At 28.3% G+C, this 142,941-nt stretch overlaps 7 protein-coding genes and 1 long non-coding RNA gene across 8 annotated transcripts; 3 read left to right on the top strand and 5 right to left on the bottom strand.

Annotated features, from left to right (window-relative positions):
* Positions 1–29,696: 29,696 nt before the first annotated feature.
* Positions 29,697–30,503, bottom strand: LOC136081310 (SCAN domain-containing protein 3-like). The gene has a single exon (XM_065798617.1). It carries the CDS (start codon positions 30,501–30,503, stop codon positions 29,697–29,699), a length of 807 nt encoding a protein of 268 aa, XP_065654689.1.
* A 336-nt stretch (positions 30,504–30,839) lies between these two features.
* On the bottom strand, positions 30,840–36,892 carry LOC136081309 (zinc finger BED domain-containing protein 5-like). The gene is made up of 2 exons (XM_065798616.1): positions 36,836–36,892; positions 30,840–31,196 (listed from the first exon to the last, which is right to left on the bottom strand). The coding sequence occupies exons 1-2, from the start codon at positions 36,890–36,892 to the stop codon at positions 30,840–30,842; spliced, it is 414 nt and encodes a 137-aa protein (XP_065654688.1).
* Positions 36,893–37,647: 755 nt separating this feature from the next.
* Positions 37,648–39,465, bottom strand: LOC100215743 (1-phosphatidylinositol phosphodiesterase). The gene is made up of 2 exons (XM_065799752.1): positions 39,322–39,465; positions 37,648–39,112 (listed from the first exon to the last, which is right to left on the bottom strand). The coding sequence occupies exons 1-2, from the start codon at positions 39,350–39,352 to the stop codon at positions 37,752–37,754; spliced, it is 1,392 nt and encodes a 463-aa protein (XP_065655824.1). The 5' UTR covers positions 39,353–39,465; the 3' UTR covers positions 37,648–37,751.
* Positions 39,466–46,082: 6,617 nt separating this feature from the next.
* Positions 46,083–68,481, top strand: LOC100210533 (IST1 homolog). The gene is made up of 11 exons (XM_065799751.1): positions 46,083–46,184; positions 46,431–46,557; positions 57,632–57,708; positions 57,781–57,884; positions 58,197–58,284; positions 59,404–59,487; positions 59,663–59,776; positions 64,535–64,705; positions 67,622–67,693; positions 67,777–67,822; positions 68,297–68,481. Exons 2-11 carry the CDS (start codon positions 46,470–46,472, stop codon positions 68,458–68,460), a joined length of 1,008 nt encoding a protein of 335 aa, XP_065655823.1. The 5' UTR covers positions 46,083–46,184; positions 46,431–46,469; the 3' UTR covers positions 68,461–68,481.
* Positions 68,482–73,114: 4,633 nt separating this feature from the next.
* Positions 73,115–80,183, bottom strand: LOC136080996 (uncharacterized). The gene is made up of 2 exons (XR_010638795.1): positions 80,074–80,183; positions 73,115–73,564 (listed from the first exon to the last, which is right to left on the bottom strand). It is a non-coding gene; the product is annotated as an uncharacterized LOC136080996 (long non-coding RNA).
* A 13,533-nt stretch (positions 80,184–93,716) lies between these two features.
* LOC101236759 (zinc finger protein Gfi-1b) lies at positions 93,717–95,225 on the top strand. The gene is made up of 2 exons (XM_065799750.1): positions 93,717–93,926; positions 94,506–95,225. Exons 1-2 carry the CDS (start codon positions 93,869–93,871, stop codon positions 95,021–95,023), a joined length of 576 nt encoding a protein of 191 aa, XP_065655822.1. The 5' UTR covers positions 93,717–93,868; the 3' UTR covers positions 95,024–95,225.
* Positions 95,226–101,884: 6,659 nt separating this feature from the next.
* Positions 101,885–103,981, top strand: LOC136081753 (uncharacterized). The gene is made up of 3 exons (XM_065799749.1): positions 101,885–103,398; positions 103,470–103,538; positions 103,800–103,981. The coding sequence occupies exon 1, from the start codon at positions 102,072–102,074 to the stop codon at positions 102,606–102,608; it is 537 nt and encodes a 178-aa protein (XP_065655821.1). The 5' UTR covers positions 101,885–102,071; the 3' UTR covers positions 102,609–103,398; positions 103,470–103,538; positions 103,800–103,981.
* Positions 103,982–110,877: 6,896 nt separating this feature from the next.
* On the bottom strand, positions 110,878–131,417 carry LOC100212519 (schlafen-like protein 1). Its single transcript, XM_065799748.1, has 9 exons — positions 131,284–131,417; positions 130,563–130,676; positions 119,566–119,630; positions 118,762–118,864; positions 117,557–117,629; positions 117,230–117,338; positions 114,842–114,974; positions 114,290–114,373; positions 110,878–111,152 (listed from the first exon to the last, which is right to left on the bottom strand). Exons 2-9 carry the CDS (start codon positions 130,653–130,655, stop codon positions 111,099–111,101), a joined length of 714 nt encoding a protein of 237 aa, XP_065655820.1. The 5' UTR covers positions 130,656–130,676; positions 131,284–131,417; the 3' UTR covers positions 110,878–111,098.
* Between the last annotated feature and the right edge of the window lie 11,524 nt (positions 131,418–142,941).

Genomic DNA, 142,941 nt, shown 5'->3' with positions numbered 1-142,941 from the left:
CCAAATCCAAGAATGGTTTCCTGGTAATGAAAAGTATATGTTCATGCATGACTCAGCACCGTACCATAAAACTAGAAGTGTTACAGCATGCCTAATTGAAAAAAAGTGCGTGTTTTTCCATGGAGAAAGGAATTCACCTGATATGAAATGATATGGGAGTTCACAAAACGTAAAATTGCCAAAGAATCATCACAACCAAGCAGCAATTGATTGAAAGCCTTATAAGAGTGTGGCATGGCAACCCCAGTCTCCAACGCAATGCAAAAGTCTGCATAGAAAACATGCCCCAACACCTGAAAGCCGTTATTGTAGCTAAAGGTAGGATTGCAAAATATTAAGATTTTTACCTTATTTGTTATGTTAAGACTTTTTATAAAAAAATAATAGCCATGAGTAAGTAATTATGTTGTTTTATATACTAAATAAAGCTCTCTAACAATAACAGCAATAAAAAAATAACCTCAAGATACGCATTTATTTATTAAAGTAGTTTATACTTTAAAATTACTTAAAAAGTAAAGTGTCTCTAATTATTTGGCAACCCACTGTAATATGTCGTACAATTTAATTAGTAAAATAAAAATAAAAAAAAGCACGAAATGAACTATTTTTTGAAAAAAGTTCCCCCCGCCATTGAAAAATCGATTTTTAACTACGCAAACTGGTTTTTATTGTCGTCATCATTGAAATTTATTCATATTTAATTAAATATTTTAATGAGTATATATTTAAAAAAAAAAAAAAAATCTTTCAGACAGTTTTTAAGATGCACATATATTGACTGAAAAATATATACTCATTAAAATATTTAACTGAGTTTAAATAGATTTCAATTATGACGACAATAAAAACCGGTTTGCGTAGTTAAAAATCGATTTTTCAAGGGCGGGTGAACTTTTTTCAAAAGATATGTAAATAATAGTTCATTTCATGCTTAGGTAAAAGTTCATCAAACTACAGTACTGGAGCATGGGGTTGAAAAAAAGTCATAACCCTAATATATATATATATACATATATATATATATATATATATATATATATATATATATATATATATATATATATATATATATATATATATATATATATATATATATATATATATATATATATATATATATATATATATATAAAAGAACTTTTTTCTTTTGATTTTGCAAAGAATCCTTTCACTTTTCTTAATTCTAAATTGTGCTTTGCTCCTTTTGCATGAATTGTCAACGCAGAGCGCCAACTTGAGAGTTCTATTGACCTGTAGCAAACCATACATCTTGCTTTAGTATAATCTTTAAGATCTTTCTTTAGCTAATCTTTAAAGTTATCATCGCTCAACCAGTCGTCTTTAAATCGTCAATGGTGGTTCACTTTTTTAACTAATTCCATATTTATACTAACTAAAATAACAATACAAATCTAAATTAAAACTATAATAATTTAAAAGAAATAGATATTTTTAGTAAGACTTAAAATAACCTTAAAAAATCAATAACTAAACACAAGTTAAGCTACTAAACAGCAATTAAAAAAAAAAGACATTAATTTTCCAGTTTTTCGATTATCTTTTTAAAAACAACTTATTTTTTTCAGTTTTTCCAGCAAAGTGGGCACCCTGTTATTTACAATAGTTAATTTAATACAATACAATAATTTAAGATCCTTTTCTTAGAATTGAATTTTTTAAAGTTCATATTGTTTAGTGTTTCTTTAATATATTATAAAAACGTAACACTAATTAATATGAACTTTAAAAAATTCAATACGTAAGAAAAGTTTTACCATATAAATCTTATATAATATAGGAAGCTAATTTTCAGAAATCTTTAATAAGTATCTATATCTATTTATAACAGCATCATTAATTTAAATTAAAGAGAATTTTTTGCGAATGCACTTCCTTAAAACATATAACACTTTAGTTTCAGTAAAAAAAAAAAAAAAAATATTATAATCTCTAACTTGAAATTATATAGGTGAAATTTTTGTTATTATTATATATCTAACTTGAAATTATTCACCTATATAATTTCAAGTTAGAGATTATAAAATACATTTGTTTTACTGAAACTAAAGTGCTAGGGGAGAGTCGCCGATTATGGACCACTTTTGTTGCAGAGTGTATAATTCACTCACTTTTGCTTAAATAGTTAACTTTTATATTGTAAACCACTTCTTACCTTCAGCTGAACATATTATATGAAGCTTGTAGTGGTTGATTTATTAATAATTATAAAATGTGTCAAAAACGTAAGTGGTCCATATTGGGGGTACTTTAAGCTTGTGCTCCAAATATGGACCATTGAGGTTCCTATTATGGACTAGTTATAAACGGTTTGACTTGGTCATTTAAACAAATTATATACACACTAAAGATAGAATTATTAGAACATAAATACTCAAGAGTATGGTAAGCTTCTAATTTTTAACAGGTTTTTAGATGTCCTTTTTGTAAAAAAAAAAAAAGTTATTAAGTTTAAGCCAGCCACCATTTATTTGATTCTAACTCTACCAGTCTCATGCACATGACTTTTTAACTTTTGTGTTTGTTTTTGGACTTTCCTGTAGGAACAGCTTTTTATATGGACTTGAAGTAAGAATTTCTGACTGTTCTTTGCGACACTTCCTTTTGCCTGCACCCTTTGGGGGAAGAACAGGGACCAGTCTCTGATTAGAGACAAAGCCCGGATGTAAAAAATTAGTGCCTTATAGTGCCCAGAGTTATTTTCAAACACGGTGTACTTCACTGTGATGGGGTTACCACTATGTTCTTCACCGTACATCAGCACATTCCTGTTTGCATTGTGAATCACAATTTTTGTTTTCAGAAGACAGGAGATCTGATTTATCTCCCATTCTCCCACAAACGAGTCTGGTTTGGCAATGTGAGCAATACGCTCTTCTAACAAGTTAAAGTGAAGATGCTGGGGTTGGTCAGCATTTAAGGCATCCCTGTGCATGTCAACAGACAATATTTCCAAATTAGATATCAAATGGCTAACAAGCTGATTACGAAGTGAGTCAGCCATAGCAGTTTCCTTCAGATGAAGCAGTGGACTGACCAGCTTGCCGTTTAATCGCTGAGCTGACTGAAGATCTGGTGTTGTGCACACAACAACTGACCTAAAAAAAATTTACCATCAGAGTAAATTGGGATGAGCAAAAAATTTTCCAGCACCTGTGGCAGAACTGTTTTGGAATGGGGCGTTTCAACAGCCAGTGACACTGGGTGGGTCACATAAGTTGTTGGTTTGGAACCATCTCATCCATTATGCCTGAAAGTGGTGGCACACCTTCCTGGTCTTGTGCTGGTCTAGTTACACATACCAATGCTGGTATCGAAGCTTCCTGGGCTTGTGCTGGTAATGTCCCTGATGTAAGTGGTGAAGACAGCATGGTCTCGCGGTCTCCTGCTTGAGAAGCGAATGATGGCGCATAATCCTGAGGTTTAAAAACATCTCGTGAGCATGGCCAAATTCCACACGATGCAAAACCATTAATTGCTGTTGACATGGTCGCAGCCTTTGCATATGCCAGATGAAAAAGATTGGCCACCTGATATGAACTCACTGAACGTCCTGGATTTAGTCTCAGCCATTTTTCCACCTTCTGGTCGTAGTAGACTTGAAGGGGCTTAAAAAAAGCTTTATCCAGTGGCTGCAGTTTGTGTATTGTGTGAGGTGGAAGTGATAACATTATGACATTGTTGTCAATGGCAAGCTGAATGGCCTCAAGATTTTTAGTATGGGATTTGTGGCCATCTAAAATAAGTAAAACCTTATCATCTTTTGTTGGCTTCACATGACTGATGAACATTCTCATCCACTGTACGAAAAGTTCAGAACTTATCCATCCTGAATCAGAACATGTTACAATGCTGCCTTCTGGTGCACCATCTCCCAGTTCATCAGGAACCCGTTTTCTTTTGAATATAATCATTGGTGGAACATAATGTGTTCCAGCAGCATTTACGCAACAGACAACTGTTGTGTTAGCACCCCTTTCTGCACTGGCTATGCTACCTATCTGTTTTTTGCCTTTTAGGCCAAGCACGCGCTGGCATTTCTTTTGCACGGTTGAAATACCAGATTCATCAATATTTTAAATGTTATTGGTCTTGAGGCAATGATCTTTTATTAATTTTTCTAGTAAATTAAAAAACCTGTCAACATCCCCCAGGTTGAAGCCGCTGGCTCGCGACATGGAAGTAGCTTCTGGTTGGCGGAGGCAGAGCGCAGGGAACCTGGTTAAAAATTTGTAATACCACTTTTTCCCAGCTTGACCTTTATCTTTATTGAATGGGTGATTTAAACCCTTGTGTTCTGCAACTTCAAATGCCAGAGTCATTAAATCTTTCCTCGACATTCCGAAAAACATGGCCTCCAATTTTAAAATTAGGTCGTGTATTTCTAGCTCAACATCCGCAGGAAGGATAGTACTTCTGCCTAGCTTTTTAAAGCCGTTAGCAAACTTGTTAGCATTATCAAAATGCCTCTTTAGAGTTGCTTTGGGGATGCCGTATGTGGCTGCACATTTGTTCAAGCCAAAATCACCATTTCTGTACGCCTCAATAGCACGTTGAAGATCATCATTAGTCCAGAAGCCCCTGATTAAAAAAAAAAGATTGAAATAAATTGTAGGACAGGCCAAAATTTTAAAAATAAATTTGTCTAAATTTACCCACTACAATCTACCACTATAATATAATACTTAATAAATATTTATCATTATTTATTATTATTAATCTACCACTATAAATATAATACTTAATAAATATTTATCATTATTTATTATTATTAATAGGCTATTATTATTAATAATTTAATTTTAATCATTAGGTCTATAGCCTATAACTATAATAATACTATAATAATAATAATGATTCTTAATTATTTTTAGACCCTTAGCCTTATAATTATATCTTAACTTATATTATTATATAATTATCTAATTTAAATTTAATAGGTCAATTATAGTAATAGTAAATACTTAGTAGATCTATAATTACTATAATTAAATAATTATAATCTATTATAGATTCTATAGTCTGGCTATAGTCTAGTCAAATTTCAAGTACTAATAATAATCAAAGATTAAAATAAAACATAAGGTTAAGATAATTTAATTTATTAATAGCCTATGATAAAATAATAACATCCAAGAGAATAAGAACTTATGTTCCCCAATATGAACTACAGTTTCCCATCTTGAACCACTGGTCCATTTTAGGGACAGCAGTTGGTCCAATATTGGGAGAACCACATGGGCATCTAATTTTACTAAATAAAACCAAAACGATGTCATTTGGAGCAACACGCTTGTATTTAGTAAGAAATGAAATGAAAAAGCTTTCCATTTAGCATAGAAGCATTGTCCTGGTTCATTTATTTGTAAAATGACACATAAAAAAAAGCGAGTGTACTTTTAGAAAAAAATAACCAAATAAAATACTAACTTACCTTTTTGAAGTAATCTTGCTGACCGCCATCATTGAAATGCGATTTAACTGAACGGAAGTCACTCTTTAATACTACGTTTCCAAAATTTAAAAATAAAATCGCATTTATTTGTTTCATCGGTGGTCCATAAAAGGGGACGGTCCATAATGGGCGACTCTCCCCTATATGTTTTAAAGAAGTGCATTCGCAAAAAATTCTCTCCTCATAAAAAAGAAATATGGCACTCTGTAAATTAGAGACTATGCTAAAGTATAGTAAAATATACGGTTAAGTCCGTAATTTAAAGTTACGGAACTTCTCCTTCTCATAAGCACGAACAAAATCATATAAAATGATGTGATTATTTCAAAAGTCTTTAAAGTATATGTAAAAGACCGTAATTTATTGAAAACGTACGGAGTTTTTTTACAGTTTGTTATGCAGTACACTATAAACTTGTTACATCAAAGTGTGGTGAACATCCATTTACTTTTGATAGGTTTAATGATTGGAAGAATTGCCCAAGAGATCTTGACAAGAATGAGAAATCAATTTTCCATAAAGAACGCTTTGAAAAATCTCTTTATTAATCAAAAACTGGTCAGTTCTCTTCTTCTTCATGGAAAAATGCAACAGCAAGAGAAAAACAGAAACTGTTTAATTACAGAAATACACTCTCTAAGATATCTACTAGTACAGGGCTTAACTATCCGAGGACATTATGAATTAGAAGGTAATTTACAAAAGCTACTTGAAATTTTATCAAATAACTGCAAAGAGAGTGTACTCGGTAAATGGATTCTCGATAAAAAGTTTTTCACATGACATAATCAATGAGCTCATCAAAGAAATGTATCGTGAATATCTCAATGGTCATCTTGACTGAATTCGAAGAGCTCTTATATATGCTATTTTAGTTGATGAAACCAGAGACGTTTCTGGACAGTTATCTTTAACAATTAGATGGGTATCAGATCAATATGAAGTACATAAGGATTTTAGAAGTATGTATGAATGTGAAAAGACTGATGCTGAGACCATAACTAAAGTTATAAAAGACATTTTAATTAAATTTAATTTTTAATTGAGTAGTTTTAGGGGACAAACATATGATGGTGCTTTTGCCTTTCAAGGTAAAATATCTGGTGTTGTTACTAAAATACTGCAAGAAAACCCAAAAGCCCTATTTGTCCACTGCTTAAACCACAATCTTAATCTAATACTTCAGGGAGCAGGTAGTAACTGCCTTATGGTTAGAAATCACTAAATTTAGTACACGACACACATAACTTAACTAGTCCATCTCCAAAACGATTAGACACATTTGAAAACATTCGATCTGCTTTTCTTGCAGAAAACATTGGCTCAAGACAGCGACTAAAGCCCATATGTCCTACACGTTAGACAGGGCGTAATAAGTCAATAGAAGCTGTCCTTAAAAACTACACAGCAATCTCTGATACACTAGAAGAGATAGTATTTGAAGGAGGATCAAATGATGCTGTCAAAAAAGCTCCAGGTATACTTGCTCAAATGAAACTTTTTGAAACGGATTAAAAGTAGTGCAACTAGTGTTTTCTTCTGTAGAAAATATTGCCACAGTTCTTCAAGCAAAAGATATTGATGCCCAATATGCTTCAACAGCATAAAAATGTTAAGTACACATTTGGGAACACTTCGTTGTGAAGAAAAGTTTAAATCAATCATCTCATATGTTTTGCCTGATGCATCTAAGCCTAATTTTGTAGAAAATCCAGAGCTACCTCGTAATGCAATGAGACAAAGACCGCGTGCAAAATACGATAATGGTGTAGCAACACACATATGGACTTCTCCGGAAGAATATTTGCGGAGTAAATTTTTTACCGTCATACACCTCTTACTTTCAGAAATATCAAGATGGTTTGATCAGAAAACTTTGACAATCTTAAAAGATATTGAGAAGGTACTCATTGGGGGATTCAATGAGTGCGTCATTAATCAAGATAATATGAAACAATTGTATGATGATGATATAAATTTTTATCTTTTAGATGCTCAATTGAAAATGCTACAGTTTATTAAAAGTTCACAACCCCAAGCTTAGATAAAACAAAACTAAATTTGTCATTAATAATCTATAAATAAACCATACAATCAAGCGAACCGCCTGTAAAAAAAAACTAATCCAAATACGCCATTTTAAAAATAAGATTTGATCACGTGATAAATTTTTAAGATAAGCACATAGATAAGATTTAAACAAAAGCTCTTCCAGACCAGGGTTAGGAATCGTCCATAAATTACGCAACGCTAAATTTATTTTAAAATAAGAAGTATTAGATGTTAAGCTCTTTTTTGCAGCAATTTTCATTAAACTTAATGAAAATTGCTGCATTAATGAGCTATTTTGATTTTTTATTTAACTTAAAGCTCTTGATGGGGAAAAAAAAGAAGGAAAAAAACCCCCGGAATGTTATTTCCATTGTTGGGGCCCCCATAGGGTCCGGGGCCCCAAGCAATATGCTTGGGTGACTCACCCTCTGCACGGCCGTGCCATCAGTTCATATATGCATATAACCAGTCTTTAACAGGCCTTTTATATCTTCTTCATTGTATGACTTTTTACTTGTTGTCATCTTTGATAATATATGCCCAAAAATAACTACAGAAATAAAAAACAAAGGATATAAGAATCCATGGATGACAATAACTTTAATTAAAGCATCAAAAAGAAAACAAAAACTTTACGTAAAATTTTTAAAATCAAAAAATAAAGATGATGAAAAAATCTACAAAAATTATAAAAAGTTTTTTCAACATGATATAAAAGAAGCAAAAATAAGATATTTTTCTAATCAGCTTGATAAGCATAAATTCGATATAAAAAGGACTTGGGCTGTTATAAACCAACTAACAGGAAGAGAAAAAAAGAAGCATACTTGCTTACCACAAAAATTAATTTCCGATAAAAAAATTATAATAAGTGAAACAAATATATGTCAAGAATTTAACAAATATTTGTTAATGCCCCTCTCTTGCTTCTAACATTGCGCAACCAAATAAAACATTTAATAATTTTTTGGGAGAAAAACCCAACACTAGTATAAATAATAAAAAAATAACTAAACTTGAATTTAATAAAGCAGTTATTGAACTTAAACGCAACAAGTCATGTGGATATGATGGTATTTCCAGTAATGTAGCTATTTATGTTATGGACAGCATTTGTAAACCATTATTTTATTTAATATCATCTTCATTTGAAAATAGTATATTCCCTGACAAACTTAAATTAGCCAAAATTAATCCCATGTTCAAAATAGGTGATTGCAATAATATTTCTAACTACCGACCTATTTCTCTACTCCCAGTTTTTTCAAAAGTATATGAGAGAGTAATTTATAATAGAGTTAATAAGTACTTTACATTAAACAATTTATTATACAAAAATCAGTTTGGATTTCAAAGCAATTGCTCTACTGAACATGCTATTATTAAACTTGCTGACAAAATATATAAGTCGTTTAATTGTGATGAACTGGTATTAGGAGTTTTTATTGATCTTTCCAAGGCCTTTGATACAGTTGATCACAGTATTTTACTTTCCAAGCTAAAATATTACGGTATAATAGGCTCAACATTTAAGTGGATTCAGATCTACTTGTCTAACAGAAAGCATTTGTACTACTAGAAAAGTCAGGAGCCCTTGATATTACGTGTGGAGTTCCTCAGGGTTCAATCCTAGGTCCATTATTATTTTTAATATATATTAACGATAAGCATAAAGCTTCCCAAAAAATATCTACTATTATGTATGCTGACGATACAAATTTATTTTTTAATCATCCTGATGCAAAGACTTTGTTTGAAACTATGAATATTGAACTCGAAAATTTCAACCTCTGGTTCATAGCAAATAAATTATCCCTAAATTGTAAAAAAACTAGCTTTACTCTATTTCATAAAAAAAAACAATCAATTAATCTCCCGTTAAAGCTGCCTAAACTGTTTATTAATAAAAATCAAATTAAACGTGACAAATGCACAAAATTTTTGGGAGTACTTTTTGATGAAAATTTGTCATGGAGAAACCATATTGGTCTTCTTGAAACAAAGGTGTCCTCTGTTATAGGTGTTTTGTATAAGTCAAGACCTTTTCTCGATAGTAAATCACGTAATATGCTTTACTTTAGTCTTGTACATAGTCAGCTTTTGTACGCAAATATTGTATGGGCCAGCACCCATAAAACCAAATTGCTAAAATTGCAAAGTCTTCAAAACCATGCATGCAAAGCAATTAATTATTTAAATAGGTTAGTAAACCCGGCCCCAGTGATGAAAAGCATGATAGTTCTAGATATTGAGAAACTTAACACATTACAGATATTATTTTTTATGTATAAATATAAAAACAATCTTCTACCAAGCGTTTTTTCAGATAACTTTCTTATATCATTTTCTGAAAGATATAATCTGCGTTCAAATACCAGGAACGACTATCAACCAGGTTAAATTAATTACAACAGTCAAGTTTTCTAATTACAAACCGAGGTCCATCAATATGGAATCGTTTCCAAAATAAAAATGATAAAGACCTATAAAGCATTTCATCGTTTAAACAACAAACTAAAATGCATCTCCTTAATTCCTGACATATATATTATAGTTTACAGTATTTGTTTTCAGATTTTTTTGTATTTTTTCTTTTTATTTATTTTTTATTTTTTTCTTCTTATGTGTTTTAATTTTAATAAATTTTTTATTTTTCTTTAAAAATTAAAGTATTTTTTTATTTTTATTTCAATAGTGACTAAAGGGGCTCTATGAAAAGGTTGTGATGATAAACGCATTATCCTTACCTTCTTTGAGTCCCTGACTGATTATAACAGTATATATATATATTACAAATTAAAAAGATTAAAAACGTTTTTATAAAGGTTTTTTATGTTTACGATGTTAGTTATTTTATATGAAAAATTGTAATATTGTTTAATCAGCGAAATAAAAGTTAAATTAAAAAAAAAAAATATCTTGAAAGTGAATAATTAATGAATATAATTGAGTCATTTTTGTAAAGTAATTTTTTATAGAAAGAATCCGGAAATAAGGCATGAGGAAATCTAATAATTTATTCCACATAGGTACAGAGATGTATTTATATTTTTGGCGCCCTGGGGCACTAATTCTTTGAGCACCCTCTTTTACAAATAACTGTCAACTTTGATATGGGGTGATTATTAAAAAACAAAAAGTTTTTTTGATACGAACATGTATATAAAGTTAAACTCACTTAAAAAAAAATTATACTCTACTCATAGTATAATTTTCTACGTTTTTTTTTGCAAATGTATTTATAATGTCATTAAAGTTGATACCTATGGTAAGTGCAAAATCAATAAACAGAATTGCATACCTATTAAATCGATCATCAGTCATTCCCAACCTTAAATAAAATTAAACTTTCTTTAATGCTGAAAATGATCTCTCGACAAAACGATTGTACGTTGGGAAGTATAAATATATCCTTAATGCTATATCTACTTATACTAAAGATATATCTACTTATTGTAGATTTTGCTTTAAGGATTGTCAGGTTTATCAGTTCTGATCATTTTACAAATATCTATTATAGTTTTATGTCTTATCTTTTCAGTTAAATTCATTAAATAACTTCTGAATTGTATACAATCGTAAGCAAATGAAGACGAAAGATTATTTTATATATGTATTTTGAAGTATTTCTGCTTTTTTGTAAACTTCTAATGGTGATAGTTTTATTATTTGAAACAAAAAGTTAAATTTTTTATTGGTTTCATTATAGCACAATTTTCTTAATTCTGGTTCAAAATGTAGCTCATCAATAATAGCATAATATGTGTTAATCCTAAAGGAGTCTCAAATTTCAAAGTTTATTTCTCCTTCTCTTTTCTTCTTCTTCTTCTTCTTCTTCTTCTTCTTCTTCTTCTTCTTCTTCTTCTTCTTCTTCTTCTTCTTCTTCTTCTTCTTCTTCTTCTTCTTCTTCTTCTTCTTCTTCTTCTTCTTCTTCTTCTTCTTCTTCTTCTTCTTCTTCTTCTTCTTCTTCTTCTTCTTCTTCTTTTTCTTCTTCTTCTTCTTCTTCTTCTTCTTCTTCTTCTTCTTCTTCTTCTTCTTCTTCTTCTTCTTCTTCTTCTTTTTGTTCTTCTTCTTCTTCTTCTTCTTCTTCTTCTTCTTCTTCTTCTTTTTCTTCTTCTCTCTTCTAGTATATATTGAATTGACGATTTGTCTAAACTAACAACTGTTTTAAATCAATCTTAACTGACTGCAATTGTCTACTAGTTTTGTTGAATCTTTCAACTATATATTATTCCCATAATGTGGCCATTAAAGCTGTTTCAAGACTAATTTTAAATATAATCTATTAGCTTCTGATCTTTGATTGACCTTTGTGATTTATCATCTTGATAAAACACAGTGCATTAATTATTTCATTCCAATTTTTGTTTAAACTAATTCTTGCATCAGATCTTATTGACCACATGGTATAGCAGCCATGGCGCAGTGGTAGCGCACTTGCCTCAGAAACAAAGGATTCGTGCTTCAAACCCCACCAATGGGCAAGTTTTGCGACATCAGTTAGGAAGGAGGCGTGAACGTCCAACTAAATGCTCATCCACGGTGCTCTGTGATAAGACCCTTAAATCAAATTTTTTTTAAAAATCCATTTTTTAAGTGATACGTTTTCTATTTTAATTTAATTGTTCTGAATTATTTCTTAAAGATATGTATATCTACTAGTCATGTTAGACACATTGTCATAACTTTGACCACGACAATTGATTATATCTAATCCATACAAATCTAAAAATAAAAATGCAGCATCTGCTAATTCTTCAGATTTATAATCAGAGTTGGATAAAAATCCTATTCTACCGGACAGTCATACTTTTAAAAATACCGAAAAAGGAATGCAGTAAATCTACACGCTTAAAAATAGTGTTGAGCCGTAGGCTACATTATGTCGCGTAGAATACAACATTGACTGTCGACGCCGGCTACAACAACACTATGTGGCTCTAAAAGCCACATTCAGTGTTGCATCCGTAGGGCCACATAAAATGCAGACTTGAAAGTCACACTTTGTGACCTTTAATGCAACACTTTTGTAGAAATTTTTGCGACATAATTGTTGCATTTAATCAATAGCTATTTATTTACGCTCTTTTCGCACGACAATTAAGTCAGATCAGGTTATCTTGCAACTGGTAGCATGTAACCCAGTACAATCTGCTTCATGTCCTGCGGCTTTGTAGGATACACCTTTTTAGGCAAAGGCTAGGAGATACCAACTCCAACTTAAAACACCCCCTGCCTTGCGGCTCTTGGTTGAGTAAAGGCTAGAGATGGTATCTCGATAAAAATACTCATCTTGGGCAGATGTTAAATGCATCAGACTACTGTCTTGTAGAAGGCCTCCTAGGCAAAGACTTGAGGGGTAAACAGATTCTATCTGTTGACCAGCCTCGCACCCCTTCTTCATCTATTAGGCTAGCGCAGATGTATTTTTAATACATTGTTTCCAGTTTAGGATGTTGAATGCTGGATCTTCTTGACTCAATGCATGGTTTTTGCTTGTGTCTCTGTTTTTATGACTAGGCAACTCGTTCTATTATCTCCTAATGAGGGTACAGCTCTAAAACTCAGTTTCATGGTTTTGAGGCCGACAAATGTGCTTCATACATAACTTCATGGATTCAGGCTGGCATGGAATCTTTTGTTCCATCTCGACGATTCCAGGTCAAGCCTCACTCTCCTCCATGGTTTTCCTCACACTGTGCTGCTGTGATTGCCAATCGGAACTGTTACTTCCATATTTATCAGCAAAACAATTCTCCAGAAAACAGACGTCTGTTTATTACTGCTAGAAACAACTCTAAAAAGGTTATGTCTAACGCCAAAACCCGAGGTGACTTTGTCACCTCACCTAAAGACAAAGCTGAATTTTTTGCTAAAAACTTTTCATCAATATCATCTCTTAATTCCACTAGTTGCGTTCTACCTGATATTGCCATCAAACAGGTTGATCCATTGCTTGACATTCATATCACTCCAGCTTCTGTATCTAAAGTGATTTCCTGCCTAGACTCTTCAACAGCTTGTGGCCCGGACACCATACCTGTTATTGTCTTGCAGAAGTGTTCTCCGTAGCTGTCGTCTATACTCTCAAAACCATTCAACAAGTACTTATTAGAGTCTTGTTTTCTAGCCTGCTGGAAAGCGGCATCTGTTATCCCTATCTTCAAAAATTCTGGAGAGCAATCTGATTTGTCTAACTACCGTCCCATAAGTCTTCTTCCTATCATAAGCAAGGTTTTTGAATCTTTAATTAACAAGCACTTAATTTCTCATCTTGAATCTAATTACTTACTTTCTGACCATCAATATGGATTTCGATCTTCTCGTTCTACAGCTGATTTGCTAACAGTAATAACTGATAGGTTTTATCGTGCATTAGATAAAGGTGGAGAGGTTAAGGCCATCACTCTTGACATTTCAAAAGCTTTTGATAAAGTTTGGCATGCTGGTCTTCTCCATAAGCTTTCTTCTTATGGTGTATCCGGAAACATCTTTAAGATCATTGAATCCTTCCTTTCCAATCGTAGCATAAAAGTTGTCCTCGATGGACAACACTCTTCTTCTTATTCTGTAACTTCAGGGGTTTCTTAAGGTTCAATCCTTGGCCCTATACTCTTTTTAATTTACATTAACGATCTTCCAGATATTCTCACATCTAAGGTGGCATTGTTTGCTGATGATACTACCATTTATTCTTGTCGTGATAAGAAACCAACACTCTCTGATTGCTTGGAGGGGGCATTTGAGCTTGAAAAGGATCTCACTTCTGCTATAGCATGGGGCTCACAGTGGCTGGTGAACTTTAATTCAGATAAAACTCAATTTTTTTCAGCCAATTGTTATTGCAATAATTTATATCTTCCTATATTTATGAACGGTGATGTACTCGATGAGTCATCCACTCTTCATCTTCTAGGATTAACTCTTACTTCCAATCTTTCTTGGAAACCATATATCAAATCAGTTGCAAGGTTGCATCTTTTTATCGAGTTTGTCACTTTCTTACTTCGGATTTTATTCTCTATCTCTATAAATCTCAAATCCGACCTTGTATGGAATACTGTTGCCATATCTGGGGCGGTTCTTCTGATGATGCCCTTTCTCTTTTAGACAAGCTGCAAAAACGCATTGTGAACATAGTTGGACCTGCTCTTGCAGCCAATCTCCAACCATTATCACATCGTCGTAATGTTGCTTCTCTTTCTCTTTTCTACAAATGTTATAATGGGCACTGCTCTAAAGAGCTAGCGTCTATTGTGCCATCTACTAAAATTTATTCTCGTGTTACTCGTCATTCAATTAAGTGTCATCCTTTTTCTGTGACTATTCCTAAGTGCTCCAAAAACGCTTATTCGTCTAGTTTTTTTCCTCGAACATCAGCTTTTTGGAATTCGCTTCCTTCATCTTGCTTTCCTGACTCATTTAATTTGCAATCTTTTAAGTCGTCCATCAATCGTTATCTTGCTCTACAATCTACATCTTTTCTCTTTCAGTAACTTCCAACTTTAATTAGTGGTTGCTTGCAGCCTTGTTGGAAGCGAAGATGTTTAAAAAAAAAAAAAAAACTGTAGTAAAAAAATGTCAACATTAGTGTTGCGCTAAATGTAACATATTGACTGTATATTGATTATATAGTCTGTTTTTCTAGGCGTTATAAATATTTTGATTTTTTTCAAGTATATCTATCCGTGATTTATTCCATCCATTTAGGTCTTCACGTAGTATGAATATAACGGAGCGCAATTAAATAATTCAAATAAACCAATTTATTCATATTGAACAAAGAGTCATACTAAATTACAAATGTATATCATATTGGCTTACAAGAAAAACGGAATAATATCACAATAAAATAATAAAAACTAAAATATAAATTTTTTTTTAATTCTGAGTTAATGCATATAATACTATTTCTTTTAAATATACAAACTCAGTTCAAACTCAATACAGTGATTATTAATCACTGTATTGAGTTTGAGTTTGATTATTAATTGAGTTTGATTATTAAGAAGAAGTCGTAAAACCTTTATATGCAAAAGTGAAGTTTAAACTTGGAAAAATAGATGTCGTTGTCAGAAAAAAACCAAGAAGCCGTATGTCAACATTTTGTATTTGTTTGTTTATTTATTATCAATAAAGATTCAGGAGTGTGTGTTCCATAAATATATCATAACAATAAAATTTAGGAAATATTTAATAAAATTAGTCGAACTTTCTGGCAGAAAGTCTTTGCAAATTAAAATTTAAAAACTTGATTTTCTTGGAAACACAAAAATTGGACATACGGCCTCTTGGTTCTTGGCTGACGATATAGCAAAAATAAACGAGAAAGTGTTAAAAATACTTTTTCGTTTCACAAGCATATTGTTTAATTCAATGTTAAACTTTTGGCAATACTTTTTTTAAAAAAGAATTGACGATAATTCCTTTGCTGCTTATTCCAACCAAGCTTCCCAAAAATCCATATACACAAATAAGTTCATGTGAAAAATTGACATTAAATACATAAGAGGCTAGCAGCAACTCAAAACCAAAACTGATACTCGGTATGGCTTCCAACCGTATAGCTGTATTATCGACTTAAATAAATAGAGTGCCGCAACACTTGAATAAAATCGGTTGAAAAACTTTCTCCTTCTTCAATAACTCAAGAGAGCTTTCAAGACTGAGGTGTACCTAAATGTTTAAGTAGAATTTTAAAAATGCAGAAAACACAAGGCTCAAAAAAGTAATACTTTTTGTTATAACCCAAATTTAACTTTAAAAAAAATGTATAGAAAAAAACCTACTTCCATTTCTCTATAAAATAAAGTCAAAATTGCATCAGGATCCATTCTCAGATGCTTCTTGCCCTTTTGTGGAGGTGCTATCAAAAGAAAATGGAGCACCTTAAAGGCAAGCAAAGTTGTATCTTCTAAATAAAAAAAATAAACTTGTATATACTTATAGATTATAGACAGATTATAAAAAAAGCTTCTTTTGGATTAGGAGGGAATATCAAATTAGGAAATAATAAATGCAATAAGATGAGAAAGGCAAACTTCGCACTTTTGCAGATTGGCACATAGTCAAGTTGCAGCAACTTAGTACTTATGCAGATTGACAATTAAGCAGTAAAACTCACATTTAAGCTATGAAATTCTTATTTATTCATTCTCCTCACTTAGGGTAGTAGACATATATATACCTTCATTAAATTCGTCTTCTGACAAAGTATTTTTGAACATGTTTGTCATTGTCAAATCTCTTGCTACTAACAATAAAAAGTGACAAGAAACCCTTTGATTGAATTTAAAACACAAGCTTTCTTAACTACTTTGTAATGATTTTTATTCCCTACATTGCCACTTTGAACATTTCCAACATCTATTTCATATTTTAGAATTGTTCTCATTTTAATTTTACCTTAGTAGTAGATCTGAATATCATTACTAGTTGTATAGAATAAGGTACAAAAGTGGCTGCCAGAAAACAATTCAATAAAAAAAAAAATAGAGTTTAAAGCCAAATTGTCACAGGCAACACGAGCAAGACTGGCGTAAACTACATTCCTGCCAATTATTTTAAATTCACCTGAAATGCCAATTTCACTTGACTTGTTCATTTCAAATGAAATTTTTTCAAGAATAGCATCAAAGCCATACACTTTAATATCATGAGAATAGCACAAAGCCACCAAATAAACATTTGTAAAACAAGAGTTATACTTTACAGGTAAATTTAAAACAGCAAAGTAAAAGACTCCAATACTACACAGTGAAGGCTGTCCACAAAGTTGATTAGATGTCCCCATTCCATCATAAAACAACTGTAATTTTAAAGAAATCTTGCTGTTATCACTAAAAAGCTCATGGTTTTTACATCTTAGCCATCAGAAAAGTTTTTTATAATTCCTTTTTTTTTTTGTTTGCTAAAATTTAAAGCATCCATATATTGGGTGTTATGAAGAAGTGATTTTAGCGTTTGTTCTACTGATATATTATATAAATCAGTAAAACAAACGCTAAAATCACTTACTTATAACACCCAATGTATGGATGCTTTAAACTTTAATAAACAAAAAAAAGGAATTATAAAAAACTTTTCTGATGGCTGAGCATGTAAAAATCATGAGCTTTTTAGTGATATATTTCATTATAATATTGAAAATTGTCATTAACAATCGTAGAAAATCCTTCATTAGTTTCATATCTAGGAGGGCCCATGTTGCATGTTTCAGGAGTTACAAAGAGAAATCTTTTCTAAGTGTTTATTTTGTTTATATAATGTGTCAAGAAACTTGAGTGACTCATTGCAATGTATAACGCTACTTTCTAACTTACTCTTAAACAATGTTAGAGTGGAATCATCTGCTCCAATATTATCTAAAACTGATAAAGCAGCATTACCAATATAGGAAACTAATGATTGTGAAATATTGTTAACAGAAGCAATTACTTCAGGTATAATATAATACGGAACACTGCTGTTTGCTCGCAATGAAGAAACTAACAAAGAACCAATATGTTCTAATGTTTTTTCATGAGCGTCAACTTGATAAGTAGAATTCTCTGGGAAACTAGGCAATGAATATTCTGAAAAACTAGGCAATAAATTGTTATGATTATCATTTAATGGATTACATAAGGTAGATTTAGGCTCAGGATTTTCATCAATAAAATCGTTATCAGTAGTATAGTAACATTTTGTCTAACTAACGACATAAAAGCTGTAAAGGTACATTTACAGCCATTCTGTAAACATTTAATTGGATAAACAATTTCGCCAATACTATTATGACGTTGTAGATGTTTTTGAAAAAAACTCAATAGTTTCAAAGAAGCACCACATATATAGCAAATAAACATTTTTGTAACTTTTGTCAGAAAGAAAAACTATATCTATATATATATATATATATATACACATATATATATATATATATATATATATATATATATATATATATATATATATATATATATATGATAGCACTATAAATCATAGTGGGCTTATATAGATATGATGAACTTATTTAATACATTATTACAACATGCATCATGACTAAAAATCATTATTGAATGATATATCATGCAATAATGATTTTTATTAGTTATCTCAGCAATAAAAAACATATGTACATCAGGTAAAGTATATCTTTATGGTGTACATATATTTTTAGTTGTTAAACCATAACTAAAATAATTATTGTTAATATAACTAAAATGCTATCGTAACTAAAACGACACCAATATCATATTTATTTAATAATATTTATGTAATAAATATTTTCCGTTATGTTATAATAGGTACACGTAAATGCGGATTTTACGAACCCGTTTTTTCGGCCAAATTCTGTGATACGTTTTTTCAAGTTTGTTGAAAAGTTGCATGGTATGAACTTGTTTTGCTCTGTTATTTTTTAGAAATATGTATCAACATAGATATTTTTTGAATACTAGAATTATGGAACTTGAATTTTGCATGGATTTTTTTATGTAAAATTTTATTTATTATGAATTTGATTGTTGTTAAAAATTTGCTTGTTTTTGGACATCAAGTATACATCGAAAGAATGCTGGTTCATTTTTCTAATATATTCTCTCACCCTTAATAACCTTTTTTCTTACTATCTGCTAAATTTCATTGAAAAAAATCATACTTAGACATCTTAACATTATACTCTAATTAGATAACTTTTTAGGCTTCAATAATGCGATACACTCGAAGTGAGAGGTCGAATATACAAGTAATATCAATAATGATGTTGGATATAGATTATTTAATTGTACTAAATAGTTGTAAAATAGTTAGCAATTTTATTGTCATTATATTTAACCGTATTAACAATATTTAACTACCATTATTTAAACATATTATTTTTTATTTATAAAAATTAAACTTTTTTTTCTGCTATCATGGGGCCAAAAATAAAGTTTGTGTTTTATGGTGAATGCAAAAAGTATTTAGCTGCTCATTTTGAATTGTCGCAAATAGGCATTGACTCTAATACAGAGTGTAATACAGTTTGTAGAAATGAACATATTTTTTTATTATTTACAAAAAATAGTGATTCCTTTCTCAAAACATCTCAACATGTAAAAATCAGGTTAGGAGTCTCATAAATAAATCATGGATTTAGTCTAGAAATTATAACCTTGAATGAAAAAGTTTTATGTTTTAGCTGAGGATGCAACTTTTGGTCATGTTTCTGGTAGTCAGTTAGTGAAAAAAAGTTTTGCTAATAATTACAAATAGTAAATCTAATCCAGCTGCTCAGTTTTGCAGAAGAACAGATTTTTTATGGAAAACTCTTGCCCCTAACATTTTAAAATCAATATATGTTCCATTGCTAACCACTAACACTAGTATAAGCTTCATTGATAACCAGCTTAAAAAAATGACTTCTCCTTGTTTTAATGCTGTGCAAGTAGTCTTGAAGCGACAATATAAAAGATTTTCTATTACAGAGATCCTAAAGGAGGTAAAAGGTGCAAAAGGGAGGAACTTGGTAGATATATCTTAATGATGTTGTAAATTTGTTTTTTAAATGATTTTTTACTAGATGAACACTATATTTCAAAATTTTTATTGAACTTATTTCATATTAAAAACTTTTAAAATTAAATTTACCAGCTTCATCCATGTCATCACTGCTATCTGGCACCATTTCAGAATACCAAGACCTCCTTGGTAAGTTTTGTACTGTGTTTTAATTTTTGTTTTTCATTTTAGTTTTCAAACACTCATTTAATATTTTTGTTTTAAATATAGACTTGTCTAGGAGTGATTTCTTGGTTTGGCGCCAAAGCCACCCTAGGCCTAAATCAAAAAGGGTCTTCCGCATATGGGCTCGGAATGGAGGTAAAGACCTGCCTCATTTTAAATACAAACATCCTCATGGCAGAAGGGATAGCAGATGATTCAGGAATGTAGTTATTAACAACTATAAATATACTTATTAATAAGTTTATATAGATTCACTTAGCTGAATCTATATACACTCATTGATAGGTGTATGTATAGTGTGTATGTATATATTTATTAAGCTGTATATAATATTTTTGTATATTAATTTTTGTATATAGTTGAGTTTGATTATTTTATGAAAAATTTGTGTTTTATATAAATACTATTTATTATTACAAAAAAATAATATTTAAATTTTAACCCACCCTACCAAAGGTGTGAGAGGTGTAGAGCTTCCGAATAATACCCTCTTGCACCCTTTTCACACATTTATCCCTAAAACCTTTCTTTCTTTTGATACTAAATTGCATGCATTTTTTATATTAAATACAAAGTAATAATCTTGATATGGGGTTAGAGGGTGCACCCGAAGCCAAAGGAACTTCTAGCCTATCAACCTAAAGTATCCAAATCATATTTTATGGTACCCTGTTAGAATAAATTAAAAAATACAAATAAAAATTATAAATTTCAATTAAATAATAATATTTTCTTTTAAAAAATATACATTTTTCAATATAATAAAAAGTTTTGTAGACGCCCCTCTAGCGCCCTTCGTACACCCTTTGTATATACATATTGCCCTTTGTTAGTCCTATCTTTTGATACCAAGTTGTATGTATTTTGATAAGAATTGACCAAGTTATGACATTTTAAGTTAAAAAACCTCACATTTGATCACAGTTTCTTTAAGAAATCCATATATCAAAAACTCGGTACTCAAAATGCCATAACTTTTTGTAGAATTGTTCAATTTTAATAATTTTTCACCTTTAAAATACTGAATTAAAAACCTTTCCAATGATATATAACAATTTAGTGTTTAATTAACTTAAAAATTTCATGTCACGTACCTAGTTATAACATAACAAAATTAACTTTAATAACACAAATTAACGTTTAACGTTAACAACATTATTTAACAACGTTATTTACAGTTATGTCCACTTTATTTAAGTTACATTAACTTAACAGACCAGTTATGTTAATACAATTATTTTAGTTACGTTAATAACATTATTATGAAGTTATAAAAATTATAATAAAATTAATTATATAAAATAATAACATTAGTCTAACTAAATAAAGTCACATAAGTTAAACTAACTCATGTAGCAATGTGCTATAAACCGAAGGTCTTACCTAACTTTTGACAACTGAAAATCGATATCTTCCTCGCTTAACATATTTAATACGATACTACTAAAATATTACAAATTAAATATTTCTTTAAGAAAAAATTAACTATGTATGTGTTTAAAGCTAGCATGCAACAATAAAAGTTACACTAAATAATCCAGTAAAATTGAAGGGCTTATTGTGAAACAATGACAAGTCACAAAAACAAATATTTGAGAAAAATGACTTTTAAGTTTTATTTAAATCTATAAAATCAGTGCTTACCTATTATTCTCTCAAATTTATACATCATAAAAATACTAATGGAATTATTTATTGGACACAAAAAATAAATAAAAGTTGCGTATACTATTTAAGATTATAAAAATGATAATAACTCATTTTTGAAAAAAGTGTGGCTTGTCATTGTTTCACAATAAGCCTTTCAATTGTAAAAGGTTCATGACTCTAGCTTCTTTTCCGAATAATTCAATACGAAAATCCAAGATTGTGCAACAAAAAGTGCGGCTTTTTTTACGCCCATTGTCAAGTTTAATTTCATAATTACAAGTGTGGCTTTAAAGCGTACAAGTGTAGCCTTGAAGTGCACAATTTGTGTAGCCAAAAAGATGCTACACTAGGTGTCGTGTTTTTTGTCCACACTATTTTTAAGCGTGTACATGGTTAATACCAGCAGTAGAAGCAATACTGATGGAAAAAGAAATTAGCTTTTCTGCCATTATCTATCTATGAATTACTCATATAAATTAAAAAATAAGTACTATCTTCTAAAAAAAGATAGGATCCTCTAAAAAAGGATCTGCCTGAGCAACATGACTTTTTTTACTAAATTAACGTTTATGCATGAATAATTCTTGCATAATTATGTATAATTTGCAAGTGGACTTGGATCGTCTTTTGAGTAATATTTTTGATCGCCTTTTTAGTGATTGTATTTTGAGTGATGAATAAACTTGGATATATTTAGTAGGTCTATTAGTCGATCTATAATTTGGACATGATAATAAAACAAAAACTTTCGTGATAATGATATAAAATAGCTATATTACGATTTTTTATTCTGACGGCTGGCTCCCTATTGGCTATTATAAATTTGACGCCTGGGACCAAAGCCACCCCTAAATACATCTCTGCATAGGTACCTATTTTAAAAACTCACATACTACTTAATAAAGGAATTTAAAGTAAATTTGTAAATGATCGGTTGTGAATGAAATATCGTTTCCGAGTTATTACAATTGCAAATAAAAGAAAAAAGCAAATATTTAAGACTCTCTTTTAAACTTTTTTAAAAATAAAATGACTGAAAAATGATTTGGATTTTATTTTGACACATTTAAATAGAGGAGATGATTCTTTTTCTTCTGTTGTTTTTATTTTTTAAATATGCCTTTTTTTGTTTTTTGTAGTAGGGGAGACCGGGGCTAGTTGGCCGCAGGGGTAAGTTGACGAACTGCGTTTATCTTTAGAGCCTTTCATCAGAAAGTGACAAAAATTACTGAGAAACTTCCTCATTGACCATTTCATCATTCACTGTAGTATTGTCAGGATTCGCGCATGCGCATGGGAGATATTGAGATTTATGCGTTTTTTGGACAAAAACGTAACTTTTAGAACATCGCTTCCTTTTTTCTTTACAAAGAAAATATTTAGTCGTATGAAAAAAAAATTATTCTAAAAGTTCCAGTCACAATTGGTTTACTATATCCAGTCAGACTTTTTTTTCAAAGCTGCCGTTTTTCAGGATCTATAGACTGTTTATTAAAAAAAAAGCTTTCGGGGTAAGTTGACAAATTTTTTACGGGGTAAGTTGACTCATAGCATTTACTATGGAAAAAAATATTTATTTTTATAAAAAATTTTTTTTTTATTTTTTTTATTTTTAACAATATTGAAAATATTTATTCTTACAAAAAAATTAAAAAAAAATTTTGTTTAGTTTTTTTTTCCACAGATAAAAGGTGGGTTACTGTTTGGCTTTTATACGGACTAATATTTGGTACCAGCTAAAAGTAATATTAAATTTTGGGATAAAATTGTTGCAAAAATTAATTTTTAAAAAATTTCTATTAATTTTTCACTTAATAGTGAGGGTCTGGAAAGGCCCCAAGAATTTTTTTTTTTAAATGAATGCAAATTTTATAAGATACCCTAATCCATGCTCTTTAAGACTACACTTTAATATTTTTAAAAAAATGTACTGTTAGGACTTCAGAGCTCATAGAGTAAAAACCGAGCCAACTAGCCCCGGTCTCCCCTATATCTTTCGCTGTTTGGTAAAATTAGTTACATAAGAGCAGAGTTGTTAACAAGACCAAAAGTAGCAAGGCCAAGGCCAAGTTCAAGGCCACATGTCACAGACCAAGACCAAGGCCAAAAATTACAAGGCTAAGGACAAGAATTTTAAGGTCAAGGCAAAGTATAAGAGTTTCAAGGCCAACGCAAACATTTTTAAGACCAAAGACTTAAATTTTTGCCTTACGTTAAGGGTAATTATTAACAAAACTGTAGGTAGCAAGCGCTGTGACAATAAAACCACATGTTGTAAAAATAGACCGAGGTTATGCGCAGAATTCAACAAAGTCAATAAAAAATATAATTGTAGATATATATGAAAGCCGAAAACAAAAATGCATAAAAATAAAGAATGAAAACTTTTAATTCTTTAATTTTACGTATTTTATTTTAAGGCCAAGGCCAACAGTTTCAAGGCCAAGGTCTTAATTTTTGGCCTTAAAACAAGGCCAAGGACTACTCAATGCAACTAAGGCATAGTACACGTTTTTCCGAACAAAAATATAAGTTTTTTCGAATACAATATATGTTAGTTTTTTCATCAAAAAGTATGACATATTTAGTATGTATGGAAAGATTATTTTAACCACTATTACAATCTGGTAAAAGTAATACGACTATATCAAATCGTCAAGCGCATTTTTATTTAGAAAAGATGTAGTTTTCAACATAAAGTACCAAAGGGCTTGGCTATAGATCAGTCTATGGATTTGATTTTTTTATAAAAGCACGTATTGGTGTTTGTTTTCAATGAATGTAATTTGACATTTATAATCAGACATTATTTGGGAAAATTATCCATGAAAAACCATTTTTTTTATGAAAATTGAAGTTATTATTTTCAATACCACACCTAAATGAATATGTTTAACAATAATGTCACGTTAGATTAAGATAAACTATGGTAGTGCTAATTTTTCTAAAAAAGTCGTTTTTGCATCAATAATCATAACTTTTAGCTCCATTCAAAAAACTGTTTTCGGTAATAAGTATCATTTTTTTAAATACTCGGGACAAAAGGCGAGTTTCCACTCATCCGTTTTTAAACGGGAAAGGGAAAGGTAAGGAAAAAATAATCACGAGAGCATGCGTAATAAAAGTTTATTTGTCCAAAGGAAAACTGCGCATGCTCACGTGATCATTTTTCCGTTCCCTTTCCCGTTCTCGGGAAAGGGAACGGAAAAATTTTAACACTTTGTTAAGCTACAAATAATAAGTTTTAGAATTTTGAAAGGCTTTGTATAGCACCACTTACATCGCCCGATTATTGGCCGCATAATGTACCATATTGTAGCCATTACTTTGTTTGTTTTTATTTTTTATTGTAAACTCAGTTATTTTTTGTGCTGATACAAGCATGATATTAAGAAATTTATTTCATTTACTCACTTAGGTATTCAAATAACTATTTCTTTCATTTGTAAGGTAGAAGTTTTGTTTTGCAACAGTCTTGTTGCAAAACAAAATAATAATAAAAATATCTCTGAAAAACTCAGACTAATAAAGAAGCAAAGTATTGTAACCTAAGTATTAGGCTTACTTAAGGTAATGATGCTCTATTCTTTAATGATATAAATTGTTATTATTATTATTATTACTATTAATATATTAATATACACACGTACATACATACATATATACACACACATATATGTATCTATATATATATATATATATATATATTTATATATATATATATATATATATATATATATATATATATATGTATGTAAATATATATATATATATATTTATATATATATATATATGTATATATATATATATATATGTATATATATATATATATATATATATATATATATATATATATATATATATATATATATATATATATATATATATATATATATATATACATATATGTGTGTATATATGTATGTATGTACGTATGTATATTAATATATTTAACATGCTTATATTTAATTAGAATAATGTATACATATTCTGCAATAGTCGAATTTGTTTTGGTATATTTTTTTGTCTTTCTTTAATTTAGCAATAACAAAATATGAAAAAAATTAAACGTTTTCAATGGTCAAAAACTGACATGCAAAATGCCTTTAATGCAGTTAAAAGTAGTTCATTATCACAAAGATCAGCAGCTATTCAATATAATATTCCCAGAGCAACACTAGAAAAATATCTTAGAGGAGACTCTGTAATTGGAGTTAGACCTGGACCTCCACCAAAGTTACCAAATTGTATAGAAAAAAAGTTAGTTGATTATGCCACATCTAGAGCAAATTGCGGTATTGGATTTGGAAAAAGACAATTTATGAAATGTCTCACAGCTTAGTAAGAAATACAAGATAAAGTTTAAACATGATACCCCATCAGAAAAATGGTGGCGGTTATTTAAACAACGACATAAAACTATGGTTTTAGGAAAACCTGAAGGAACATCATCTGTTCGACATCAATGCATGTCAATCCATAAAGCTTCCAAATATTTTTTAGCACTTCAACAAGTTTTTAATAAGTTGGGTACTCATGTTATGCCTACTTCAATTTGGAATATGGATGAGACTGGACTTCGATTAGACTTTAAACCACCCAAAATTGTTGCAGCACGGGATGCCAAACATCTTCAGTCTTGTATTTCAGGAAAAAAGAAACCATCACTGTAATTGCTGCTGTGAATGCAGCTGGTAAAACTATTCCACCACATCTAATACCAAAAGGTAAAACAATAAAATCACTTCAAGCTTTTAATACAAGTGATGCACCAGTTGGTTCAAAATGGAGTGTTAGTGAGACTGGATGGGCAAAACAAGGAATAGCATATCTTTGGTTTACAAATATATTTTTGCGAAACATTGGAACTAACAGACCACAAGTATTAATAGTTGATGGCCATGATTCTCACAATTCAGTTGAGTTATTATCTGTTGCTATTGGCAACAACATTGAAATTGTTGAGATGCCACCACATTGCTCTCACTGGTTGCAGCCATTAGACCGTATTGTATTTGGTCCCATGAAGACTTATTACAATGCTTGTTGTAGTGATTTAATGAATTCATACTCTGTTACAATCAATAAGTCAAACTTCTGTGTATTGTTCAAGGAAGATTGGGATCAAGCATTAACTGCTGCTAACATTATTTCTGGTTTTCAATCATGTGGTATATTTCCTTCTGCAATCCCATATGAAGCTTACTTGCCCAATTCACTTTACTCTGACCAGTTATTAGGGAATGAGAATTTGCTTAAATCAAGGTTTGATTCCTTTAAAAATGATACCATAAATTATCAATCTGGAATATCACTAAACAAAACTTTTGAAAAACAGGTGGATCCCAATTCAAATTGTACTTTTATTGATGATGTTGATACAACTCAAACTACAGGTATCTTGTCTGGATCAGAAATTCTGAATGTAGATTTAGATTAACTGGATAATGATACAGCATTAATGTTATGGAATAGTTGTTTAACTCCAGAACATTTAAATGGTTTTAATTTCTGTTATCAAAATGGCTTTGATATTTCTGACAATTTGTATTTAGCATACAAAGACTTTCGTATAAACCAGAATGTAATCTTTTGATCTCTTATTAATAGAAGCTGCTGAAACAATTCCTTTATCAATAGAAACTGATATTCACTCTGTCTCTATACCAAATACTAGTGTTGATTGTTCTAGTCCAATATCTATTAAAACAAGTTCATTGAAAAGTACCATTGACAATGATCATGATGTTTTCTCTTACCCAAATTTTGTTGTCGATAAGTCAAAAAACTAAAGAAATACTAAACAAAAGTATTTTGTTCTAACTTCTCCTAAAGCTATGTAAGCCAAGTTAAATGATCTAAAAAAGAAAGAGGAAAGGAGGTTGAGGCTGCAAAACTAAAAAAACTGAAGCAACTTGAGGCAAAGGAAAAGAGATTAAGACTGCAACATGATAGAGAAATAAAAAAGCAATCAAAACATATTGATTTTGTTATTAATTAGTGAACAAGTTAATATTTTTTATCAAATTTTGTTAATACTTTTTTATGTATTTCTTGAGTTTTGATTGATAAAATTTCTTTGAATCAATATACAATTTTAAACAGTTTTACAAATAATTTATTTTCTTTTTAAGTTATTTTGCCCATTGTTGGAGGGGGTACTTATGTCTAAGCTAGATTTTATTGAGTAATTATACCGTTTAATAAATTTATAAAATTTGATGTGTAACAGTTAATAATCAATATTTAGCTAGTTCATTATTTTATTTTAAAATCTTTTTTTTATTTAAATCTTATGAAAATTAAATTATTTTCACAACATTTTAACCTGTGGCAAAGTTAGTGGAATCTAATTTTCTAATAAAAAGCCAACTGGCTCTTAATTAGTCAACCCGGCCATTAATTGGTGTTTATTCAAAATTTAAGTTCGAATGAATTGTTTATATTGTTTGTTTTTTATATTTTGGTTACAATTACTCAAAATAAGTTGAAAGAATGTCCATTGTTAAATATAGCAAAGAAAAATTAAATCTGACAAAATTACTGTCTGCATAATGCCTTTTAAAAAAGATGTGGCTATTAATTGGTCAGTTTGCCCTATTCGGCCATCTTGAAAAAATAATTTATTCCTTTCAGAATTCGTAAACAATTAAAAAACAGAGGCAGTAAACTTAGTTAAACAAGTTACTTCCATTTTCATACTCGTTTTGTTATATCAGTAGTAAACTTTAATTGATATTTGGTTTCTTTTATTTTTAAAACAATAATTTAAAAGTAACATAAGTTACTTTTAACTTATTGTTATAAAAATAGTTATATCTTTGAACACTAAGTCGATACAAATAGCTATTATGGTTTCAGTAATGTATTAAGATAAATACTTTTTGTTGTTAGCACAGCGCAAAATGAATATATATTACATAATTCATTCCAACTGCTTTAAAAGTAGCATATTTTTTTAAAATCTACCAACACAAATGTAATAATTTGTAATTAGATTCATAAATTATGTCTTAAAAATACTTCAAGATATCTTTATTATTATATGGACATATCTCCTGCAAAACTGTTATAATCAGCCTAATCGGTTGTTTATAATATTTTGGCATTATTAACGAATTCTTTGTATGCATAAATTAAATACCGATAAATAAAAAGTTGTTCGGTTTGCCAATAACAACCAATTGGATTTGTTTAAAACTATCGGCTTTTTTTTTACTAGTTTGTTTGTTCTTTCCTTAGTTGCATTGAGTAATAACTCAATGCAACTAAGGCAAAGAACAAACATAAATGAGACAATTTAAACCAGTGTTTCTCAATCTTTTTAGTGCCATGCCCTACCAAAGCTCATAAAAACTTAAAATGTCGCATGTTACATATAAATAATTTTTAATATTATAAATTTTTCATAAGTAGCATAAATGATATACTGCAGGAAATCACAAAAGTTTATTTATTAAACAAAAAAATTTAAGTAAACAAAATATAGTAAACAATATATAAGTAAATAAAATAAAATACATCAGGTATTCAAGTCTAAAAAAAAATGAAATTTAGTGAGATCCTTGTGCTTGATGCTGGTTACAAAGAAAATTTATATTGGGTTCCAATTTTGTTAGCTTCATTCTTAGATCTCCCAGTTGTGTTATATCCAAACGATTTCTTTTTTTAAGTAACAAATCAGTTATGGCACTAAATCCGCATTCAGCTAAATATGAAGAAGGAAACGTTAATAATAGTTTTCTTGCACATTTTGTTGTGGTTGGATATTTAATTTTGGTCTCTTCAAAAAACCATGCCATCGATCCTTTTATATTAAATAAAGTTTTGACTCGTCGTTTTGCATTTCTGCTAATTCTTCTTGGTACTGCATATTTGAAATATGAGATAAATTAACTAACATTGGCTGCATCAACCAAGCTGGAAAATTAATTTCTATTAAACCGGAAAATCTTCCATGTAAATCAGCTGATAAGTTTTTTAGATGCTCGACAATATTAAGTATAGCGGTATCAGTTATTTCACATTTTTGAAGCCAATGAAACTTTTCAAATTGTTTTTGGTAAACGTCTTTTTCAAATAGTTCAATAAATGTAATCAAACCAAATATCTTCACTTTTGCATCGACAAGAGTTTTATTTGTTCCTTGAAGTTCTTTATTCAATATATTTAGTTTTTCAAAAATATCGGTTAAATAACTCAAATATACCTTTAAATCGATCGTTAACAGATATTGCATTTCAGTTTTGTCGCTTAAAAAATCACTAAGAGAATCAAAAAGTTCCATAAATCTTTTTAAACAGTTCCCTTTCAAAAGCCATCTTACCTCAATGTGAAGTAAAAGTTTCACATAACCTTCGTTGTTTTCTTCACAAAATAATTTTAAAATGCACTCTTGTTTTGCACTTGCTTTAATAGAATTAATGCATTTTACAACCAAGTTCATTATTTTATTTAGAACAGGAGAAAGATTTTTAGCTACTAAGTTTTCCCTGTGAATAACACAGCGCACAAGAAGCATATCTGGATTTTCATCTTTCATCAGTTTTAAGCAACCATTTTTTTTGCCCATCATATTAGGAGCACCATCAGCAGCACAGGACGTTATATTTCTCATCGGTATTTTATTCGTATCTAAGTAACTTTTTAGAGTACTATATATATCTTTAGCATTAGTGCAGCTTTTTAATGATTTGCAAAATAACATTTCTTTAGCAAAATCATTATTATCAATGTATCTGAAATATGTAAGTAATACTGCTTTTTCTGTCTCTCAATGCATCCCATTTGCACCGAAAAAAGTCTTGTTTTTAATTTTTCGATAAGTTGTATCTTTACTCATTTCGTCCATTCTTCTGCTGACAGTATTGTTACTTAGTGGCATGGTTTTCACATCTCGGTCATCTTTTCTAGAAATAGTTTTAACAAATATTGATACTGAAGTCTTGATTAACTACTCTCCTATTGAATGATTTTTCCCAGATTTAGCAATGAGTAATGAAATTTGATTGCTAGCCTCAAGAGTGCGATTAATATTAACATTATGAACAGTAAAGAGAGACTTTATAGTTGTTCTTTTTTCATAATTTTTCTTTAAAATTTGAAAATAATTCAAACTTGAATTAATTTGATCTTTATGTTTTGCCTTTAAATGTGCTTCAAGACGACCTGGTTTCATTGATTCATTGTTCAAGCATTGTTGGCATAATAGACAAAAAGGTAACCGTGCATCATGAAAAGCAGGTATGAGACCAAATTTTAAATACTCTTCCGAGTACTGCCGTTTTTTTCTTGTTGCACTACTCATTGGCTAAAAAATGAATTTTAAAATCAATTAGGAAATTAAAAGTATAAATGAATTTTAAAATCAATTAGGAAATTAGAAGTATTTGAACGTTCAAAAGACGTCCAAAACGTTCAAAACACGTTTAAAAGACGTCTTATTTTCGTCCCGTGCCCACTGGGATATTTATTTCTATATTTGAATATTAAATTATAATTAACTAGCTATTTACAAACTATGTGTAGTCTTCTCGACTTGTTATTCCAACTGATATTATGTTTAGCGCTATGGCTTTTAAGTGAGAATTCCTCGTGCGGAATTAGTCTCTCAAGGGAATACTTTCGCAATAAGTTTTCGATCAATTCTCCGAAAGGAATTGTTTATTCCGCAATCGCTTATCATTATTCTGAACTAGCGTTTGAAATGATTGTCCAGGGAATTGTTTTCGTCACAATCATTAAATATTTCTTTATTTTTCTATGAGGCATCTAAATTCTAAATAATTAATTAACTATATTTACAATTATATTTACTTACCAAATATATTTTAATATCACTTATATTTATTTATAAAATATATTAAAAATTTGAAAACAACTATAAATTCGAACAACTGCTTTTATTTCTAGTAAGCACAGCACTTTTATAAGCGCAGCACTACTTTTATATCAAGTTCATGGTAACGGACATTGATAGAACGATACAAGCAACTAATAATCCTAGTCTAAATTCTAGTTTTCCGAATCAAATCCTAAGTTTCCGAATTAGTTATTCGAATCCTAGTTTGCCGAAGTAAATCTTAGTTTTCCGAATGCATTCCATCGGAAAAATTTTGCATGATTCACTTCATAGTGGACGTTTCCTGGAGATTCGACTATGTGGTTAAATTTAGACTGAAAAAAGCTTTTTTTTTCCATTGCCCCCAAACAATCAAATTGCCCCCTGAAAATTTCCTACGCCCCACATTGGGAAACACTGATTTAAACGCTTATTTTAATGCTTCACGTAAAACAAAACTTAAATAAGACAATTTAAAAAACAAACCGGGACTCAAAGAAGATACATAAGGGTGATGTAACAGCACCTCAATCTTTTCATAAAGCCCCTTAAAAAAAATATCGTCAAAACTTTCTAATAATATTACTTCCTTTGAAGAATAAAATGTAAAACTATTTAGAAAAAACTCATCGGAGTTATTATTATTCATCAGAATTAAAAATGTTTTTTTTGCTTGAAACTTAAATGAGTTTAATGATTTTACCATATCATCATTAGCATTTTTTTTACAGTAATTCCATATCTTAGGTTCTCGAAATGGTATTGAAAACTCAGTATATTTATTCAATTTCTTCGGCAGTTTAAAGAAATTTGATTGATTTGTTTTTAGGAAATACTTTTCATTTATATTTTTTTCAAGCTTATAAATAAAATTAGCTAGAGTGAGGTTATTTGTATATTTATACATGAAAATTAGGTGTTGATAAATAAGGAGCCCATTTGCAAAACGCGCTAAGTCCGAGTAAACTCCGAAGTAAAGTCCGAGTAAACTGATTTTGAGAAAACAACAAAAAACTAAACTACTTTTAGTTGCGCATCAACAGAAATTTATTTTTCTTTGTCCAATTTTAGGACCAAAAATTTTTTAATTGGTCCAATATTTAAGTAGATGATAGATTTAAGTATATAAAACGTGGAAATAGAATTAACTCAAAATTTTTGTTTTTGTGACTTAGCGCGTTTTGCAGATGGGCTCCTCAAATATTTATTACATAAACATTCATCTTTTTGATTTCTCTCATTAAGGGTTTAGTGTACTCCCCTCGTTTTTTCCCGTATATAATACATGTTTTTGACACTATGTACAGGTATATTTTTGAACACTATGTCTTTTTTTAAGTTTTGTAGATTGCGTGCTACCCCATGTAATGTTGGCATAATTATTAAAACAATCAATTAAAGAGAAGTAAATTAATTTAAGACGTAGCATATTAACATGAGGGCGAACTCAGTACATCATACCGGTGGTGTAACTAACTTTTGGTTGTGAATATTTAATATGGGAAAGCTAAGATAAGTGCTTCTCAACAAGTATTTCTAAAAACTTTATAGAGTCTTCCTGTTATTTCTTTATTATTTAAAAATCTGGTCAAATAAGGAGAAGATTTAGTTAGCGACTTTTTATAAAATAATTTATACTTTGTTTTTTTTGACGTTTAATGAGAGTTTATTTGCTTTAAACCAATCATTTATCTTATTTAATTCAAAGTTTATGTCAGCATAATGTTGCTTGATACTATAGTTGGAAAGAAATTTGTATCATCTGCAAGCATAATTGGGTTTAATTTGACTGATGAGTTACTTAAGCCGTATATATATAAACTAAGAATAAGAGAAGGATTAGTATTGATCCTTGTGGTACTCTACATGGGATTTTAAGAGTTCCGTATTCCTTGTCTTGAACATATTGTAGTTCTTATTAATAATTTTATAATACTTGAACTTTTCTAACAAGATACAATGATCGTCAGAAGCTTTAGTTAGATCAATAAATATATAAAAAGATAAATTTGTTTTCATTAAAGCCATTTTTTATTTGATCAGCTAATTCAATAATCACATGTTCAGTTGAACGATTTTTCTGAAATCCAAATTGTTTTGGATAAAAAAGTTGTTTTTTGTTAAATGGTTAAGATTCTATTATAAATTACACATTCGAATATCTTTAAAAAACAGAAAGCATTGATGTAGGCCTGTAGTTAGAAATATTTGAATGATCATTATTTTTATAAATTGGAATAATTTTTGCGAGTTTTAGTACATCAGGAAATAAGCGTTGGTCCAAGGAAAGTTTGACTATATAGAACAACGGTCTACTAATGCTTTTTTTATTTGAAATTAGTACTGGGCATGTCGTCAAATCTTGACGAGATACCTTAAATATTCCTGCCTTAAATGATGTTTCTAAGTAATTGTTAATAAAAAATATTATCTATTGCAGTTGCAAAAGTTTTATTTACCCGAGTCGGTTTATTAATTACTGAAAAAAGCATTGTATTTATATAACATGTCAAAAAAAGATTTTGTTTTCGGAAATTTCTGATATGTTAGTGCGTCCAAATTTGTATCACCAAGGATACATAATCTTTTTTTCCCTTTTCCCCCACTTTTTTCGATGATTTCTTGAAATAATCTAGTTTTACCACTAGGTAGTCGGTACACGTATCCAATTATAATGATTTTGTTTTTGCATTAATTACTTCAATAAAAAGACTTTCATAACTATAATTTGCTATACTAAATTGCTTTTTTATTTTTAATTTATACTTTTTAAGTGCATGTACACCTAGTCTTCCGCTTTTTTTTTATCGCTTTCTCGTGGTTGGCTAATTAGTTTGTAATTTGAAAAACTATAATTAGAATTCGACTCTAGTGGACTTTTTGAATCACGCCAAATCTTTGACAGAGATATGACGTCGAACGTGTAGTTTATAATAAATAAAAATTCTTCAAATTTTCCAAAATTTTGACGCATGCTTCTTATGTTTTATAGAAATGGAATTTTAACCTTTTTTGGTTTTAATTTAATAAGTATTAAAATATTTTTATTAAATTCATTTGAGTTTCTAAAAAAATATATAAGTTGTCTTGAGAAAAATTGTTCAAAAGATTATCCCCGAAAGGTTCATCATTTAATTTTTCAAAATCTAATTGGTCAAACATATTATTCGCTATTTTTGAATAAAAAAACCAAGAACTCGTTAAAAATTTTTTAAGAACAATAAGATTTTAAAAAACATTTTAAGAACATAAAATACCTTCCTTTGTTTTCCAATCACGTACGATTTATTTATCGTAAGATATACATGCAAATTTCCCCGAATCTCATACCACTTTAATTTTTTTTCTCAAATCTTTTCGAATTAGATTTGTTTCAGCGCAGAAATCCTTGTTAATGTATAGATTTTTCCCTTTTAAACTCGATGATTTTTTTAGGACTGCGATTTTATCCTTAAAGTCCAATAGTTTGATAACTATAGTTTGAGAACTATAGTCCTCGGGTTTTTAGTGTTACTCATGAGTATCACTAAAAAATAAAAGAAGAGTAGAGCGGGACATAACATTTTTCAGACAGACATTTTTTTATCCTCTTTTAGAATCTGGTTTAAAAAAATATTTGGAATTAAACTTTTTGAATAGTATTATTTTCAGTAAAATGACTTTTGTGGGGCATATAAGTTATTTACATAATTGAGTATATTATTACTATTTCGTGATGCTGTTTACAGTTTGATGATTTTATTTTTAATTTAAAAAATTTTTTTTATTTAAAAAATCAATTTAGGGGATAAATTTAAAGAAATTCTTGTTTTTATAACTTAACTTCGATTAATAATAGTGTTTAATGTAAACAAAGATGTTAAGAAATTATATAAGAAAGATCAATCATCCGAAACGGGATGAAATGCAGTTGTGAGTAAAAATGGACCAAAACGGGATGAAAGGCAGCTGTGAGTAAAAAGGAACTTAGAATTAGAAAAGCTGCTGATACATATGGCATGTTTAAGTTTGCTCTACATTGGCATATTGCTAATAGGCCAGCTCATCAAAAATGTTGCCAAATTGTTTCAGGATAATTTTTGTGTGACTTATGTGATCCATAAAATTTTTTTTTTTAATTTCAAATTTAGGAGTAGTAACCAATTTAATAATATATAGGTTATAGTAGAATGGAGGTATTTTATAATAAAACACACAAAAAAAGTTTGTTTTAGCTGCTATTTTTTTGTTGTAAACGGGTGTGTGGGCGTTTAGTTTCTATGGGTATGTTACTTTTTTTGAGAGTTTAATGTCTGAACATATTTAGGCAATAGATAGCTTTCATTTTTTATCATTTTTAAAACTTTACAATTGACGAATAACGGCTGCTTTTTAACTGTCCCGTTTTGCCCCACCCACCACCACCCACCACCACCCACTTGCAAAATGTAAAAGTTTTGCTAGTCTAGAGTTTCGTTACTTTGGTTTTCGTTTGGTTTTCGTTTGGTTTTCGTAACCTATTTTTAGATATTTTGTTTTTGTTTTTTGATTTTCTTATATCAATGAATTTTAGGAAATTTATAAAAAACAGTTTTTAACTATGATTAGTTTATCCGCAACTAGCATTTGTTTCTTAAGTGCCCCTATATGGCCCGCTCTACCCATATATATATTAAAAATAAAACACGTAAAACAAATATGAAAATAACAAACAAACGTTTTGGCGAATTTATCTAAACGTTCGTTTGTCATTTTCAAACTTGCTTTTATTATCTTGGCGAAATTTACTTCTTGTCTTTTAAGCGTCGCTTTCGTTTTTTTCTCAAATTCGTCCAACATCTTCTTGATCATCTTTTTTATTTCCACAAGAGTAACCGTCCTATAGATTTATTGTTTTAAGTATTTTCTTTTTAAGGTTTTGATTTTTGATTTAAATACTTTTTTTTATTTATTTATTTTTTTCACCACGCTGCAAAACACGTCCGTTCCGTTCACCACGCAAATATATAACCGAAATAACCGAAACCGAGGTTGTTTTTTTTAATCGCAAAAGTAAACTTATGCGTTCAAAATTGCGTGAATAACATTAAACAAAACAATTGGAGTTTTAAAATACAATATGTAAATACAGTTTTGTTTTCACCCATTTTAAGTTTATTTATTTGAGTTGTTATATGAAAAGCCATCTTGTCCCGTTTTCCACTTTATGTATATTTATATATGAGCCCAGGAGATGCATAGTGGTATAAATCACTTTTTCAATATTTTGAGTTATTGCCACTAATGATTAACATTTTGTTTATTCTATTACATGGCTGAGTAGTATAAGTCTATAATGATGATATCAATAATGATGCTGGAACTGTTTTTTGTTATGCTCCTCACCAAACAGCTGTTTTTGTTCACAGCCGTAGTGATTTAAGTCAAACTTCTCAAAACTAGATATGAGTGACTTATACCACTATGCATCTCAGGGGCTCATATATGAAAAGCTTATTTTCAAAACGCGGTATAAGCAATTTTGATTTTATGTGCCGCTTTAATTAAAAATAATAATTAACGCATGTCTTGTTTTTCATGTTAAGTAAATTTTTTAATTTAAGTTGGCGCATAAAAATAAAATTGCTCATACCGCGTTTTGAAAATAAGCTTTTCATATATAAGTTTTCTACAAAAATATAAGTAATAAAAACCTATACTCATGAAAGCAATGGTTATACTACTATTTGCTCATAAAGTCATTATAAAGGTACTTTTCATATCCTTCATATTTCTGGACTCCCATTCGACAACTAAGATGATACTTTATTTTTTTAAATTTATATTAAAGTATAGTTATAAAAGTATTGGACATTTTTTACTTTCCCTTAAATTATTAATAAACATTAATTTGTTTTAACATTGAGTAATAGTTTCAAAATTATATGGAACGCAAAGAAAAATTTTTTTTTTTAAGAACTTTAATATTTATATAGTATGAATATAAATGTAAAGTTTTCAGAATTCTGTGCTATCTTAGCAGTTTTGAATGAGCTTTACTAAAGTTTAAAATGGTTTGCAAAACATTCTAACTCCATTTAAAGCTGTATCGTCATTGTCACCTTGGTTATCTTCTACACGCGTGACTAAACCTACAACAGCCATTCCATAAGGACAACGGTTTACGGGTTGCCACACACCATAGTTTGTATAAACTTTTGCAGTCAATGAAGTTCCTCCATTGCAATATAAAACAAGATTGTTGGCACCAGTGTCGTCACCACTTCCTTGCGCTGGTTCAACTAAAAGATTATACCCTACTACTGGGTCAGAAAACGAGGAGCAATATACATTAGGAGACCACAATCCATACGGTCCCTGTTTACTTGAAATAGCTGTGTAGCTCTGTCCCTGTTTATTATTGCAAAATAGTTCAACAGCATTTAAAGCAGTGTCATCGCCACTACCTTGATTAGGTTCACTTCGAAGTCTCATGGCAAATACATACTGGTTAGGTGGACACATTTGTTTTTCTCCCCAGGTGCCAAAAATTCCATCATTTTGTGTGCTCATAATTACATTTTCACCATATATTGAATCATGTATCATGCTCGAAATAAGACCTGGTTGACGGTTCGGGTAATCCATAGGTACAATGACTCCAACTTTTATATTAGAATCAAAAAATTTTTTGACTGCTTCATTAGAAACTTTTGCGCTGTTCCCAATGTAAATTCCATTCCAATTTGCGCTTGCAAAGTTGATATAAAAAATATTTCTTCCATAATTTTGTTTTGCAATTTCCAAGTTTTGTGTAACCAGACGCGCTTTTTTTTGATAATCCAAACCAATCAAAGGTCCGCAACCAATTATAGGTTTGCATTCTGCGTCCAAATTGTATTCATCTTGTATGTTGGGTTTAATGGAATCCCATAAAATCCCCATACTATTGTCATTATCGTAACGATTGAAAAGAACTATTTTACCACGAACTTCATCCAATTTTGTAGATGGTGTAACTGGGTTTTGATAGAATTTATGATTATTGTTTCGAAGGTAATCTCTTACAAGTCTTAGTTTATCTATATCATCCTCATTTTTAATAGACATTAGAATAGTTTCACGTGGGTTTCTATTAAGAAAGTTGTTTACATTATTCATTACCAAGTTATTGAAGCTACCTAACTTTAGTGCTCCATGTCGAATTTCAAAGTCATTACTTACACCATTAATGCTAAGACGAATATCAAAAAATCGAATCCCATTCTCTAACTGCTGCATTATATTCCAATCTTGAGCTTCTCCGACATCTCCAGGTGTATCGTATGCTCCAGAATCATGAGTTCCAGGAATGGCTAATTGACTAAGTTTTTTATTTCCATCAACACCACTCATCCAGTTTTGTGTTTCAAATGTTAACGCATACCCTTAAATTTAAAAGTTATGCATTCATTTGTTATTAAAGTTTATTATGATTTTTTTTTTAGTTTCTACTTCTAACATAATCACACGATAATTTTACACGCGGTCACATGACAGTTTGACACATTTGAACAGATAACAAAAATTTACAAACAAACACTTTTTTTTTGTAAAGGTCTAAAATATACTTGTATATATAAAAAGTACTTCGTACCTACAAGCAAGAGCAGTATAATTGTTCCCATGTTTATTAATAGCAAAATTAGTTTTTATAACTTTATAAAGTTGTGGAAGTAAATAATTGTGATGATTAGGTTTATTTATATGTTTTATTCATGTTGACCTAGGTTGCTAAGATGAAGGTTTATCATGAATTTTACATAAATTATATCAAAAGTTTGCTATATTATTTGCTCAGCAGACAGTGTGTAATAAATATCTTATTAAGAGAAAATAAAAACCATGATTAATCTTTTATTAGATTAGTTGTAATTAAAAACCAAATTAAATCACATGGTTATGTTACACTCAAAACAATTTCGAATGTTAATGAACATATAAATCACATGTTGTTGTTAATATACAAGTTAATGAAAAAGGTAGAAACAACCGTAGGTGATAGATTCAAAAACCTGTTCCGAAATTTGAAGTTTGTGTAAAATGATGATCTCTATGGTAGTTATTGAAAAAGAAAATAATAACATATTACAGTTACCATAAAAATAATAACATATTACAGTTCCACAAAATTTGCCACGCATACAAATTCATGCTTGATTTGTTTTTACTTTTTTGCTTTTTTTAATTATTTAAAAGCAATAATCGATTCTAAAAAATTGATAAGCAATTCAAAAAAATTTAAATAAGACCTTATTTTTAAGGTTTTTAGCATTTTATAAAATTAACTTTGATATTTTGTTATTACAAAGTAAAATAAACTAATAAACATATTGTGGCAAATATTATCGGAGGCAACTCCAAAAAATCATACCAGGGAATTCGTATATGTTATGTAAACTATTTTAGGAACAAAACAATTTTCAATCTCTATTTTACTTTTTAAAAAATAATGTAATGTAATTTTATAAACAAAGAAAAGTAGAAATTAGTCAATCATTCGAGAATAAAATAAGTTTGACATTAGCCCAGGCACGGAACATGAAACTCCATGTTATAAAATTAGTTATTAAATGTGTGTGACTTATATGAGAAACTTTGACTGTCAAAGTTTATCATATAGGTCACACACCTATATGAACACTTTGTTTGTTGGTCAGTGACAGTCAAAGTTTCAATCAGGACAGGTCTTGGACACCGGATTTCACACGGGAGTATGACAAGAGAACTCTTGAATGTAAGTTGAACAACAAATATATATACATATATATATATATATTTATATATATATATATATATATATATATATATATATATATATATATATATATATATATATGACTTTTAACTTTAAAAAAAAAAATTTATTTCCTGTGTCGTAATTTGATTAACTTCTGCCCAAAAGTATTAAAAATAGTATCAAAAAAAGGCACGCATAACACGAAATTTTTAAAATTGTATGTAAGTAGTTTTTGCATACCATTATAACTTTCTAAAGCCTAGAATTTTCTTGACTGTTCTGACTTTTAGAAATTTCCGAAGTCTTCTAGAAGTTTATGGAAATTAGCAAGATTTAGACTAAATAACCTGCTGATTAAGCAACGCTAATAATTGTAAATTAATCTGTTTTCGACAGATGGCAGCCAGACAATAGAAAAGTACAATAGCACTTATATTTTTTATTATTACCTTTTAGAAATATATTCAATTAATATTTTCAATCATAATATTCTATGAAGAATCTCGTATATTTTTATGAGTCACATAGGAAAAGAAGAATTGTTCCAGTAGAAGAACAACCGCTGGAAGATAACAGCAGGGTACCACTCAAAATCTGACTTGTTGGCCGCCATCTGCTTTTGGGAGAATCCATGGCATATTCAGATCAACTATTAAAGAAGCTGATAAATTTAGAAAAGAAATGAAGAAAACACTAAATTTAGAAAGCTGATCACTGCACTTTGATGGTAAATGTATTAGTCAACAATAATATCAATTGTTAGTGTTGAAGAATAAAAAAAGAGAAGTTAAGTTACACGCACTAGATCTACCAGACGGAAAAGCAGATACTGTTAATGTATAACAGCTATTCTGGATAAATACAATTTATAGAAGAGTTTAAAAATGATTATAGCGGACACTAAAAAAGTAAACTGTCGAAAAAGGAATGAGGTTGTCAGTCAGTTACAAAGACGTTTTACTGAAAAGAAACTGGAAGAATCACAATTCATTGGTTGTCAACATAGTGTATTACATTCGCGTATTAATGAATGAAGAACTTGGCGGAAACAACATGCCGCCTAATATCGAATATCCGAATATCCCGGAACATTTAAAGAACAACGAGCAGTTCAGAAAGAATTTTTAGAATGGTAAAGAAGTATTTATTGAAACTCCTGGATGGCGTGATGATTTGAAATTTCAAATTAATTTAACACTAATAATCTTTATACTCGCTATTTTGAAGAATCTGGAGTATTGCCTAAAGTGAATTTTTAGAAAATACCTAAATTAAATAATGCAGATAGAATTCCCAAGAAATACTAGCTCATTTGGCATTTACTCTTCTACCAGAGAGAAGAGACTCAACATTTGTAGAATTATTTCCTATAGACGGGCACACCATTGGTTCATTGACCAAATGTACAATGCAGATGATTATCGGAAGCTATGTAGTAGCTTACACAGTAAAGAATTTACAGCGCAAATATTGTTAATTTACAGTGCTATATTGTTAAACTTGCGTATAATTATATAACTCAAAGTTAAGCTGCTACAAACTTAAATTTACTGCTACAGGTTAAACTCAGTGAAAAAGTTTTTGCAGTCAGAAACCATTAAGACTGAAAATTCCCAAAACAAATCAGTGTGCATAGCGAGAAATCAAGTGTCTTTAAGATCTTTTTGACATCTTAAAAAGAATCAGAACCTCCCGCTTAGATTTATTTTAACTAACAAAACATAACAATTGTAAATTACTGTAATAATTGTAACAAACTGAATACTACACAACATTTTTTTGGCATATACAGTAGCTTTCGTACTTGTAGAATTGTTATTTAAGCTTCTAATTTTATATTTATTTGTAAATTAGAGTGTTATGATGTAACAATTAATTGTTAAATGCTTAAAAACTACATAATTTTAATGGATAATAACTCTCCAAATAAAAAAGTTATGAGTAAAAAATAAAGATCAAATATATATATGTGTGTGCGAGTGAGTGTGTGTGTATGTGTATGTGTGTGTGTGTGTGTGCGTGCGTATGTGTGTGTGTGTGTTTGTGCGTGTGTGTGTGTGTGTGTGTGTGTGTGTGTGTGTGTGTGTGTGTGTGTGTGTGTAATAAAATTTTGGTTAAAGTACATTCCATACTTGGAAATCTAAAATTTTTTTTAGATTCGCTAAATATCATAACAGCTCTATAAATTTCGAGTACTTAAACTTTTTTTTTGAATAAATCAAACAAAGTTAAAATTGTTACAATAATATAAAATACACAATTCTATAAACTTTTTTATCAATGCTCATTTTTATATAATAATAACAGTCAAAAAAATTATTTATTTGTAATAGTTTCTGGACTACATACAACACAACAAATGTCGAGTTTCAAGAAAAAATAATCTGACTCTAAATGCAGAAATAAAAAAACCAAAACTTTTATTTACACTTTGAAGAATTTTTTTTGCTGCCAAAAATATGTAAAGAAAAGTAATGTCTATCATTTATGTTAGAGTTCTTAAATGGTTTTATAAAAGGGTTCATGGTAACATCGTTAAAGAGGCTCATACGTCCATTTACTATTCCATTCTCGTTAATTGAGCAAATCACCTTTGCTCTCCGAGTTGTCTACTGTGGTTTTGATAAAAAATAGGTAGTTAAGGAAAGTTTTATTAAGGGGAAAAATCTCAAGGCAAGGTAATATTGAACTTTTTGGATCAAAATGACATCAATTTAAAAAACTGCGTAGGTACAAAAGAGTAGAAACGATTATACTTAACCTTACCTGTGTTCATTCCGCTGAATCTTCCGTTGAAGTGAAGAACTATTTTGGTTATGTTCATTTAATTTACAATCTTTTTAGTGGAATTATTCAAAAATTATTCAATGGAATGCCTTGGCTGAAAAACAGGTATGTCGCTTCATCAAACCTTGCAAACCCAATGGAGTGCACACAGGTTGTAAATACGAATTCACAACCTGTGTTAAGCGTATATATGGACATATATACGCTTAACACAGGTTATGCGTTTATATGTATATGGACCTATGGACATCCATAGGTCGCTTAACCAATAGTTAAGCGACCTATGGATGTCCATAGGTCCAAAGTTATATCTTTTATACATCTTATATGTTTTATATATTGATTAAGGTCACGAAGCTTCTGCATTGTGACCTTAATCAAACTGGTAAACTATTGAATGAAATAAAATCTCCAGAAAATGAATTCAGTCATATAGCTCTTCATTATGACAACCTTCTGGTTCAAATCTCTTTAGGCAATAAACATGTCAGTGTCTCAATCAAAAAATATTTCCTTAGATGATGATATAAAGCTTATGAAGACTTTTATCAAGGATCTTGGTCTTATAGGTACAAATTCATTAATGAAATACATTTAATTACCTACTATCAACCAAGTTATAGTTTTTAATCAGACTTTGATTTAAAAGAGGACAAAAAAAAATCTGAATCTTTTACAAAAAAACAAGAACGAAGTTCATTTCTATAAAAATGAAGTTTGAGGTGAACATATTCATACCGCTCTCCCTAACATTCCCTAACCCAAACCTTTAGTCAATGTAGCAGCATGCCTTTGCATGTTCTACCTAAATTAGATGTAGCATGTTCCCTTACATGTTCTCATTATATCAATTTAATGTCTGGTATGCGTTATTTGAAACCTCAAAACCTCATTTTGATCCATACTATCTTCTGCTTACCTTTTCATTTTGGCTATTATAACTGTTGTTCCACCCAATCAAAAAGCTTTAAATACAAAATTGCAAAGTATTACCGGATTCTCGACAACTCGTCCCCTCAGTATTATCTTGTTCTATCTACAAATGTAATAAATAAAATGTTTCATCTAATATATAAAATAAATACAAAAAAATATATATATAAATAAATACAATGTTCTGCCTAATACAATATATTATATTATATTATATTACATAAAACATTGTATTTATTTATATATATATATATTTTTTCGTATTTATTTTATATTTCAGATATAACATTTTATTTATTACATTTGTAGATAGAACAAAATAATACTGAAGGGACGAATTGTTCAAGCGTTGTTTCAGGACAGGTGTTCGTCGTTAAAAGAAAATATATTATATTTTTTTATGCGTATTTCTAGTATAACTTGCAAGTCTTACTAGAAATACTCTGAAGTCAAATTTCAGATTTGAATTTCAGATTGAAGTATGACTTCAAATTTTAAGTTCGCTTCTTGCAATCCACCCTAAGTTGGTAGGTACATAACTATAAATCTGTAGGTAATCGATACAGCAAGCTAAAATGCTGCGGAAAAAAATTATTATTAATTTGATAAAAATATGTTTTTAATTTGATAAAAATAGCACCATTTTCTTACTCAAATAAAATTTCTTTACTAACCGGGCAGGATTGAAAAGTCGTGTTTTTCAAAAGGAATGACCTTTGTAAACTAAATTGGAAATTAGAAAAAAATAAAAATGTTAAGAAGGGGGTAAAAATACCTAACATACTACCTATAAATATCTATTTAATTTTGAGAAAAGATATTGTTAGTAGAATTCTAAATTTTTAGTGATAGGCATTTAAAACATGTCGCGGAAGGAACGATTGGTTCCTTCCGTGATACAAGTTTCAATGGCTATAACTAAAAAGTTATTATTCCACATGCAATATTTTTACCTGAAAATAAATATGTCTTTATAGGTTGCATGTTAGGTATTATTGCCCCCTTCTAAACGTTTTTATTTTTTTTGAATTTCCAATTTAGTTTACTAAGGTCATTCCTTTAAAAAAAAACGACTTTTCAATCCTGTCCAACCGCAAGTTAAAATTGACGAAGCATTGCATCATATTTAAGCATTACATCATCGCTGTAGTGGATTTAATAAAAAATATTAAAGTTCGAAGTCGTGAATTAACTTGAAAACTAATTCTTGTGAATATTTATTAAGTAGTTAAGTAATTTAGTTCTTGTCACAATTTCTTTAAACATAAGTTAGGGTTTGTAACGCCAGTGTTTTGAATGTAACGTGTAAAAAAAAAAAAAATGATAATTATGAAAAGTACATACCTGCATAAGGGCTAATATAAGAAATTTTATTTTGTACCAAGTTTAAGGATCCATTATTTTAAAATATATTCACAATAAAGAAATTCATGTCAGAATTAAAGTGATATTTAAGTTTTTAAAGTTTTTTATATGAATATATATATATATATATATATATATATATATATATATATATATATATATATATATATATATATATATATATATATATATATATATATATATATATATATATATATACACATATTTATGTATGTATGTATGTATGTATGTATGTATGTATGTATGTATGTATGTATGTATGTATGTATGTATGTATGTATATAAACATATTAACTTATTGAATTATTATATTAATATGTATATATAACTTTCATAAAGTTGAATAATAGAGATTTTAAATTATAAATCGGCTCAAAATTTATGCAGGAGAGTTAAAATAAAAAAACATATTTTGTAACAAATTTTTAAAAAATATTTGTTATAAAAGGAGTTTGGATTGCATAATCCAACATAAAATCAACATTATATTTTATAAACTCTAATAATTGTTGAATTAGTATTTTATTTTATTTTTTAAATAGCAAGGAGGCATGGGTGACTAAATATAAAAGTTCAGTGTGTCATATGCCTCAATTAAAATATCATACAGATAGGTATAGATTTACAAAGTATTTTTTTATGGATATTGTCTTGTGAACTCTTCAAATTTTTAAATTTTAATAACTTTCTGTTTAACAATGTATCTGATAGGTTGTTCTTTTTAAGCCTCGTGTTTAACAAGTAAACCTTTTCTATTTTTTAACTTTTCAATTGACTAATATATCATATATACCCTATATTAGTCAATTAAATACTAATGTATTTAGTTGACTTTTTTTGTGAGTTTTTTTCTTTTTTAGAAAAGACAGTAAAAGTTTAAAGCAAATTCAAAACAAAAGATGTTTGCAGCAGGGTTTAATACACAGAAGTTAAAAACTAGTTTAAGGCTGTCCATCAATAGATTAAAGCTTATGGAAAAGAAAAAAAGTAAGTTTCAACTTTTTTTAAGATGTAAATAGAGCTACAAATACAACTATGTATGGAGTTATATACAACTATTATATGAAGTTGAAAATAAAACTAACTTTTTCTCATAAATGCAAAAACTCTTTAAATAAACACGAATCTTATTATATTATAAATTTATCAATCTAGTTAGTTTTATTTTTATTGGTTAATTATTGTGTCATAATTTGTAAGATAGTAAAAAACTAGTAAAAATTCTAATTCTACTTGCTGAGTATTTTTATTTTTATGTTTAGTTTGTAATGTTTAGGTATCTATATTGTTTCATCTTCATTTTAGGGATTTGTGAATAAGATAAGTTTGCAAATTTGTTTTCTTTTTTGTGTGTGAACAACGGTACCAATAAAAATAAATAAATTTTTTTTTTTTGATTTTTTAATTTCACTATATATTTCTTAGTCTTAGAAAAGAAGAACTAAAAAAAGATGTAAAAAACCTTTGTGATTGTTCAGACATTGAAAAGACAATTTTAATCATAAGTGTTTTTTTTATTGGAAATATCTCAAAAAAGTTTGTAAATGAGGCAAGGTAAGGTATGTAAAACAAAAAGTTGAAAAATTTAAATCAAGTATGACAAACCTTGAAGGAATAGTTTTGAAGTTTGAAACGAAAAAAGTGTTATTAGAAAACAGAAAGTTGTTAAAATTTATTAATCTGAAGAATTCACAAAACCAATATCCAATAAAAAAATACTTTGTAAATAAATCATCAAAAAATACATAAGCAAAAACACTTAGTAATAGTTTGTTTAAAGGATTTTTTTCTAAAATAAAATTTTTTTTTAGTCTGAGCACAAAGATGGAATTAAAAAGTTCTGTCAAGTAAAGTTGAAGTGGTGTATTACAGCCAATATTGCATGCATCATCTATTTTCTAATTACTCTCATAAAGTAAATTTAAATTCTTGCCTAGAAAATGTATTTGAGAGAAATGGTTTTGACTTTGATGTCCAAATCACATATAAACATACTATTTGGTGTCAACTGACCAAGCTCCACTTGTCATAGTCCAACTCATTGAATTTATTGAAACTCTTAGCAAAACTTTGAATGACCATTACCATTTTATCAAAGAAGCACAATCCTACTTATCAGAGGTGAAATAAACATTAGAACAGCACACTTTTCTAATATTAATAGTTTCACAAAAAATTATTTGTTTTCTTGTTTAAGATACTGTACAATGGTTTTTAATAGCAACTGATCAAGTAATCTTACATTTGTTTGTTGTTTATAACAAAGATATAAAATATCGACTCAAATGCAACTGATATTATATACTTTCTGATCGTCTTCATCATGGCCAAACACCATTTATTTTCTCTCCATAGTTTGGTTAAATTCAAACTACTCACAGTTAATAAATTGAAATACTTCAGTGGTGGTGTAGTGTCAGAGTGCAAATATTACAAATGTTTTGTAAAACTAATATATAACTAATAAACCTGAATAAAAATATATTACCTGAGTAATGATATACTACCTGAAATATAAATGCTGAGCATTGCTAAGCATGGGTGTTTTTATTTTTTTCATCTGGTAAATCTGTTACTTACCATCATTTTAACAGACCAATAGTTTCTTTGTTAATTCCATTAATTACATTAATTTTATTTAAAAAATTGAAACGTCTAAAATAAAATTAAAATGTATTAATTAGGCTAGGGTCTGTTTCATAGGGTGTGTCATTTAAAAAAAAAAAAATTATATTTATAAAAGTTATAATTGAAAAGTATTAGGATTTTACTTATAAATAAAGAAAATAACTTTAAATTTTTTTATTTCAACACTAGCTGCATTTTTTTCAAGTTTTAGTTTTACTTTTTATGACTAATATAGAAACTGGTTCAAGTCATTATATTTCAACCAATTTGAAGAAAACTTTGCGGGTCACCATCTCTAATTTTCCTGATTTTTACATATTGTTATGTGCGTTATGTAGATAATTTGAAATTTCAGACTTCCAAGTACAACGGTTCAGAAATTATAGCCTTAAAAACATGACACAGTGGCCCCCCTTGATTTACAAATGGTCAAAACAGACTACTTTAGAGCTGTATAACTTTTTCCTCACTTTCAACAATTGTCTCATTTTTTCTAGAACTATTTTCTGGATAGACTCTTTAAAAAAGTGGTTTTTATTAATTTGTATTAAATTAGAGAAAAATATGACCTCAACTTTAGAAAAAATCCTGAAGTTGCTAAAATATGCCAAAATGAAACTAACTGTAGCATTTTTCTACTTATCCACAAGTCTTTACAGATAAGTTTTCTGATTAGCTACTACTGTCTGCAATAAATGGGCAAAATATAGGCAGCTTGTTGTAGTTTAGAACTCAGATATAACTAAAGTAAAATGGTTCCTTCGCCTAAAAACTCAGATTTTCAGACATTTTGAGATGGTTGTAAATTTTTCTAACATTTTGTTTTGATCTAAGATTAACAGCATATAAGACCGTTAGACAACTATCTGAAAATGCAAACATAAACTTGTCATATTCACACCAAAAATGCCAGCATTTTTAAATAACCCTATTATACTGTTACTACTACCCCCTTAAAGTCTTTTCCAGTTTACTAAAAATGAAGTAATTGTCAACAATTACTTCATTTTTAGTAAACTGGAAAAGACTTTAAGGGGGTAATAGTAACAGTATCGAAAACAGCCCAACTGAATAATCTCAAAATAGGAATTTCCGGAATAATATCGAAATAAAGAATAACATTGAAGTTGTAAAAAAAAGGAATAGTATTGAAAATCCTAAAAGCAGAATATTATTATTTATTATTATTTATTTGCAATTTATTTATAGTTGACATTTTTACATACTCTTGATATCTTTAATTAATTGATAATCTTGATATACAATTCTAAGGGCTCTTTCGTTTATTCTGTTAATACGATTGTTAAGTTTTCTGCTATGAAACAACCAAACTAATGGACAATAAGAAAAATTAGATGTAATAAAAGTATGAGTTTTCTTTGATTCGGAGACATAAAAGAAGTGTTAACTTTTTGACTTGCTGATTTACATAAATTGTTAACATGGTTATCAATGGAAAGTTTATTATTAAACATTATACTATTTATTTTTTCATTATCAGATGAGACTATTTATCTATCGGAGATGTTAACTTTAAGAGAGCTTGTTTTACTAATAATAATATGATATTTATCTGGATTAGCTTTCATACCATTATTTTCAAATCATAAAGAAAATTGATATGCAGTGTTTTACAGGTCACTCACAACAGAATTTAAGTCATTTTTTGCACTGAAAGGAGTGTTATCATCAGCATATCCTGCAATATCAAAATTGGATAAAAATAGAAATAGATTACTTATGAAGATATTAATTAGTAATGGAACTAAATTTGAGCCTTGTGGAATGCCAAACAAAATATTGGAGTAAAAGCTGTATCGATCATTTATTTTTACTCTATGTTTTCCATTATTAAGGTAGCTGCAGTGCCGGCTTTAGTGGGTGGACTGGGTAGCAGCATTGTATAGATGGGTTTTGGGGTTTGGTACTTTTTCCACAACAAACTACATACTCAACGTATTGTTGGCAGTGATTATCCGTAAAAAATTTTAAATGTGGGTTAAACCACTTTTCCACTGAACCCCTCAATAATACCAATTCAATAATACAGGAAAAACAGGTAGTTATCAAACACTTTAATTCATTTGCGAAACTATTTGGTTTTTTTGTTTTCGACACTATTCATTAAATTCATTTGCAACATTATTCCTTATTCTGTTATTCGACAATCAATCATGCGACAATTTGCGACACTATTCCTTTTTCATATTTTCGACTATCAAATTTGCGACAATCAAAATTTGCAACAATTAAAATTTTGCGACACTATTCCACCACACCAATTTTGCCTGTATCAGAAAATTAACCAAAGCAGTCTTTGTAAAATTCTTTTCAATCCTTATAATTGTCTGATCATAAAATAAATCTTTCAATACTTCTTAATAAATTTTTTTAAAGAAGAAGCTTATATTTAAACGTAATTTATATTTAATACTTAAATATATCTAAATACAAGTATTTATGTCTAGATAAGGTAGACCAAAAACTAGTTTATAATAAAGTACTTAAGTAATTTTGAAATACTATATTATATATATATATATATATATATATATATATATATATATATATATATATATATATATATATATATATATAAATTTTATTTTAAGTATATAACTATACTTTAAATATTCAAACAACAAAAATTCTTATATTTTTTAAAAGCAGCTATAAAAAATCATTTTAACTATAATTTAGATGTTCAATCATGTCTTTTTTCCTCCTATTAGCAAACATCAACTCTCTACTAATGAACTACTCTCTCAATGAGACTATAAAGGATCTCAGCATCAATCTTAATATTAGGTGTTCTTCCATGCTATAATCACCAAAACTATAATCTTCCAAAGTTATAATCACCAACAGTTAGTTTGCTTACATTTGTTTCCACCGAGTCTAAGCATAATCTCCACAGCTTGAGCTCTTTCTTCTTTATTCTCACTACACATCATTGCTTGGAAAATAGTTTCTGAATGTGCGTATCAAGCAGACTTTTCATTATGGGAATTACAATATCAAGAACTGGTTTCTTCTGGCTTTTAAGGAGTTTTAATTGGTGTAAGATATGTTTTAGACTCTCAACTCAACATGCTTTTACTTTTATGCTGAAATTTTTTTGAATACAAACACTTATTATAAATTCAACAATCCATGTAAGATTTTGAAGGTTGTCACGCAATAGACCATGCAGAGAAACCCATATTCTGCAAAATCTTAATTCTATTGTGAGCCATTTGCTATGACAAACTGTTAGGTAAATTACCAGATCTTATTGTGTTGATTATTTGATAAGCATAGCTTTGATCAGTACTCAAACTTTTGATAACTTCAGGGCTAAGATCAGGTAATAAAGATCCAATCTCAATTTTATAAAATTAGGATTGCTTTCAAGATCTGTACCTGTATTTAATATTTGTCCAGATCACTTATTTTGACTCCCCATTTGCATCACATCGCACACATGCATATAACATGCACTTACTTTTTACAGTAATGGTTACAACCGTATTTTGAACAAAGCATTATTTCACATTTGCAAGATAAAATATCAACAAGTTTGTCAATTTTTAAAATAAACTTCTTCTTTATTGATTTTTTAACATTTCCAAGGCCAAATTTAACTGCAGTTTTCCAAAGATAATTAAGTTTAGCTTTAATGCTGAATTCTTGAAATATCACTGGATGTACAAATGTGCAATTAGCTTTTTTCCACTGTGAAGATAAGGCCGGAGTCATATCAGTAACTAATTTATCAACATTTTTTATTTTGATTACTTGTCTTTCTCTAAAAAATCCTATATCATAAAATATCCCTTGCAGTAGGGATGTTAGATGGTAAAAGTTGTTTTCCTCTTCCAATAACTTTACTTAAATGAGTAATTGATGTATTTCTTGCTCTTTTCGGAGCTATTAAAGTTAATTTTAAATTTTTTCTGATTCACTTCCAACTAGGCTGCAAGCAACCACTATTAAATTAGGAGTTACTAGAAAAAAAAGAATAGAATTATAGAGCAAGGAAACGGTTGACAGAAAACTTCAAAAGTTAGAGGCTGTATGAGTCAGGAAAACATGAAGATGGTAGATAGTTCTAAAGGGTTGAGATGCAGGAAAAAAAACTAGACGAATAAAAGTTTTTAGAGCATGCAGGGACAGATACAGTAAACAAATGAGACCTTGTTGAATGACGAGTCAAGCTAGAATGAGTTTAAATTGATGGAACCAGAGATGATAGCTCCTTTTGAGCAGTGACCATGATAGTATTTGTAGAAAAGAGAAAGAGATGCAACTTTACAACAATAGAAAAGAGGCTCAAATTTGGCAGATAAGCAAGTCCAACTATGTTTACAATGCAATTTTAGACCTTGTCTAAAAAAGTAAGAGATCATTAGAAGAACCAGTCCAAATATGATAACAGTATTCCATACAGGGTCAAATAATAGATTTGTAGAGGTACAGAATGAAATCAGGAGATAGAAAATGGCGAGCACGATAAATAGAAGCAACCTTAGCAGATGCTAATTTAGCAATCGATTGTATATATGATTTCCATGAAAAGTCAGTAAGAACAATAATCCAAGAAGACGTAATGAAAAAGACTCAGTGAGAGGGTTCAATAATATAGGAATGTCCACAGTACTGCTATAGTTGTTTGCAGTAAATAACTTAGTTTTGATGAAATTAAAATTTACATGTGAGCCCATGGTCCAGAAGTGAGATCAGATTAAAGATCAGCTGCCTGTTCTAAGCGATTGAAAAGAGAAGACTTTTTATCAAGACAGGGGTATAAAGTTGAGTCATTAGCAAGTCAGCTGTAGAACGAGAGAATTGAAATCTGTATTGATTGTCTGGCAGTAAGTTATTTGACTCAAGATGGGATGTCAGAAATTTGTTTATCAAAGACTCAAAGACCTTGTCAATAACAGAAAGAAGACTGATCGGACAATAATTGGAGTGGGCAGAATGTTCACCAGAGTTTTTGAAACTTGGAACAACAGATGTAATTTTCCTGCAGGCAGGAAAACAAGACTCAGTCAAGCACTTATTAAATAGTTTAGAGAGAGTTGAAGAGAGTTCTGGAGAACAATTTTGTAAGAATATTACAGGAATGTTGTCTAGACCACAAGCCGTAGAAGAGTTTAATTGAGATATGACTTTAGCAACGGAAGCTGGAGTGATTTGAATGTCTAACAATGGGTTAACCTGTTTAATTGAAATGGAAGGAAGAGAATAGCCATAAGATTCGAGAGTCAAATTAGAAGAAAAAGTTCTTTGCAAATAGTTCTGCCTTATCCTTGGGAGAGGTAATAAGATCAGTCCCATGAATGAGAGATAGAATGTTAGACCTACCTTTGTTAATGACAATGTTGAAGGTTTTCTAAAAGTCTCTAGAGCCTAACTTCTGAGATAAGGTACTGGATTTAGTGAACTGAGAATAATGGAGCTTAGCTTCTTGCAACACCTTTTTACATTGATTACTTGCAATAATAAATAGTCGTTTATTCTCAAGAAAGTTGTTTTTTTGAAAAAGATGAAAAAAATGATTACAATTAGATTAGCAGTTGCACAAAAGGGTGAAAACCATGGAGTAGAATGAGGCTTGACTTGAAACCGGCGAGAAAGTATAAAAGCTTCCATTCCTGCCTGAATCGAGGAGGTTATATAGGAGGTGCATTTTTCAGCTGAGAGGAAAAAGACATCAGCTAAAGGACCAAGAAAGGTAGTAGTAAGTAGTATGATGATAGGATGAGTTCAAAAAGGAAATATGAGATGAAAGATTTAAAGAGAGCATTGCATGGTCAGAACCACCTGAAGGAGAAAAAGGAGAAACTGAACACAAGCTAGGATCAGAGACCAGACATAAATCAAGGTGTTAAGATAAATGATTAGGGTTGTCAGGAAAACAAGTCACAAACTATCTGAGTAAGAGAGAAATGCAGAAGTTATAGACTTTAGTTAATTAAATACTGAATAAATGTAATTTATAAGTTATTATACTCTGATGAAAGTATTTTTACCATTTTTAGTCATAAAAAAATTTTAAAAACAAATCTTTAAAAATTTAATCCTACCAGGCCCAAAATAAATTACATCCACTTAAGTTATTTTTTAAAACGGAAATGCAAAAATGTCATTATTTTTAATACTTTTAAAACATTTACAAAATTAAAACACATAAAATCAATAAAAAATGTAGGTATTACCTAATTTAAAAATTTTTAAAAAGTATCACTTCATTTCATATACAAAATGATACCATTATTTCACAATAGTGTCTTTTTTTTCAAAATGTTTGATTTTAGTCCTTCAATTGACATGCCCTACTGTTTCATCCTATGGTTTCTTTAATTTAATTCTTTGTTTTTTGTTCTTTGTCTTTCATTAAATCAAAGTTTGAATAAACGAAAGACTAAGAGCACAAAACTTATTATACATTTATTAAAAGCAAATATTTAAAATATTTTAATACATTAGACAAACTTATAACTAGAGTTTAAAATATAGAATTTAAATGTAAATAAGTTTTATTATTAAAATAAGTGTTTCATGCTGATAAAAATCAATTAGTTGGGTTAGTTTATTTAAAAATTATTAAGTTTATTTCGTTTCCTAAATGTTCTTTTTTTATTATAAAAAATAGAGCATATTATCTGTATTGTAAAAGTGTTTATGACATTTTTTTAGTATGTAATTTTAGTATATTTCTTTAGTATGTAAAATGCAAAAAAACTAGTTCTGTTATTCAGGTTTATTTTGAAAAAGAACTAATTAAGTTGGCAATGTAGTTGCCTATGCAAATTATTATTTGTTGAAAAAGAATTGAGAAATTCAGTTAATCAAAATGGTGGTGAGGTGAATAATTCTACACACATTTTAATGGAAATTGCGTTAATATTTTTTTAAAGCCACAGAAATTAACAGTTTTTAACAGACCACCAAACACCCATGCTTAAGCGTTACTACTTTGCAACATTCCATGGCAAAAGTTTGTGTTATAGAATGAGTTGTGTTGTGTGAGGAACTACAAGTAGTAATTACTAATCAGATTCTTACACCACATGAACTAAGTCATCAATTAAAATTATAATCAAAAACCATGAAGTTAATTATAATTTCTAGAAATTATATAAAGAGATGCGTTCAACCAAAGTTTAAAATCACTGTTTTGTACCAAATAGGAAATAATTGTTTTTATAAATAATCTTAACTGTTTATGATATTCATAAGATAAAAAGATCAAATATTTAACCCAGCAAATACATTGCATTTTTTTATGATGGTAAATGGTACATACTCATGCTCGATATTTGCGATAAAAATTAAAATGTTAAAAGTAATGATGCACAATCAGTCACTGTTGGATTCAGTTTGACAAAGTGGTATAACAAATAAGTGCTCCATCTATTAAGAGTAGAAGTGCTGGCAACTACAATTTTACTAATAATGTCTATGACTAGGCATTCATCGTCCCAAAAGTTCTCTGGCTTTAAACCTCAGTTTTTTCCTTGTCTCTGGTGTCTATGAGCTCTTAAAATGTTGTGTAATTTGTCACTTGCAATAAAAAGAAATTCATGTAATTTAATGACTTGGAACTTATTGTTTTTAAGCTTAGACACCTGGAGTCCTGGAGTCTGTTTCTGCCTTACATAAGAACTCAAGGTTCAAAAAATTTTTGTTACTTTAACCTAAAAGTTTTAATTTGTTTCTCAAAAGTAGTCCATAAGCTTCTTTACATTTTTAGAACTTCTTGACACAAAAAAAACAAAGAAAAAATAATCTTTTTGTGAGTTTCAAATCTGGAGTCCTTTTTAAGACTTTGTATCCCTTGTTGTTACACTATTATGAGTTATTTAAATCAGAGATAAACAAGTATTTATTAACAAATTTAAGTATTTATTAATCTATTAACAAGTGTACTTGTGTTGTTATATGTACATCCATCTTTTCTTGCTGATTTTTTTACTTTTAGTTTTGATTTTTTTTTGTAATGTAACTTTAATGTTAATTTTTATTCCTACTTTTAAACTACAAAAGTTTTGAACAATAATGTCATAAGATAGTTAAAGATATATAAGACTATAGGTTTTGATTTCTTTGCAATTTTTCCATAATATAGAACCCCACAGTGCAAGGTTTTATACATTATTTCAACTGTTTATGCTACTTTCTACAATTTTTCATCCAATGTTTATGAGCTTCTACTACTATTAAATTAAATTTGGGGGTTTACATCAGTTTTTGTTGTCTTAGGTCTTTGAAATATCTATGAAGCTTCATTTACCCTATCTAAAGTTACAAAAACATAAATAATACATAAATTTATTTAATTGATAGAAACACAGTGGTAAAGTTAAAACTGTAAACATGTTAGAAATCAACTGAGTTTTTAATTCTTATTTATAATTTTTATGATAATTCTTAAATTTATTTTTATTTATGTGTTTTTTATTTATATACATTTTACTTAAATTTTGACTACAGTTTTATTCAATTTGTAGTTTTAAAACATTAAAAAAAGTGGTAAAATAAAATTTTTTATTTTTAAACAATCAGGGTCTGATTTAAAACCATTTACTGAATTGTAAAATAATTCTAGCAAATTTACAGTTGAAAACACCCGAGAAAATAATAATTTAATAATAACTAATTATTTTAATGGAATAAGGCCACTACTAAAAATAAAAAATTAAGTGCTACCGTTCAATGTTATCAAAATAGCCTGAATTACAAACTTGTTCATTCACTGAAAATTATGTGAGAAGAAAGTGAAATAATGGTGTTATCAAAAAATGTTTAAGTCTATTTCATTGAAAGATTTTCTAACCAAGGCATTTAATATCTAATTAAATGCTTTGGTTTAATATCATTTATAAGCAAACCAAGGTTTAGTATTTAATGTCTTCAACTTGTTCGATATATTAACTGCATTAATCAGATATATGCGTTCATCTTGAACATTTAAAAAGGGTGAGATTTAAATGATCAGTATTTTTATTTAAATGAATGGTAATTATAGACCAGTAAAATAAATAAATGACCCATTAGTTGATTAAATAATTATAAATTAACTTTATGACCAGTGAATTAATTTTTGTGAAACAAAATATCTCAACATTTTTTTTTTTTTAATTTAATATAGAAGACTGGAAAAAGTTTAAAAATATAAAAAAGATTTTTCTTTAAAATGGTTTCTGGTTGCCAAATAAGCAGAAGGTAGCAGTAGAGCTATCAAATATTAGGTAGTGGTGCCCAACTATGCAACCAATACATGGTAGAAAACCTTTATACTTACCATTTTAAAGAAAGCAGTAAAAACCTCATTTTTTAAAAACCTTAGTACATTAATTATATTTTTCATTTTGTTGTAAGCTTCCATCTTGCTAAGATAATAATGCATTCTACACAAGCTTACAAATATTAAACTTTTATTTAGCTGAAATGGCTATGAAAGCTAGGAAAGAAATCTCAGATTTTTTGCAGATGAATAAATATGACAGAGCTAGGATAAGGGTAAGGACCATTGCTTTGTTTTTGCTTAGCAAAGCAGTTAATATTTGTTCTTATGTGATTTTTTTTTTTAAGGTTGAGCATATTATTCGTGAGGATTACTTAGTCGAAGCAATGGAACTTATTGAGATGTACTGCGATTTATTATTGGCTCGATTTGGACTTATCGAAACAATGAAGTGATTACTTTTATTTGTAAACAATAAACAGAAATTTTTTTTGTAAATATTACCTAGTAATATTTAATTTTTTTAATGCTATTTATTGTGAGTCACCTAAAATTTCCAATGGTAACATTAGTCACCTATAATTTCCAGTAAGTTTTACAATACTAACTCTGATGTAACAACCATAGAAAGTATCAATGACTTGAAGCTCTATGGAAATACAATATGGCTGCTATTGCACAAATACTAAAAATGCTTTTTAAAAATTGGTTTTGCAACAAAATATTTTTAGTCTTAATTTACTTTTTAATTTTTTTATTTCAGATTTTGTGATGAAGGTTTAGTTGAAGCTGTTTCAACTATTATGTGGGCAGCTCCTCGTCTAACTGCTGATTGTCAAGAACTAAAGACGGTATACATTAGGTTACTCAAATTTCGTATTTTATTAATTACTTAATTTTGATTATGTGGCATGATTGTGTGTTATATTCTTATTTTATGTCTAAGATATGTCAGTTTTTTTTAAATAATTTACTAATTATGATAATTTATGTTTGTATGTAAGCTGTTTAGATATGCTATAACTTTTTTTGATTATAGTTATATGTTAAAAGAGTTTTACAAAAAAAGAGGAAACATTTGAGCATTGTTAAATATTCATTTTTAACTGCAGTTATTCAAAGTGTTTTATTTACAGTTTCTAGATATATATTAAATATATATCTAAATATCAATTAATGATAATAATATAACAATAGTTAAATAATAAATAATAGAAAAAATTCTTCTTTGTTTGCAGCTCCACTTTGCAAAGTATATAATTATTACCTAAAAATAATTTAGAAATTAGTTGAGGAATTGAGTTGAGAAATTAGTAATTGAGTTGAGAAATTAGTAATTGAGGAGTGAAATATTAATAGTTAAAAGTTAATAAGTATGGAAATAATATTTGAAGCATAAATTATTTATTTGAAAAACAGATAGGAGGTTGAAATTAAGTTTCTATAAACAATGTCATTAAAAATTACTTAGTGTTCAGTTAAACATTAACTTGAACATCTTCCATAATTAAAATCATTTTATGAGTTAAATTATTTTATATTACTTCCCAAATGACAAGTGTGACAAGGTGCATTGTGATTACAATTAAATGCCCTAAATAATTCTGGGTTTTTATCCACTGGTAAAGTATAACCAACTTCCACTAATTACAAGAATCTGCGACGAGTCTCTGTGATTGTGATTTTTTTTTTCATTAACATTTGCAATTAACAACAAAAAATGTTGATGAAAAATTTACTTTTACTGATATCCTATTTTGTTTGTTTTATTTTGTCTAAAAAAAAAAAAAACCAGTGTTGCCAAAAAGATACCTGCAAAAAAATCACCCTTTATATAACTTAATAGTGGTTGCTTGCAGCCTTGTTGGGATTGAATCAGAATAAAAAGTAAATAATAAATGTAACAAATATTAAATCCTTGTTTAAACTTATATAATTGTTTATAAAAAATATGGCTTTTGATTGTACAGGTTTCTGATCAACTAGCACTAAAATATGGTAAAGAATTTGGTCAGCAAGCACGATCTAATGCTAACAACACTGTTAATGAGCGAGTAATTTTTTATTTTATTATATTAAACTTAGTATTTATTATATAACTTAAAAATTTTACAATTTTTATCAATATAAATTAATTAAGGAAATAAGAATTAATTTTAACTGTATTTATTTGTATTTTTTAGCAGATTTTTTTATTTTACTTATGTAAATTTTATTACTTTATTTTAGCTTATTCATAAATTAAGTCCTGATCCGCCACCGAAGATTTTAGTTGAACGGTATCTTATTGAGATTGCAAAAAACTATAATGTGAACTTTGAACCAGATGCTGAAGTTATGATGGTAAGACTTTTTTTTAAATGAGTAATGTTCTTATCTGTGGCATTTACTACAAGTCACCCATTTTTAAACTTGTTGAGTAATTTTCTCGACATGTTTTTCTCTGACTTTTTCACCCCTATAGATGAAGAAATGTTCTGTCAAACAATTTACTTGAGCAATTAGTTTAATAAATTTTTTTGGCTCGCGTTTGGAGTGTTTTTTATTTTTCATTTTGAGTCTTTTCTTTTCTTTTTTTTTGTTGATCAGTTTATTTATTTTTATTCAGTGTGTCAAGCAGCTATAATTTGTATGGAAAGGATTGCAGTTTATCCATGCTGCCTTAATATTCTTTTAAGCAGTGCCTGATTAGATATTAGGATAATAAAATTTCAAGATCCTTTTTGAAATGATATTATTTCAAAAAAGTTTAGTATTGCAAGTAGAAGCAATTAAATGGCTGGAAAAAGTAGAAACTTTGCTGAAAAAATTAGATGATTGTACCAGCATAGATACAACAGTTAGAAGCATTTAGATTGCTGCTAATAGCAAATTTTTGGATTGCAGATGGATAGCTGGTAGAAGCGCAGAGTTGGTTGATAATAGTCTTGAAACATGTACCAGAAATAGAAGTTGTTTGACTAAAATTTTTTTCTTTTGAAATACTAACAATTGATAGATTCTGCTGCAAAAAAAGTCTGCTATATAAAGTCACAGACAAAAGAATTACACTATCTTGCAGTGTTAATCAGTTCAATGCTTAGTGTGAGATTTATGTCTATCCAAAATTAGCAGAACTATATTTTGGCCCCTGAATATGAAATAATTTCTCAATTATCCACATACAAAGGAAAAAAAAACTGTTAAAAGACCAAAATAAACGCATTTTCAAAGTCTAAGCACCTAATTGTGCTCCACCTTTTAACTTCGTTTGTTCACAAGGAAAGATCATCATGCGTGATATAAACCTTCCACTTGCTGAAAAACAATTAACTGTTGTGACTAGCTGGCCATTACCAGTTGAAGCGAGAAAACCAGCTTATTTTTTTCCTTTGTTTGTAGTTTACTTGTATCCACAACTTTTCCCAATAAAGAAAAAAAAGTCAATGACAACTTGGCTAAAGCCAAGCAGCTGATGTAGCCTCAGATTTACCAAGATATAACTATTTGGAGTACTTTTCCATAAATCTTTTTTACCATTCAAAATTTTTTGTATAGCTGTTACCTAGATTAAATGAATTTGTAAACACTTCTAAAAAGTTTTTAAATCATTATGTTAAAATGGGTTGCTTGTGGTCTTTAAACAATTTTTAAATAAACTTCAATTGTGAAGTTAAATATAAGTATTTTGATGCTTTTAACCCTGTGACTGCTATATATGGATTAAAACATATGTTAGTAAATGTGAAAAAACCATACCAAAAAAAGACCAAGGGTAAGAAAAGTTAGATTTTCAAAAAAATAGTTAAACTGACATTTTTTTTTACAAAAAAAAAAAACAATTTCATTTGTTTGTTAATTTTTTTTGACGAAAAAAAACAATTTCATTTGTGAAATTCTCACAATTTGTTTTTATTTACTTTTATGATGACATTTCACTTACAATTTACTGTTTTTTTTTAATTTTATTAATTGACAATATTAATTTTATTAATCCAAACAAAACAAAAAAAGAGAAATAATAAATAATGAGATATAAAAAACAATGAAAAAACCTAATTATAATTTTTTTAAATTTAAACAAAAATGTTTACATTTTAAGTTTTTTTGAATTTAGTTTATTACTTTAAGGAAGTAATCAATTTAAGGAAGTAATTGAAGTAATCCAAAGAACTTAAAAAAAAATGTTTGCCATTTCTTTGAAATAGAAAACCTATACATTATGTAAACTTTATGTTATAAAAAATTATGTAGTAAAATGAAGACCACAGAGATAGTGTCAGATGGAATATTCCTTTTTTATTTGAATTGTATTTGAATAAGTTTCATATTTTTCATAATAAGTATGTTGTTGTATCTCTAATGTCTTCTTTAGGTCAGTTTTGAACATAATGAGAAATACAGACAAAATATTTATATTATTTTCTAGGTCTGCTATGTTGTAAATAATACAAATTTTCCTATCATCTAAATCTCCAAGACATAAAAAACATTGCTATCATTTCCCTATATGTCAATTTTTAGCTGTAGCACAAGCTTATCGTGTTGAATACGTACTTTTAGTTTATAATTGCTAAATCAATAAATGATTTAGCAATTATGGCTTAGTTTTTCAAAGCATTTTTTAATTTAGAAAATCAACCTAAAATTTGATTGATAGATCAATTAGGCCATGCCAAGTATCAATCAGGCCATGCCAGAATCAATCAGGCAATGCCAAGTAAGTGAAATTACTTGTATCTCTTGTAAGCTGGTAAACTCATTTTCCAGTTGTTGGTTTCATGTTTTCTGCTATTGTTTGCAATAGCAAACAAATTTTTTTAATTAATTTTATCTATAGACCTGATTGTTTAACTTGTTCCTATACCTAGCATACCTGGACATTTGCACCTGGACTATCAACATTCAGTATTTTACAAAGTTCTATTATCAACTCCAAAAATGGTACCCTTGACACTTTTTTTTTTGTCTATTTTACGATTAGTTTTTAGAGTCGCAACTTTTTCCTGACTAAATATTCATAAATAAGTGTTTAATTTTTTTGTATGTAACTGAAAGTAGCTCATTTCTCTAGAAAATTAACAGCTTTTGCAAAAATATTTCTACTTTAATTTAATAATGCAGTTTTATGTAAACTTCATCTATCAATAAAACTTATTTTCCTTTTTTTTATCTTTGAGGTTTGATAACGCAGAGCTTAAAAAAACTATATCATTTTGATAATTTTGTTTTGTTATACATGTCAAAGTTGAATACTTGACATCTGATAATCTTAATTTTTTTGTGTCAAACTTGACTTTTGATAATCACTATATAGTTGTTATAGCAACTTACCTTTTACCCTACTAAACTTGTTGCAAATTATTCAAAAGCCCTGGTTATTATAACACCAGAATAAACTGCACAACCAATGGAATGGCCTCCAATTACATTTAGATCCTCAAATATGATTTGAGTTTTAGGATCTTTGTCTTTAACTTTAAATATCTGAGGACTTTGTACTAAGTTTGTAATGTTTAATACCAACTTTGTACTAAGTTTGTAATGCTTAATGCCAACTTTGTACCAAAGCAATTATTTTATTTCAAAGAGGTTTATTAGAACATCAGAAACCAAAATTCTTTGAATAATAAACTTTGATAAATTATCAGCAAAATTTTAGATTGAATGAAAATTAATTTGTTTTGCTTGTCATTATTAGTAGATAAGTATTTTCAATTTCTTCAATATTTAAATTATCAGTTGTCTTTCTATTTATCTTTTTATATACCACTCTTTGAAGGAGCTGATAGTATTTCTCATTTTTAATGGTGAACGGGAGAAACAACTTTTGATATTTGGAAACACTGATGGAGAATAAAATGACCTCAATTTACAACAGCATAAAGTTGTTGTAGATTGAGCCAATACATATGCAAATAAGGCTAATTAATAATTTTAGGGTCTATTTCAAATGAGGGATACTTGTTTAAAATGGATTACCCTACTACTAGTAGTGGGATACCCTAAAATGGGATACTGTTGTTTTTGTACTTCACAAAGAAATTTGCAGACATTTTAACAAAATGAAGACTTTTAGTTCAGAACACAGTGTTTTAAAGGCATTATAAATTATTCAGTTTAAATTTATTTGAAAAAATTTATTTGAACTTTAATTACTTTTTAAACACAGCTACCAATATTTCTATTCCAAACAAAAATTTCATTTGTAAGAGCTTTTAAAATCTGTCTTCAATCAAAAATATTTCTGTGTCAAAGCCTTCTATGAAGAATTTCAATAACCTTTTTAAAATAAATCATCATATATGTGATTTACAACACATTGTTACTCATGGATTGTATAACTAATAATTACTATTTATAATATGTAATTTAATATTTGTTATGTTTATATACCATTATTTTATTAACTAATATTTAAATACTATTTTTTTATAAATGTATTTGATATTAACTTTAAAATTGAGAAAAACTGCTTTGGAGTATTTGTCAGGTTTAAGTCCAATATAGTTGCACAATGAGTTGCATAGGGGTTTGCACGGTAGTTGCACAGTGAGTTGCAAAGTTTAATGATGTGAAGCTGTACTGTGTGGTTTCAATGTCATGAAACTCCTCAACAGCTTGACATTTTAAGACAAAATGTTATAAGTTAATCCGCAACACCCTAATGATTACTCACTATATGCAACCTTCGGAATTAGGAAAAATGAGGTCGGCAATAATTTGCCGATCTCAATCTTTTAGAGGTCGTCATCAGGTCGGCAAAAATTATTTGATACAAAGGTCTTACCATAAAACATAGAAACAAGGTCAGCAATATTTTGCTGACCTCAAACACTTTCAGGTTGGCAGTTAGGTCGAATGCCGACCCTAATTCTAAGGTATGTATATGTAATAACTTTACCTAGTAATATATGATATATTACTATATGTGATAATTTGTAATATATGGGGGTTATGGATATATTATATATATTATAAACCTGCCACTAATGGCTATTTTAATTTATCAGTATTTATGAATGTACATTATGTATTTATGAATTTCTGTATAAATTCTAAATAATCATAATGGTAAGATAATTCTTATTTTAATTTTAAGTATTTATATGTTTTATAAAGAGTGAAGGCGTTCCATCTATCAATTCAAAAGAGTTTGATATAATTGGTTCTGGACCAGTTGATATTGGGTTTAATCATTACAATCCTCCTCCACCTGCAGACTTTAGTTCCTCAGGAGGTGGATCAAGTATTGGAAAAGGAAGTATCAATCCAATATATCCACCAAATCCTGTAAGTTATTTTAGTGATTTTTTAACACTAAGAAGTGTTTTTATTTTTGTAATCAGGTGTGTAAAGTTTACAAACTCCTTGTTGGGAAAAGTATGGGAACTTTACATGGTCTTCACTTTCAAACATTTAGAGGTTTTTAGATGAAATTTAAAGTTCGCTGGTAAATATGGTTTTAGTTTAAAACAGTAAAAAAAAATATTTATTGTTTCTTTGTTCTTTTTTTCTATTTTTTTCATTGTTTTTACTCTAGTGCATGGGTTTTAAAGCAATATTTTAGTCTTTTGTAGAGGTGTACCGGAACCAGTAAATGCTTGGTCCCTGATTCCGGGTACCCGGTGGTAAAAACGGAGTCCAAAACTGGGTACCCGGCACCAAGTCCAATAAAAAAATTAAGAATTTAAAAAAATTATCAAATAAAAAATTAATCAAATAAAAAATAATTTAGATAACGCTTTTTTGCTGTATTTCACTTTGATTTCTTTCATGATTTTTTGTTTGTGACTAATGAAAAACATTATCAGCATACGAAATAATTAAAAAGTAGACAATCAAATAATTTTTCCAACAATAATTGATTGAAAACTTCATTTGAACAGAATTTAGATTTTTAAAAACGGTCAAAGAATAATTAAAACCCCCCTAAAACTATGCAATATTTCTTTGTTTCTAGAAGCCATTGCGCAGTGGTAGATTGCTTGCCTCTAAAACAAGAGGGAACGGCCCCCTCTTGTTTCTGAGGGGGAAAGCCCCTCCCTCTACTTCTTTTTGTGTGGACCTTATCTAAAGGAATTAACGATTTTTATAAGAAATTTAGGAATTTTTTTCAAAATGAGGTAGTGTTCCCCTCGCTTTAAAAATGTGTTTTCTGCCCTGCGAAAACCATTGATTTCTCGTCTGACTTCCCAAACTTCATGGAGAAAAAATTCAGTTGAAAATTGTCTATGTTGGATGAAAGATTGTTGGTTTAAATGTTTATTTATCATAAACGATCATTTAGCAAAAACCTTATTTAAAAATGACCTGCACAAAGTATTAAACTTTCATTCATTTTTCGCAAATAAAATTGCAAAAAATGTTTCTCTCCCGTTCTAAGCAATAAAAAGAAGCAATTACTTGCTTTTTTTTCTTTTTTTTTCTTTTGTATTCTTATTTTATTTCGTTTTACTTTACGGTTTTTATATCTGTATAAATCAGTTTCCTTTTTGCAATATTATCTGCTATCAAGGTTTTGCAATATAATATACCAAAAATATATTCGAAAGCGTAATTTAAGTGAGTTTATTGGTTGAAGCACTATTTTTTATCAGGTTAATAATATTTCTACACCATTTAAAGTGACATTAAAAAAAATTAGTTTTATTATTTTTATTATTTATTAGTTACAGCACTTGAAGGTCATATCTGTTAAAAATATTTTTTAAGATACCCGGTGCTGGGTATCATCAATGGTCGATTTCTGGTACCCAGTAAAACTGCCGAATTACTAGGTCCCCAGGTCTGAACCGGGTACCGGGCACATCTCTAGTCTTTAGTTCTTCCAGGCTCTAATAATTTAAAATTTTTGCAAAATTTTCACATTTGAGATAAGCATGAACATACAAAAAAATGTTTGCTCTTACCTCTCTCAAAAACTAAAAATTCTGAAGATCTTTTTTTAATAGTTTTTTATTAATAAAAATATTTTTTGCTTTTACTGATAGTAATAGTTATTAATGATTATTTTTTTATATTGTTTTTTTTTTAATTTTTATTTTCTTATTGATTTTTTTTTTGTTTTATGAAGTAAAAGTTACTAGTTTATTTTATTTATTAGTCTTAATATAGTAATTATTTTAATTAAGTTTTAGTATGTTTTTTGAATTAAAAGTTTTTGTACTTTTTTTATGACTAAGATTAATGTTGACATATCATTGCAATTGTTAATGTAATAATGTTGACATATTATTGCAATTGTTAATGTAATGATAATGACATAATATTGCAATTGTTAATGTAATAATGTTGACATATTATTACAATTGTTAATGCAATAATGTTGACATATTGTTGCAATTGTTAATGTAATAATGTTGACATATTATTGCAATTGTTAATGTAATAATGTTGACATAATATTGCAATTGTCAATGTAATAATGTTGACATAATATTGCAATTGTTAATGTAATAATGTTGACATAATATCGCAATTGTCAATGTAATAATGTTGACATATTATTGCAATTGTTAATGTAATAATAATGACATATTATTGCAATTGTTAATGTAATAATGTTGACATATTATTACAGTTGTTAGTGTAATAATATTGATATATTATTGCAGTTGTTATTTATCAACATTGACATTCAGTCACTAAACAAATTTTTTGTTTAATTGACACTATCAATATTTTTTTAAACAAAATTACAAGGCTGAAAATAACCACATTTTAAGTTATAATATTTGTTGTGATATATAATAAATTTTTTCGTAATTATTATATTAAAAAAGTTATTTTAAAGTTTTATTAAAATTGTATATATAGTATTCCTCTGTAACAAATCAAATCAAATATATTCTGAATAAAGTTGTTTTATGAAAGATATTGTTAAATTCAATAATAATAAAATGGAAATAATGTTAATTATAAACAACTTATAATGATTAAAAATTAAGAGTGTTTCTAATTTTTCTGCAACTGTATTTCTAATTCTTCTGCCACGATATTTCTGGTTTCCCTGTAACAGTTTTTCTGATTTCCTTATCAAAAAATTTAAAAATTTAGAAATTTTTTATAAAAATATTTCACAATTTCTGAATAATATATCTTTAATTAAAAATATAATCGGATATTGGATATATAATTCTCGGCAAATCGCATTTCCTACTGTGCAATTGCATTGCTTCACATTTTATTATTTGTGTTTTACTTTAGGTATCTTCTTATCCTCCAGATATACCTCCATACTCAGAGCGTAATCCATACCCACCTCCGGCTGGCACAAATGTATGTATATTTTAAATTACTATTTTATACAAAAAATAATTTATTTTGTTTGTCCAAAATGAGTTTTTTCTTCATTATTTTAGATACCTGGTTACGCTGGTCCTGGTTATGTTGCACCTGGTTTTAATAGTAAGTTTCATTTTAAAATCTTTTTTATTTTGTACAATTAAGTTTATATTGTTGTTTACATCAAAATTTATTTTTTATTGTTAAACATCAGGGGCGTATGCAGAGCAACTCTATGCTCCACGTTATACGTTTTATATTAAAAAAATTGCGGTATTTACATTTCAAAAATAAAAAATATACTTTATAATATTGCAACAAACTAAGTGTGTTATAAGCAATAAAGTTATATTATGAAAAAATCCAAACCCTCAGTCGATGCAGCAGCATTCCTTTGCATGTTCTCCTAACATTATTCGATGTATGCACTGAAACCCCCGAGCCCCTAACCCTATTTCCGCACCATATTCCCGCATTTTACTTTTTCTAATTTTTTTTTTTGTTTCTATTGGTAATAATAATATTAAAAACTTTTCTATGATACCATTGTTAAAAGAAGTGATTACGGCTTTTAAATTGTTTATATATCTTATTTAGAAAATCCTGTGCAACCAAACAATCCATCTTTTGGATTTAGTAGTATACCGAATCTTCCTGATATACCACGAGGAAATCTATCCTTTAATCAAAGTTCTAATAGCGATGATGTAGATTTTGACGATTTAACAAAGAGGTTTGAAGACTTAAAGAAAAAGAAATAAAATTATTTACTTAAATAACTATCCATCTTTAAATATTCCATTCCCAATTCCTTTATTATCAGTGTAGTGTAACGTAACGGCTCTAATAACAAAAATGGTTTGTTATTTACTTTTTCATATATTTTTAAAATTAAACTTAAAAATTTGAACTCGCACTACTGTACTTTATAAAAATTGTCTTATATTATTCCGTTTTATTAACTTTTTTTGGTAATTCAAATAATTTTTTTTTTAATTCTGAAATGTTTTGAGATAATAAAATAACTTTTTAAAAAATACTTTTTTATTCAACAATCCCAAAAATATTAAACGGTGTGCTGTTTGATCAGAATTTTAAATGTTTTATTTTGACCATTACATAATGATCCTTTATCGAAATTAATCACTTTATAATTCGTTTTTTTTTTTACGCTTACCCACCATGGCTTACTATATAACAGGCCTTGCCAACGCGCGGCTAGCGTAAAAAACTGGAGGCAAGATAGTTTTATATTTGAAAAACTAACAAGCAGTTTTACAAAATAAATACGGGGGTGGTTTTTTTTTGTAACAATAATAATTATAAAACATTAAGAAATAATTATTATAAAATTAACAAAATAATTTTCATTTAAAATTTTTTTTAATAAAATTAATTTAAGTTGAATATATATATATACATAAGTTTAATATTTTCATAAAATTTACAATAACCAAACACCCGTAATCATTTTAACTAACTTCCAAATTAAAAAAAAAAGTTAGTTGAGAGGTGAAGGATTAAGCAAAGGATTTAATTTAGTATTTAAAAAATGGTTCGTCGATGTTGTGTAGCAAATTGCAATGGCAATTATAATCCTCAGAATAGAGTTAAAACATTTAGACTTCCAAGAAACATTGAAGAACGAAAACGTTGGATTGTTATAATACCAAGAGATAATGTTCCTGATACTAATAACACCGTAGTATGTGAAAGACATTGGCCAAAAAATTATTCAACTGTTACTGATTATGGAAAGCTGAGACCTCGTGATGCTCCGTCAGTATTTGATTGTATAAAGCCAAGTTTAGTTCCTACTGTACCCATGCCACTTAGAAAAACATCAAAAAGCCTTAATAGTGTTCGCTGGCAAGAAGAGGACGAGTTAGCAATATTTAATTCACAAGAAAAAATAGAAAGTATTAATGTTTTATATGAAAAGTTAAAAACTAATGAATTTAATTTTGCTATTATTAATTATTTATGCAATGATATATTATATATTCAGTCTTCAGACTTTTTAAAGGAAAGTGCTATTGCTAGATTTCTTCTTTGCATATATAAAGATCTCACTTTTGAAGCATTTCATTGTGGAGTTAAAATTAGTGTTATGACTTTATCATCTAACCGAGTTTATATTATGAACAAATTTTCTCATATCCAAGAAGCATTAAGATTTTTAAATTGTTGTGAAATAACACCCAAAAAAGAAGTTGTATATCAACAAATTTTGTCAATGAATAAAACATGTATTGGGGGAAAAAAGTATCCAATTGAAAAAATTGTGAGAGCATTTGAGTATTTTTCTCTTTCACGATCAGCCTACAATCGCATCAGAGAAGATTTTGAACTTCCAAGTTTACGTACTTTAGGAAGAATTACATCTAAATGTAAATCTTTAGATGATACCACTTATATCAGACATATTTTCTCTAATCTTAGAGATGATAGGCAAAAAACATGCATTTTACTTCTTGATAAGGTTTATGTTAAACCAATGTTGCAGTATCATGGTGGCATAGTATTTGGTAAATCAGTTAACAAACCTCATCTCTTAGCAAACACAGTACTGAGCTTTTTGGTTGTAACATTGTTTAATGGACCAAAATTTCTTTACAAAATGTTACCAGTCAGAGAACTTGATGCTGAGTTTCTTTTTGAACAGACAACCCTGATTCTTGATGCAATTAAAAATAATGGGGGCAATGTTGTTGCTATTGTCTGTGATGGTAACAGAGTCAATCAGAAGTTTTATAACTTTTTTGAAAAAAAAGAAGCATGGTGTACTAAAGATAATATTTTTCTTTTATTTGATTATGTTCATTTATTAAAAAGTATACGTAATAACTGGATCACAGAAAAAACTCAAGAACTTGAATTTTATATTGATGGAGAAAAAAAAATAGCACGGTGGGTTGATATTATTAATTTGTATAAGCTTGAAACGAAAATCATTGTCAAAATGTCTAAATTAACAGAAGTTTCTGTTTATCCAAATCCAATTGAAAGACAAAAAGTTATCACTTGTCTGCAAGTGTTTTGCGATGAAACATTGTCAGCATTAAAAAGTCATCCAGACCTGAGTGAAAATGAAGGGACGATTATTTTCATCTTTAAAGTCGTTGAATTTTGGAAAATTTGTAATGTTCACAGTCCATATGCAGACATTTGTTTGAAAGATTCTAATCGAGCTGCTATTGCTTCTGCTAATGATGACAATTTAAGCAAACTTTCTGCAATGGGTGATTTTGCAATACAAATGAAAAAAATAGAAAAAGGAAAAAGAGTCAAATTAACAAGAGACACTGCTAATTGTTTAGCTCAGACCTGTTATGGTTTGGTTCAGTTGTCAAAATATCTTTTAGATACAACTCATCAGTATATATTATTAGGCAACTTTACAACAGATCCATTAGAAAAGCTCTTTGGAAAATTAAGACAAGGCTCAGGAGGAACTTATTTTATTTCCGTTCAACAAGTTCTTGAAAAAAAAACTATATATCGTACTAAGTTGCTATTAAAGTTTGAGAAAAGTTCAGATGTGTTAGTCAATCTTGGTTCAGATCACTCTTGTCCAAAATGTAAATTTTTACCAACCGAGGGTATTTGCAACGTTATTGACAATTTACCTGCTCTGTGTGATTCATTGACTGTTGATATTAAAATGTCATTAGTTTATATTGCTGGGTACATTATTCGCGAAGATGAAAATCCAGATGACACCTTTTATTTTTATGAAGCCTATGGAAATTTTGTAAAGGACATAAATCGAGGAGGTTTAACAATTCCTGGTGACAAAGTCTGTCAATGGGCAACTTACTGTTACATTCTTTTTTATGAAGTATATAATGACACTTGTCGGTCATCACTGTGTAACATCCTTATGATGCTATCAGAATTTTATTCATTAGGTATGCAAAGACATCATGGATTAACAATGACAAATATTTTATTTAATAATTATTTTCGACTCTAATCACCTCGTTTCCACAAGGAGCCAAAGCAGAAGTTGATAAAACTCAACGCAAAGTAAAATTTTTGCAACGTTTTTACAAAAACTGTAAAAGAGTGTTTAGTAAAATATCTAAAAAGCTTGTATTTACTTTTTATTCTCTAAAGATTTTATCTCTTTTTTCTCAAAAATTTATTTTTAATACTTAAAAAACCCATTAATAAATTTTGTGGTAAATGCTAATACGAAATTATAGCAAAATATAAATCTATATATACTAAATTGTTTAAACATAATTAGTTTTAGATACATTTAAGTTAATTTAAAATTTTTATAAATGTTATTCGTTAGTTATATTACAATGTTAGTTATAAACAAAATTAAAAAAAAAAGACTAATAAATTCATCTTTTCACTTTTTATAAGTTAATTTTAGTAGATACATCATACAAATATTATATTCATGCGAAAATCACCTAACTGAAAATGTAAACTACTGCAAAGTAATATTTTTAATCTTGCCTCCAGTTTTTTACGCAAGCCGCGCGTTGGCAAGGCCTGTTATATAGTAAGCCATGTTACCCACCCTTTATGAATTGGATCGATTTTGGTGAGTAAATTGCACCTTAATGCTTATTACAATTCCATTATGAAGACCAAATCAAATAGATATGGATTCTAATGTTTTTCTGATTATGAATGTTCCAAGAAAACCTAACAAATATGTCAAACGGAAAAGCATTTAACAAGATACACTACTTTAATCACCGATATCGCATGTATGACAGAAGCATGCATCGAACCTCGGCTACTCTAAATTTATTTGTGTATAATCAGAATAAATATCTTTATAAAAAATCAGAGATGTAATAGAAAAGTAAGAAGAGCAGGCAGTTATTAAAAAAAAAGTAAACCGTAGTAAAATTTCGTTATCATATATGTGATATAACAGCAGTGGCGCAGTGGTTAGAAATCCAGGATTCGATGTGAGCTCTGGGAATTTTTTGCGTCATCGGTGATCATCTTTCTAGTTAGTACTCTTTCTGCTATGAAACAACACCGTTAGATTTTCTTGGGGCAACTAAAGCAAAAATAAAAAGTATACTTCAAACCTTATTCTGGCCGCAAAGCACTTGTTTTTTCCTTTTTTTTACATTTATTATTCATTTTTATTCAATAATAAAATCAAAAAGTACGAATGAATGCATCAATAAAAATATAAAATCAAAAAGTACGAATGAATGCATCAATAAAAATATAAAATCAAAAAGTACGAATGAATGCATCAATAAAAATATAAAATCAAAAAGTACGAATGAATGCATCAATAAAAATATAAAATCAAAAAGTACGAATGAATGCATCAATAAAAATATAAAATCAAAAAGTACGAATGAATGCATCAATAAAAATATAAAATCAAAAAGTACGAATGAATGCATCAATAAAAATAAAGAGTATGGAAACTCGAAAAAGACCTTAACTTAAGGTCTTTTTTTTTCTTATGAAATAAGGCTCAAGATCTTGTTTCAAAGAACCGTTTATGTTCAAAATTAAACTTATTTTGGGTGTTTATGGTGGCTAGGAGGCAAGTAGTGATTGGTAGCATGTTGAAAATGGAACAAAGTTTAAAGAAATGCTACTCCCTCAATATTTTTCAAACTAACCCATGTCGTCAAACAGAATCAACTTTTGATCCTTTGTTCGTTTCGGGATCCTGATTTTCTTTCTTGTATTGATAGAAGACTTGTTTTTGAGCGTCGATATCTGGTAGATGATACTTCTTCGCATTTTATATGCTACAAAATGCTTAACGGTGAATGGTTTTCCTTCTGGTCTATTGGCTAGATAAAACTCGTACACACGTTTTCTTCCCTTTTTTGTATTCGCTGATTTCATTTTTGAAAATGGTTTCTAAAGCAAATACAGATAAATAATCAGCGTGAAATGTGCTACAAAATAGGTAGTTGACATTAAAATAAATAACTTAATACGATATTTTTTATCTGCTAAACATTGTCTCATTTTCAACTTGCCACACGTTAATCAAATGATTTAATTTTTCCTGATAAGTTATAAGAAGTTGATTATAATTAACTGATTATAAATAAAATTACATAATTTTTATCACATTTTTATATTTTTTTTACAAATTTATTTGTTACAAACTCAATCGTCTTTAATATTTTGCCTACTTCAGTTTTTAGAGTTTAATTTTTTTTCTTGTATACTAAGCCTTTTTTTATTCAGTCATTCTGCGTAGATTTAGCGTAGAGAAAACCCTACAAACTAAAAGAAAAAAGCAGTTGCCAGTTTCTTTACATAAACTTACACCTTACAATAGCCTACACCTACAAATAATACACCTTACAAAGTTTAACAAAATGATGCTTTGTAATCATAAATATTGGCTTTACTCAATTTTTTTTTTTTTCTTGACTTACACCATACTGATTCTCATCAGCTCATATATACATACATATACACATAAAAAGTAATTTTTTTTAATTTCTTTATTTCTATATTATTATTCCTTTTTGAATTTAAATATTTAGTATTTAAGTGTATATAAGTTATAAAAGGGGGAAAGACAATTGTTTTTTTTTACATTTATACACAAAACATAGGATACTATAACGTAATTAAAATTTTGATAGGTGTTTTTTTTTGGTACTTGTTTAAGACTAAGATGTTAAAATCTAACAAACGTTTCTTATTATGGTATAATATGAAGTGAGCTAGCCAGCCATGAAAATAATCAGCCATGAAAAAATCAGCATCATTAAAAGAACCAGCCCAAAGATGACAACAGTACAGGGACGAATAAGAGGTTTGTAGGGGTAGAGAATAAAATCAAGCGTAAGAAAATGGCAAGCACGATAAAAAAAAAGCAAGCAACACTAACCGATGCTAATTTAGCAATCAATAGTATATATGGTTTCCATGAAAGATCATTAGTAAACGATAATCTAAGAAGATGTAAAGACGAGAATTCAGTGAGAGGGTTACCATTTATTAATATAGAAATGTCAGCAGTATTGCAATAGTTGTTTGTAAATAACTGAGTTTTGTTTGAGTTGAAATTTACAAGCCACTGGGGTCTACCCCTCCTATTATCGACCAATTGTTTACCGGAGTTTTTAAGAACTGAAACAACAGATGTCATTTTCCAGCAAGCAGGAAAACAAAACTCAGTCAAGCACTTATTAAAAAGTTTAGAGAGAATTGAAGAGAGTTCAGGAGAAAAATTTTGTAAGTCTATGACAGGAATGTTGTCTGGACCACAAGCCGTAGAAGTGTTTAACTAAGATATGAATTTAGCAACGGAAACTGAGATGATTTGAATGTTAATGGGTTAACCTGTTTAATTGGAATGGAATGAAGAGAATGGCTATAAAAATTAAGAGTTGAATTAAAAGAAAAGCTCTTTGCAAATAGTTCTACCTTATTTTTAGGAGAGGTAATAAGATTATTCCCATGAATAAGAGATGGTATACTAAACCCAAAGTTGTCCCGAGGGGGGCGTAGGGTGTCTAGCTCCCCTACGAAATTTATAAGTTAGCAAATTGGACACTGGAGCTATAGTTGGTAGTCGGCAAATGTTGCCCAACGAGGACAACAAAGACCCTTGTTAATGACGCTGTTGAAGATTGCATTATTGAAAAGTGCGTTATTGAGTAGATTAAGTCTATCATTTTTTTTAATTTTTAATAAGTCATTTTTATGAAAATGATTTTTATTGTCATATGATAAATATTTTCTTCTTAGTGTTTTGTAAAAGTTTTTCTTTGACCCTCGCGTAGCAACTTTGAACAATTTTAGTCATTTTTTAGGCAATTTGGTTAGTTATGAAGGTCATACTAGTCACGTGTTTGCATGAACTCAAGTATACACATAGACATATCAGGGTCGGATCCATCAATTTTTGGCATACGAGATAATTAAACATATAAATGTTTGGAGTTTGTTCCACGTCTGGAAGTTAGTTATCTCAAATACTAAAAAATGCTTGACCCGCCCCAACATATGTATTGCGTATATAAGTATGTACAAATATTCATACGTAAATACAAACATACACACATACATACATACATACATACATACATACATACATACATACATACATACATACATACATACATACATACATACATACATACATACATACATACATACATACATACATACATACATACATACATACATACATACATACATACATACATACATACATACATACATACATACATACATACATACATACATACATACATACATACATACATACATACATACATACATACATACATACATACATACATACATACATACATACATACATACATACATACATACATACATACATACATACATACATACATACATACATACATACATACATACATACATACATACATACATACATACATACATACATACATACATACATACATACATACATACATACATACATACATACATACATACATACATACATACATACATACATACATACATACATACATACATACATACATACATACATACATACATACATACATACATACATACATACATACATACATACATACATACATACATACATACATACATACATACATACATACATACATACATACATACATACATACATACATACATACATACATACATACATACATACATACATACATACATACATACATACATACATGCATACATACATACATACATACATACATACACACATACATACATACATACATACATACATACATACATACATACATACATACATACATATATACATACATACATACATATATACATTTAAACATACACACACATATACACATATACATGCATACATATACACATGTACATACACACAAACACATATACACATACATATACACTCTTATATACAATATACTATAATATACACTCTTATATACAATACCTTTTACAAAGGATATTTTACAAAGTATACAATAAAAATCAAATAAATTTATTATTTGTTTAAATTTTTAAACTATTTTTTTTTAAGATAGAAATTACTAGAGAGTACATTATTTATTAATTTTTTTTTTATAATTGTATTTAAAAATATAAAAACCGAAAAAAGAAAAAAGATCGCTTTTGGCAGAAATTTTGTTAAAACCGATCCATATAAAATACATTTAATAAATTTTATACATTTTATACATATCTACATTTTATACATATCAACATTTTATACATATCTACTTTTATGTATATTTAAATGTATATATTTTTATATATTTTTTATATAGCATACAGACATATGTTGTTTATTTTTTATCTAGTATACAGAAATAATAAAAAATTTAGGTTTTACATTTTTTACAACAAAAAAAATTTGAACCCATTAAAAATTTTTTTGACAAACATATTTTGTTGCAGAGCCAAGTATTGCAGTTTGGATTCTCGGATGACATCATGTCCAAATGTAATCTTTTTTACACTTTCTGCATTTAATAACTTTTTTTCTATATTTTGAGTTCTATATTTTGAGTTGCTTCTTTTTCTGCAGGGTTTGGCAATGGCATTACGAGTTTGCAGATAGTTTTTACACTTTTTAGCGAGTTTTTCAGCTAATTCGAGTTGCTTAACTTCTTCTTTTCTTTTGAGATGATCTGTAACGCCGTGTTCTGTAATACATTGGCCAGCAGTTTTTGGAATGTTAGGTTGCCTTAATTTTTTTACATGAGACTGATTTTTTTCTTAAAAAAACTCTTTAGCTCACTTTCCATTTCGATTTTTATTCTCTCATTCGTGCTCCTTGTCGAACCTCGAAGCTGCTGTTACTAGTTCAAAAGATAATGCTAAAGGCTTTATTATTGGCAATGGCGTTGAAGACGTCGGTTGATTCAACGGTTCGGAGATAGCCTGCTGATTGATATTGTTTTTGTTAAGTAGAAAGAATCCAGTATATCCAAAACCAGCAATAGTGTGCAGACGTGTAAGACACTTTCTGCTCTCGCACACTTGTTTGAGCAACCGAGGAAAATTTTCTTTATTTAAGTTTTTGCATTTTAAGTCTTTGTAATATTTGGTAAGAACTGCCTATCACACTTGCTAAACATGGCATTAGACACCTCTGTACGGTGGCTGAAGAATGTAAGATGAGTGGGCTGGACAAATCAAAATTATATTGTTTTCCCGACATAGCAATACAGCTGCTAAACTGACGTGAGATGTATGTCCATCAAGATGTAAAATATGAGTACGACTAATAGCTTGACATTCTGGTATATACACTTTCTTCAATCATTCAATAAACGTGTCATCCAACCAGAATTAAAAATTGAATATTTGGTGCCAGTCGGACTACCTAAAACACACTCAGCTCTAAAGTTTTGTTTTACTTTGTATACCGCGAATGGTGGTGTAAAGTATCCATGAGCATTACAGCAATTGTTCACGGTATAATGGCTTTTTTCATTGTTACCAGTGAGTTTCAAAACAAGCTTTGCACTTTTTTAACATACTACTGTTGCTTTGAATTGATCACCACAGAAAACCCGTTTCATCGCAATTCCAAATGTGGCAACCAGAAGTTATACCAGACAATTGATATTGCTTAGTGACCACTTCAAAATAATTATCAATTTTTTCTAATACACATACTCCACGAATTGAAATGAAAAACTTTTCCAAATGGGTATTGCATTTAATTGATATATTTGGTAAGCAAGTTGTCGAATCATTTTTTAAGATGTATTTTTTCTTTTCTTTTAAAGTAAATAAACTTTGAAAGGGCTCAGAAGATAGACTGTTTTTACTCATGTCAAGCCTCCCCTAATTGACGTGAATGTTTTAGTATATATGAGCTGAATATTTCCAATGTTCTTTGTTTATATATCTGTATATATTTTCATGTGTATTATGTGTATATATTTCCAATGTATAGATTTACATGTGTATTATGTGTATATATACAATATTCTTGTTTTATGTATATTTATACATAAAACAAGAATATTGTATATATACACATAATACACATGTATTATGTGTATACACATAATACACATGTATTAAATCTATACAGATACATAAACAAAGAACATTGGAAATATGCAGCTCATATATACTAAAATATTCATGTCAACTAGGAGAGGCTTGGCATGAGTAAAACTTGGCATGAGTTGACGACACCGAAGGGGCCAGGGCAAGTACCCCCTCCCCCACTTTTTTTCTAAAGGACCTTTTTTTATTGTGAAAATACTAGATATAGAAGACTTTTTTAATAACTGACAATTGTGTCCCCCACTTCAAAACCTGTGTCGTCAGCCCTGGGCGATATAGAGGTTCAAGTTTACTTTTATTTGTAATGTAACATTTGCATAGTTTAAGGTGTGTGTATATATATACATATATACACACACCTATATATATACATATATACATACACCATATATATATATATATATATATATATATATATATATATATATATATATATATATATATATATATATATATATATATATATATATATATATATATATATATATATATATATATATATATATATATATATATATATATATATAATAATTATTATCTAAATTAGCTAAAAATATAACTTTTAATGACATTAACAAAGTTGAACCTTTCTAATAAAAAAATGTACTTTAGAAAATCACTCTAATTCATATATCAGATTTTTATATGATTGGCTAGAGAGTAGAAAATATAAGTTCTTATACCTTCTTATTATACACCTTACAAGCGCGCTAAAAAATTTTTGAGAAGATTTAAGAGTTTTTATTTAGTGTCAAAATAGAATTTTAAATTATATTTAAAAGAAACATGGTGCTGAGATAAAAAAAATTGAAAATTGTTCTGACTTTCAACTTATTATTTATTCATCAAAGTTCTGATAAAGCTGACGGAGGAGTATGCATTTTTATCTACAATTCTTTACATTTTAAAATTACGTAAAGAATTATGCTAAACAACAAACGAGTTTAAGTTATAAACAATAGAAGTAACAAACAACGCTAGTAAAAGCGTAATTTTGCGCGTCACTTTTAGACATCCTTCAGGTAATATAAATCATTTATCAAATACTTTAAATATTTAATAACAAAAAATGATATACTTGGCAATTGCATTTATCTTGTGGGCAATATTAATTTAGACTTGCTCAATTATGAAAAATATAAAAACCTCAGAAATATTACCAATATTGTATTTCAAAACAATTTTATTTCAACAATAAACAAACCATTTCGCCTTACAAAAAGTAGTTCTGCATCAATTGATCAAATCAACACTGGAATAATTATAACTGACATCTCAGACCATTTCCAAGTTTTATAATTTTTTTAAAAAAACATCAAAAAAATAACAAAAAAACTAAATATTAAAAAGAAAATAGTTAATGATACTTCATTTATAACTTTTAACAATTTCTTATCCAATATAAAAATTTCTTATCCACTACAAAATTTCTTGTCCACTACAAATTGAGAAGTAATTGAGAAGTTAAAAATGCTGGTAAAGCTTAGGAGATTTTATCGCATATTTTGAAGCCACTATGATGAAGTTTTCTCAATAATTAGTAAGTTGATCAAAACCCTACTAAATCCTTGGATAACATCGGGAATTATAAAATCCTTATAAAAAGAAGCAATAAAATATAGGAAAAAAAACATAATGGTTTTCTCAACATCATTAAAAAAGATGATTGTGTAACTAATGATTTTTTTAATTTCAATTAATTATTCATTTATTCATGCATTTTGTTAATATTAGCCCAACTTTTTTTTTATAAAAATTATCAGAACATACTATTTAAAAATGGTTGTACTATTTTTTAAGATATAAACAATATTCTTTACAATAAACATTTTGGATTTAAAAAGAGGTATTTTACTGATCAGGCGATTATTTATCTCTATTTATCTTGTACATTCTTAAATTATTTGATGAAAATTAATATAGTTTTAGTGTTTTATTGATCCTCAGCAAGACTTTTAACACAGTCAACCATTACAGTTTTTTAACTAAACTAGAAAGCTACGGTATTAAACATACACATTTTAAAAGGTTTTAAATCTACTTGTCAAATAGACAGCCATATACTTCTTATAACTGCGGGAAAAAAAAAAAATTTAACTTTGATGTAACAAAATTAATAAAAGTGTTATTCCTTAAAATTTTAACCCGTTTTTTAAAATAAATCAGAATAAAACTCAGTTATTTAAATAACAGCTATAAAAAGCCTGAAAAATATTTTGTCTCTCTTATTCAGATTAAATTTAATTTCCAAACTTAATTTCTTAACTTAATTTCCAATCTGAATTAGAGGGACATAGATATGGTATAAAATACTTAAAAAACTTAAAACACTAACAGTGTTTTAAGAATTTAAGGCGAAATTGAAGCAAAGATTACAAATGAATATTATACTATAAAGTTATTTCTGAAATTGTGCGAAAGAAGCTGACTACCGTGTATTAAAAGTAGATGAGTGTATATTCTGCTTTATAATGAAAAGTTTAAGTTAATAACCACTTTTTTTTAAATATTAATTATCATTGCTTTTTTTTGTTTTTTTGTTTTTTAGTTGTTTTTTTTTTTTTTTAAATCCAATATTTTGGTAATATAATTTTTGTTTTGTTTTAATTTTTTAATTTTTGTTGGTGTTGTTTTTATTGCTTGAAATTTGTTTTAATAAGTAAAGTTATGGTTCCTCAATCATTAATAATATGGTTCCATAATCATAAATGAAAAATACTTCAATGTTTTTTTCTAGACTTTTCATTTTCAACTTTTTTATTTATTTTATAAAATAAATGTAAAAGTCGAAAATAAAAAGTCTAGAAGAAAACAAAGTTGCGTAAGAAATTTTGTACATTACATAATTATGTACAAAATTTATTGCGCAATTTTGTACACAATATTCATTTCTAATGCAATGTTCAAGGGAGAGAAATTGGAACACCTTAGAAATAAATACTTTTTAACCGAAGACGACGTAACTATGAGAATATCTATGATTTGATTAATACAAACAAACTCTCCTATACTGCTATAACCCAATTAATTGCAAGTGTTCCAAATAATTGCAAGTGTTCCAGTTTAGGTGCTGCACAATTGTCGGAGTCTTAAAAAAACTATTCAAAAGTCAAAAAATCATTGAAATCACTTATAGTTTTGCGGATAGTATGTTTTTGATCCCCTGAATCTGAATTTGACATAAAAAAATTTAATAATGGCATATCCAAAATGAAGGTATTAAAAAAAAAAAAAACAGTAGAAACTCATTTCGACCGTTGTTATATTGACATTTTTAGTTTCAATTTGGTACTTAAATTCAATAGATTCATATCGCATACCTCTAGTGACAGAAATTATTATTATTATCCGTATTATTAGGCCGCGATATTATACCTCATAATACAGATGATATTATGAGGTATAATATCATCTGTCCAACAACATCTAAAATACCATTGATGTTATACATCAATGAAATTTTGGATATTGTATACATCATTGGAATTTCAGATGTTGTATACATCAATGGAATTTTGGATGTTGTTTTACACACCAATGTAAAAAGTTTATGATTACCACAGATGTACATCTTTTTAATTATGTTAAGAATAACTACATCTGTACAACTACATCTGTAAATTCTACAGATGTAATTACATCTTTTAAATTATATTCAAAATAGCCACAGGATTTGATGAAATTATTAAACTACGATGTGTTGTTTTTTTGCCAGATGAAGTTACATATAAGATTTTTTTCAGATGTAGTTACATCTGGAAGAAATTCTTCCAGATGTTATTGGACTTGGTGAAAAATTACCAGATGTAGTTACATCTTCCTAAAGATGTTGTTAGAGGTCATTGAATTTCCAGATGATATTGGACCGATGTTGTTGGAGTAAAAAAAAATACTGATGATCTTGGACAAAAGTGTACAGATGATCTTGGACGACTCTACAGGTGTTGTTAGACAGATGCAGTAATCTTTTGCCAATACACCAGACTCAAAATCACTATTTTGGTCTAAATGATAATTAGAAGAAATAATTCTTTATTTATTATAATTATTCGTTTATTCAAAAAAAAAAAAAAAAAAAGTTTCATTTACGCTTTTATAATAATAGTTATAAATATATATCGTTGTTTATGTTAACAATCACTGTCATTCAATATAATTGGAAAAATCCTATTCTATTTTCGTAAATATCTAAAGGTAATAACAATTTTTAAGCTTGAGAAGATAAAACTTCTGCTGACTTTGCATGAGATTTCACTAGTAAAGATATTGCAGATATATTTGACAAAATCAGAAGTCTGCAAAAAAAACGTCATGCATTGTGTTTTTTCTGGAGCTTTCTCTCAAAAAATCGCAATATTTTTTAATATTTTGATTCTTAATTTTTAATTTTTTGCTTCAAGAACCCAAAGCATCCTCAGATAGTTGTACGATTGGTAATAAAGCTGTTTTTATAATTAATGATCCTTAAATTAGTATTTTAGGCATTGTTGAAGGGTATTTTTCAACAAATTGCGTTGCAGTTTCTGTAGAATACTTATCAAATTCTCTTCTATAGAATACTTATCAAATTGTCTGCATCTACAAAAAAACTACAAGACAATACTTGCAAAATAACATGAAAACAATTTGTAAGCTCTACATCAACTCCTAAAATATTAGAAGACACCTCTAGTTTTTAAAAAAAACTTCCGAGCTGTATTCCTGCCATTGGTATTACCACATCCTGGCTTCGATCGACCAACTATTAAGCTTAGCTGTAGCTGAAAAGTTTTCTGGATCAAGAATTTGATGTTATTTTTTTCTCAATGTCAAAACTCGACTGCCATTTTTTTTTTTATCCCAAGTTTATACCCGAGGTGGTAAAATCATTAAAAAAAACAAATCCATGCGTGCAACGTTAATAAACCGTAGTCCAATTTGGATTTGTCCACTTTGACTTTTTTTAACAAAGTAAATATCATTTTATTGAGTTGAAGTAGCTTAACACAAGTAACGAAGCATTGCGGATTTTGTAAATATTATTGCATTGCAACCTTTTCTATTATTTTTCTATTATTATTATTTTTGAGACCAATTTATGATGTATGTTTATTTCTATTTTGCTTTGAACAACGTTGAGAGGAATCAATGATTTAATTTTATCTTCCAAATAGTCTTTTTCATTAATACTTTATACTTCATGAACTTTTTCATGAAGAAATTCCAGCCTGGTAGGTCTGCAAAATTGAGGAGTTGAAGGAGTCCTATTTTTCCACAGTACAACATTTTGATCTGAAACTGAATTTGTACACAGAATTTGTAATGGTACGATTAAAGTCAGAAAAACATGAGTTGTCTACTTTAGCAAAACTCTGTTTATATTCGCTATGACCGGAGCTACAATAAAACTCCCACTTAAGAATGAGAATGAAATTTGAAAAAGTATTCAAAGAGTCAATTACCACTTGTTGAGTCTTTAAAGTTCGTAAACTAGGTATTTTAATATTCTATTTATACTTTGAGGCTGTTGAGAGATGAAAGTTAGTCTTTAGCTAGTATTCTAACATGAAATTTAATTTTAATTTTGTTAAGACTTTTTTTTTTTTTAAATCTCTTTGTGAATCTTCAAATGTAAAGATATTGAATTAAAAAAAGTCATAAACATATCATAACTTTACAGAACTAGTTTAAAATTAAAAAAAACGTAGTTATGACATATAATTTCAATTCTAAAAAGAAATGTAAATTATACAAATAGTATAGAAATAATTGACATGAAATTGCCCTTGACAAATGAAATTGCCCTTGACAAAACTCCTGGTATTACAATTTTCACGCGATTAAACAGATTTTTTATAAACATTTAACACAAAGTTTTAAACACTTTTACAGACGTTTTAAATCACTACAATATTTGTTACTTTTACATTCAAAACATCAAAATTTTCAAAGTTATAACCGCTTTTATACTGGAGTTAGTAAATTTCACATTTTTCATCGCCTAATCAAAGTTTCAAATCAGATCCTTCATTATGAGTCATTTTGTAGCGATATAAGGAAAAGAGAATTTTCCAAAAAAAAAACTTAATTTAAAACTTAGGAAAATTTAAAAAAGTATTATTGTCGCTATTTAGTAAATGGTGTAACCAAACAAACAAATTCTATGCTGATAAAAAAAAAAACTTTTGAAAAATTAATTATTTACAAAGAACTAATTCAATCGGATCCAAAAGTATATCATCGACCGCGTTTAATGCCTTTTTTTGTTTATATAATTTTTGCTTAGTTTTCTTATTTTTCATTATTTATTTAAAGTACCAGTTGATTGTTTATAGTGACTTAAAAATCCATTGCGATCAATCTTTAATGCATTTTTTATTTAAAAAAAAACTTTTATGAGGAAATTCAAACAATCAAAAACTTTCCCAAGAACATTATAAACATCATTAAAAATGGCGATATCAGAGCACACACAAATTGTTAGACTTTTCTGCTGCAATAAATAGACAGCGTACTCATACAATTTCGTTCTTATCGCCAAGCTCCTTAATTTATAAAGTTAATATAAAATAACAAAAATTAAAAAATCGTAACACTATTTAACAAAAGGTTTTTATAAAGACTTTAAAAACATTTATAAAATTTTTAATGCTTAAGAAAAATTTTAAACACAAAGATAAATTCTTGGTATTCTCTTGATTACAACACTTTGAACAAGTTCCATTAACAACGTGCATGGATAGAAAAATTGTTTGATTTATTTAAGAAAATTTGTCTCTGTCATCCATCCTGAAGAATGTGCTGATCCATCACATCCTATTGGTCCATCACGAATAAAGTGAGATTTAAAATTAACTCTGGGAAAGATAAAATATTGAGGTATGCTATTGCCAATCGCACTAACCGCCAAAACCATAGTCACTAATGCTCCTCTTTCTACTAATGCTACTCGACTTATCTGGCGAAAGCCTCTACGTGCAACAACACGATCAAACCACTGCACTGTTGCGATTCCAGTCTCATCAATGTTCCAAATGTCTGAAGCACTTAATTTTAACCTAGTCAAAACATTGCTTAAGTTGTCAAAAAATAAATTTACATTATGTTTATTAAAACTTGTGCACCGAGCTAAACTTGTTGCTTGAGGAGAGCGAATAGAAAGCTTTGTATGCTTTTTTAAGAATCCGGAGAACCAATCACTACCAGCAGATTGAAGTTATATCCATGAGTGAGGAATTTTCCTGCTACAAGCAACAGCATATGTATAAGCAAACCGTCGAACTTCTTTAGGAGAAAGACCAAAGTAAACATCACTTACTTTCATTAAGTATTCTTCAAGCAAAACTTCCTGCTCAGGTTCAAGAAATATAAAATATATATTACCATTAGACATAAACATTGAAATTATATTAGGTATCTGTCCCAGTCTCTAAAAAATTCAAAATTTTAAATATATCAAAGCAGTGTTTTATATTGAAGTATCTTATTAAATGTTTAAATAAATTAAAGTACTAAATTATATTCAAATTAGTTGGAGAAAATAGAAATACCTGAAATCTTTTGGCATAGCCAAACTTGTGCCAGGATTTTTTATCTAATTTAGGTGATAGTAAATCTCTCTATACTATCTCTAATCTCTAAATCCTATAGCTGCGTTTTTAGGCGTATGTTCTGCATTAGGCTTATGTACTGTTGCAGTAATATCAAACTCAAGTGTATTTACTATTAATCATTGATAATTTACATAACTCATGTCATATTAAATTTATATATCATATATAAATTTAAGTGTTAAACATGAAAAGTTAAGTGTATAAAGTATTAAATTTATATATGTAAGTATAATTAGTATATAAAAGTTTGAATATCAATTAAATTTACATATATAAGTTATATTATAAGTTAAATAATATATATAATAATAATATATAAATATATACAATATTTAAGTTTAGACATATGTAAATCTAAGTTAAAATTACATTTTATAACAAGATTATTTATCCAAATTTAAATATTATGTATACGAGTGATATTTTCTTATTATCAACGTATAAAACCCAAAAAAACGTATAAAAACAAATGCCTATTTGTTTATGAGGCTTATTTCTGATCTAATATGTTTTACAAGTTTCAATATTTTTATAACAAAAACAGTTTTGTTATAAAAATATTGAAACTTGTAAAACATATTAGATCAGAAATATATAACCGTCACAAATTTACCCGAATTATTTTAAAAATCTACGGGGCAAGTTAGCCACATGGCCAACGTGCCCGGTTGCAACGGGCCAATCTGCCCCATTGTTATGTTTAGAGTATGAACAACTTTCTCCTTAAACCATCAACTAATTTTGCGGAACATTATATTCTAAAATAATCCTTACACTATAAGCTTTAAATATGGCACTTGATGTTGTACTGTCAAACGTCAGTGAGTATAAACACGTTAAACAAGTTTTTCAAAATTTACTTTGATCTATCAAAAATTGTTAAAACGGCCCCACACACTTAAATATGGTCCAATAAACATGATTTTTTTGAAAAAAGGATGGAATTATTACCAATCTTCACTTAGATTCCCAGCTTGTTAAAACGTCTAGCCTTTGAATAAACTCGAATGGACCAACCTACCACGTGGGGCAGCGTGTCCCAGTCTCCCCTATTATCAAAAATACTTTTTACTATTTTTGAATTAAAAACACGAGTTTAGTGATTTCACATCACTAAGTAATTGAATAAAACGTTTTTTTTATCGGTCTGTTTTCTAGTGGTTTTTTTGTTGTTTTTATATCGTTTTTTTTTTAATTTCATTCATTTTCTGTTTAACAAAAATAATTAACATACATATATACAAGAAAGAAAAAAAATGTTCGTAGAACGAAGAAGACAGTAAAATCTTGTCAATAAGCACCGTTTTTGTATATACAATATAAAATATAAACTTTTCTATTTACAACGATCTTTATAAAATAAAGAATTAACCAGACAGAGGCTCAATAAAGATGAAGATGCCAATACGTCCTCGCAATCTTTTTATAGAACTCCTCATATATTTTCAATTAATAGCCATAATATGGGAATTAAACTGCTGATCAGTAAATCAAGTGCGTCTGTAGTACTTTATGAAAGAGCTTATGAAGGAGATTCATTATTCTATAACGCGATTGCTAAGGGCGTTGCTAAGAATAAGATGCATTAACACTATTAAAATATATCGGTAAACTTCAAAAATGTTTGATTTATAAAAAGTGGCAATGGCAAACCTGGATTTTATGATAAATTTTAGTCTTAATTAAGAGAATAACAACAATACAATATTATAATATCAAGTTTTTTTCATAGAAGTACCTTAATAATTTAGGCAACAATTTTGTGATAAAATATGTAGTAACACTTTTTAATATAAATACTTCATATTTTTTGTATTGAGACATCATATTTTTTTAGGCCTCTCCAAAATAATAGTTCCTTTTCAAAAAAAATTTTATGAAACGGGCCTGATTACACAGTTTTGTCTCGTTTTGAATTAAACCGTTTCGAGTCGATAATGTATAATGTCTACAGAGCTGGAAAAGATAAAGTGAATGAAAACATAAAACTTGGCAAGATATAAGCAAGCAATTTACATCGCGTTTATGCAAATTGTTGGAATGCTTCATATAAAGGCAAAATAAATTTGCTAACAATGGATTATCCGAAAATATATCGAACTTTAGAAGTAATAAGTATTGTATAGTAAGTTTAAAGCAAAAGATAATAATATACATTATATATCCTTGAAATAAAATTATCAATATATTATATAAAAAAATATATTAATAATATAAAAAAAAAGATGAAATACCTTTAAAATAAAGTTTAAAAGTTTATGCATTTGTTCGATGTAATCCACATTGTATTCGATGTAATACACATTGAACAAATGTATAAACTTTTAAATCTTATTTTATAGGTATTTCATCTGCACAAAAAGTGCCCAACCGTTCTGAAACTCAACAAAAAGTGCAAGAAGCCGCGGCAGAAAGTTTTATGATAATTTTATTTCTAAAAATTTCTGTATTATTGAAGACGATGAAACTTATATCAAGCACGATCATCAACAAATTCCTGGAGCTGTTTATTATATTGCCAAATATAGAGGAAAAGCAGATAAGAAATTTAAATACACAAAACATGACTAGTTTGCTAAAAAAGCTTTGATTTGGCAAGCTATTTGCAGTTGTAGCAAAAAATCAGCACTTTATATTTCTCAGTCTACACTTTCTGGTCAAATATATGTTAAAGAATGTTTACAAAAACGCCTTTTACCTCTCATTAAATCACACAATAACAGACCTGTGTTCTGGCCTGATTTAGCTTCAATTCATTATTGTAAACTAGCTATGGAATGGTATAAAAAGAATAATGTGAAATTTATGCCTAAAACAGAAAACCCTCCAAACTGCCCAGAATTGAGAGTTATTGAAAAGTACTGGGCTATTATTAAAAGAAAAATGAAAAAAACAAAAAGCTTTGCAGAAACATTGAAGATATTAAAATATCATTTAAAAAAGCATCAGATAGTTTTGATTCTTATTCTGTGCGCAAGCTTATGCGTACCATTAAAGCAAAAGCTCAACATTTTATTAGATTCCCACAGGAATAATTAATTTTTTTTTTAATGTTTGATCTTCTTATATTATTGTATTAAAATTATCACTTGGTTCGAAATAAAAATTAGGGAGTACTTTTTTTAGTTGTTTTTCTACTTTCACATTTATTTCGTGTACACGCTTTAATTTTTAGTGTCTTTTTTTGGAACAATTTTACAAAATAAACCATCATTTATCCGACATTTTCGCTCCAACATTTTATAATCCATAAAGCTAATTTTTGGAAAATATAAATGCGTTTTATGTTACTAAGAACATTTCATTTGTTTGAATATATTTAGTTGGTATGTAAGCTTTGTTTAAATAAAACTTATGTAAAAAAACTCTGAAGTCAACCCTGAAAAAAATATTTTTGGAAAAATGCAGTGTGATAAAAAATAAATACTGTAAAGTGAAAAGATTTTATTATATATAGCTCGGATATCTTAGCTTCATATATACATCGAATTAGCGATCTTAGAATTTTACTAATCTCTTAAGGATTTAAATTTGAAGATAAAGGTTTATACAGTGGTTATACATGTGTTAATGAATGTTTAAATTAAAATTTAAACAAAATAGTAAACTATATTAAATACAATACTTTACATAGTTTTTTTTTTAGTTCGATCTTCGAGTTAAAATTTTGATGTATAATCAAACAAATTTATACTTACGTGACATTTGTTTGTTTGTTTTTATTTTTTTTTAGGTGCCCCAAGAAGTCCTAACAGTCTTGTCACAGAGCACCGCGGAAGTGCATTTAACCAGGAGGTTCACGCCTCCTTCCTTACCGTGACGCGAAAATTTGTCCAGATCTCGTTTCGAACCTGGATCACCTGCTAATGAAGCAAGCGCTCTCACCACTGAGCCACGGCCGCACAGTTACCTCATGTTTGGATAAGGGGTTGTCCATAAATTACGTCACGCAATTTTTGAGCGTTTTAGACCCCTCCCTCACAACATCGTAACTCTTAAGAAACAAGTTCCGTATGAGTTATCATAAAAATATTACCCATGAAGCGTGACATAATTTATGGACGACCCCTATTGTTATTTATAACAACTGAAAGCGCAGGCATCTTAGCTTTCAAACAATTCTTTAAACATCCGTCTATGTGTTAGCAGTGCCAAGACCAGTTAGCTGAATCTTACGATTCTTGGCTCCACTACATTGTATACCTTTCAAATGCATAGGGTTAGGGTTACACTTTTTGCATTAGAATTGCTTTATAAAATAAATCAATTTTGTCTGCATTGAATACATCCCGGATGTCGTAACGAAACAATGTTGTTAGCAAAATTGTTTTCCTCTAAGGAACCAAGCTTTTATTGGTAACATCTTGACCTTTACTTAAACAATAGAAAAAAAAAGGCAATTGAAAAATCAACTTTATTTAATTTTGCTTTTGTTTTAATGGTTATATTTTAGGGTTTTATTTGCTCGCATTGCGTCGTAATGATTTTTTTCGATTGAACTTCAAGTAAACTAAAAAAAAAAATGAATTGATTGATGAATAGTTCAGTTTTGGATGATGACATGAGTATAATAGTTCCATGCATAATTTTTATTTCACAAAGAGCTTTTGTACGAATAATTTTATAGATATTTTAAGTAAAAACTATCCAATAATATATAAATATCAATGAACGATATTTATTTTTACATCCCACAACTTTTAAAGTCTTTTTCTGGCTTCTATTCTATTATATTCTGGTTATTATTGTTTATTTACCATTCCTTTTTAAAATTTGCATTTTTTTTAAGGGTCATCACTTTTAAATTATCATTATGTACTTTAATTAAAATAAGCCATTTCACGAATTACTTCGATTTGATTAAGCTACGAATAATTAATATTTATTAAGATAAAATAAGCTCAAAATAAGAACTATAACTGAAAAATACAAAATACTAAAAAAAATTGACAAAATAAAATTAGCTTCATCCGTATCAAAGAAGTATGGCAAAAATGGCTTCAATAGTTTAAAAAAAACAAAAAAAACACCATATATTCAGACATCGAAATAAAACTTATACAAATGGAGTCAGGAATATCAGTATTTTATCATTTTAAAATGATAGAATACTGATATTGTTTAAAAAAAAACGTTGTTTCTTTTTTTCTACGTATTAAACACCCATCAGATGCTTGAAAATTGTCACTACCAAGTTCTTTGGCAAAAAAGAAAGCCTTGACTTTGAAAATGGTTTCTGAAACAAAAATGTTGTGGCGGGTGTTAAAAAACCACATATGACATGCTTTATTTGAATGCTCGTGAAGACTCCCTTCCTGACTCCATTTGTATAAGTTTTATTTCGACATCTGAGTATATGGTGCTTTTTTGTTGTTGTTTTTTAACTATTCAAACCATGTTTGCCTTAGATTGCCATACTTCTTTGATACGGATGAAGCTAATTTTCTTTTGTCAATTTTTTTAGTATTTTTTATTTTTCAGTTATAGTTCTTATTTTGAGCTTATTTTATCTTAATAAATATGAACTATTCGTAGCTTAATCGAATCGAAGTAATCCGTGAAAAAGTTTATTTCAATTATATTTGACGCAAAGGTATTTAATTGGTTTTCGAACGTTTGTAATTTTGAATTTTTTTTTTTAAATGGTTTTTGAATATTTTAAAGTTTTATTGTATTATTGTACACTTACGTGCAACTCAATATAAAAGTTGTATTTAATCAAAGTATTTTGCCAAACTGACCTCAAAAACTTTGTTCGACTTTGCAAATGGTCTGATTTCGCAAGGGTATGATTTAAGCGGATGATTTTATACCGAGCCGACATTTGGTCCGTAAAAGACGTCTTATAAACGTTCAAAAGACGTTCTGAACGTTATTTGAAAGTTCAAAAGACGTCTTTTCAGGACCAAATGTCGGCTTGGTTAAGAAGGAAAACTCAAAGAGAGTTAAAAACCCATCCGACTTAGTAAAAGTCCGACTAATCAAAGGTTCTAGTGTGATTGTACTGTAATTCTATCTTTATGAAATATTTCCCGTTGTTTTATACTATTTATATTTAGTACTATTGATATATTTGGGGTGGTTCTTCTATTTACTTATTTAAATAAAATGAATAAAAAAAAATTGCGGCCTTTATGGGGCTATTATTAATTATAAAAGTTTGTTGTCATTTGACTAGTTATTTACAGAGATCTCAGCCTTTTTTTTAATTTAAAATTAATCAAAACACTTCAATATCTACCTTTCTAACTTTTAACTAACCAACACTCCGGAATTCTTATTCAAGCTTTCTCTAAACCGTTATGTTGTATTTTGACTTTTTACTCTGTTATTTTGTCATTTTCATTGTAACACCAAACTATGATTGTGTATACCTGCAGCCTTGTTGGTAGTGAGTTTGGCTAAAAGAGGGGGAAGCATATTTTTCCATTGAGTTTTAGATTTTTTCATAAAATAAAGAGTTTCTGCGGCTATTAAAATTTAAAAATATTTATATATTTTGTTATATAACAAAATTTATTTTTTTTATAAACTATCTCTTTTTTTTTACTACTAGCCAATCATGCTCTTTATGCTGGTTACGTAATTTGGCTTCTTTTTTATCATCTGCTAGTTCTCTATAATTTATTTTACTTTTATATATGAAAATGAAAGAGTCACGTGAGAAAATTAAGTCCATCTGGGCTTAATAGTTCTTCATTTTATTTCTGAAATAAGTTTTAATATATTGAATGATTTATTCAGTTATTTAAGAATAAAAACGCGTTGTGGGTTTTTAAAAGCTTCTTGACTATTTGTCCTCGTAACTTCTGGACGATTAGATTTGTTTTTTTATTTCAAGCGGAGTTTACGACAGCGAATGCAAACTATTTTTTCCCCCTTAAATCTCTATTCTTTTACGATTGCGAACTAATAAACTTTTTTCGAAAGACCATTTGCTCAAAGAGCGAACATATGTGAACTAGGTATGAATAAGTAAGTAAAATATTTTTTAAAGTTTTTAAACTTTTGAAAGTTGTTAACAAAATTACAAAAACGTAAAAACTTTTACAACTCGCTCTTTAAAACATGAAAGAAAAGAAAATTAAGAAAGATTAAATAATTTTGAGTATAACTTAAAAAGATAAAACATAAATAAACCAATAGCGATTGCTTTAGTTAATTTTAACTCGTACCAGGTTTCTAGCAAGTAACAGGTTGGGCCACGTGCTTTATAACACAAAAGGTAATCTCAGCAATATTAAAAAACAACTAAAATAATTTCTTGCTGCTGTATTAATGATGTTTATTGTTTTTTAAAAAGCTATTCACTTTAGAGGCAATAAAACAAAAACGATTTAAATTGAGCGGAACTAATTAAATAAATCGTTTGATAACAGTTTGTTGAGGTGACGTTGTTTAAAAACAATAGACATTTTAAAGTAACTTAGGTTCAAAAAATCATCAGAATATTAATTAAAAGATATAGAGATAAACTTTTTTAGTTTTAAGAGATTTAGTTTAACGATTTTTTTACAAGCGAAATTCATAAAAAGTGGTTGTGTTTCGTGTAAAATAGAGATATATTGGTATGGCTGAAGACGATCTTATTGCTGCGGATGCTAAAAATTTTTTATACTTTGTGAAAGGTAATTGTTTTTATTTTATTTATGCTGAATTTCTATTTTGCGTATTAAGTTTGATCTGTTTTTGACTCTTCGTTGTACAAACTTATCTATTCAGCGTTCTTATCTCAAAAATTATATTTGGCTTTTTTTTATTAATGTATTTTTTGTTTTTACGAGCTTTGTTATTATAATTTTTATAGTTTACAAGGATACATGTATATTTATATTATAGTTAAACTTATTTATAAAAAAAATAATATAAAATATTTGACATCCTAAAGCGTTGTTAAGTTATTTGTTAAATTCGAGTTTTAACTTTGAAAAACGCTTATTTTTAAAAATCTGATTTCTCTTATTTCTTTTGTTGTGATTTCCCATAAAACATTCGATGTGATTTCTCATTCACTATTTTCCAGCTTTGTTTTAAAAACTTTATTTATTATTATTATCATTATTATTAGTAGTAATCTTCGCCATCAGTTTTCAAGCTTATACAAAAGGTTTATTGTTTTCTTTAAAAAAAAAAAAGGTTTTTAGATGAGAAGTTATAAATAATTGAATAATGCGGATTATATTTTCTTTGTTTTTCTGAATTTTTAGAACTTTCCGTAAATCTCCCTCCTGACGTGCGTCACGTAAAACCGCAGCCGTATTATGATAGCGATACAGAAAGTTCCGACTCAGGCGTTATTCTTAATAAAGAGATAGGAACCACCGCAGAAACTCGTCGTTTTGAATGCCCAACGTGTAACAAGTATTTTAAACGAAGGTCTAGTTTATCGACACATAAGTTGATTCATCTAAATGTAAAACCATTTACATGTACTGTTTGTTCAAAAGATTTTCTACGACGATCGGATCTGAAAAAACACTCTCTTATGCACAGCGGCAAGAAACCACACGAGTGCCCAGAATGCAAAAAAGTATTTTCTCAATCTTCAAATATGCTTACTCATATGCGTCGCCATTCCGGTGTACGACCTTTCTCTTGTAACATTTGCGGAAATGCATTTTATAGAAAAGTTGATGTCAGGCGCCATCAAATCCGTCATCAAAAAAACAATACTTATGTCATCGGGGATGAAATAAACGAGTTTTCGTCCGAAGGTTGTATATAATTTTATTCAGCTTATTTTCTTATGTAAGAATCGTTACTCGTAGAAATTTTCAATTTAAATGGGCTGGCTATTCTTAAGAATAAGATTTATGAAAATTCATTTTTATATGACCTGCAAGAACAGATTAATTTTCTTTTTTAGAAAAAAATTAAAACAGTTGTTACATAATAGTTATATGTTAATAATAAAATTTGATATTTTATACTGTTTGTTAAATAAAATATTTATTCAACTTTCTGCATATTAATACAAATTTTTATTCTAGTTCTAATAATACCGCATAGATTGCAGTATTAGAAGAAGTGTGATTTTTACTAAACATGGCTTTTAAATGTTGCATGAGTTAGCGCTTTATGTTCCACAATTTATGTAAAAATGAAGAAAAAAACTAATAAAGTGAAAAAAAACTTATATAAACTATTTTATTTTGTTAAATACTAAACGAGCGTTTGATGTCTGAAGTCAACTAAGGCGTGTGCGTGCGTGTATACACAAATAAAATAAAACATTGAACTAGTTTCTGAATCAATAGAAGTGAATAAAATCGAACACTGACTTTGAGCATCTTTTCCAGAATCATCTAGAATTAATGAGAAAGCATATTTTTATTGTAAAAAGAAGCTGAAAATGTGCTGACATTTATTCTTCTTTATTAAACTTGTATTTTAAACAAACTGTTGAAGGGCAATAAAAGTTGAATTTGTTCAAAAATATTTATGTTACATTTAATGTTGTTGTTAGATAGGTTGAAAAAAAGTTTATTTAACCATTTAATAATCATTTTAAAAATATTTCTCAAAAAGCAGTTAAATTAAGTTTAAACAGTTTAAAAAACTCGAGTCGATTGTCGTAGAGAAAATATCCTTTTGTAGTAATGCCAGGTGTTTTTCTTGGTCTAAAAAATAAACGTTTTATTACTATCACGTTATCAATTTTCCATTAATTTTAAAAAAATTCGAAATTCCTCTATTTCTTATCCTTTGAATAAAATGTAGTTTAAGCAATAGATCGTGTATGAACACATTTAGCAGATTGTAAAATAGTTGGAGTAACAATGCTTTAATCATCTTGTGACTACGAGTTTTAGAAGTATACAAGCTTTTTCTATTGATATGTCGAAAGAATCCTAATACTTTGCTTAGATAAAAGGTCCACTTTTAATTTGTTTAAGGTTAGTTGGTTTGTTAAGGTTATTATTTAATTTATTTATTACCGCTTTCGATTTTTCATTTTGAAATGTAATTTGAACATCAGTAATTCATTGTTAATAGAAAATTGCTATATAATAATACCGAGCATAGAAAGTCCAATTAAAACTAAGAGTTTTACTTAAATACAAAAGCTCTTCAAAGTTCATCTTTATAGAATCTTAATTGTTCTTTCTAACTTCTTTATAGAATCTTGATTGCTTTTTCTTAACACCCCCTCCCCGTTTATTAATTTTGACTTGTTACCAACAAAAAAACTTCTCTCAAAACTATATATGTAAACTGACCTAAAAAATTAGAAAATATAAACTCACTTAATAAAATATTTTTCAGTGAAACTTGGCTTTCAAAGTTGTTAATCTATAAAAAAAAATCTCGTTGATTAGAAAATGCAAAACATAGCTTAACTTCTGAGTTTGCGTCAAATATACCTGTTTGCATAACTTTTTAACTCAAGATAAAGGATTAAACTGAAGATTAATATAAAATGCTAATAAATCAACAAAAAAGAAATGAGTGTAGTTAAATTCCATTTTGGTAATCATAGAAGGTTTAAAATTGTGTTTTTGCCTGCCCAATTGTCACCTCATCATGTTAAAATCGTGACAGCATTTAAAATATATAGAATGAGTTAATCAAGTTAAAATTAAGCTTATATAGCCAAATCTTTTCCAGTCCCAGTGAAAAATAAAACCGCGTCCCACATGGGTTACGCGTGGGTTCCGTGTGGGATTGATGGGATTTACGTGGGACGGATTTTCCCATGTGGTATCCGTATGGAAATTTGTCACCTTAAACCCATGTGGGTAATCCCACATGGGTTACATGTGGGAACCATATGGTATTTACACACATGGGAAATCCCACGTGGGTTTCCTGTGGGATTTGTATGGGAATTAATTTAAAAGCTGGTAACTAAAAAAAAAACTAGAAAAAAAAATTTTTAAATCGACATTGCATTGCGTTACGTTTACATTGTGTGAAAATATTTTATATTAATAGAGAGAATGGCAAGCAAGTATGTAAGTACCACGAATAATGTTTATCTTTCTTTATAGAAAAAAGATTAAGATATGTTCAAATAGACGTATTATTAGGATAATATAATAGTTATTTGAATTTAGATTTTGAGTTAGTTATTTGCAAACAATTAACTGATGCAAGTTGAAATGTTGTCAAAAACCAATCTTGCATGCATGGGAGTTTCATGAGTTTCAAACCTGCATTTCTTTGTGGGACACTGCAGTGTCCCACAAAGAAATGCAGGTTTGAAACTCGAAGAATTCCCAATTTTCTTTATTAAAAAAAAAAAAAGTAGGATAGAGATGGGTTTCTGTAACTTTTTTTATGCTCCAAAACTTTTAACTTTAGATATAATAAGGTCCTTAAGACTTAAGGGACTTACGAACTACATTGAGGAACAAGTACAGAATATTTACAGAAACTTTTCAATTTTTAGTTTATAGTACCACAGTGTTATTGTTTATTATTATATTATGTTATATATTTATTGTTTATTGTTTACAATTTTATTTTCAATATATTTTGACAACACCCTTTACATTTTAAATGATGACAGCTTTACTTTTCTATTGATGTTAAATTTATTACGTTTCAATAACTCAGATTGAATCTTAACTGAATTATTGTAAGCTTTGAAGGGGTTTGTTGTATATCAAATCGTGTTGTAAATAAAGTAAAAATAATATATATATATATATATATATATATATATATATATATATATATATATATATATATATAAATATATATACATATATACATATGTATATATATATATATACAAATATATATATATATATATATTTATATATATATTTATATATATACATATATATATATATATATATATATATATATATATATATATATATATATATATATATATATATATATATATATATATACAAATATATATATATATATATATACAAAGATATATATATATATATATACAAATATATATATATAATTCATTTTATAAAACAGAGACTGACAACTGATAATTAATGGATGTAAATACAAATTATAAAAATCATGTAAACTTCATTTATTATTTCTAAATACTATATTAATGTTAGTCGACAAAGTTAAAATCAATTTAGAGCATTGTTATTAGTTCTTTTGCGATTCGCACTTCCACTTCTGTCTCTCAAATTTATAAAATAGGTGGTCAAAGCTTGCTCAATAGGTAGGTTATCAGCATAACAATGCTTTTTTCTTACACTTTCTTAAGAGAAATATGGCAAATTGATTACTTATTTTACCTAAATCATAGGGTCATCTATGCATAATGATGTCAGATGATGACCCGTTTATTGAACACCTTCACCCTTTATCAAACTCAGTCAATTTTTTGCCATCTCCCATTGAAAATGATGTCAGTTTTTGTTATCATATTATGATGGTATACCTGAATTGTTAATATAATATAAAAAATGCATATACCATCAATTTTTTTCTGGTTCAATTATACATTTATTCTCAACAGTACTACAGTTTTAAGCAACAAAAGCAAGATGTTTTTAGACCACATTGTTGGTGTAAATACCTCTAAAACCTGCTCATAGCTAGCATATATTGTTTTACTTTTTTTTTAAATTAAATATGTTACTTTTTTTTTTAATTCAATTTTTTAATTGACATTATTTTGGTCTCAACTTCCCCTCCCCATTGTCAATTATTGTTAAACTCACACTGCCCCTCTATCTACTGGCATCATTTATGGATGATCCCATAGCCTAAATACTATATATATATATATATATATATATATATATATATATATATATATATATATATATATATATATATATATATATATATTCTTTTTACTTTATTTACAACACCATTTGATATACAACAAACCCCTACAAAGCTTACAATAATTCAGTTAAAATTCAATCTGAGTTATTGAAACGTAATAAATTTAACATCAATAGAAAAGTAAAACTGTCATCATTTAAAATGTAAAGGGTGTTGTCAAAATATATTGAAAATAAAATTAAGTTACTAATAAAATCACGTTCAACAATGAAAAACATTCTTACTGTAGTAAGAATTAGTACTAGTTAACAAATCTGAACAAATAAATATAAAATAGTGAAAAAACAATGAACAAATAAGAACTTGAACTTGAACTAAATCTTGAATTTGAATTAATTGGTACTAATTTGTTCAAGCATAACCTTAAAAAATAAGTTTATATAATAAATATTATGTATAACTAGTTATACATATAGTTAACTATTAGGAGTTATATGTATAACTGCATGAATTTTAAAGCATTTTATTTAATTTATATATTACTTTAGATCGTATTACTTTGAATACTGGACCCAGAGACTTTATTCCCAATTACACTGTGGTACTCCAGATTAAAAATTGAAAAGTTTCTGTAAATATCCTGTTTTTGTTCCTCAATGTACTTCGTAAGTCCCTAAAGTTTTATGAACTTTATTATATATAAAGTTAAAAGTTTTGGAGCATAAAAAGTTACAGAAACCTCCATATCTCCCTCCTATTTTTTTTTTTTTTTTTCAATAAAGAAAATTTGACTTTCAAACCAGCATTTCTTTGTGGGACACTGCAGTGTCCCATGCATGCATGCATGCTTGGTTTTTGACAACATTTGAACTTGCATCAGTCAATTGTTTGCAGATAATATACTCAAGAACTATATTCAAATATCATATGAACATGTTAGAGAATGTTCATACGATATTTGAACATCACAAATTTAATAACACTGTTGTGATATGTTATATAAATAATACCATAATAGATTATGATATGAAAATAAGATAGGATATGAAGGCAATGATCAAAGAATAAATTTACTTATAGAAATTTAGATGTTTGTTTATTAGTTTCAGAATATTATATTATGTGTGACCACAGCCTTCTATAATAACGGGCCTTGACATCGCGCAACAAAGTTGTTAAATTGAAGGCCAATTCCTAAAACTGTGTTTACATTTTCATCTTTTAACATTAGACGAAAGTTTGTGTTCATGCTTTTTTAATAAATCTTTAAAATTTGATTGGTTTATAAATTAGATATTGCAACTTCAAGACGATAATGTTGTAAGGTTCAAGGCGTTACATTGTAAGATAATAGTATTGTCAAACTAACGGTAAGTTTTTTTAATAATTAAAATGCCTTTAAAATGCTGTGTATCTCTTTGCAAGTCGAACTATCTCAACTACAACAAAAATATCAATTTATACAACTACAATATCAATACTCAACTACAACAAAAATATCAATTTATAAATTCCCGAAGAATCTAGAGGAGAGAAAAAGATGTAGTAAAGCTATCCCAAGAACTGGTTTTATTGTTACAGACTATACAGCAGTATGTCAACTTCATTGGCCAAATGAAGCACCTTTTGAAAGCAAATATGGGAAGCAACGACCTTTAAACCCACCATCTGTTTTTAAAATTTTACGCCTAGTTGTTTAGCTACTCCAGCAAGTTAAGTTAGAAAAACTGTAACTTCAAGCGGTTTTCGAAGCATTTTACGAAATGAGTTAAATGATTTTCTATAAGAGGATGAACTTATATTTGACGATATTCAATCTTTGTTAAGTGATAATAACGATGTTATTGTTTTCCAGCTTAATAAAAAAAGTTTACACATGCAATCAAAAATGTACAAACTTGGTGTTCCATTATTTATTTTAGTAATTTTCAATGATTATTCATTTGTAATTAACCATAATGGCACAACTTGTAATATTTCATCTTTAGCTGTAAACAAATTAAAGTTAATAAAAACAAAATCAGCTTTATTTGAAGCAGTTAGATTTTTAAAAAATAAAGAAAGTTCGCTTCAGTTAAATATTCTATTCGAACACCTTAATGCTATGAGAAAAGTTAATGTTGGTGAAGTTTTATATACTCCAGATATTATATGTAGAGCATATGAGTATTTTGCTATGCGACGAAGTTTATATGATTGTTTGTGTATTGACTACAAGTTGTCAAGTATAAGGACTTTAACAAGATTGACTTCAAAAATAAGCTCAATGGAGGACCTAAGTTTTATAAATAGTATTTTTATGAATTTAAATCCATTGAAAAGAATTTCCATACTACTAATTAATGAGGTCTATGTCAAAGCTTCATTGCTTTACTAAAGAGGTGCTTTGTTTGGTCAAGCAGTAAACTACCCTGAAAAGTTAGCTAAAACAATTTTATCATTTATGATTAAATGTCTTTTGTTCCTCAATGTACTTTGGAGGTCCAGAATTTATATGTAGAGCTCAACCTGTTGCAAATTGTTCCTCTGAATTTCAGTTTTCTCAATGTCAACAAATTGTTCATACGATAAATAATATTAAAAATAGTAAGACATTGGTAATAATTACTGGTGGTAACCGTGTAAATCAAAGATTTTTTGGAATGTGTAAAACAGTTGATAGTAAACCATGGTTAACAAGATCAGGTATATATTTTTTTTATGATTATGTGCATCTCTTAAAATCTATACGAAACAATTGGTTGACAGAAAAGACTGACGAACTTCAATTTTTAAACAATAAAGAACTGGCTTTGGCTAAGTGGAGTAATTTATAAACTTTTCTAAATCACTCCACTTAGCCAAAGCCAGTTCTTTTAATCTAAAACTTTAATTTAAAAACTGAGTGCAATTGTCTTTTTAAACTCTCTAAACTTACTGCTAAATCAGTTTATCCAAAACCAATAGAGAGACAATCTGTAAAGTTTTGTTTGTCTGTTTTTTGTGAAGAAACAGTAGCTGCATTAAGAACGCAGTTACAACTGCTACGAGATATTGCTGAACTGTCAAATTTTATGAAACCTACAGGTAAGCGTGTAAAACAGCTTACGCTAGATACTAGCAATGCAATAGCGCATTCATGTTATGGCTTTATTGATCTCGTAGAAACTTTGTTGAGTAATGGAGCAAAGTATGTCTTATTAGGTTGGTTTTCAACAGATCCACTTGAAAAAGCTTTTTCTAAGCTTCGACAGGGATCTGGAGGTACTTACTTTATAAACGTTAAATCTGTAATTGAAAAAATTAATATTCAACATACTAAATGGATATTACAACTTGACATTCCTGTTGATGGTATTGATGGTCATACTTGTGACATATGTTTTAGAGATATTTCTACTGATGAAAAAGAACTTCTAGATAATATACATGATCTTGAAAGCTCAGTTAATAAATCTACATTAGTGGCTATAGTTTACATAGCTGGCTATGTGCAAAAAAGCGAAATAAAAATTTATGATGATTCTACCAATTATTATTATAAATATGGAAGTTATCTGTATAGCCTAAACAGAGGCGGACTTGAAATTCCTTCTGATACTCTTGTCTAATGGTCAATATTTTGCTTTTTTTTTATATATATATAGAGATGGGTTCAAGGTGCTACTGACCCTTTATGCAGAACATTCTGTGTTACTCAGTTTCAGTTCATTGCTGCTAAATATAGATTTAAAATCACAAAAAAACTGCTAAAGAATTACTCACTAATTACCACTCCCAAAGTACTAAAGCTATCATAATTTATGTGAAAATTAGTTTTGTATTTTATTATGCAATTTACTTGTTATGTTTTTTATTTTCTCATTAGCCTATATGTCTCTCAATATGTTTGGATTTGTAAATATTTACCCTGTTGAGATATATTGATAAAACTTTTTTTTTGCTTGAATCGACTTTTGTTGGTGTTTTTTATTGTTGGTAATTTTTATTGTTGCCATTTTTAGCAAAAAAAATTAAAAATACAGTTATCTTTCTAATATATAGATATATACTTTGTTATAGTTCTGCTTGTTATTGATACTATTTAATATTACATAAATTTTCTTAATGAAATTTGAAATACGAAAATTATGATTATCTTTTAACAATTTTTTGGTTTTCTTTTTATATTTCCGTCTTTACTAGAGATTATTATTAGAAAGCATAGACTGCCATTACACCCTACCTAATATAAAAATATATCAATATAAGTAAAAGTGAAAGTTTAATCGGCCTTCAGTTTTTACGGCATTTTGCGCGATGTCAAGGCCTGTTATTATAGAAGGCCGTGTGTATGACGAAAAAGTAAAGATATTTTTGCATCCACTGGCTATTGCACCCAAGGTCTACATCATTGAAAAAGTAGGTTTTTACATTTGTTTTTTTTGTTTTTTTGTTTAACTACTTATCCTAATTGATCACTTTTTTTTCAGGATTCTCCTCATGGGTTCAAGCTCATTACGCATAATATGTGTTCAATTACCCATAATACGTTAGTCATTGTAAGTAATAAATTAGAAAATAATTATTTGTGAAATGTTGTAGTCATTAATGATTTCAACCTGGCTAATAATTAAAATTGCTCGACTAATAAGGTTCCTTTTTAAAATTGTTCTCTCTCTCTGTCTCTCTCTCTCATATATATATATATATATATATATGTATATATATATATATATATATATATATATATATATTATATATATATATATATATATATATATATATATATATATATATTTGTATTTATTTATTTTTTTTAGAAAATGTTTGAAGAAAGTTAGAAGATACTAAAAACTTGGTATTATGCAAGCCGAAGCGATTTAATTAATTCAATCGATAAAAAACGACGTGTTAAGCGCAAAAGAAAAAATAATATTTTTAATATTCATTTTGGATGTATTAATTAATAGCATTTATTTTGAAATAAATTCATTTTGCAACACGGTTTTTAATTTTATAAAATTTCGTCATAATAGTTTAAGGTAAATCGCACTGGTTATAGGTGGAAAACATCACATGTAAAAGATCAAAAATGCTACACATTTTGAATACCAAATGGGATAAAGTAGCAAATACCAGATTAAGTTAAACCTCTCTGAAAGCTTCGATGATTAATTTTAAATTACTATTTAAGTAATTTTTAAATTAAAAGAATTTTAAAAATTATCATAGAAGTATTCGGACTTTCATTTGTCTAGTATTGACTACTTTTATACCATTTGGATTAAAATATGTGGCATTTAAGATCTATAACATGTAGTATTTTCCACCTATATCCCATGTAGGATTTACCACATAAAACCCATGTGGGATTTACCATATGAAACCCACATGGGACAAAATAATAATCCCCATATGGGTTACATATGGTAAAAACCCACGCGTATCCCATATGGGATTTACCATATGGAATCCATGTGGGATTTACCATATGAAACCCACATGGGACAAAATAATAATCCCCACATGGGTTACATATGGAAAAAATCCACGCGTATCCCATGTGCACTTTTTCACTGGGTTGGGTTGATTCAAAACATCAAGTTTTAAGTTAAAAGTTAAAAATTTAAAACAACTCTTGACGTAAGATCAATAAAATTCTTTTTAGTCTTTTGAGAATTTATAAGCTTTTATATTTAATGCTATTGCACTATTTAACTGCCACCAACTTCACCATCTTCCAAACTCAATTGACATTTTTTTTTTGTTTTTTTTTTGTTTTGTTATTCACCTCCTCAAGGCCATGAAGGCCACTACAGATGAGGAGGCTACTCAATAGTGGTTATAACCCTCTCTCAACTCTATAACTCCGAAACACGAACATCGACGAACAAAGTCGCTGCGCGGAGAAACAAGTTGAGCGCGGTACTACCAGGGACGTGGTGGGGATCGAACTCGGAACCTCTCGCTTCTGAAGCGAGCGCTTTACCACTACACCACTACCGCATATTCATTCAGCCTTCTCAAAGCACAAGGCACCAAAAATGGATCGTCCTTCATTTTTGGTGCCTTGTGCCATTTTTGGTGCCTCCTGGCCTGGATATATCTGAAGAAAAGTGGGCAAATTTTATTAGTCGCTAGACATTGTTCAAGAGATGTACAGACATTAGACAAGAGGAGATGACAGTACAGCTGTTTCAGTGATGTGAAGACGACCTCGGAAATCAACTCCTAAAATAATACCCTAATCTAATAAGATAATCAATGAAAACGGTGAGACATTTCTTAAAGCAATTAAGAAACTGGCTGATACTCCAGTGGTCATTAGTGTCAGAAGGGCAGAACTCCTCCAAATGAGACAGGGACACAACGAAAATATTTGGTCATTCTACGCAAAAACGAAGGGCAAGGCTGCTACTTACAACTACAATGTACATTGCCACTGCCACCCACAAACAACCGTTGATTTTAACCGATGCTATCATATGAGACATTGTTGTTGCTGGACTATCAGATATTGACATCCGTAAAGATGTACTTGGATGGGTCTCACTTAACACAGCCTCAATCGCAGATATCATTGCTTTTATCGAGGGTAAGGAAATGGCACAAAATGCACTAGGTTGTAGTTCAACAACAGCAAGTGTATCAACTTTCAGGAAACAAAACAAGAGCAATACACACGGTATTAAAGATACCAATGTTACAGCCAAATGCCCAGATTGCTCAAAATCTTATAGTATATTTACCGAATCATCTAAAGGGTGGAGCACAAAACCTCACAAGTTGTATCTAGACTGCTGGAAGAAGCTTAGATCTCGCAATTCTAAAATGAACAACAGAATCATCCCAAATAATATGAAATTGAATGCCGCTAAAGATGCTGAGGCAAGCAGACTTGTGATAAAGTTGAGTGCAATTAAGCATTCAAATAAAATTACAAAAAAACTCAATTGATACCCAATGTAAAGCAACACTCTACAGAAATAAATCATCACATATTTACCCAAGATAGATGGGTCATAGCTCAATCACTGGTTCACCCTACAATTTAGCTGCGCATGACTACCAACAATGCATTTGGTATCCCTTTCCCTCCTATTACACCGAAATATCTACAAGTCATCACAGATACCGGTGCACAGTCTTGCTTATGGTTCAGGAAAGGGTTTGAGAGCACAGGTTTTAAAGCACACAATTTAATACCTGTGAAATATAGCATGTCTGCTGCTTACAAAACCCAATTTCGTACTGAAGGTGCAATTTTTGTACGTCTTGAAGAACAACAACTTAATGGTAACAAAGTCGAATGTGTGTAATGGTTTACATCAGCCCAGATGCAAACGGATTCTACTAATCTAAAGAGGCAATGACCCAACTGGGTATCATCTCTAAAAACTTTCAGAGATTGGTAGCGCCCTCCACGGAGCTATTTACTCAGACTAAAGTGACTAAAACATTGAGCGAAAACAACACAACCCGTGCATGTGTTTGCTCCAAAAGAAGTCTTCCACTTCCACATAAATTCAATATCTTTGTTATGATTATATTTCTAAGTATTTATTTATGTATTTTATCTGAACACACATATTTATTCAATTTTTTTTTACACAGAACAGAAATCTTATTTCTGCTCTGTGTAATACTTCGGTGAAGGCTAGAAAAATGTGAATTACAGTAATATAATTTTTACTGTAATAAAAAAGTTTAACGTTTTCGTCACTTAAACTGTTAAATTTAGACGCATTTCACTACTTAAATAGAAATAGAAAATTTTGGTGAAAAAATTTCCCAAAACTAAAGTGTTCGTCTTTTCGTTTTAAATCAAATGCCAAAACGTTTTGACGCTTTGCGCAATATTGCGAAACATGGAGAGTATGTAATTTGCGGAATAAATTGTAAAAACATTTCGAGCCTCAGGAATTAATGTTTCACTTTCAATCATAGATCGCCGTTTTAAAATTAAAAAAGTTGCGGAGAAAACCTAAGTAACAAAAATGTTTTTATACGCTTATAATGATTTGCAATACGGTTCACAGTGTTTTCACTTTAACTCTTCTAAGATTAATTTAACATAAAAATTGCGCATAAAATTTGATCAAGTAACAACTTTCAAATTATATATTTAGACCTTTTTTCACCTATTTTCCACGTTCATTTAGAAAGTCTCATCAGTAATGTCCAAATGCAGATCACTATGTTGCTTCTATATGAAGTTTGATTTTACTTTTATATACTTGCGCAGGGCGAACGAGACAATAACAAAACTCAGCATAAAACGACAGAAACGGCCCGTACCTCCAGATATGTATTTCTTACGACTATAATAAAGAGAGCTAAAAATTTTTAAAGAACAGAATTTTTATATAACAAATAAAATGTTTAAAGTTAAATCTTATTGATGAATTTAATTCGCTGAATATCATATATTCATATTATATATACACACACACACACATCTGTTACTTATTTCTAAGGTTTTTAACTAAAGGTTTCTAAAGTTTTTAACTGAAAAACCATTAGATATTTTTAAATTTTCCTGCAAGTAATTTCAATATATCGTTGGTATACAGAGGAAATCAAATAAGTTCATTTTGGCAGTATGGAATTATTTATACCACTATTTAGTATTTTAAATTCTCTATCGTTTGATATACCACACAAATTTAATAAGTCAATTAATGACTTATTAAGATAATTTATTTCAAATATTACAAAAAAAATTTATTTTAACTATTAGACAAAAACTTATTTGTTCATTATCTCAAAATAATGTTGTTGGACTTAATTGGTTTCCCTTGTATACCAACCATATTAAATAATTCAAGTTCACATATATGCTTGTTGGTTGTATTTCAATTAATGCTTACACAGATTCGCGCTTAAGGAAGTTGGTACATTCGTTCGCACTGATGGAAGGTTTGTATTTAAAAAATACGCACTTAAGTTGTTTCCTTTCGAGGAAACAACTTAAGAGCGTATTTTTTAAATGGACTTAGGTGTAGGGATGGCAATCCCGGGATTTCGTACAAATTGTTCACCCCGAAATCCCGGGATTTCGAGATCATCAAAAGTAAAAGTTAGTAAAGTTTAAGCTTATAGTTGTAGTTAAGTAATTTGTAGGGTAAAGGAAGGTATGTTCGTGATAAATTAACTAGATGTGTAATTACAAAGTCAATTTCAGTAATTTTACTTAATTACTTTAATTGTTTGATGTACATAGAGTAAAGTTACTAGAATCTATGCAGTTTTGGGATTTTAAGTCTTTTGATAAGTTTTTATAAAAGCTCAAAAGTCATTGAGAAAAGTTAGGTAATTTTGTGATATGATATTTAATTTCGTGATAGTGGTTAGGTAATTTCGTGAATACACAATAATATTTAAATTTTTCTTTATTAATTAAGTATAACATCTGGTATAATATAACAAAAAATATCAACACTTGTTTTGAATTCATAACTATTCAATCAGACTTTAAGTTCATAAAATATAAATATAGTCAGGCTTATAAGTTAACAAAATTATAATAATACTTTCATTACTTTATATTTATATATAAAAAAAATATACTTTTAACATAGGTAGCTTAGAAAATAAAATAACAGACCTACAAAAAACTCTTAATATAATAACTATAATATTAACCATACTTATATCTGATTAACTTATTTTTCTAAATCACATTCTTGTTGACAACATGTATCACACATAAATACTTCACCAATGTCCTCATATGTTTGACAACTCTCATGATAAGGTACTAAACAATAGGAACACTGCACCCATTTTTTTCCATTTTTTTTTTTTACATCACTGTTGTAACTTTTTTTACAAACACCGCACTCCCAATCATCATCTTTTGAAGCATTTTTATTTTTTTTACTTTTTTTAGAACATACAGGAATAGAATCCTTTGAAGTTAATGGAATAGGTTGATCAGGAGGAGTCAGACACTTTGCACTTGAATCCCTTTTTGGCCTATTAGGGTTAGGTGTGGTTGGCTCTACAGATGGAATAGTTAACAATGTTTGTATAGCAGTATTACTGTGTGGTTGAATTTCTGTACTTTGAATCTCTCTGTTTGTCAATTGAGATGGAGCTATTGCTTCTGGAGGAATGGCATTTTTATTTAAAGGGCAAATGCCACTTTTTTTAAATGCATTTTCTATATTTTTTTTAGAAAAGCTTTTAATAAATGCTGGATTCAATATTGTATGAAAAGTTGTCCGATTTGGTTTTTCTCCAGGATTTTCCCTCATAAAGTCATTTAAGCTAGTGGCCCAGTTTGACCTAAGTGGCTTGTATATTCCTACATCTAGTGGTTGCAAAAATATTTGCAGATTCGTATAGAGAAAGATATTATTATCATTTAACTATATAGTTATATCGTGCTTAAAACAATTTCTAATGTCATTTTATTTAATAAAAGAAACATGATTAAAAATGTAAATTCATTTGAGGTGAAAACGTTAAGAAAATGTGTAACTGCGATAAGGAATCATAAGTTATAGGAAGTTAATAAAAAAACAAAAGTTTTACCATTAAATCAAGCATCTTTTCTAGTTTAATATTTAATAAAAATAATTTACTTACCTTAAAACACAAGTCTGGAAATAAAAATGTTGGACAAGTACTCCAAATAAATGTGCTGAACGCACGTTAAATAATGCTAAAGAATGTACAAACTGATAGTAAACAATTGACGTATCACACGCACCCAACGACTATTTGTGAATCGACAGTAGTACCCTGGGGTACCATTTGACGCAATTTCGATGTTTTTGACTAATAGGTATGTTCGCTACAAATGCCGAGCGAAATATCACGAAATTACATATATCACGAACATACCTTCCTTTACCCTACATCGTCTTTGGTATAGTAGTTGATTGCTTGTGTAACTATTTATTTTCTTTGCAATGTTTTCCTTTTAAAACTCTTAACATATAAAAAATATTATACTATATATATATATATACATATATATATAATATCAATCAAATATATATATTTGATATGAAATATATATTTAATATCAAATATATATATATATTTAATATCAAATATATAATAAAATTAAGGTATACCTTTTATAAAAAATCTTGCTCTTTCCACCAACAAGCGCTTATATTTTATTTATTTTTTATAATACACTAGTTTTAATATTATACTATAATATATATATTTTATATATAGTATAATTTTAAAATTATATACTATATATAGTTTATATAGTAGAAGGTATACATTAATTTAATTTTGAATTTCTGCTCCCAAAAGTGTGCGCAATTTTAATTCTAAACGTGTGAGTGATTCTAATTCCATTTTTATCTCCAGTAATTTTAATTTCAAACGCGTGATTTACGAAAGTTTTTTTAACGTCAATTTAACTAATAAAGTTATCAAAAAGCAGGTTTATTAAAGTACAAAATTTTCTCAAAGTCCGTATAGTTAATGAAGTCATGCACATTTATATTATTTTTTTATTATTATTTTTATTTATACTGTTACCATTTTAAAATATTGTTTTATAATTTAAAATATTTAGGTTCATTAATCTTAAAAGTCATAGATAAGTTTTAATACAAAATTAAGTTAAAACACGATTTAACTTATTTTAAGAGGTTCAATAATGTATTAAATATTTTAGTTATATTCTCATTAAATGCTTAAAAAGTATTAAATTGTATTTTTTTCTATTCATTCCCGGGGACAAACTTCTCAATTCCGAAATACCGGGATTGAAAATTTCCGAGATTCTTGCCATCCCTACTTCGGTGCGTATTTTTAAAAACACTTCGGTGTTTAATTTTCTAAAATTTAGGCGCAGCTCAAAATTAAACCTTCTCAATATGGACAGAATATAAAATAACAAACTCACGAAGAAAAAAAAAACCATTTATAAAACATAAGAGATAATATAATAAAAATATAATAAATTACCACTAACTTAGTGGTCTATCTACACACTAGAGATGGTTTCAAAATCTTTTTTATAAAAGCCACGAAAACATTTGTGGAGGAAGACGAATAAATTTATCATAAACTCTTCCGTTAAAACATTTTTCGCACTGCTTACTGTTGTTACATATTATTGCTTAAAACAAAATTTATAACCGTCAGTCGAGCACCACAACATCAGAAGTGCTTTCTTTTTTTTGAGAACTTTTCGCCTAGAGAGAGAGAGAAAAAAAAAAAAAATCAAACAAATCAAAGGTTTATTATTCTAGAAAATTAAAAAATAAAATAGTTTCTGAAATTTTTCTGCTACAGAAAAAACTGGTTTCTTAGTTACTGATTTTTAGGGTAAGAGTGGCATCTCACAAGATTGTGAAACTCTTTAAAAAAAGACTTCTGGTTTCAAAGGTTAGAATAGTGCTTCACATCAATTTTTTTTTTTTGCTTTAAATTAATTTTAGTTAAATATAATAATTCAATGTAAAGTTACATAAATAAATAATATAAAAATGACACTAACGTATATTTTTCAATCTTTATAGAAAATTGGGAACTTCTTTTAATATAAAAAGTATAACTACGAAAGCGATATTAAAAAGTATGGATTCTTAATCAATTTAACGTTGTTTGTTTTTTGTTTGCTTAAAAATGAGCGAACTCCATACATTTTTGTACTCTAGTCTATGTCAAATAAGGATGATTTACTAAAAATCGCGATACAAGGTAATCCCTAAATGCTTTGCACCCCCTGCTCTTAACGTGAGAGAAACCAGCATAAAAAATATTTTTTACCATTATACCTCTTTTGAGGAGGTTCATATTTTTTAACATACAAAAGAAGTTCTCAATTTTTTCTTTCTCTAGTCATTATGATAATTATCAGGAGGAAGAAAAATGTTTTAATGAAAATGAATGAGAAAATCACTGGAAACAAAATTACACGTATTCGTTGTTTTGAACAATACATACGCAGTTTAAGACATCAAAGGGCAGGGGTCCCACATATGCAATCATAAGATTTTGAATATCATGATCCTTGTTTCATCACACAAAGACGAGTTACTTTTCACAGTGTTATCTTTTTTTATTCTGGTGAACTGTTTTTGATGACAAGCATTTCCTTTTAGAGTTACATCTGTTTCCTTTTAGAGCTACATAAGTCAATCTGTTTTTATTTTTCAAACTGTAAGCCATTAGTAACAGCTTCATTGCTCTGGTACCTGTTAAATGATTCCGCTTTTTAGTTTTTTGTAATCAAAATTAGATGCATTACTACAGTTGCAAGATATCAATATTAAAGCAACTGCCTTCAATTCTTTTTTGTTTCTGTTTAGCTCCTCTTCATTCAACCACTTCGTGACTTGTACTCTAGACAACCCTAATCACTTATCTTCACTTCCTGATTTATGATTTTTCCTTTTTGTGATCATACTATAATCTCAAGCTTTATAGTATACTTTTTCTACATCAGACTCACCCTGTCATTGCACCCTATCATTGCACTTCTTATTACAACGTTATGACTGAATTTATTACCTTACTAGGATTCATTTCTTGATTTTCTTTTTGATGGTCATTGGGCAGATGTTTCATTTAATTTTTGCCGAAATTAGTCTTTCCCTTGTAGCACCCTGGATTCAGACAGGCATGGCAAATTTATTCCTTCTGATTGGTTTCAAGTCAAGACTCACTCTAGGCTAAGGTTTTCTTCTTGTGAAGCTTTTTCTAATCATAATAATTTCTTATAAGTTTTTCACAAAGAACAACTCTCTTGAGAACAAAAGTTTATTTTTTATTGCAAGAAATCAATGCAAAAAGATCTATTATATATATATAAGCTATCAGACATTAATTCTCAGTTAAATAAATCTCATATTTTATCTCAAAAATTGGATTCTAGAGACTTTTAGAAAATCTTTAACAATATCTTTATCAAAAGCAAATCTAACATTTCACACCTCGATAGGTGTGCTGGCCCCAGAAGTTATGCAGGAATCCCACACAAACCTTTTGCCGTTTATCTTGGAAAGGCAAAAAAGATATATATTTGAAATATATTATAAAGAAAATTGGAATATAATTTAACTTAAATATGCAATTAACAGTTATATTAGTTTATTATTTAGTACAAGACCTAAGCAGTTACACATTTTAACGACTCATTTTATTATATCATAAACTTAATATAAATTTATTATAATCATTAAAACAGCATTTGTTATCAATATGATATAACTTGAATCAAGTTTCAATTTTTTTTTTTTTTTTGCATTTTAGTAACTTTTAATCGAAATTAAACTTCTTTTATCAAAAGAACTTTTGTGTTTTTATATAATTTTATATAATAATATATTTATATAATAATATAATTTTATATTGCTTTTATTTTATGTAATACTGTTATTTTATATGTAATTAAATAGTCTTTTTTACATATAGGAGTAGTTTAACAATGCTATTTAAAAAAAAATAATTTTATATTAAAAAGCATTACTATATGCAATTTGTTGGCACATTTTAATTCCATTTGAAAGCAAATCACTTTTATTTGTTTATTTATATCATTTATTTTATCACATAAATTTTTATCTCTATAAATTTTTGAATAATATGAAATACTTTAAAATCATTTGTATGCCGCTTCTATAAACTTGTAATATGTAAGTCGCTTTAATAAACTTTTTATTATTAAAGTAACAGGACTGTTATTAATGTTGGTAGTTTTTTTGTTTACTTTGCAAACTTGCTAGTTAAAATACCAAATCAAACAAAACTGTTATTTACAATTGCAATTGTTTCTGCAGTGTAATTATGTAGATTTAGATTTTTTATCAGTAGATAATGAAAAAAACAACTAAACCGTTTTGTGTTTTAGTTGGCCAATATTCACTTTTGGCCATAGATTAGTTGACCATAATTTGAAATTTTTCATTTTAATTTGTGAATTTTTATTTTAATTTGGCACAAATTTTAAAAGCCAAATAAATTTTTGTGCCAAATTAAAATTAACGTTGACAAATTAAAATGAAAAAATTATAAACTAAAGTGAAATTGGCCAACTTAAACACAAAAAGGTGTTACTAATATTAAACTTTAGTCTAAATTTATAAAAATGGTAGTTTTTTTTTTTTTTAATTTTCTTATTTTAAAAAAAAACTACCATTTTTATAAATTTGTATTTAGGTTACCAAAACCTAACTGTTTGTTAATAATAAATTTGTTAATAATAAATAAAATAAAATTGTTAATAATAAATAAACAACTTATTGTGGTTTAATAAATACCATTACTAGCCCTTCCAAAATAAATTACAAAAAATATACTCATTGTATGAGTGTAATAAACAACTTACCTCCTTGTATTTAGCTATAACAATTTTTTTCAACTCCATCGGTTTTAGTGGACCATATACTGAACCTTCCTGGCGTAAGTATACCTAAATAAAAATACACACAAAAAAACTAATTAGCAAGTGTGAACTCTAACCAAAATTATATGCAAAATGTAACAAAACAGAAAACAAAGAAAAAACTTCTATCAAGCACTAGAAAAAGTTATACTGTGTTAATGCATCAAAATTTATTTAGATTTTATATAACTAAATTTCAGCCTGCACTTCTTTTTTAAACACAGAATAATTTTACTTTTAAACTGGATCTAACAATGGAGAAAAGATAAGATTTGTGGTCAGGGCCCTAGTCAAATAGTTAGCTTTACTTATCTTTTCTCTTTACGAGTTAATACAATATTTACGTAATCAGTCCATGAAGGTGAGAACTATTTTGATTTCAAAACAAACTTGTGCAAACCAAATAAAACATATTTAACTAAACCTGATTTGATGTATATTTAACTAAATTTGGTTTAGTTGAATTTTTTTTCTTTAAGTAAATTAAACTAATACCTGATGGTTTCCAGTTTCATAAATTTCATCTGTTTTACCTTTGGAAAACTTGATCTCCATGACATAGAGATTATTTGTGTTAAAAAAAGATTTCGGTCTTTGGTCGTTGAATAGTACAGGAATGTACCTGATGCTGAAATGATAAAGAACTAGTTAGTTTTTAAAAAATTAATTTATCTAACAAACATAATATTTATCTATTATTATAAAATAATTTTTTATAAAACTATAAGAAGTACAAGAATTTTAAAAATTAAGGAATTGCTTCAACTAGACTAAGCAATGAAAGCTTGCAAGACTCATGGAAGTTTAAATGAACAAGAAAAGCTCATAAGAAATTCTTAAGAAATATTTATCAAGGAGGATAAGCAACACAAGCAAAAAAAAAAACAACAGACGTTCAAAGAGAACAAAAACTAAAATTAAGGAAAATATTATTATTAAGGAGGGAATAAATATCTACAATTCAAAGTCAACAATACTTGCATTTAAATTGGCCAATTTTCATCTTTACTTAGCTTTTTTCATTTTAATTTGGCACAAATTTGTTTTGCAAGGTGTAAGTTTTGTGTGCCAAATTAAAATGAACATTGTCAAATTAAAGTGAAAAGTGCCCAATTAAAATGAAAAAAAAAGCTAAATTAAGGTAAAAATTGGCCAACTTAAATGCCAAAATGTCATACAGAAACTCTTATGAATTAAATGCACTTAAAATAAATGATCAAGTTTGTAGATCAGTGTATATTATGAAGATTCTGAGATACAAAGTGAAGTGTTGAGAGTAAAAAGACGACTACAACTAAAACTAGAGCTTTTTATTGTTACACATTTTATTTAATATGAACACAATATGTGTTGGGTGTAGCTTTCCCTTTAATAGTATAAGAAATAGCGCATGATGGAACAATTACATAACATTTGTTGAATAAAAAATCACAAAAAGCTGTCTTGATTGATGATGCGCACTAATCAAGACAGCTTGGCAGCAAGAGCAAGCCCAAACTATATTTACAATGCGTTTTTGGACCCTGTCTAAAATAGGATTATTAGAAGCACACCAAATATAATAATAGTATTCTAACCAAGTACTTTATATTAGAAGTTTAAAGAGAATGAAATTAGAAGTAAAATATAAGGAACATAATTAAAAGAAACAACCATAGCAGAATATATGGTTTCCATGAGATATTAGCAGTGAAAAATAAATTAAAAAGATGTAAAGACTCAATAAGAGTGTTACCAGACAACTTTAATAATACAGTTAGAAAGAAGTCGATTCAATGATTTTAAAAACCTTTCTACATAAAGCATATAAAAAAAGTTTATGGAGAAGTCCAGCATGCCAGACTTTATCCAAATATGTCAAGAGTACTTTACCTTGCTGCATTTATCTTATGCATGAAAGAGCTTTTCTGCTATGGCAGTGAACAAGTCAGTTGTAGAACATTGTTAGAGAGTAAGTTGTCCTAATATGAGATATCAGAAGATTCAAAGACTTTGGTAATAACAGATAGACGACTGATTGGATGGTTGGTAAGGTCAGAGTGTTCTTCAGAGTTTTTAAAGATTGGAACCACCGATGCCATTATTCAACAAACTATGTAAGACTATGACTCAAATTTTGGCCACAAGCTGAAGAAGGAAAAACTTAAGCAACTTAGGATTAAACTGTTTCTTAGGGATGACAGGAAGAATGTGGTCATAAGATTCAAGAGATAAATTAGAGGGAAAGTTTTTGCAAACAGCTCTGCCTTGTTCTTGGAAAAGGCAATGAGATTAGAAACATAAATTAGGGATGGAATACTAGATTTGTCTTTGTTAACAACAAGATTTTCAAGTTTCTAGAACCTTCTGAAATGTATTAAAACTGAGAATAATGGAGTTTAACATCAAACAGCAACCTTTTGCATTTATTTGTATTAATAAAGACTTGTACTCAAGAGAGTTTGGTGGAAAAGATGAAAGATGAAGAATGAAAAGATGAAGAATGAAAAGATGAAGAATGAAAAGATGAAGAATGAAAGATAAAAAATAAAAAGATGAAAGAAATGACAACAATTAGAAATAGCAACTGCACAATGAAAAATATGAGATAGAAGCTTGACTTCAATCTCATTTTTCATTGTGCAGTGTACTGAAACTAACACAAACGAATAAAAGCTTACAGAATTCAGTAGACTATAAGGAAGCTACACATTTCAGCATAAAAAAAAAAAAAAAAAATCTGCACAAGAACTATCACAAAGAAAATCGCAAAAGAATCCCAAGTCAGCCAACCTACTAAATATATATCATTTAAATATAAATATCCAAATCTATACAATTTATATTCTAAAATTTATTTAAAACCATAAACTTAAATATATTGACATTGCAAAAAATTTTTACCTCCACATTCCTTCAGAAACATTTGGTCGAAATTTTTTTAGTTCATCAGAAAAAATGTAATGAAATCTATCTTTATCAGAGGATGAGCACCCCACACCTTTTATAATACCTACAAATAAAAAATCTAGCTTTAAAACTAAAATCTTATAACATAATACAATTATAATATAAATTTATAACATTACCATCATCTGTAACTCCTGCTAGTATAACCCCTCCACCAGAATACAATTATAATATAAATTTATAACATTACCATCATCTGTAACTCCTGCTAGTATAACCCCTCCACCAGAATACAATTATAATATAAATTTATAACATTACCATCATCTGTAACTCCTGCTAGTATAACCCCTCCACCAGAATTGAAGAAAGCTGATGCATATTTTTGAATAAACTAAAATTAATTTTGAACTAAATATAAATAAAAATTATTTTTTAAATAAAAAAACTAATTTTATTAAAGTTATAAACCACATTTCCATAAACAATTTAAAAAAATTGTGTATATTAAATTACACTAAGCTGTACTAAAATTTATGGCAACCTGACAAATTTTTTTGTAAAACAAACATTATAGGATACTGTAACAATTGTAATTGTCTTGACACACTTTTTACTATAAAAATATGCAAAAGATAAAAAAACCTAAAAACCTATTTACATTACACCCTAGAGATGTACAGAATGTACAACAATTTGAATGTACATCTTAAACAATGATTTATGTCAATTATGCGGTCATATTTTAAAGTTGTAAGCAACTCAACAATAATCAAAAGTGCCTAACTTCAATTCTGAAGGATATTGCAGATTAATCAGAATGTAGCAAAATTGGAAACAAGGTTGATTAGCACTACAAAAAAATGCATTAAGAATGCAATTTATGTAAAATACAGGCAAAAAAATAATAGTTAGATGGTAAAGGACTTGCATATAGTCAAATAAAAATCCTGAGAAATTTTAAGATCTTTTTCAAAATCATTCATATTTATCAGCAAATGATAGTCAGAATAGAAAATTCATTTCTTTTTTTATTACTGCATTGACCTACCATCAAGCTAAAAAATATACCAGAAAAATGATATTGTTAAGACTTTTAAAAATAGAACTTAAGAATATCAAATAACTTTGTTTACTTTGCAGAAGCTTTTCAACAAGTTACTGTCAGACATTTTTAATACTCAGCTACTCAGCATATTTAAAAGTAAATTTAACAACTTCACCCATTTTTTTATTCTCTTTCTTACAACGAATTATATTTCAACTTTTTAACAATTATTGGAAACTGCAACATACAAGAGCAAATACAATAAAAAGATTGCAGTAAAAGTATTATATTGCATTGGTTGCAATATTTTGTTATTCTAACATAAAGTTGGAACAAAAGGTAATGGGTAGCACAATTGATAATTTTTTATAAAGTTTGGTACCTCATGAGTTTGAAAAAATGTCTTAAAAATACGTGCATGTATTCTTAAAACATAGTAAAGCATAAAGATAAAAAATCTCAAATTAAAATGACTTACTTGGTTAATTTCACGACCAAAAAGGACACCTCCAGCTTTAAATTCATATGTCCTTGACTCAGTTTGACTTACACGATGACCATAGTAGTAATAATCACAATCTCTAAAAATGAATGAAGCAGTATATATATATATATATATATATATATATATATATATATATATATATATATATATATATATATATATATATAATACAGTTAGCCTGTAGAAGCTATATATATATAACAGAGTTAGCCTGTAGAAGCTAATAAAAAAAAATTTGTTTCTAAATATTTTGAAATCCAACAACTAAAGGTAACATTAAAGGCAAAATGGAATGCCCTACTAACATTTTTTGTTGGTTAACTAAGAAAAATACTACCTAATACTACCCTAGTCCTTTTTAGTCCTTACCTAATACTACCCTAGTCCACTTTTAAACAAAAAAAGAAAAATTAAATGGTATACCACTTTTAAATGTTAACCAAATTGATTTTTATCCAATAATATTATTCATTATAGTACAATTCAATTCAATCGAGGAATTTAAATGCCATACATAAATATAAGATCCTATAGCTCTTAAAGAAATATCTTCATTAATTCTTAATATAACATAAGAAAACTGTGTTTTTTTAAGAGCTTCTATTTAAAAATACTTCATAGCATGTTATATCAGGCCTTGTTATGAATAAAATTAATAAATTCAAAATCTAAAATTAAAATCTGAAGTGAAAAAAAAAATTATTTAGTAAAATTTATAACAATAAAATATAACATATAACAAGTTACCAAAAATTATTTGAAAAATAGGCTACTAACTTGTTACTAGCGCCACTGCTATTTTTGCTGTCTGGTGTCAAAGTGTAGCTTTCAGTGCGAGGTCTCTACAAATTATTAATATCTATTTATTATTATCTATATTTGTCTATTAGATTAGTATTATTTATTTAGATTAAGGTTAAATAATCAAAATAGAGTGCATTTTATAAAACTAAAACACCTTAAAAATTTTTTCAGCAGCATACTCAGGTCACATCAGTTTATCTTTTAAATTTAAATATAAAAATGTTTAAAAAAGTTAAAAAAGGCACTGTTTAATAGTTTAAAGTAATCATATATCTAATGTCTATCTAAGTTCGCATAAGGGCAATTCAATGTGAAAACATACAGGGCATGCAACCCTAAGACTCATAGTATGCTGATTTTTACACCACTAAAGATTTCATCTACTTTTAATAGTTTCAACCATATGAAATTGTTCCTTTACTTGCTGTTGACTTTCTGTTTCCTCTGTAGTATTATAAAACTCTGATCTTAAATTTTAAAATTATTTTATTATTTTATTTTTGCCAAATTAAAATTTAAAAATGCAATTTTTTTTCTTCATGATATTTTTCTGAACAAATTTTTACTGAACAGTTAAATTAAAATTTATCTTAAAATAAAAATAAATATAAGAAATTGCAACTTTTGAATAAAACTACATGAATAAAAAAATTCTTGTTAAACAAAAAAATTAGTTGATGATAGGCTTGAGTTTTGTACTGCAAATAAAAAACACAATTAAACTTTATAAAATTACTAAAGAAACAGCAACAGCAAAATGACAACAACCAGCAAAATGACAACAACTAAAACAACGACTTGATACCGGAAAAACTGTTCCAGAGACTAAAAACTACTACCATTACATATCTACTTCATACTTTGAAATTAGTTTTAAAAGAACATGTGAGCATTTATGTGCAGACAGATTTATACAGTCAAAAGCAGCAGTACTTGATGTTGTGGTTGTACCAAATCTAAATGATTTTATTGCATGTAAGTATGATTCCTTTTGGTGGGCAGACATGGTTACAGAGATGAGATGCAAATGATATCCAAATTAAGTTTATACACCATAAGTAATAAATTTATCTAGATTTGACCTTTTTTTATGTTTTAGAAAAAACCATTATAATTCTTTGTAATCACTTTAACTAAACTATTCAGGACAACATTTAAAAAAAATCAAACTATATTGGCATTTTTGTAATTAAATTCGCCTCTGTAAAATTGTGATAAAGGTTAAAATTTTAGGTGTTATGTTCACTTCTAAATGTTTCAAGTTGTTCTATTTATTTTTTTCCAACATCTTTGCTACCAAGGCTGCTAGCAATCACTATTAGAGTTGGAAGTTACTGGAAGAGAAAATACAAAGTTTATAGGGAATGATAACGATTAACAGACAACTTAAAAGGTTGCAAATTATTTAAATCAGAAAAACAAGATGAAGGAAGCAAATTCCTAAGAACTGATGTTTGAGAAAAAAAATTAGATGAATAATAGATTTTGGAGGTTTAGTTTTATCAAATTCTTTGCCCGAAAATATTTAAGTGCACATATTTTCAGCTTTCCATTACACACAGAACAAAAGCAGGGACCAAAACTATTTTATATACTAAGGGATTTTTTTTTGGTCTTGAACCAAAGTTAAAAATAGTTATATCTTTGAAAACTAATAGATCTGTTCCCAGTGGAACTGCATGCTTTTTGCCGCAATGCATTCTGGATCTTCCTAATGGGTAATTTAAAACAGTGCTTTTATAGCAAATGCTGAGATGAAAACAACTTTTTACAACTTATATATTTGGTAATTAAATTTTTATAACTTTATTATAAAAATTTAAATACCAAATTCAAATGTTAGCTTTTAGTAAAAAAACGATTAATGGAGATTATTGTGCTGTTTGGATGCCGTAACTATCAGAGAAATGATGAAGAAAAGTAAGCTTAGCATATTATAAGGAAAACAAATTATGTAGCATAATGAATAATAACACATGTTAAAATAAAAAACTTATGAATAAATTTTAATTAAAGTTGTATAAAAATGTTTTGATTTTAAAACATTGTAGCAATGTATAGGTTTCATGAATAAATACAGAATAAATTTTATAAAGTTTATTTTAAATGACAATGTTCATGATTTGTAATCTTCGTCAATCATGATGAAATCATGATTTCACATTTGGTGGTTTGATGAAATCACACTTATCAGTTTTTAAACTATAATACTATGATATATACTTGCAGTAAATTTTGTTGTGTTAAATGATTAGGATTTCGTAATTAGGATAACTAGAATAAATTTATTTATTTAGTAACAAGATGCTTGTTGGGTCCACACACTTTACTAAAAAGAATTATAGTCAAAAACCAATAATCAACAACAAAGTATATAAATCATTACTTAATCAATTATTTCAACAACAAAAAAACTTTAAATTTGAAAAAAAACAATGGTGGTTAAAAGAATTTTTTTATTTTTATTTTAAATTAATTTATTTTTTTGGATTTTTAGAAATCTCATGTAGAACAAAAGGGTAAAAGCTCACTTGATTTTGATTTTCAGTATGAATACAAACTGTGAAAGCATGGCCTACCGATCCTTTAGTCTTTAGGAGTTTTAATTTATTTGTGTGACTTATATAGGAGATAATAGAATGAGTTGCCTAGTCATAAAAACAGAGACACAAGCAAAACCCATGCATTGAGCCAAGAAGATTCAGCATTCAATATCCTAAACTGGAAAGAAGGTATTAAAAATACATCTGCGCCAGCCTAATAGATGAAGAAGGGGTGTGAAGCTGGTCAACAGCTATAATTCGTTAATTAATAATATATTTAAAAAAACTAAAAGTTATTGCAAATCAAAGTCACATTTTATGATTGATTTTGTTAAAATTTTATTTTGAAATTTTATAAACTTTGTCTGATATTATTTTGGTTCACTTATTAATGACTGAGTGAGCATCTGACACAGACTAATTAAGAACTTTAAATTTTTTTTGGAAAGTAAGTAAATTTTCAAAAAAGTAAGTAAATTTTTGGAAAAGCTTTAAAAATGTGTTAAAAATACAGACAAGTTATCAGAATACATCTGAAAAAAATGCATACGTTTACTCTGTACAATCGGGAGAAATATAATGGCAGCTCTTTTGCAGCAAAGATCACTGACTCTTGAGTCATTGTTTTTGCTAATAAGAAGGAAAATTAAATATTAAATTAGTCGAATTAATTGTTTAAATTATTAAACATAATATATATACATTACAATTTTTTTAATTTGAAAACCTCCATAATTTGATTAAATGCTGAGTCACCTTGAAATGTTATAAATAATAATTCAAAAAAACTAAGAGATAGGGAAACTCCGTTTCAAAGTGTCCGATCTCGGACCCAACTATCGAAAGGGAATCGGGTTAATATTCCCGAACCGGAACGCGGATATTCTAGCGTCTCGGCGCTAGACGTGCGGCAACGCAACTGAACTCGGAGACGTCGGCAGGAGCCCTGGGAAGAGTTCTCTTTTCTTGTTAACGGCCTGACACCATGGAATCTGATTGCCAGGAGCACTTCGCTGTGTGCTTGTCGGATTTGTGACGCTTACTTTGAAAAAATTAGAGTGTTCAAAGCAGGCTTTCGCTTGAACACATGAGCATGGAATAATGGAATAGGACTTTGGTTCTATTTTGTTGGTTTCTAGGACCGAAGTAATGATTAATTTTAATGATTAATTTTTTAATGTTTCCAGTTTAGGATGTTGAATGCTGAATCTTCTTGACTCAATGCATGGGTTTTGCTTGTGTCTCTGTTTTTATGACTAGGCAACTCATTCTATTACCTCCTATATAAGTCACACAAATAACTTAAAACTCCTAAAGACTAAAGGATCGATAGGCCATGCTTTCACAGTTTGTATTCATACTGAAAATCAAAATCAAGTGAGCTTTTACCCTTTTGTTCTACATGAGATTTCTGAAAATCCAAAAAAATAAATTAATTTATACTATGCTCAATATAATATCTTCAAGAAATCATTGCAAGAAAATATTATATCTGTTAATATAATATGCTTAACTGGGTTGGTTTGGTATCAGAAGTTGATAATAAAATTAAAGATGTCCTTCATGCATCCTCAATATTAAACAATTTTGTGCAATCACCTAATCACACTCAAGTTATCTTATTGTTTACAAAAATCTCTACTTACTTTATAGTGTATATAACTTATCAACAAATATCTGTTAGATACCAATAACTTTTCTTTTATAGAATCTGATCCATATCTTTAAAGATTTAAATATTAATATTATGTTTATAATTATAATTAATAATTCGTTCATACACAGTAACTGTATCGTTTTAGCGTTCGTGATATCCAAAAAGAAAGATAATTTCTTTTGTATTTCTTAATTTGTATTTTTAAAATAACACACACACGTGCCAAGTATACTCCAGGGAACTTTATAATCTACAATAATTCTTTAGTCTTTAACTATACTAACACTTTAAAGTTTTTTACTGTTATTGAATTTGGAAAAAAATTAATCATTACTTCGGTCCTAGAAACCAACAAAATAGAACCAAAGTCCTATTCCATTATTCCATGCTCATGTATTCAAGCGAAAGCCTGCTTTGAACACTCTAATTTTTTCAAAGTAAACGTCACAAATCCGACAAGCACACAGCGAAGTGCACCTGCAGTCTTTGCGAAGAAGAACAGACCCGCCAGTAGCTCACCTTGCGGTGGACCGACAGGCCCCCTCCGAAATCCAATAAATAATTTTATTCTAAATTAATAAAGCAATTAACATAATTAAGCAGAGAGTCGTAAAAGCGTTTTTCAAAGCTCATTATTTTTTAGGCATGTTATCAAAAGTCATGCAGGCATACTGCGATAGCATTCTCCCAAAAATCTTGAAGATTAAAATTATGGACCAAATCCATAAATAGAACTGTTGTGGTTAGAAACGGCAAATAAAACTAATTTTGTTGCTCGTGTAGGATCTACTAAACTCTGTTCTAACCATTTCGCTGCAGGTTATTACAATACTGAATGCAACGTACCAACTTTATACATGCCGACTATAAGAGAGCCACCAAAAAAAAAAAATTAAAAAAACTCAATACATCATCCCATTTTGTCAGCACTATTCATTTTGATACAGTCGAACAAGAAGTATGTACAGGGACTACAGAGATTAATGATTTTTATAATTATTGTGTTACTTATGCAGAAAGCAGTGCTCGTTGCAGGATGTTTTAAGAAGATATTTGTTTACTTTTATGTAAAAAAACAAGATAATTGTCTTCATTTATTTAACCAACTAGACTCGGCAAATAAAACAATAAAAAATCTTAATGAAGAAATCATTGGTTTAAAAGAAAAAATCTAAAAGTCGCAAAGATTACCCTATTCTGAAATAAGTAAAAATGATACATTACTGAAAAGTATGACGGTTATACAAACAGGTTTAATATATAATTGGTTATATAGCGCTTCGAACATAAAGTTCCATTTCTCACAAACTACCATGATTCTTCTTCAAACAACACACTAAACAACAAATCAACCACCATGAAAATGTTTGGTCCATTGAAGCAAATGAATGGTAAAGATCTTATGCTTTTGACTTTAATGAAGATTCGAATGGGGTGTAGCCATGAAGACTTATCTTATCGTTTTGGTCTTTCAAAAGCTACTGTTTCTCGCACCCTAAGTACCTGGATTCCTTTTTTAGCACATGAATTTAAGATTTTTATTCAGTCAGTTACTCAGGAGCAAAATAAAACTTGTTACCCAGAATGTTTAAAGCCTTTTGGAGATAATGTGGTCTCAATACTAGACTGCACAGATGTCAATGTGAGCGACTAAGTATTGCCAAAGCACAAGCTCAAACATATTTGAGTTACAAAAATCGAAACACTTGGAAAAAAGCTATAGGTATAGCACCTTCCAGAATGATTAACTATATATCTCAAGCATACGGAGGTTCATCTTCAGATCGATATATTGTTGAAACATCAGGTTACCTCAACACATTAAATGAAGGAGATGTTGTAATGGTGGATAAAGGATTCAATATCGGTGATCTTTTAATTGCAAGGAAAGTTAAATTAGTAATACCACCATTTCTTAAAAGCAAAGGGAAGTTTACCATTAAGTTAACTTCTAAAATTACCCTTATAGCCCGAGCAAGAATTCACATAGAGCGTGCAATTGCTCGCATAAAAGACTTTTGATTGCTGCAAACACCTTTACCGCTGAGTATGATTGATTTGCTAGACCATATCTTTATTACAATTGCAGCTATTACTAATCATCATCATAAAAATATTTAAATTACAAGACATTTTAAAACATTAAAATATTTTATGTCTAACTAATTAAAATAAATGTAATTTAAAAAAATATTTTCAGTTTACATTTTGACCTTTTGTAATATTAAATGTTATGAAATAAAAAAATCAATTTCATCATCAATTTTATTATTGTCACAAACTTTAAGCAAAGTTTCATTCAAAACAGACTCTACAGTATTGGAAATCACTTCGTTTATCATATAAGGCAAGATAAAAGTTTTGTAAAAAAATACAATTTTTTTAACACAACTTTGCCAAATATCAATTGAAAAATGAACATGATAACTATATAAGTTTTTCGAAGTTCCAACAACAAAATCACAATATGAAAAACCAGTTGAAGCTATTTGACACTGCACTTGACTATAATAAGAATGTTGAGGATCAAGTACAATTGTATTTTTTCAAATATTAAACATGCGCCTTTGATAGCGGCAAATTCTGGAATTGTTAACCCTCTATGAGTTCAAGGACATTTAACCTCGACACATCCAGTGCCACAACAATCACAATGAACAAGGGAATCAAGTGATGCATTATTATTGGTAAATTTTTATTTACAAATAAACCACACCCAGAAGTATGCCTCGAGTACATCTTTTTCATGACGTAATCCCCAGGAAGTAGCTTTCGTTTTAAAACCTTTTGACTTACATAATACACTAATGATAATGGATGTTATTTTTTCTGGACATAAAATTTCTAGATCATTATTTACTTTACAAACAACACTATAAACTTTTGATGCAGTGACTCTGCCTTTGCGGTGTTTATGCCAATCATTATTACTGCTTTCTTGTTAAGCGTTCTAGTTCAGAAATTTCATCAAAATTTGTAGCTAACTGCATCAATAAAACTTTATATGTAATCTTACAATCTAAATAAGTTACAACTTCATAAGGTGTTTTAGGGAGAGATGGATGCAAGGAGGTTTTAACTTCGATTTCTTGAGCAACATTGGAAATATCAGGTATAGGAACAACATTTTTTGTTTGTATAAGCATGACATATCCACACTTATAATATGTTATCTGTGCCAGAGAATCTACATCTTCCTTTGTCATGGAAACTTCTCGTTGATTTATGGCTTGTGGATCACAATTTAAACGATTTGAAAGTTTTTTTCTTGTAAACACTAAGGTATCTTTTAATAGAGGTTTTACTATTTCAATTTCACTTAGGATTGATGGTCCAGAGTTTTTGAACTTTTTTTGATGGTTTGAGACATTCAAGAGGTTTCGATGAACATGTTTTATTGTCACCAATCTTTACACTATGTTCAACATACCATAAAAGTGCACCAACATGTTTACAGCAACCAGAGATTCTAAAATTAAAATAGTATATTTTTTTAAAGTAAAAATCACAGAAAACAAATGGAAAAACAAATTTAATAATGTTTATTAAAATTTGTTTCTTTGAAACAAATTTTAATAAACATAACCAGCTGCACAATCACAATCTGCAGATTTTATTGTACCTGACTTTTTTTTAATCAATACCCAAATACCCAAACATTATAAACAGGTTTATTTCTTTTTTGTTAAGGTAAACAATAAGCTGCGGTGTAGCAATATTTAGAGTCAGAGTTAATATTGTGATACCAAATATTGGAAAGATGGTCTGGTTTAAATAAACTTTTGCCACCTTTGTTTAAATATAACTGAACTTCTGCATATGTTACATCTGGGAATAGCGAAGGACCAATAACCCAACCATAAGTTAATGATTTTGGGTCACAATTAATTTTGATGAAGATTTTCTTTTATTCAACTTGTCATTTTTAAATTCATTTTCTTTATCCTGAACACTCTGCACTTGAACTTGCAAATTCAGGCAATAAGCATAGTAAGCATTCTTTGCTTTATTTCCGGTTTGATTGATTAATCTTTTTAATAAAAAGTTCTGTAGGTCAAATATATTCTATTTTAAGAAGTCATCTTCAGTCATAGTGTCTGTAATTTGTTTGGAAGAACATTTCTTTGTTTTTAAAATTAAAGCTAAATTTTCATTACTAGCACACAAATTTTCATCAAATTTATTTTCTTCTAAATCATGAGCAATAAAGTAGAACATTATTTAAAAAGAATTTACAGCCAAAAGCTTATAAAAAGTGTAAACAATCACTATCACCCCTTAAGCGATACCAGAATTCAATGCAATAAGTTTACGACAACCATACTGGAAACAGATCTATTGGAATTAGATAAAAGCATTTTTGGGACATTCATAATTTATTTAAATCTTCAAGTGATGTAAAATATATATATATATATATAAATGTAAAATATATATAAATATATATATATATATATATATATATATATATATATATATATATATATATATATATATTATATATATATATATATATACATATATATATATATATACATATATATATATATTTATATATATATACATATATACATATATACATATATATATATATATATATATATATATATATATATATATACATATATATATATACATATATATATACATACATATATATATATACATATATATATATATACATATATATATATATATATACATATACATATATATATACATATATATATATATATATATATATATATATATATATATATATATATATATATATATATATATATATATATATATATATATATATATATATATATATATATACATATAAACAGATACAATATGGATAAACAGATTTTCCCTACACACATCAACAATTAAGATCAATATTTTTTACAATTTTGAATTCTAAAATTACAGTTTGCAATTGAGTGTGCATGAGTGTGTTTTATCAAACTTAATCAAAATCCATCAACAGATTTCAAATTTTTTATAATTTTTTTTATTTTATAAAAGTATATTTATTTGATGATGTATTAGTTGATGTATATAAACTCAAAGCATCTATTTCAATTAGATTTAGTTAACTAATGTAGATTCTGCTGCATCTACAGCTATATCAGTCAAACCTATAGCTGTAGCTGCTATATCATAGATGAAAAATAATTATATATTATTTCAATAATTTTTAATTAAGAAGTAATAACTATTAAATAAAAATCAGTAATAATTATAAAACAATAATTATAATTAATATGCATTAAAATATACTAAAAAATAAAACATAAAATATTACATAATTAAGCATTTTGCAGCAGCAGCCCAGTCATCTGGAAAATGCTATATATGATCTACATTAGACCACATCTTTAATTCACAGTGCAAGCCACATCTTAAAATAGATATTGATCACCACATTTTAATGGAGATAATGCTAAACTTGAACAAGTTTAACATTGTGTACCGAAAGTGATATCTTTAAATATCTGCCTTACAAAACAAGATTAAGAATTTTACAAATTTTAAGAAGATTATAAAAACGGTAGTGGTGTAGTGGAGTTTGATCCCCACCACGTCCCTGGTAGTATCGCGCTTAACTTGTTTCTCTGCGCAAGGACCTTGTTCGTCAAGATTCATGTTTCAGAGTTATAGAGTTGAGAGAGGTTTATAACCACAATTAAGTAGCCTCCTCTTCTGTAGTGGCCTTCTCAATCTTGGGAAGGCGAATTAAAAAAAAAAAATTCTTGGATTTACCACCCTTGAGCAATGCTGTATACAGTTATAGTACAAAAAAAACAGTTTTATGGATAAAGAAGAAAAAATTGTTACCCCAACCCAAACCCTTAGTTGATGAGACACACTTGTCTGATCTCCCTATTTAATCAGTCAATGTATGTACTGAAGCCCCCTACAGCTTCCTGTTTCACTATGACATCAGACTAATCAAAGTAAGCATTTAGGCCCTATTCTACTTTCTCCCTCATGTTTTAATGATTGATTATGATAAAATATTAAATCCTACTGATTTAAAATCATGTACAATAAATAGGTCTGAAATTTTAAGGAAAGTACTCTGGTTTGATGTTTAAGTTAAAAAAATTCCACTAAAAATGCTAATATCATTTACAAAAATACACCATCATTTTCAAAACATTTTAACATTGTTTTCAATCATTTAGAAATTCTTTTAACTACGCAACCCAGTTTTTATTGTTGTCACCTAAATAAATAAATAAATATATATATATACACACACACACCCACATAGTGCTGGCTAGTGGCATGTGCAAAGTGTGCAAAGCACACAGGCGGCAAGTTTTAATATCAACAGTAGATGAAAAATTGCCAAAAAATACGTCATTCTGATAAAATTTGATCATTATTAAGGTCGGCAAATTTTTTTTGCATACACTAAGATATACTCACGAGCCGGCTCTGTGTATATATATATATATATATATTATATATATATATATATATATATATATATATATATATATATATATATATATATATATATATATATATATGTATATATATGTGTATATATAAGCATATATAAACACACACAAAAAAGTTATAGATGATGTAATTATGTTATGTATGACTGTAAGATATAGTTATGCTAATACTGGTGTAAAAATGAAAATGACTTGCAAAAAGTATAGGTAATTAGAAGAAGACGAGTCTAATCCCTGATTCTTAATAGCTATATATATATATATATACAGAACATAATATTAAAAATTACACTCAAATAATTAGAAAACAACCTTTTTATCTTTATTTTCAATTGAATCATTTGAATCATCAGCACTTCTTTTTCGACTTCTCCATCTAGCTAATAGACTATCCAACAAACCCATAACATGATAAATATTCTAAAACTGTTCAGAAAAAAGAATCACATTACTTGTTTGCATCTTTATTAAAAAAATGCAAAAACTTTTAATTTAAATATGCAATTATCATTAAAAGTAAGTGATTTTGTAAAAACTACTGTTAATTTTGTTAAGCTATTATTGATTTGTTAACCATAATAACAAAAATTTTCTAGCATGTGTAACTGAAAATTAGAGTTTGAGCAAGAAACGCCTAAGTATAACAAGGTATTAAAAAAAAATAAAGATTAGAGTAAATAAGATAGTTGGCAACATGACATGCGTTGACATGACATGGCATTAGCAACATGACATGTGTTAAACAGTTAAAGTTATTTGTTCTTATTAAAAAAGAATTTTTTATATAACATAGAAAAAAAACATTTTTTTTCCTTTAAAGAAATAAAGTCTTTAATTCAATTGAAGCTTGTGTCTTCCTTCCGAAAGAAAATAAAGAGAAAATTTTTTTATCCCTATCCTTCAACTATTCTAAACGTTGAAAACGTAGCTGATGGTAAATAATAGCTTTTTTTACTTATTATTAAACGAAGAACAAAACTTTTTATTACTTTAAATTTTTGTTTTTTTAAAAAAAAAATTTTTTTTTCCTAACCTTGTGCCTAAGATTGCGCCTCGTGGTCAATAAGCAATAGACATTTTTACGAAACGATAAATATACCTTTATAATTACGTTAGTGATTGTTGATAACACCGCTATAGTTTTACATCTTAACGATAACGATGTTAAAATAATATCATTAACGATTGTTTTAAATATCGTTGAGTTCACATAACTTTATTACTACAATTAACATTTACTAATGTTAAGACGGATGAGCAAAGTTCGGTAATTTATTAAAATTTGGATGAATTGCGGTCAATTCTATCAGGGAAGGAAAAAAATGGCTAAAGGATCAGTGATGGATCAAGGAACTTTTGGTGGTGTTGGGGTTGGTGAGGAAGAGGGGCAAGTGATATTGAAATATTTTTGTACTTTGTATCAAATTTGCGTCTCCTAGAAAAACAAGGTCCTCCATTTCTAAGTTTTAAGACTTTCAGATTCTGGGGAGGGGAGGAATCCATATCCTTTGTTCACCCCCTCTCCTCCTCCCTGGATACGTCAGTGTAAAGAGTATTTTAGCCGTGAAAGATTAACCGAATAGATTTAACCGATTTTATCTTAAAACTTGGATCACCAACATGCAACATGTTACAATATGTCCATATCAACAATATGATCTCTGCAACGATCTCTAAGATACTGTCATGCTACGTTTAATATTGGTCTGAGAAGGTCATTTAACACCCTATATGGTTTCCAATATTCTTTTCCACCAAAAAACAGATGGTTGAATCTTTATCCTTAAAGGGAAAAATACAAATAGACAGAAATTATAATTCAGCCTACAAACACTTGCAATACAAATGCCAGACGATTACAATCAACACGTGTCTAAAGCTAAAGTTAGCAACGGCACGCAAACACTGCTTTTGGCGGGCGATCATGTAGGGGAGACCGGGGCTAGTTGGCCGCAGGGGTAAGTTGACGAACTGCGTTTATCTTTAGAGCCACCACGAGAAAGTGACAAAAATTACTCAGAAACTTTCACTGTAGTATTGTCAGGATTCGCGCATGCGCATGGGAGATATTGAGATTTATGCGTTTTTGGACAAAAACGTAACTTTAAGAACACCGCTTCCTTTTTACTTTACAAAGAAAATATTTAATCGTATGAAAAAAAAATTATTCTAAAAGTTCCAGTCACAATTGGTTTACTATATTCAGTCAGACATTTTTTTCAAAGCTGCCGTTTTTCAGGATCTATAGACTGTTTATTAAAAAAAAAGCTTTCGGGGTAAGTTGACAAATTTTTCACGGGGTAAGTTGGCTCATAGCATTTACTATGGAAAAAAATATTTATTTTTATAAAATTATTTTTTTTTATTTTTATTTTTTTTTAACGATATTGAAAATATATATTCTTACAAAAAAATAAAAAAAAAATTTTTTTTAGTTTTTTTTTCCACAGATAAAAGGTGGGTTACTGTTTGGCTTTTATACGGACTAATATTTGATACCAGCTAGAAGTAATATTAAATTTTGGGATAAAATTGTTGCAAAAATTAATTTAAAAAAATTTCTATTAATTTTGCACTTAATAGTGTAATAATAATCATTTTTATAGTTTGCGCCACCTTACCCCGCGGTGGGGTAAGTTGGCGCAAATTTTTTTTTTTTTTGAGGCTCCGGAAAGGCCCCAGGAATTTTTTTTTTGTAAATGAATGCAAATTTTATAAGATACCCTAATCCATACTCTTTAAGAATACACTTTAATATTTTTTAAAAAATGTACTGTTATGGCTACAGAGCTCATAGAGTAAAAACCGAGCCAACTAGCCCCGGTCTCCCCTACCGCACGAGGGCGGCAAGTCAATTGGGATATTTTGTTATCTTAAATATTTACAATATTTAAGATATTACATTATTTTGTAATTTTGAATTAAAAATTTTATCTAAATAAAACGTTGCTTTTTATAATTTATGTAAATTAAACATTTTACTGCAACGTATTATTTTTGAATGTAGTTTGCTATTATTTTCCGTTTAACTTACCAGCAAATATATAAAATTGTCTAGAGCAGCCGAAAAAACTTTGCATTATGGCAACAGAAAGGCCTAGGCCAGCACGGAACACATATATGTGTTCAGTGCTGGCTCTAAAGTTTGCAGTTTACAAAATGCCTGAAGTTGTCATACCTTAAACATAAAAAAATCTGCAGTAAGAGTAAATATTCAATATGGTTACACTTTTTAATGTGTAGAAATCACGGTTTGAAACCGCTAAATTTGAAATTTTACATCTACTTTGAGCATTAAAACATTAGTCCATAACTTTGCACATGAATTCCTAATTTGTTTTTGAAATCCACAATAGTATAAAATAGTTTTATACAAAAAAAATCATGTGCATGCAGGAGCCTAAAGTAAGCTGCCAAAAATGGATATTTGCGGTTAATAATCATAACAACCGTGGCCTTAGGTCTCCCATGAAATGTATAAGTTATTTAGTTTCCTTATACATGTATTTTCAAATACCTGAAAAAAAAAATCTATGTGCTTAAGCGATAAAAAGCCTACAGAAGTCCTTGAAGTAGTCTTATTTTATTACATTTTGATCTTACAAAATACCCTAGCAACAGTATAGATATGCTTAACAACGGCTACTTTACATGGTTAATAATTTGCACTCTAATTAAAGTTACAATAAAAGACATTTTTATAACGGAACTCTGAAAGATTGCTAAATAAAATTAATTTTTTAAGTTTTTTCAATGAGAGAAAAAGCCAAACATCAAGCACTTAGAAGTGTTTATATCAATGTTAAAACAATGATATAAATTTTATATAAACGTTTTTTCCGAAAAACTGTTAACAAAAACATTCTTATAAGTTTCTAATCAAAATAAAGCTTTAGCGAAGTTTATCAATGGCCAAACAGAATTTCCACGTTGTCAATGTTGTCTTTTGAGTGAGAAAAGTCCCCTCTTTGATTAGTTGGTATTGGTGCATCGATCCAACAAACAACGTCAAAATATAAATATCGAAAAAATTTTTCATTTAATTGCCACTTTAAACATTTTTTCCAGGTGCAGTAGAATATTCTATATGAGAAACATAAATATCATTGTCATTGACCTAAAAGTTAAGTTAAAAATAGAACAACTTCCAATCATTGATGCTTCCTGAATATTTCTTTAATTTAAATAATGTGATTAATAAATTAATATTTATTGATCTTAGTAAAACAAAACCAATACTCAAAAATAAAAAATTATAGTATTACAAAGTCATAAATATGAGTTATTGCAGGATACCGTTGCATATTATGTTTAATAACAAGCCAATCACCAATTTGAAAATCAGCAGCTAACTCCTTTGTTATCAGCTGAATATCGTCGTTTAAATCTTTATTGTTATTTTGATTTGCATGTCTTGCATCATCAATTGCATCAATTTTGTCATCAGTTACACTAACCTCTTCAAAAAAGTGGTTAACAGCTTTCCTGCTCTTTTTTGTTTACTCCATCTAAAAAAATATACTCGAAACATGAAGGAAGTTGCAAAATATTTATCTTAAGTCCCAAGAAAAGAATAAAGTCACATTTTATATATTTTATATACATACTTTGGTTATTAGCAAAAATACAAGTTAATTTACTTGCCTAGACAATAATGATCAAACTTGTTGATTTGTCACATATTGATTCAGCTTTAACTTTATCCTGAGCAGCTTGTGAACCTGTTCAGAACTCATTTTCTTCCCACATTTTTCTCCAGACATAAATATCTGCATTAACAATATTTTTTGCTTTAAAGAATATCTGAACACTTTTCTTTTTGTTAATGTCCATCCAGTGATGTTTGTGAAGTTTTCAATTTCTTCTTTAATGACAGAATGGGATAATAGCAGATGATCGAAAAAATTAAGGTTCGAAATTTTCATTTTATTGATATAGATTTTTCATTTTGTTGATATAAGATAAGTCTTGCTCTCTCTACCATAGATTTCTTCACAGAATGAAAATTGTGGTTTTCTGATAACATGTGTTCTCCTAATAATTTATTATCAAAAAATGATTCAGCACAGTCAAAATGTGTACAAAACCTTAAAGTGTTAACATTTCTATCAACGTAATTTTTTGGAAATTGATGGTGTATTATAATTTTTGTTAGTTGAATTAAAGGGCTTAACAATTCTAAATGAAGTATAGAATGTCACATTTGTATAGTTCCATTTTTTATCTTTACCGAATCTAACTTGTAATCAGGGAAAAACTGAAAAGAATTGTAGCTACTTTTGTTGGGTATTAAATTTGGTCCGGATGAAATAGAGGCTTTGGAGTCTATTTTGACAACAGCAACAACAGCATTTTGAGTTCTTTCACCATTATAAAGAGTCTCATAAAGATCTTTTGCAGTAAATAAATTGTTTCCAACATCAACAAAACTCCTGATTACACATTTTGCTCCTGCTGGCTTCGTTACAACATTGATCTTTTTCACGTGATGGCTCATTGTAATCATACCTTTTAAGGAAGAATTGTTTTGCTTTGCAAACTTTGTAAAGGGTTTCTAAGAAAAAGTTTCCATGATAAGATGATGCATTATCTGACTTGGCATAAAGATTTTTTAACCAAGGAAAATCATTTTTAACTTTGACTAAAACAACATCAGTGAGACAGAGTACATCAAAAAGGGCTTGCTTACATTTATACACAACAGTAAAACAGACTTTTTTTCTCATGCGACCATTTTCATAGAAGAAGAAGACATCAACATGTAGAGTCATTCTTTTTTTCCAAAATATTCTTTTTGACCTTCACCGAATTTAGCTGGCAAAATTTTCCGACAAAAATCTTGCAGGCATAGTTCAGTTTCCTCATCAAGTTGCTCAAAAGCAATTATTCATGATTGTCAAAAGATTGTATTACAAAAGATTGCCTAAAAGAATTTGCTTGTGTAGCAATCATTAATGATTGCTTAAAGCAAGTATAAAAATGATGTCTGAAGGAAATTAGTTGTAAAGAAATCATTGCAGTCATTAACACAAACATCACACTAAATTGGCAGTCATATTAAAAATATATTTCTCCTTTACTTTGGATATTATACCTTTGCCATCGCATTATTTGAACCTATTATTAAGTATTAGGTTAACTTAAAAAAGCTTAAAAATAAATTTTATAAAGCACTCTTGTACTTCTGTTATAAAAATTTCTTTTATCTTAATTAGAGTGCTGATTATTAACGATGTAAAGTAGCCGTTGCTAAGCATATCTATACCGTTGGTAGGGTATTTTGTAAGTTCAAAATGTAGCAAAATAAGACTATTTCTAGATTTTCTGTAGACTTTATTGCTTCAGCACATGGATATTTTTACAGATATTGGAAGATTCATGTATATAAAAACCAAATAACTTATATATTTCATAGGAGACTTAAGAATCGACTGCGTCCTTCGAGACCTATTTTTACTGTAGAAATCTACCCAGAGTAGCAAATAAAAAGAAAATGCATATTTCAAGTTTATGTTGCTAAAACTGCCCCTCAAATTAGCAATTGCACTCCATCCACAACCAAATTCATAAAAGGGACCAAATTTCGGGACCCAAAATTTCCTCTATAAGTAGGAATTTACAAACTTTTTTGAAAACTTTTTTTTTTTTTTGTCATGTCACTATTTTATTGACCATTTCAAGGGTAGTATTTTTTTAACAAATTTTAAAAATAAATAGTTTTGTAAAATAAGGATTTATACATTCTGCATAAATTTTCGCAACCAATTAATACACCATTTTAAAGGGCCCCGATGCTCCAAATAATGTGATCAAAAATTGCCTATAAATGGTGACTTCCTTTATGGACGAGCCACATCAGATTTTCATGAAAATGAAGTATCAATAACTTTTATACTGTAGAAAAACCCAGGCGGCGTAATTAAAAAAAGAAAATCTTTTTTAGAATTTCGAAAAAATGCAGAATAAGTTGTTGAGAATTAGACAAACAACCATTGTTAAAAAAGTACTGTCAAATATTTTATTGTTTTTTGAAGATGGCTCATTAATATTAATTTAAAAACAAATTATAATTTTCAGATATCAAGGCAAAAATCAAGTTTAATGTTTAATGTTCGGATGTATGAGTATACACGTACGGGTAATCAACTAGTCAAAGTTAAAAATCTATTGAGTCTTAGCAAAATATTTGCGATTTAAACAACCCCATCCCCAAACTAGGGAATTTACTTTTTACATGGTTAGCACTTCAAAACTATGGCATACAAAAATTGATGAAAGGTTTAACTTCAAAGTCATGAAAACTTTCATAAGTTCTATGTTTCTCTGTGATTATTTTTGAAAATTGGTTGGAAGTTTTTTTCAGCACTAAAAAGTTCTGCTTAAGCATATGTGGTGAAATTACTTTTACTAATATATTCTAAAGTATAATTTTATAAACCCGTACAAATGATGTTTATGTATGAAATATTACCTGTCAAGATATTTCACTATAAAAAAACCTTTTTCAAACATTTACTAAAATAAGTACATTGCATCAAATATGTTATTTGATATGGTTAGAAAACTGTATATATCGACTGTTTACATAAAGTAAAAATAAAAAATTGTTATAGAACTAATTTACATGTTTATACAACTCTAACTGTCAACCAGCTTGTCAAAAAGTTTCTAATTTTTGATAAATTATTGAACGTATTAAAACATATGTTAAACTTATTTTATTTAACAATACAATGTTCACACAATATTTTAAAAATTTAACACATATAACGATAAATAAATTAGTTCCATAACATTATTCTAATATGATTCTATATATAATTTTGTATACAGTTCTATTTAGAATTCTATTCTAGGCAGCAGCGGCGTAGTGAATAGAATTCTGGCTTAAAACCAAGAAGTTAGGATGCTGGATCAATACCTAGAGGTTCAATTCCGGCTCTTGTTTAATAAGTAAATAAGTAAGGAAGGAGGCGTGAACTTCCTTGTTAAATGTTCTTCCACGGTGCTCTGTGAAAAGACTGTAAGGACTTTTTGGCTAGTTCCAAAATAACCCTACACGCAAAAAAAAAGATATACAGTTCTACATATAAATTTACTTAAAATTCTAAATACGATTATACATTAACTTTATATATAATATTTTATATGATTTAGGATTAATACAAATTAGTAGTAATTACTTAATGCTTTTACTATTGTGACCAAAAAGATTGGACCAATCATAATTGTTATATATAGTTACTTGTAAACGCATAATACGCCTGGTGGCTACACGCTAAACAACCACGCGTTGCGTGGGTGATTGCACAACTATTAACAAATAGGAACGATATGCGAGCTCTATAAACAATTAGTCATGTGTCAAAAATTTCCATTCCAATAAACAACAACATAATACGCCATTTGGCTGAAAAGATCAAACATATTTCATGATTACATATTCTCACTTAACTGCCTTCTAGATTGAAAGTCTGCGCTCGCGCAGTTTGAAGACACAAGGCGTCTACGCGATATGTATAATTGAAGATCAAAGGCTTTGCTCTTCAATTACACCGTGCTGCATTAAAACCTTTATCAAAAAAATATTTGTAACTGCCTCAATTTTTTCAAAGAATACGAGGCATCAATATTTAATATTTTTTTCCGTATGTAACTACATCTGAAAAAAACCATATATGAAACTACATCTGCTTAATACAATGTATTATAGTTTAATTATTTCATAAAATCCTGTTGTTATATTTTGTATAATTGAAAACATGTAACTACATCTATAGAATTCACAGATGTAATTGTTTTTAACAGAGTTAAAAGATGTAACTACATCTTTAGAATTCACATATGTAGTTACACAAATGTAGCTATTCTTAACATAACTGAAAAGATGAAACTACATCTGTAGTAGTTAAATACTTTTTAAACAGATGTTATTAGACATCAATGAAATTTCAGATGTTGTTGGACAGTTGTTATTATACTTCAGTGTATTTACAGATGTTGTTGGACAGATGTTATTAGACACAGCAAAAACTGATATTGTTATCATGGCCCGTTAAGCAGCATGCGGCACACAAAGCCAATGTTTGTGGGTCAAATTCATTAAGCGCAATAGGTTGCAAACTCTGTTAAAAAATGTCCAGCAATGATGATTTGGGATGCAATTGCTGCCAACTGTTGGTTTACATCTTTTTCTGTGATGTGAGACTGTCAGTTTCAAGAGTTATTTAGAAATATTGATGAACGATGTTTTTTTTGAGTTAAAATAAATGCGTACAAATCTTTTTAACCATGACTGTAGTATGTAAAGCAGCAATGTTTCATACGTTAATTCAGTGGTTGCAAATCATTCTCAAAATAAGAAGTTGTCCGAATAACTTGAATATTTCGTGGAATCTATACAAAACTTGCCAAAAACAAGCTTTAGTTTTAATAAAGTATATAATGTTTTAGTTAGGTGTTTATGTAAATGAGAAAAATTAAATAAAGAATTTGTTTATCTTCTAACAATTATCAAAATGGAAATAAAAATATTTTGTTACAAAGTTGTTTTTTTCAAAACAAGGTCTGTATATTTTTATTAAAAATATCTTTTGATTCAAGTGTAAATATTTCTAAAGTTTGTAGAAAGATGACAAAAAATAATCTTGTTTTAATGGTTAGGTTATACATTTTCCACCTTTTTAAACCTTATTTTAGTGTTTGAAAGTAACGAGTAATTGTCCAAATCAATTTTTTTAATAAATGTTGACTAAAAAATTTTATAAGCAAAATACTCAAAGAAGTAAAATCGACTGAATTGTTACTAAGAAGACTTTTTTATTTTTTATTTTCTTATTCTTCATTTCACGTTTTTATTTTCTATTCATCATTTCAACAAAAACGTCAACTAAATAATCGAGTCTAAATTCATCGGTTTTTAATACACTTAGCCTTTCATCATTCTGCATTTTAGTAAAGAGATTTTTACTTCTCTCTAAAAAGAAGTTTAGAATTTAAAGAACTACTTCAAAGCAAATAACGCATACTATTAAATGCTCAAAAATGATTGCCATTGTTCATATAGTTTTTATAATTACTTTAAAAGATTCAATTTTACAATAACAATATTTCTTGTTGCATAGATAAAAGTTATCGAATTTCCACAATGTTTTGCAGAAGTGTGTATAATAGTAAGAATTTTAAAAAAATTAATTTTTTTGAGAACAAAACATCTTGAATGATATTAAACATTGAAGCTGCTCAACTATTAATTAAGTAATGGTGTAACTGAAGTCAGCTTTGTCACTGAGGTACTCATTTTTTTTCTATTCTTTAATTTAATTGGATAAATCTTGAACTTAGGTCATCTAGTATCATCTTTTAAATAACTAAAAGCTTAGATACTCTTTTTTTTTTGGAAAGTTAATAACTTACAGCAAGGTTAAATATGACGTTTTATAAAAGTCACAGTTATTGGAGCATGGGAACAAAGAAATACCGAACTTTCTACGCCCATTTGCTAGGGCTTAAGGACTTTCAAAAGTCTTTCGAAATTTACTAATGCTACTGAAATTTTATTACAAAATATTATGTTGCTAAAAAGTTATACTTTTCATTACGTTTATTAAACTTACTTTTCCATCAAACCCACTTGCCCATTGAACTTACTTGTTAAATCACACATGCATCAACCAAAGCCACGGGTTATTCTATAGCGCAGTTAACTTTTTATCAGAAGAAGTATAAATTCTTCTTCTTTACAGTAATCTATACAGTAAATTTTAGTGACAAGTTTTAATGGATTATATTTCAAATTTTTCTTTTGAGCAGTAAAAAACTGGTAAAAGTGATGTAAATTAAATAAAACAGACATAATTTTTAAATTATTTTCATTAACTTATGATATTAACTTTTTACATTATTATAATAATAAAATTTTATTTGATCGAGATTATTGACAAATTTTTCATACAAAAATCACTTCTCACTCTACCACGTGTCATTCACTTATAAATTAATTTTGGAAAAAAAAGTTACAATAAAATATTTTAAATAAACAAAAACATTTTTTTATAAAACCAAAATAATATTATTGTTTTTATTGTTTCTTGATCAGCTACTGTAAATTATGTGTACAAGATAAAAATATAAAATTTTTTTATCAAAAGATAAAAAAAGAATATAATGTAAAAAAAAAAAGGATCATATTAACGAGTATTTTTGAAATTTGTTCTATTAATGTTAAAATGCTACGTGGGTTTTTCAAGTTTTTGTGTAAACGTTATCATTTTTGCGAGCAAATATAAACTATGCTTAACATTGTTTGTATTTGAACCCTGGCTTAACACCTAAGTTTCAGACTCTTTTATAAAAAATAATTTTAAACCTAAATAGGTATTATCATATATTCTTCTATTCTTCACAAAACAAACAACTAAATTCTCAATTTCATATCGCGGTCACAATATGTAGAAAAATGAGTTTTATAAAATGAAAAATTATTTAAAAGTATTAACAATACTCTGATAACTTTGGGCATTTAATTTCTCTGAAAAGAAAATTAAAAAACTTGTTTTGATTTTTTAGAACTTTTGAAAATGAGAACAAAATCCAATTTATAAATATACGATTTACATTTCTTAAAAAAGATATATACTGCATTTTTTTAAATTTATATTAGCACTTTATTACATATAGTGTACAGTGTGACTAATCCAAATCCAAATGCAAGGCTAATCCGAGCAGTTTGTTTATTAATATTTTTTTTCCATCTATTTTATACCTTATTAAAAAATGAAGTATCAAATTCTTCTCAAATTTATAAAGTAGACTTGCGTAATGAAAAATGTAATAATTATTTGTTTAAAACACAACGGTTTTAGAAAGTACTTTATAAAGCTAAATTTTAGTTAAAGTTGGTTTCTACGAACAACTCATTCTAATTCATGCTCAACTAAAATTTATAAAATCAAATCTTTTTTGTAACTATAACAATGCAATAATTCTAAAAAAATAAATGTATAACATATTTGGCACTATTTAGCACTATGGGTATATTAGCACTTTATTACATATAGAGTACAGTTATGGCAGCCACCTTACATAAATTTATAAGATATGTATAAGTGTATATATATGTATATATATATATATATATATATATATATATATATATATATATATATATATATATATATATATATATATATATATATATATATATATATATATATATATATATATATTCTATAATATATAATTATATATATATATATATATATATATATATATATATATATATATATATATATATATATATATATATATATATATATGTATAAGAGACAAAACCTTACAACGTTATTAACAACCTTCTCCCAAGTAGCAATCACACTTTACCGCCATTAAATATTGGTTTCTTTAAATCAATAAAGCAAATTTGAAATAAGGTTTTGCGCAATTTCTTCTAAGAATTTTGCCATACGTTTGTAAACAAGGCTATCTTTTCAACTTAACTGAGACTTATTTGATTGAAAGTGAATGAAAAGAAAAATTAAATCTGGTTTAAGATTAAGTTAAAATTCGATTTTAGAGTATCTAAAATCTATTATAGAGTATCTATTTTAGATATGTTAAAACCTTTTAAACATGGCTATAAAAAGTTATGATGACGACAGCGGAGTCAAAAAAAAAAAAAAAATCTATCGAT

The sequence above is a fragment of the Hydra vulgaris genome, chromosome 06, assembly GCF_038396675.1.
Source record: "Hydra vulgaris chromosome 06, alternate assembly HydraT2T_AEP".
Classification (NCBI taxonomy): Eukaryota; Metazoa; Cnidaria; class Hydrozoa; order Anthoathecata; family Hydridae; genus Hydra; species Hydra vulgaris.
The sequence above is the reverse complement of the archived record's forward strand: the minus strand, read 5'-3'. Positions and strand labels throughout refer to the sequence as shown.

Bases quoted from the DNA above. Each gene is read 5' to 3' on its own strand.
- LOC100215743 (XM_065799752.1), bottom strand. From the start codon at position 39,352: ATGGGAACAATTATACTGCTCTTGCTTGTAG. The intron at 39,113-39,321 runs GTACGAAGTACT...TTTAAATTTAAG, and splicing joins TATACTGCTCTTGCTTGTAG to GGTATGCGTTAACATTTGAA.
- LOC100210533 (XM_065799751.1), top strand. From the start codon at position 46,470: ATGTTTGCAGCAGGGTTTAATACACAGAAGTTAAAAACTAGTTTAAGG. The intron at 58,285-59,403 runs GTATACATTAGG...TTGATTGTACAG, and splicing joins ATTGTCAAGAACTAAAGACG to GTTTCTGATCAACTAGCACT. The intron at 59,777-64,534 runs GTAAGACTTTTT...TGTTTTATAAAG, and splicing joins CAGATGCTGAAGTTATGATG to AGTGAAGGCGTTCCATCTAT.
- LOC136081309 (XM_065798616.1), bottom strand. From the start codon at position 36,892: ATGGCTTTTCATATAACAACTCAAATAAATAAACTTAAAATGGGTGAA. The intron at 31,197-36,835 runs GTATTTACATAT...TTCATTTTTTAG, and splicing joins AAATGGGTGAAAACAAAACT to CCAATGAGTAGTGCAACAAG.
- LOC101236759 (XM_065799750.1), top strand. From the start codon at position 93,869: ATGGCTGAAGACGATCTTATTGCTGCGGATGCTAAAAATTTTTTATAC. The intron at 93,927-94,505 runs GTAATTGTTTTT...CTGAATTTTTAG, and splicing joins TTTTTTATACTTTGTGAAAG to AACTTTCCGTAAATCTCCCT.
- LOC100212519 (XM_065799748.1), bottom strand. From the start codon at position 130,655: ATGGGTTTGTTGGATAGTCTATTAGCTAGATGGAGAAGTCGAAAAAGA. The intron at 119,631-130,562 runs GTTGTTTTCTAA...AATAATTTGTAG, and splicing joins TTGAAAATAAAGATAAAAAG to AGACCTCGCACTGAAAGCTA. The intron at 111,153-114,289 runs GTAAGTTGTTTA...CTCTCTCTCTAG, and splicing joins TTATAGCTAAATACAAGGAG to GCGAAAAGTTCTCAAAAAAA.
- LOC136081310 (XM_065798617.1), bottom strand. From the start codon at position 30,503: ATGAGAAATATAACGTCCTGTGCTGCTGATGGTGCTCCTAATATGATG.
- LOC136081753 (XM_065799749.1), top strand. From the start codon at position 102,072: ATGAAACCTACAGGTAAGCGTGTAAAACAGCTTACGCTAGATACTAGC.